Source organism: Myotis daubentonii, chromosome 14 (genome assembly GCF_963259705.1).
Source record: "Myotis daubentonii chromosome 14, mMyoDau2.1, whole genome shotgun sequence".
Taxonomy (NCBI): Eukaryota; Metazoa; Chordata; class Mammalia; order Chiroptera; family Vespertilionidae; genus Myotis; species Myotis daubentonii.
The window spans coordinates 25417164-25561342 of record NC_081853.1 but is presented as its reverse complement, the minus strand read 5'-3'; the positions used below and the strand labels follow the sequence as shown (position 1 = coordinate 25561342).

The window sequence follows — 144179 nt, the reverse complement described above, 5'->3', positions numbered from 1 at the left end:
GTCAGACCATGCCCATCCTTCAGGCTCAGATGGTGACCTCAAGGCCCCCAGCCCCATCGGCTCACTGTAGCCCCCAGTCTTCTTCCAGGCCCAGGACCCTAACTGATAGTCGTACACCCAGCACTGTTCTCCCTACATCTTTTTGTTCTTAATGTAGCCTGTTACTTTTTTAATTAAAATTTTTATTGTGAAAGATTACCCATAGGCACATTTTTAAAAAATATATTTTTATTGATTTCAGAGAGGAAGGGAGAGGGAGAGAGAGAGAGAAACATCACTGATGTGAGAGAATCACTGATTGGCTGCCTCCTGCATGTCCCACACTGGGGACCGACCCACAACCCTGACCAGGAATCGAATCGTGACCTCCTAGTTCATAGGTCAATGCTCAACCACTGAGCCACACCAGCTGGGCACCCATAGACACGTTGTACAAAATGTGGAACATGTAAAGATATAGGAAGAAGAAGAAAAAGATCATCCTTTGCTCTGTCTCCCAGAAATAATCACTAAAAACACGTTAGTCTATTTTTCCCAGACCACACTCCTCACAAAAACTAAATTCTGAGGATGAACAACAGAACAATGTATTCTAGGCTCCTTTCAGGCTGAGGTTCTCCTACAACTTGTGTTTGTTCCATGCAGAGAGCAGTGATGAGGACCAGCACCCCAGAAAAACCAGAAAACATCGGCAGAGTCGGGGGGCTGGACACTCCCACAGGGGCGGCTCACCGGGTAGGCAACAGGCCTTAACCATTTCTCCTTTTCCCACTCGGCTCACTGTTGAGTTTCTCCCTGGGCCTGAGCATGTCTGTGTGAAGATGTTCCTAGCAGCATTGTTTATAGTTGGGAAACAACCTAATGTCCACCAACTGCAGAACAGGTCAGTGATGCCACATCCTGTCCCGGTTAGAGCTCTCTGTTCTTTATATCGCTCTGAAGTGAAAAAGAAAGATGTCAAATCATATCATCAGTTTGACCGCATATACGCTTTGTACAATTTCACTCATGTGTGGCTACAAAAAAGACTGGAAGGAAAAATACCCAAATGCTAATAGTGGTTATCTCTGGGTAGTTAAATTATGGGTGATTTGCTAGGGTCCAACCCCAGCAGGTCCAGGGGTCCCCAAAGGTGTGGATGGAGTCGGTGAAGAAGGAATGACACAGAGGCAGCGTTCAGGTGATCATCATAGCCAGGTTCTCTTGTCAGGGTCTCCAGCCAGGTTCTGTAGCCAGTTCTCCTGCTAGGTTCTCCAGCCAGGTTCTGTCCAGGTTCTTCAGCCAGGTTCAGTCACCAGGTTCTAGTCAGGTTCTCTTGCCATGTTCTATAGCCAGGTTCTGTCTCTAGGTTCTTCAGCCAGGTTCTCTCGCTAGGTTCTGTCTCTAGGTTCTGTCTCCAGTTTCTGTCCAGGATCTTTTGCCATGTTCTCTCCAGCGAAGTTCTTCTGTCTCTAGGTTCTGTGTAGGTTCTGTGTCTAAGTTCTGTGTCCTGTTGTCTTGTTACATCTGTATTTATACCAGTTGATTCCAATCCTATCAATCTCTATTCCAAAGGTTAGGACGTTTCTTATCTCCATTCCAGGGAGTAAAGATTATGTAGTTTAAGCATGATTGTTCGTAGTTAAAGTGATTAATTACCCGCCTAGCACTTAGTTAAGGGGTTTTATTCCCTCCCTAACTTCAGGGGAAAATCCTTACCCGGGGAAACAACCTTTCTCAGAGAGGTGACCCTGGTTAAAACACATAGTGCCAAGAAGGTGAGCAAACATATTAAGAACAGTATGCCATATATGCCAGGTCCCTTGAAACAGCAAGGATGGACCGGCTCCCGGCAGTGATTTTTATTTTCTCTTATTGGAACTATTCTATATTCTATAGTATAAATATTTGACAATGAGCATGTTTTATTTTTTAACAACGGAAAAATAATTTTGCAAAAAAAAGATAAATTTCAGCCCAAATGGATCATGGGAAGAAAAGAGCATGGGGTAAGAGCCTGTATGAACCTAGTACAAATCCTGGCACACAGGAGTTGTCTAATAAATGCTGCCCATGAAGCTGGAGTTGAGCTCTGGATTCTGTTTCTGGAGATAAGAACGATTAGGATTGTGGGCTTTGGTGATAGGCCTGAGTTTGAATCCTGGACTTGTCACTGACCATGTGAACTTCAGGAAATAGCCCTGAGCCTCAGTTTCCTATCTGTAAAATGGGGGAGGAAAAGGGACTACTACCTCCTTCCTAGGATTTCCAGGAGGATCAAATGAACTATTAAATATAAAGTACTTCATGCAGTGTTGGTACATTTATTAAGTGCTCAGTAAGTAGCAACTGTTATTACTGACTTTCAACAAGGCCTCTCAGACCTCCAGTTCTTTCTTAGTAAATGAACACAGTCACCTCTGGGTGTGCTGGGGAAGTGGGGGCATACCACAGAGTAAAGGGGAAGCGCTTGCTAGGCTGTCTTGCCTCTTGACTACCGCCCAGCTTACCCCCAGCACAAGACTTTTTAAGGGTTCATGCGGGTGCGAGATGGAAGCTGCCCTGGGCTGCCTCTCCCGGGAAGAACTGACTAGGGGGGTTTGTCTCCACCCAGGTGCTGAGCATGGGGAGCCTGAACTTTTGAAGGATGAGCTTCAACTCTACAGAGGTAATCGATTGTCCAGTGACTTTGGGAAAAACAGAATTAGACAAAGGACAGGAGGGCCTAGGGGTTTGCTGGGCAGAAACGAGATCATGTGTATTTCATGAGCTAAAAAGTTGTGGGCAGATGCAGAAAATGTGGTAAAGTGAGTTATAACGCTGGCAGATGGAGATGGGCAAGCATTCTGCACCGTGACACTGTCCTGGGCTCTCTTCTGAGCTATAACCTTGACTTGGCCGATTTCCCAACCTTTCTGGGCCTCAGCTTCCCAACCAGCAACACGAGACATGATCAGCACTCTCTCGTGGAACACTTGGCTGTTTACGCCGGCAAGAGAAAATTAAAAACCTGGACTCTACAAGACTCATATTATGGAATAACTGTCTCCGAGCATCACGATTATTACAGCAAGACCTAAGTATTATGGCCATTTGCTTCATAGAACTCTGATGAAAAGGAGGAATTTATAGAAATGAACCAGTTTGCCAAAAAGCCTGACTAATGCACGTGGCCAGATAAGAAAACCTCCTTAACTTTGTTTCATCCAACATTTCTATGATCTACTTAGTGTTTTAACTCCTGATAATGACCCAAGAAAACACTTACGTACAGATTCGAAGAAATGTAAATGAAATATTTTGATGTTCTGCAGCAAGATATTACCAATGACTGCTTCTGGGTGGTAGCAATGTGGGCAATCTTTATGCTTTTTTTTTGTTTATCTGAATTTTGTATTTATTTTTAAACAAAACCAAGTATTATATAGTTTTTAAAAATGCTTTTAATTACCCAATTATGAAAGAAAGATTTCATTGGGTGTGAAATGAGAGAAACTGATATTTATGTATATTTTTAAATATGTTTTCCATCATAAAAGTAATTCATATTTACTGTAGCTAATGTAGATATTGTCATGTATTTGTGAATTATTTCCTCCCCATACTCCCACCCCAAGGCACTGAAGGTCCTCAGTAAATTACACTGTTGGAGTCTCATTTCGTGGCATTCTTGGTACATTCTCTGTACCCTTGGTGCTGGCCACTCTTTGGTCACTTGTAGATAGTGTTCTCATTTGCATATTCACCCTAAGGACAGCTGAGCATGCTGAATGTTTATTGCCATGTGCTGAGTGCCCCCTTCTGGTGTCTGTGTCCTGGGGCTGACCTAAAAGACAGGAAGTACTCAGGAGTGGGGGCTCTCAGTGGTGGTGGTGGTGGTAGTGGTGGTGGTGGTGGTAGTGGAATTGGTTACAAGTCTTTCTCTGACTCTTAGTTTGGCACTTTTTATCCAAGTTAACAGGAATTGCTCCCGAAGTGGAGATAGCATGGGAGGAAGAACAAGCAAAATCATCAGGGCACCAACACAGACCCCCTCCCTCTTTAGTACCTTATTAAAAGTCCTACCTGTCCTTGAGGGGGAGAAGGTGATGGGCTAGGAGAGCGGTCACCAGAAACTAGAATAGGCACCAAGAACTAGAAGGCAAATGGGTGAGAAGGTCACCGCAGACCTTAATGGTGAGGCTGCAACTCAGGGCGGTATGTAGGGCTCATTTCACCCAGACAAGGGGCTTGACGCTCGGGGTTGCGGCGGGGTCGGGGAGGTTTGGAGCTGGGACTCCCATGTACAACCCAGCATAGCTCCCAGGAGTTCAGGGCCTGGTGGGGCTGGGGCCTTGTGGCTACATGTCATCACCTAGATCTAGATCATCATGAACAGGCATAGGTTGTAAACTGGTGACTCCTGTGTGTGCAGATGTGTTTTATTTGGCTCACAGAGTATTTTTCTTTTTTTTCTACAAACCCTTGTGTCGAGGGCTGACTTTCATTGGTCGAAGCGAGGGAGCTGCTCTGCTATGTACAAAGCTCATAGAGTGTTTCTAAAAATTATAATTAATGCATTTCATCAATTCTGCAACCCACATTTTTTCACATTTGGACATATCTGAATGCATCATAAAAACACTGGTAACTTGCAGTGATAATTAGCAGTGGTTTTCCTTACATAGTAACATAGAAAAAAATGTCATGTCTCACAAACTCTCTGATTTGCTAAAATACAAGAGTTGCCAACCTTTTTTATAATCAAGAAGTTTATGTAAAAACCTGGATTTCTGGCTTCTCCTGGGAAGGTGGAAGACCTGTAACATTGGGCAGGCATTCCTGCAGCAGCTTTAGTGGCTGGTGGGTGGTGACTGACCCTCTAGATCAGTGGTTCTCAACCTGTGGGTCGTGACCCCTTTGGCGGTCGAACGACCCTTTCACAGGGGTCGCCTAAGACCATCCTGCATATCAGATATTTACATTACGATTCATAACAGTAGCAACATGACAGTTATGAAGTAGCAACGAAAATAATTTTATGGTTGGGTCACAATATGAGGAACTGTATTTAAAGGGCCAGAAGGTTGAGAACCACTGCTCTAGATGGACTAGGAACCCCCAGCTCGCTCCAGTCCCCACGTAACCCACTCAGATCAAACGGAAAGTCTCTGGATGAGGATAATGGACCTGTGATCATGGATTTTCCTTCTGTGCAGGTGCTCCTGGGGAGGTGGTGCCCTCTGGAGAGTCAGGTGAGTGTCTAGTTTCGGGAGAGCGTTGGTCGGTGCTGGTGTTGAATGAGGTCTGGGCATTGCCAACTGTTATCAGGGTTCATGGCTGTAACACAGGGACTCCAAGTCCACTTGGGGGCCTGGGGTTCTGACCGGGGCTCAGCAAGCAGCAGGGCTGGCTGTGGCATGAGGCAGGGAGCCAGTGGAGATCAGAAAGGAGGTCCAAAAGAGGCAAAGAGGTTATAACCAGCAATGGACTGATAGAAAGAGCTGCTGGGCATGGACAATTTGACAGGAGCATTTTCACAGGCCACCGATGGCCTTCCCTAGGGTGCAGGCCGCTGGTAGGGACCCAGGCTGGGCTGGGCACTAATGCTGAGTTCTAACTTCCAGGGCTCCGAAGGAGAGGCTCAGACCCAGCAAGTGGTAAGTACTCAAGCCCCAAGAGGAGAGCAGAAGGCGGCCTGAATCCCAGGGGGTGGGAGAGATCACAGCCATCCTGGGAAGGTGGGCCAGTCCCAGCAGGGATGCCATCACCAGCCAGGGTGTCGCCCAACGATTCAGGAAGGGGACCTCCAAGCTCAGGGGACATGGAATAGAGCATAGACTCAGGCCTGTGGAGGTAGGAGGGGTAAGTGGGGGTTCCAACGACAGCCTTCCCCTCCTTCACATCTTGGCCCTGATGGGTCCTGCAGGGTGTGTCCTCTGACTCAGGAAAAAGAAGCCAAGAGAGCCCTTCTCAGTGAGGCGGGAAAGAGAAAACCCCACCTGCCATCCTGTGTCAAAGCTAAACACTGATTTCTTGTTCCTAAGGAGAAATGGAGGAGGTCTCTCAGTTAAGAAGACTGAATATAAAGAAAGATGGTAAGGAAATGAATGTTCCAAAGCTGCTTCTCCTTGTCTTGTCCAGATTTCTATGGGTGGAAAGGCAGCTGGTGCCCTAGAACAGCAGTGATCATAGCCCACCCCTGTCGTTTGCAAACTCCCCAGCTTCAAATCACCTGGAGAAGGGGGGACAGTGATTCCCATTTTGCAGACATGGAAACTGAGGCTCAGGAATGGGGAGTGGTCTTGTAACTTGTGACCCGAGCTTTAACCCTGGACGTAAGCTGTTTCTGCTGTACGTGGAGTTACTAGGATGACAAATGCCCTCCAGACACAGCTGGGCTGAGGAAGCTGTGAGTTTAGGTTAGACTAGCTCTAGAGAAGGGGTGATAAGGACCAGAGGGGCCTCCTCCATTCCAGGCCTGGAATCTGGGGACGCTTCAAGGAGGAGGGAGACCATGATTTTTTATTAAGTAAATGGCAGTTGCTCTAGAAACATTTTGAGTTGTTGCAAAAGCCCACCTTCAGGGAGTGGAGACTTGGGTCCACGCCCTTGCTCTGCCTTTGTCCATCGAGATGATCAGAGCATGCCGTTTAATTTTCCCGGCTAAAAGAGGAGCCTTGTCTGGGATTCCCTAAGCGCAGAACATGTCTGAGTTGCTTCAGGACATGCATTATACCCCAAAGTGGGAAGGTGAGTCCCCTTTCCACTCTCTTTCTTCTTAGAGTATGGTCGGAGACCCCATGCCATTAACACTGCCCTGACCCTTGTTCATGGCCCGTCAGACACACAGAGCAGTCTCTCCCTGTGAGCAGAGCCTTCTGCAGGCAGAGGGCTGGCTCGAACGTCACCGTCTTGCTTTGTGTGCCATGTGTGTGTGTGTGTGTGTGTGTGTGTGTGTGTGTGTGTGTGTTCTACACACAGCAAAATCTGGTAGTTTGGGGCATTTGAACTGTCTGTTCAAAGAACTGTTCCACAAAATAAAGTATTGCCATTTGTCTTATGCTTATTTTGATGAAATAATAATTATGGTTCTTAGAAGTGAACAATACTGCTGTTTTTGCTATTTTCTTTAGAGGAACAGAGCTCTACTAGTAAGTATATTTGGTAACATTTATGTTGAATTTTAAGATGCCCCTGGCTTTCTGAATGAAATTTAGGTGTTTATTTTGTTAAATTGAGATATAATTGACATACATTATATTAGTTTCAGATGTACTCCTCCTCCCTCCCCCCTGACTTCAGAGCAAAGAATGTCCTAGAAATATGCATCTTAATTTTTCCCCAGGAAAATAAAACCAGAAATACCCTTCTCCCCTTCCATTCATTTGCCTTCAAAATGCTCCTTGCCAGCAGTGACACGAAATAACACATTGCCTTTTACCATTTACAAACTTTCCCATGCAAGACCCCCATCTGTCCTATCGGTGACATAGGTATTGCTCTCCTCAGTATATCAGTGAGAACACTGAGGCTCAGAGAGGTCAGGACGCTTGTCCCAAGCTTCACAGCACACCAGTGGCTACACTGGACTAAACTAAGACACGTTCCTGGCAGCCTCAACACCCACTCAGGAAGCTGCCTCATTCCAGGCACCGTCTCTGCATTGTCTTCTCTTTTCCCTTTTCCTTTCTTTCTTCTTGAAATCTTTGTTTGCATCTCTTCTAATCACAGCCCCTGGAGTGGGCCAAAGCCCCTGTGTTCTCTCCTCTGATAATTCACACGGTGCCCGGCAAAGTGCCGGGGGGCCTCTTCCACAGACCACCCCTGAATTCCTGCCAGCCTCTCAGCTCCTCTCTCTCTCTCCTACGCTCCCTTCCGAACATTCCAGCCTGCATTTCCATTTCTGGGCACTAGGCCCACAGCGTGCACAGCGGTTCATGGGTAGGGATGTTTGGTACAACATAGGTGGTAACAGCAAACATCTGACATCAATAACTTCATCAGTGGGGGACTAGTTAAATAAACTAGGGTAACTTCATACCATGGAACCCTATACAGCCATCAAAAAGAACAGGACAGATCTATTTATGCTCTGAGATGGAAAGATGGCCCTGACCTATCAATGAGAGGGAAAAAGCAAATTATAGAGCAGCAGGTATAAAAATTGATCCTGCTTTTTTTTTTTTAATGTGTTTTACATATATGAGCCTGGAAAGATTTGGCAATCGCCACTCGGTTTTAAGGAGTAGGATTAGGGAGAGAATGGGGCAATGTGAAACTTTTAAATGTGAAACATTTGCATATCTTTACAGTTGTATACACATTCATTCCACAAACAACGTGTCAGCAGCTCTGCATGCCCGTGCTGCTTTGGTCAATGGGCACAATCTCCACCCGCCATCCTGCGGAGGGGGACAGAGAATAAACAGGGAAATGAAAACATAACCAGCTGAGTGGCGATAAGTGTTAGAAAAATAATAAAGTGAGATAAAGGCTGGAAAGGGTGGGGCTTGGGGTGCTGTTTTAGTTGGGCTGGTCAGGAGAAGTGTCTCTGAATAAAAGCTACACTTCAGCAGGGACAGGAATACTTTTAGTAATTAACCTAGCGGGTGTGCTCAGTGGTTAGAGCATTGGCCTGCGCACTGGAGGGTCTCTGATTCAATTCCCGGTCAAGGACGCCTACTTGAGGTGCAGGTCTGATCCCCACCCCCAGTCGGGGTGTGTTCAGGAGGCAACCAACCAATGTGTCTCTCTCACATTGATGTTTCCCTTTCTCTCTCCCACCCCTCCTTTTTCCCCTCCCCCCTCCTTTCCACTCTCTGAAATCAATGGAAAAAAATATCCTCACTCCTTGGGTGAGGATTTAAAAAAAGGAAAGAAAAGGAGGGAGAAAGAAGCAAATAGCAAATTCCCCACCTCCTGTCTTTACAGATGAGTTTTTCCACTTCGTCCTCCTCTGCTTTGCAATTGGGGCCTTGCTGGTGTGTTATCACTATTACGCAGGTGAGTGGGGGCTGTGGGAACAGTTGCTGGGGGGCTGGGGGTTCAGACCGGTAGGCTAACCATTCTCTCCCTGACTGTCCTTGCAGACTGGTTCATGTCCCTTGGGGTTGGCCTGCTCACCTTCGCCTCCCTGGAGACCGTTGGCATCTACTTCGGTCTGGGTAAGCATCCCCTTGCCCCACCCCCCCCCACCCCCCACCCAGACTCTTAGCGGGTGGTGGCTGGACCAGCCACAGGTGCTTGCCAAGGGCCAGAAAGCCACGACCTAAGCACTTTTTAAAGGTTTTTCTTATGCTCATGTTTTCCTCCTGACCGCTTTCAAGGTCAATGTGAGGTCTTTGGCAAAACTCTGTGGAAAAATGGGCAGCTCTGTAGAAACGCAACAAAAACAGTTGAAAGTGGCAAACAAACAGAAATCAGGCAGATGCTGAAAACAAGTTAGTTCATGGGGTTGGGTACTGCATTCTCCATTTCCTGGAACTGTTATTGCTGTTCGTGGCTGTTGTTTTTAATAATAACTCCAGTACTATTATCTATGCTGCCTGAAATTCCACCGTGAGAGCCTTGTTTGTGCGGCTTAAGCCTCGGTCCGCATGTGGGCGGAGGAGGGCTGACCCCAGGTCCCCTGAGGAGGCGCAGCGCTCAGTCACCTTTCTCTTCTTGTCGGGACAGTGTACCGGATCCACCGAGTCCTGCAAGGCTTCATCCCCCTCTTCCAGAAGCTCAGGCTGATCGGTAACTTTTACATTCTTCCCAAGTGCACTCTCTCTCTCCCAATCGGGGTCTTCTGTTGCCAGTGAGGCTTAACATATAGGAAAGAGCCACAGGGCCTGGAGTTGGGGCCTCGGTTCAATTCCTGCCTCTTCCGATTTACCAGCTCTGTTAGCCTCAGTTTCCTCAACTGAAAAATGGGTGTAATAACACCTACCGCACAAGGCTGAAAATCATGTGAGGAAGGGATGCAGACGTCCCTAAGTGGGAAACACTGTAGTAAAGTGAAGGGAGTCTGGGTGTTCCGTCATAGAACATTTCCCCAAACTCTACCTTCTCCGTGGTTTTATTGGCTTTATAGCACTGGGGGTGGGGTGGGCTTTTCTTATTTTGCATTTGTCGGATGAAACTGAGGCTCAGAGAGGTAGACTGACTTGCCCAGGGTCACACAGCTGGAGTGGCTGGGCTGAGCTAAAGGAGATCCTCTTGGATGACCAGCAGCTCTGTGTCTACTATTAAGTCTCAAAACTCACAGGCCGGGTGTGGGGGGGGGGGGGGGCGTTGAGGCGGGGGGCAGGGGCTTGTGTGTCTCTGGGCTGAGGATTTCCATCTTCCTTAAACCACAAAGGGGAAATTCATTGCAATGGCGGTGGATCATTGAGACCGAGGGCTTCTGGAGTGACTACATTATTCCAGCTGTGATGGGTCTTAAGCATCTGGAGTGATGGTGGGAATGAGGCCTGACTGTCTTCAGAATCCCATGCCATCCTATGGGCTTTTTCTTCCAGGGTTCAGGAGGACTGACTGAGGCCAGTGCCCGGCGGGCAGCCAGGCCCAGCCCTAGTGTGACCGGTGTGGCATCCGAAGCACAGAGCGACATTCTGGGAGACATGTGGGCAGGCCAGGCTAGAGCAATAAAGAGAGCTCTTTTCCTTCCACACGGTCTGAACATTGGCACCAGCCCTGGCAGAGGTATCCTCTGGGCAGTGTTGGCATGCAATCCAGCTGCCAGGATGGAAGGCAGAGGGAGGGTGAGGGACCTGAACCCTTCATGGTACCCGGATCAGCAGGAAGGTTCTGGGACATCACTGCTCTCAGGAAGCAGTAGGAGACTCCTGGGCCCTGCACGCTATAATCCGTCTGGGCTCTGGTTTCTTTCAAACCCCCAGGCTATCCTGTGTGCTCTCAGTTCCTACAGAGCCACCCCAGGACAGACTTACAGTCCACTGTCCTGAGACATGGAACCACCATGTCAGGTCCCCTGGGTAAACCTGACGTGGGTGATATATGGGGGACGAAACCACCGCATCTGGGCTCCATCATCACCTAGTGCCAGCTCTGCAGCCCTGGACTGCATCAAGATTTAAATAAACGTTTTCTTCTTTGTACTAAAAAGAGTCCGTGAAATATTTCGTTGGCTTTCTTGAGTTCAAGAATACATTTGGGGTCTTCTTTGACCCTGTTCTATTGAGTAAATCATAAAAGTAAAGCCTCTCATTTTAGGTCTAAGACTTCAATTGCATATGGGAGACAGGGTTGTGCAAACATTTTTATAAAAAAGATCTGGAGGCTGTTAGGCACTTTCATCTCGACAAAATCCATGGTAAATTTTGGTTGGATTAATGGAGGTACAGAGTCTAGATTGAAGGAGGTGATAGTGGGCCTACTTTACACTGCCAGGCCACACCAAAAGCATGTGTTCAGTTCTAGATTCATAGATTAAGAACAACAGTGACAAACTGAGAACATACAGAAGAGACCAGAGTGGAAATATAAAGATTGAAGAAACAAGAACTCTTCAATTTGCAGAAGAGAAAAGTGGGTGCCTTCATGGAACTCATAGACTCTGGAGGACACTTTCTCAAGTGGTTATGATGTTCTAAGTACAGTCACATACATTACCTGGCTTAATTCTCACAGCAACCATGAGATGTGTGAATCATCCCCATTTTGCAGATGGAAAAACAGAGTTTCAAAGAGGTTTCATAACTTGCTCAAGTTCTTGCAGGAAATAAGTGTCAGAGCTGCGAGTTTTTCTCAGTGATTCCCAGACTTTGAGATTTTAGAGTTGTAGAATATTTTTTTAAAGTGAGAGAGGGATGGGGGGGGGGGGGGAGGCATGAGTGGTTTGGGAGAAGTCAATGGGGAAAAAGGAGGACATATGTAATACTTTCAACAATAAAGATTACAAAAAAATAAAAGTGAGAGCGCTTCCAAATCTTTACCTTGCCAGTTGAGAACAATAAAAATAACCAAAAAGAAGTCAATCATCAGCATCATTTTATTAAAGAAAGGACAGGTTTGCATAAAAAGAAAAAAGCAGGGAAATGATCATCAGAAACAAAATGGTGTTTAAAATGAATAAACTAAGGTTTATGAAAATCTAACCATGAGTTCTTTTTCCTGAAATCACTGTGGTCTGGTGACAATTTTGTCTTTTGGAAACCGTGAGACTAGAGAATTCCAGCCCAGCTCTCACACCTCAAGGGATGAAAGCCTCACTACCTCCCAAAGCAACTCCTACTACAAGAATTTTTTACTCTTGTTCTAAGATACCTCTGTCAATGAAGCTTAGGGCATTCCTTCAGAAGACCAGCTGTCTGGCGCTCTGACCACCGAGAAAACCGGCCAGGGCAATCAATGTTCTTGATAGTCATGGCTGTGCGATCTCAATGCTCAGCTCTCACCTTGGCCCTACACCCATGCCTGTTGCACAGTCCTCCGGTTGTGTTCCTCTTCTTTAAGATTGCTTTGGTTGTTCTGGGTCCCTTGCATTTTCATACAAGTTTCAGGATCTACTTGTCAACTTCTGTGAAGAAGCTAATGAGCATGCTGATGGGATTGCATCTTTTACATTTTCATTAGAAAAAACATTGTCCCAGATCTCAGCTGTGAATCAACCACAGTTAATGTTTTGATTGTTTTCTGTGAGCCTTTTTAGTATGTGAATTCCTTTATGTTTACTTTGGGCCCTTTTTTTCTTTCACGTAGAATAGGCACTTTCCCATTACTACACACTCTCCATACACATCCTTTCCAGCCACTCTGTAATTAATACTTTACACAATAATCCTTCTATACTTAGTAAAAATATCAATGGCTACCATTTGTTCAGTACTTCTTACATGCTGGGTATGGAGCTAAGCACTTTGCACACATCATGTCACTGAATCCTCGTCGAAACCTTGTGAGGTAGCATCTGTCATGATCCCCATATTACAGAGGAGAAAACTAAGACAGGGGATGTTAGTTTCTGAGGTTTTGATTCCAAGCAATTGTGTACAACTTACTTTCTTCTAAAGGGAGCCTGGAATGCACAGATCAGATATTTATCAAATGCATAAATAGAATGCAAAGGTTCATAACAGAAATATGAACTTGCTGACTGAAGGACAGTGTAGTTAGCCTTCCCTGTCCTGGCCTCAGTTTCCCCGTCTGTATAGTGGGGATCACAGCAGTGCCCGGTTCACAGTGCCGTGGAGAGGATTAATGAGATGATTGCATCAGGTCAGTCTCTGGCACCTAGTAGATGCTCGGTAAGCAGAAGTTACTTGATTAGAGTAGGGACACACATCAGATACCTTACAGTCAAGCAGCAAAGTCAGCCACATGTTGGATAATGGGGAGTGGAGGAGAGGGGACCAGGAGAACTGAAGTCTAACCGAAGAGGGCAGCTGTGACCCAGCTGAGTGGTACCAGCCAGAGCCATCCAGGAAAACAGAACCACACCAGGTGTTTTAACAGAAAGATCTAATACAGTGGGGCCTTGACTTACAAGTTTAATTCGTTCCGAGATGGAGCTCGTTAACTCAAATTACTCTGTCAACTCAATGCAAAAAATTGGCGGAGAGACAGCTGGTATCTCAAAAAACTCATTAGCTGGGACACTGGTAAGTCAAAGCCCCACTGTAGAGGGAATGTGTTAAACAGGTACAGGAGGGCTGAAAAGGTGGAAGAGGACCACCGAGGTTTCACAGAGCCTCACAGAAGGAAGCAGTTACCACCTAGGGCTGGGGGACAAAGGAAAGGTTAGAACCAACAAGAGGGCCCTGCAGGGCTGGGACCCAGACCTCTGAGGAGGGGCACTGCCCATGGGTGCCGGTGTCTCTGAAGGGGGCCCTGATGAGGCTGGTGCTAGGAGTGCAGGACCAATGGTGTCAGACCTTCAATTTCTCAAAAGTATAAAACCCAGATTTTTAAAAAAATCCTCACCCAAGGATATGTTTTTATTGATGTTTTTGTTTGTTGTTTTTTTTCAGAGAGAGAGAGAGAGAGAGAGAGAGAGAGAGAGAGAGAGATGGATTGGTTGCCTGCCATACATGCCCCAACTGCAGATTGAACCTGTGACCTAGGTAAGTGCCCTGACCAGGAATTGTACCCACAACCTTTTGGTTCACAGAATCACACTCCGTTCAGCCAGGGAAAACCCATATATATATATTTTTTAATGTTGGCAACTAATTAAAAAAAATTTTCAAATTCTGCTATGAAAACCAGAATAGTAGTTCCTCAAAAATTAAAAATAGCATTATCAGCCCTGACTGGTTTGGCTCAGTGGATAGAGCGTCGACCTGTGGACTGAACAGTCCTGGGTTCGATTCCAGTCAAGGGCATGTGCCTTGGTTGAGGGCGCATCCCAGTGGGATGTGTGCAGGAGGCGGCTGATCGATGTTTCTCTCTCATCGATGTTTCTAGCTCTCTGTCCCTCTCCCTTCCTCTCTGTAAAAAAGTCAATAAAATATATATTTTTTTAAAAAAATAGCATTATTATATGATCCAGCAAGTCTACTTCTAGATATAGACCTAGAAGAATTGAAAGCTGGAACTCAAAGGCCCTGGCTAGATAGTTCAATTGATTAGAGGATCGTCCCAATATGCCAAGGTTGCGGGTTCAATCCCCAGTCAGGGCACATATAGGAATTAACCAATAAATGTATAATAAGTAAGTGGAATAACAAATCAATGTTTCTCTTTTCTCTCTCTCTATCCCTCCCTTTCTCTCTAAAATCAATTTTTTAAAAAGTAAAAAAAAAAGAAAGAAAAGGCAGGAATGTAAAGAAATGTTTGCACAGCTGTGTTCACAATAGCCAAAACGTGAAAGCAACCCAAGCGCCCATTGATGAAGAATGTAGTCTATACACACAATTGAATATTATTCCACCATAAAAAGAAAGGAAATTCTGACACATGCTACCACATGGATGAGCCTGAGGACATTATGCTAAGTAAAATAAGCTGATCATAAAAGGACAAATACTATATGATTCCACTTATATGAGGTCCCTGGAGCAGTCAGGGTCCTAGACACAGAAAGTAGAATGGTGGTTGCCAGGGGCGGGGGGAGAAGGGAATGGGGAGTTCACGGTAAATGGGTACAGAATTTTAGTGGGGAAGATGAGGAGGTTCTGGAGATGGATGTGGTGATGATTGTACAGCAATGTGAATGTACTTAATACCATTGAACTGGACATTTAAAAACGGTTATGGTGGTCTATTTTATGTTATGTGTATTTTACCACAATTTAAAAAATATCTCAGCCTTGGCCGGTGTTTAGCAGTGGTTAGAGCATTGGCCCTTGCACCAAAGGGTATTGGGTTTGATTCTCAGTCAAGGGCACGTTCCTGAGTTGAGGGAGGCAACCAAATTCCAGTCATGTCTCTCTCTCTCTCTCTTTCTCTCTCTCTCTCTTTCTCTCTCTCTCTTTCTTTCTCTCTCCCTCTCTCTCTCTCTCTCTCTCCTCCTCCTCCTCCTCCTCTCCCTCCCTCCCTTCCACTCTCTCTAAAAAAAAAAATCAATGGAAAAAATATTCTCGGTGTGGATTAAATAAATTAATTAATAAATTTCAAACTATTTGTGGTAAAAAAACAAAAACAAACAACAACAAAAAAAAAACCAGATCTGGCCTGCAGGCTATCAGCTTAGTGTGCACTTGGGGGCCCTTTGTAGTGTTAAGTTGGAGACAGGAGCTGGAAGAGCTACTGAGAATGGGAGAGAAAACCAGAACAAAAAAAAGGATACAATCTTTTCTGTTCCCCTTTCCAATTCTTGGCAGCCTGACTGAACTGTGGGGACATGAGTTCAATCCCAGTTCTGCTGCTGGTAACCGGCCTCTCTGGGTCCCAGTTGTCAAAGGAGGGGTTTAAGGGGGTCACGTTGTAGGAGCCCCTTGTACCCCGGGAGAAAGTCCCACACACTCCAGATCTCCGCAGAGGGTCTGTCTCCGCATGGGGCCCTGTCACTGCTCCTCTGCCCAGCGAGAGCTCAAGGCCAGTGCCAGCTCAGGGTCTGGTTACATCTCAGACGTCAAGTGGATTCCTGGACATGTTGGAGCCCCAGTCCAACATATGTTCTAAAAATAAAGTGTTGAATCCTGAGCCCAGGAAGGCAGGGTTGCAAAGTAGAGGGGGGAGGTGGAAAGGGCCTGGTTGGGGTCGGGGGAGCTTCTATCTCTGACCTCTCTGGACTCTGCATTGGATTTCTGCTTCAATCACAGTGGAGACTGGAAGGGGGTATGAGAGTATTTTGAGACCACGCAAAGCCAGCTTGCGCTGGGAGGAAAGGCAAGAAGCCTGAGGAGACTGTGGCAGTTGCTTGTCCGGTCCTCCTGACACAGCCCCAGGAATCCTCTGTCTACTACAGAGTACCTCATCCTGGACCAGAGATAGAGCCAGGCTATGCTGCAGACAGGCCCTGGGAAGCTGGGGAAAGCATCTGACATGGAGCGAGGCTTTGGTGGGGAAATGTAGGAAGGGCTTTCCAGGTAGAGGGCACAGTGGAGGCGAAGGCATGGAGGAAGGAGAGAGGATACATGTCAATAGAGCAGCAGGTGGTCAGTCCAGTGGGGGGGGTGGGGGGTGGACGACTTATAAGCTGCACATTGGAGTGAGGATTAATGGGAAATGGAGCACACAGGTAAACTGTCCCTTTTCTCCAGCAGAACCCTGAGAACTGGGATGTGGAGCTGGGACTTTAGCCTGAAGACACTGGGGAGCCACGGGAGGGGTTTAAGCAGAGGGATAGCATAGTGAGATTTCCTTTTAGAAAGATCACTCTTGTAGCCTGGTGGGGGTTTAAGGAGCATAAAAATGCGCCTCACTGATCTCTAACTATAAGGGATTGTCACTGACAAAGGGCTGCTGTGCTGGTGTTTGCACCAAGGCCAGGCTTCCCATGGGATGCTCCCAGGCTGACCTAGCACAAGAGGGATACTAAGGCAGGCCCAGGGAGACACAGGACTCCCCAACACCTGCCAAACCTTCCTCAGACCACCTGGCAGACTAGGTATTTCCACCCACCCTTCCCTCCCTCTCTTTTTCACCTGAGGCTGGAGTTACATAAGAGTCTGAGGGCAGCATTATTCATAGTAGCTAAAACATGGAAACAACCCAAGCGTCCATCAACTAATGAATGCATCAGTCAACAAAATGTGCTCTATCTGTACAATGGAGTATTATTCAGCCATAAAAAGAATGAAATTCTGACGCATGCTACAACAGGGATGGAACCTTAAGGACATTATATTAAGTGAAATAAGCCAGTCATAAAAGAACACATATTGTACCATTCCACTTATCTGAGATCCTAGAATAGGTAAATTCACTGAGACAGAAGGTATAAGAGAAGTTACTAGGGGCTGGGGAAGGGTGGCATGGAGGTTATTGCTTACGGGATACAGAGTTTCTGTTCTGAGTGATGAGAACGTTCTGGAAATGGATAATGGTGATGATTATAAGATGTTGTAAACTTACATAATGTCACTGAATTATATACTTAAAAATGATTAAATGGTAAATGTTATGTTATGTATTTTACCACAATGAAAAAAAATGCTTGGAAAACAAAACCTGTACCCAATGGATCTGGGGAGGGTTGACCCCACCTCTGCTCTAGGGTGGGTTCTGACAGGCATTCAGCATATTCCAGTCACATGATCTTGAATTTTCTTCAGTTATAAAAGACATGATTGGGACAACTGGCAAAATCTGAATAAGGTCTGCAGATAAAATATTAATGTGTCACTATTAAGCCATTATTAATGTATCAATGGTGTTTTCTTAAAATATATTTTTTATTGATTTCAGAGAGGAAGGGAGAGGGAGAGAGAGATAGAAACATCAATAATGGGAGGGAATCATTGATCGGCTGCCTCCTGCATGCCCCACTCTGGGGATCGAGCCCACAGCCTGGGCATGTGCCCTGACCAGGAATTGAACTGTGACCTCCTGGGTCATAGGCTGACACTCAACCACTGAGTTACACCACTGAGCTGGGCAATTTCCCGGTTTTGATAATTGTACTGTGTCTATGTAAGAGAATGTCCTTGTTTTTAGTAAGCACTGAAAGATTTAGGGTAAAGAGCCATCATGTCTGCAACTTACTTTCAAATTCAGGGAAAAAAGGTACATACAAAAAGGATAAAATAAATGTGGCAATATGTTAACATTTGGGAATCTGGTGAAAGGGTTTTAGGACTTTATTTTGTTCTATTCTTACAACTTTTTAAAATAAATCTAAAATATTTTTAAATTACAGTTGGCATACAATATTATATTAGTTTCAGGTGTACAACATAGTGATTAGACATTTATATAACTTATGAAGTGATCACCCCAATATCTTGCAACTTTTCTGTAAGTCTGAAATTATGTCAAATAAAAAGTTTTTTAAAAATCTGTTCACCATAATAGCTACTGAAATCAGAGATTAGCCAAAAGCAGAAACTAGAGGTTTTTACTACAAACACAAACAACCCAAAAGAAAAGGACAACAATTTTGAATAGGCACTTTGAATAAGAGGAAATCCAACTGCATTTGAAAACATGAAAAATGTGCTTGACCTCATTAATTATCAGGAAATAAAAATTAAAATAGCAATGAAATACCAGATTGGTGACAATTAGTGCCTGACAATACCAACTGTAGCTCCTTTGAGCAGTAGGAATAAACATCAGATGCTGGGTAGGAATGTACATTTAGCCCTAGCTGGTTTGGCTCGGTGGATAGAGCTTCAGCCTGCGGACTGAAGGGTCCCAGGTTTGATTCAGGTCAAGGGCACATGCCTGGGTTGCGGGCTCGATCCCCAGTGTGGGGCATGCAGGAGGCAGCCAATCAATGGTTCTCTCTCAACATTGATGTTTCTATCTCTCTCTCTCCCTCTCCCTTCCTCTCTGAAATCAATAAAAATATATTTTTTTTAAAAAAAGGAATGTACATTTATTTGTTCAACCACTTCACAAAGTTGTTTGGCATTGTCTAGTAAAGTTAGAGATACACATTTTGTGGCCTGGCATTTTTATCCTTAGATATACAACCTGGAGAAATGCATGCAGATATGCAGCCAAACATGTACAGAATGGTTCACAGCAGCACCGTTCAAAATGATCCCAAGCTAGAAACAGCACAAATCTCCACCAACAGGAGGATTCATAAGTTGTGGCACAGTCATACATGGAATGTTATGGAGCAATGAAAACGAATACACTACATCTGTAGGCACCAACATGGATGAAGCTTACAAACATGATATTGAGTAAAACCATATAGCTTTTTGCCCTAACCGGTTTGGCTCAGTGGATAGAGCATCGGCCTGTGGACTCAAGGGTCCCAGGTTCGATTCCGGTCAAGAACATGCACCTCAGTTGTGGGCACATACCCACTAGGGAGTGTGCAGGAGGCAGCTGATCGATGTTTCTCTCTCGTCGATGTTTCTAACTCTATCCCTCTCCTTTCCTCTCTGTAAAAAATCAATAAAATACATTTTAAAAGAAACCAACCATATGGCTTTTTAAAAATATAAAGTTCCACGACAAACAAAACCAACACTATTTTTTTAAGGGTCCATATACAGGTAATAAAACCATGAAGTAAAGCGATAAAGGAATAACTAAAGAGTTGCGAGAGTGTTTCTCTATAGAAAGGGAGTGTGCTGTGGGGGAGGGAACTGGCCGCGCTCTATTTATTTACCTGGGAGGTTATTTTATAACTATTTTTCAAGCTGTATGTATATCTCGGATATTTTTCTGTATATTCTACCCCACAATAAAAAATGATTGAAACCAAGTATTTAAAAACAAAAGGTAATCTTTGCTCTTTGCTCAACTGAAGGTGCTATTACAGGCACGGACACAAGAAGGCGCTCTAACCAATGAGCCCCGGCGAAGGTTTCCTAGCAACAGAAAAAAACACCAAGGAGAAAACTTCCTGAGAGTGGTTAACTGAAGCATTCTGGCTCCTGCACCTGCCAGGTCAGCATGAGGTCAGCTTCTGGCACCTGGAGCGTTTCTTTTGGGTCTGAGAACGCCCTTGACCTTTCCTGATCAGAGGGGCTCTTCTTCCAAACGCAAGCTGAGTCTGCAGAGAGGGGGAGGCAGTACGCTGGAATCCCTGAGCTTGCTTCTCCCGCTGGTGTCAGATAATGACACCTCCAGGCTTTGATGGAACCCCTTCTCTATAAAACTCCAAACACGTCTACTGTTTCCTTCAAAACACGGAGGAAATTGAGAAGGGACTTTTCTCACAGCTTTCTCAGGCACCAGGTCACCCACAAAAAACAAGGCCTTCAGGAGTTGAGATGTGGAGGAAGTTTTCTGGATTGTTGACAAAACAGAACTTTAATAATAATAATAATAAAAACTTTTATAGGTATATTTGAGGCTAAATGGGTCCAGTGATGATAGTAAATACATGCAAAATACTAGCACAGCTTTCCCAGACTTTATATCACTCAACTTCACAATTATTCTGCTATCGCTCCATTTTGTAGATGAGGAAACGGAGGTGTTAAATGGTGAGATGACGTTAAATGGTGAAAAGTCCAGAGCTTTCCTCCCAACCCAATTTACAAAAGAATAAATATGAACTATTAATTTAGTTTTAAAGGTGAGAAGCTGTTAATTGTCTCTAATTTTTTTTTTAAAGAAAGAAAATTAAAACAACAGGGAGATAACTTATTTTCTCTGTTAAGTTAGCAAAACTGTGTAAAATCGTATTACCTCACACTCACAAGACTGTCTGGAAACTGGCAGTCATGTACAATGCTAGGGGCAGCTGAAACTGGTATGGCTCTCTGGGAGAGTGGTCTGGCAATGCCGAGCAGGAACCTTAAAAATATTTCTGTCCTTTGATCTAGCAACCACACGTCTGAGAACCTATCTGAAGGACATACTTTGAAATTTGAGAAAAGCTGTATGTGTAGATATTGGTGGCAGTATTATTTATAATGGCAAAAAATTGAAAACACAGGGGAACAGTTAGGTGACTAAGGAAACAATTTTTTAAGTCTTTCTATGCGTCACACATTGATTTCTCACCAAAAAAAAAGATGGACATTTAGGCTGTTTTTCTATGAGCATTCTTGTAGCTAAATATTTGGTGCATTTTATGTGATGAGTTGTATGAATAATTAAGATAGTCATAATTATTAATTCATTATCTTAATGATTAAAGCTATTAGGATTAAGGTTTCAATTCCAGAAATAAAATTTTTGGGTCAAAAGACCTGTGTGTTTTTTGAGCTTTTAATATCTCTTGTCAAATTACTACCATAGAATCTAATGTTTGCCCCATGCTATGCATATGTACCTTCTCATTTAACCTTCAAAATTTATTCAATCATGCAGCATATATTCACCGAATGCTCCTTTGTGCCAGCTATGTTAGGGACTCAGCAATGAACAAGACACAGCAATCCTATGAGGTATATACTGTTATCAATTCCATTGCATGGATGAGGAAACTGAGACCCATGAGATGTCTTGCCTATTGAGAGTAGCTGTACCTTAGAGCAGCTTCATCCTTTGCACAAGAAAGTTACTGTTGGCTCTAGGAGGCCTCACGCTCTGTTGTTCCACATGAGAAGCCACATTTTAACTTTGGGTGGCAACTCTTTCCTCTTTCTTTTTCCATCACGATCCTGGAAAAATCAAATGAGGAAACATCCTGGCATATAGCTTAGAAAATAAAGCTCATCCAAAAGCTGCCAGGAGTAAAAGCGAACGAAATTTTCTCAACTGAATTTGATACCCCACTCTTAAGATGTTAGGTAGAGCTGGTCCTCTTTGGTCCCAAAGTTAGTTATTATAAAAACTTCTAGCAAAAAGCATGATAGAAGCTTGGGGACATGGAACAGTTCATTCAGATCGTTTTTCACTTTCCTAAACTAGTTCTAATTACAATTATTGTCTGGATAGCTTAGTGGTTAAGTGCAAAAGCTTGTGAATTAAACATCTGACGAAATGAAAATTTTACAATAAATATATTATTTTAATGACTCTCTAAGCTTTAGTTTCCTCATCTGCAAAATGGGTCCAGGAATACTTTCTTCAGAGTTATCTATGTAAGATCTAAAGGATTCAGGGCTAGCAGTCACCATCTAGTCCCCCTTTAATTCACTAATCTGACCCAGGCAAAAACCAGATGGTGGACTACTCCAAACTCAACCAAATAGTAGCCCCAAGTGCAGCTGCTGCATTGGATGTGGTAGCTTTGCCGGACAGATTAAGAAAGCTTCAAGGTAATAGTATTCAACCATCGCTCCGACATACATTCTTTTCCGTCTCTAATAACAACCAGAAACAGTTCACTTTTATGTGGGGCAGACAACAATACACACTTATGATCCACCTCAAAGCTATGTTAACTCTCCTGCCCTCCGTCATTACATATTCTGAATGAATTGAAACATCTGGACATTCTGCAAAACATCATATTGGTCTACTTTATTAATGAGATAGTGTTACTAGGACTAGAGAACAAGTCATGGTTTTGGAGAGCAGGAGATAAAACCCTACAAGAATTCAAGGGCTCTAGAGGGTGGTCAATTAACCCTATTGTAAGGGGCTCACCACATTGGTGTAGTTTTTTGGGCGTGAGTGATCTGAGAATATGCTAGAATATGCTGGAACAACCCCTGCAAAGTAAAGGACATATGATTGCATCTTGTACCTCCTACCAGGGGTAGACCTCTGCAGACTGGAGTCAGCATATTTTATACTTGGGAATTCTGACCCAACCTATTTTCTGAGTGATATGGAAGGCTGCCAACTTTAAGCAGATTCTGGGCAGAAAAGAGCTCTGCAGTAGATCCAGTACTGCAAACAGCTTTTCCTCTTGGGCCATCTGGCCTGAAAGGGTCTGTGGAATTGGAGGTACCTGTGGTGAGAAAAGATGCCATGCTTTTATAGAAAGCCACAATGAGATAACTACAATGTAGAGCAAGGCTGTTCAATCTACAGCAAGGAGTTATCACCTTTTGAGAAACTCCTCCTGGGTTGGGCCTTGGTAGAGATGAAGCACCTGGCTATGGAACATTAAGTGACCCTATCACCAAAACAGCCCATCATAAGCTGGGATCTATCAGATCTACCAAGTCATACGGTCAAGTGGGCTCAACAGCAATCCAAATTAAGATGGTGCATATGCCTGGCTGGCATGGCTCAATGGTTGAGCATCAACCTATGAACCATGAGGTCACGGTTCGATTCCTGGTCAGGGCACATGCCTAGGTTGTAGGATCCATCCCTAGTATGGGGTGTGCAGGAGGCAGCCAAACAATGAGTCTCTCTCATTATTAATGTTTCTCTCTCTCTCTCTCTCTCTCTCTCTCTCTCTCTCTCTCTCTCCCTTCCTCTCTGAAATCAATAAACATATATATATTTTTAAAAAGATGGTACATCTGGGACCAAGCACAAGTAGGGCAGAAGATACAAGTAAGCTGCACAAGCAGATGACCCAAACCCCAATGTCATCCACCAACGTTGCACTAACACCTCTCCTTCATCTCACCCCTATGGCTGCATGGGGCTTCTTTATGGCTAGCTGACAAGGATGGAAAATGCCAACCTTGATTCACAGGTGGGTCTGTTGGTAGGTGGGCAAAAGCTGAAAATGGAATACAGCTTCACTATAGCCTCACTCAGAAGTGACCTTTAATACATATTTTATTGATTTTTTACATAGAGGAAGGGAAAGGGGTAGAGAGTTAGAAACATCGATGAGAGAGAAACAGCGATCAGCTGCCTCCTGCACACCCCCCACTGGGGATGTGCCCGCAACCAAGGTACATGCCCTTGACCTGAATGGAACCTGGGACCCTTCAGTCCGCAGGCCAACGCTCTATCCACTGAGCCAAACCAGTCAGGGCGAGAAGTGACCTTTAAAGACAGTAATGAGATGGAATCTTCCCACAGGGCAGGGCTTTGGGCAATGCATGTAGGCATCCACTTTGTAGACAAGTGGCCTAAGATAAGAATAAGTACAGACTTATGGACAGTGGCATCCATTGGTTGACTCCTGCATGTGCCACGACGGGGGTCGGGGATCAAATCTGCAACCCAGGTCTTGACTGGGAATAGAGCCTGCAATCCTTTGGTGCACTGGTTGACGCCCAAACCATTGAGCACACCGGCCAGGGCTGAAACATCTATTTTAGGTCTGGGTTTGCCTTTTCTGGCTACTGGAGCTCAGCCATTCTAAAGACTTGCAGAGTGTCTGATCTGATGACATTTGGTCTCAGATAGCATCACTTTAGAGACCAAGGGGCTCATTTCATAGCAAAGGAGGTACAATAGTGGGTGCATGATCACGGGATCTACTGGACTTATGACATGCTGCATGGCATTGCTCAGAAGCTATTGGCCTTTGGAGGACTTTAAACTCTGCAGGCCTTTGGAGCTGAAACCTACATCTAAGTCAAACTGGATCCCAAAGAGAGAACAAATTTTGGGTTTCTCCCAGCCTCAGCCCAGAAGTATCATCTCAATTCTACCCCACAGACCTATAAGAAGCAAGTACTTCATAATTCTTCATTTCTTAATTTTTTCTGATTTGTGTCTTTTCTCTCTTCCACACCTACAACAAATTCTGTCTGAAAGCTATTGTACCGCTGTGCTCTCTTGGGTACTCTTGGCCAAAAGCTGCTGCCCACAGACCTCCCGGGCCTGCCTGGAGGCTTTCTTGGTCAATGTTTGGCAGGGCTCCAGCCTTGTTGGGCCAAAGGCTCTGTCATTCCTTCCCTTTACCAAACATCAGAGCCGATCCAAGACTCGAGCTTTCTAGAGTCACAGGCAAGGAATCCCGGTAGGAGATAGGCTCAGATTCCATTTCTGTTCTTCTCCCAGGTGGCTTTTACCTCTTGTCAATCTAACAATCTCTAGAAAACCCTATTCTATGCCCAAAAAGTGTGGTCAGCAGAACACTGAAATAAATGATAAGTTTCCTCTCAGCAACCACCACTTCCCTATTGTCTCCTGACTGTACTTGGTTTTCCCTAGAGGTGGCGATGATGACATGTAGGTGGTGCCTACTGCATTCAGGCCACTGTAGAGCAGGCTCTAAGACACCTATGCCTCTGGCTGCCCTAACTTCTCCTCTGTTAAGACCTTGTTCTCACAGGCAACAAAGGCGATCGCATGTGAGGGAAACTGGGACCTGAAAACCTTCCCTTCCCCTTCATAACCCACCCTTGCCCTCACTGTTCTGCAGATGCTGTTATGATTGAAGTTTATATATTAAAGAATTCTTATATTAAAAATATTTGGTAGGCCTAAAAATAAAAAGCACTTTAGCTGGAAAAAAGAGATGCAACTGAGGCACCAACTGGGAAATGACATCTGTGTGAATGAAGCTCACCTTCCAGGGTGCTTCATTCCAGCACTATTCACCCTGGACCAGCAACCGTGAGTGAGTGCTGTCTACAAAAAGCAGAATACAGGATACCTCAGTTCCAGACCATGGCAACAGAGTAAGTATCACAATAAATTGAGTCACGTGCGTTTTTGGTTTCGTAGTGCATGTTATGTTTACACTATATTGTAATCTGTTAAGTGTGCAACAGCATTATGTCTAAAAAAGCAATGTACATACCTTAATTAAAAATACTTCATTGTTGGCCTGGCCAGTGTGTTCAGTGGTTAGAGTATTGGCCTGCTCACCAAAGGGTAGTGAGTTCGATTCCCGGTCCAGGGCACATACCTGGGTTGCAGGTTCAATCCCTGGCCTGGTCAGGGCACGTTCAGGAGGCAACCAATTAATGTATCTCTCTTACATCGATGCTTCTCTCTCTCCCCTTTATCTCCCTTCCTTCCACTCTATCTAAAATGAATGGAAAAATATCCTCGGATGAGGATTAACAACAACAACTACAAAATACTAATCATCATGTTAGCCTCAGCGAGTCATAATCTTTTTGCTGGTGGAGTCTTACCTTCAATTTGTAAAAAATGCAATACGTATCTGCAAAGCGCGATTAAGAGAAGCACAATAAAACGAGGTATGCTTGGAAATGGATCTGGGAATAGGGGGTAGAAGTAAGAGTGACTCCTCTCACCATACTCCCAGTGAGCCTCTGGGAGAATTTGGGCTTCCCGCCCCCACAACTCTAGACTCTGTAGGTATCAGAGGTCTTGGTTCACAGCAGGCAATGCTTCCACTAGGAGACACAAGAGTCCTATTATACTTTAAGCTATTGCTGCTACCTGATCTCTTGAGGTTCCTTGTGCCAAGAGACTAGCAGGCAAAAAGAGGAGTCACCCTCCTGGCAGGTAAATTGACCATGACATCAGAGAAGGCAGGGCGGCTGTTACACAACAGGACAGGGAAGAACACATCTGACCCTACAGGTGACCTACACCAGTGTTTCTTTGTTCTTGTCTGACCGATTTTGAGGGTAAGTAGGCAGATAGAGCAACCATGACTAAGACAAGCATGGTGACCAGAGTCTCAGATCCCTTAGAGATGGAGGTCTGGGCCATCTTGCTAGATAAGCCACCTCGACCAGCAGAGGTGTTAGCCGAGCAGTAAGGGTTTAGAGTAGGTAGTAGAGGAGGGAGCTAATGAGTAGGCCAGCTGTAGCGTGAGAGCTGTAGCTCATTCCACTAACCTTTTAAAGTTTATGCAGAAAAAAAAAAAAAAGAAATGAATCAGAATTCAGGAGGACCTGTTCTCAGATGGCATTAACTTATTTTACCAAGCAGGAGATTCAAATGCTGCAGAACTGTGGTGGATGCTGTGGTGCGTGCCTGGGTCTTCTTCGGGACTAAGGAATGCACTCCCCAGCTGCCAGGAGTCTTGCCTTCTAGTAGATGGGACTGCCTTGTCCAAGGTTATGACCCCTCTTTTGGGGCAGCCTCGGGCAATGACTGGCCCTTAGAGGGGTACAAATGCCTGGCCCCTTTCCATCATTTCAGGACCACTCTGGGAGGCCATCCTGTTTTTAGAGCTCCGGGTGACTGAGGGCTCTGCTACGCCTTGGCAGTTCATCTTCTCCCTCTCTGAGATGCTGCTGTTCTCACTCCCTTGCCAAGGTGGCTCCTGAGAGAGCTGCCCATGAAACCTCCTGCCTGCAAACCTCCTCCTCAGAGTTTGTTTCCCAGGGAACCTCGCCCAAAACACTGTGCACATCCTCCACCACACTAGCGAACGTCAAAGCATTTCCCAAGAAGGCCGTACCAACTTAGACATTCCTACCAACAATGCATGCGAGTTCCATTTGCTTAACATCCTTGCCAAATCCTGGCATTGTTAGGCTTTTTATTTTTAGCCGATCTGGTGGGTGTGAAATGGAATCCCATTGTGGTTTGGGTTTACGTTTCCCTGATGACTAATTGAGGCTGAGCACCTTTTCGTGGGGGTTTCTGGCTATTTGGTGCCACTCTTTGGGAACAGCTCAGCTCCTTTGCCAGTTCGAGTCACGGACCTGCTCATTTAGGGCTGCCGAATAAGAGAGTAAGTGCAGGGGTGAGCCCCAGTAAGAATTTAAATGGCTTTCCTGAAGGCCACCAATCTCGATGAATCCTTTCGTCCTTTTCTAACTTGACCCTGGAGCAGTGTGAGGTTTGGTGGACCACTCTCTCCTCCCCTTACCTCCTTTTCTTGGCTTTCTCAACAATGCACAGTCCTCTACCTCTCCAGCTGCCCTCCTCTGTCTCCGTGGCAGCCTCGACCTCCCGCAAAGGCGCAGCTGTTAAATGTTGGGCTCCTCAAGGCGTAGTCCTTGGTGTTTTTTTCCTCTTACACTGACGTCCTCTCTGGGCAAGTTCACGTGTACTTCCTACTACGGTTACCATAGTTACACGCCGAGGATCCCCACATTCCTCTCCTTTGGCACGTCCACATGACGTCTCAGAGCTCCATCTCAATCCATCCAAAGTGGAAATCATGACTCTCACTCTGCTGGGAAATTTCCCCTGAGCCGAGAGACCAGGGAAAGAGGCTGACAACTCCAGTATTACATCAAGAGTTTATTAAGGGGAGGAGAACCAAGATGGCGGCATAGGTTAACGCCGGAGTTTGCTGCTTTGAACAACTACTTCAAAAGTGAAACCAAAAAACGGAAGGGACATCACCCAGAACCACAGGAACGCTGGCTGAGTGGAAGTCCTACAACTAGGAGGAAAGAGAAACGCACACGGACACTCAGAGGAGGCGCAGTGCTGAAGTCAAATTCTGAGGTGCGGAGTGCGCGGAGCGGGCTGGCGGCGGAGGGCGCGGTTGTTGTTTTCAATCGGGAGGGAGTCGCAGACTCTGAGCACCAGATCCGGGCGAGTCTTTAGGGACCCAGACTCAAACGGGAGAAGCGGAACTGTCTGGCTTCGGTCAGAGCGAGGGCAGCTTTCTCTCCCAGCTTTGCAGCGGGTGCTGGGACTCAGAGAGGCAGAGCCCCTGGGGACAGGACTGAGAGCCACCATAACTGCTCTCTCCGGCCCACCCTGTTGATCCTGTGCGACCTGCCCCGCCCAAGCCCTGCACAGAGGCATTTGCCGGATAGCCTCAGGCAAAGGCTAGATTAGCACCTCCCTAGAGGAAAGAAGTTCTCTCACTGCTGACACAGCTGATTCTCATAGCCACTTGGCCTGGAGGTCAAACCCTCCCTGGAATTAGCTACAACAATTAAGATTTAACTATAAGACTGCGAACAAAGACCTCTAGGGGGTGCACCAAGGAAGCATAACAAAATGCGGAGACAAAGAAACAGGACAAAATTGTCAAAGGAAGATATAGAGTTCAGAACCACACTTTTAAGGTCTCTCAAGAACTGTTTAGAAGCTGCCGATAAACTTAATGAGATCTACACGAAAACTAATAAGACCCTCGATCTTATATTGGGGAACCAACTAGAAATTAAGCACACACGGACTGAAATAACGAATATTATACAGACACCCGACAGCAGACCAGAGGAGCGCAAGAATCAAGTCAATGATTTGAAATGCGAGGAAGCAAAAAACATCCAACCGGAAAAGCAAAATGAAAAAAGAATCCAAAAATGCGAGGATAGTGTAAGGAGCCTCTGGGACAGCTTCAAACGTACCAACATCAGAATTATAGGGGTGCCAGAAGATGAGAGAGAGCAAGATATTGAAAACCTATTTGAAGAAATAATGACAGAAAACTTCCCCCACCTGGTGAAAGAAATGGACTTACAGGTCCAAGAAGCGCGGAGAACCCCAAACAAAAGGAATCCAAAGAGGACCACACCAAGACACATCATAATTAAAATGCCAAGAGCAAAAGATAAAGAGAGAATCTTAAAAACAGCAAGAGAAAGAAACTCAGTTACCTACAAGGGAATACCCATACGACTGTCAGCTGATTTCTCAACAGAAACTTTGCAGGCCAGAAGGGAGTGGCAAGAAATATTCAAAGTGATGAATAGCAAGAACCTACAACCAAGATTACTTTATCCAGCAAAGCTATCATTCAGAATTGAAGGTCAGATAAAGAGCTTCACAGATAAGGAAAAGCTAAAGGAGTTCATCACCACCAAACCAGGATTATATGAAATGCTGAAAGGTATCCTTTAAGAAGAGGAAGAGGAAGAAAAAGGTAAGGATACAAATTATGAACAACAAATATGCATCTATCAACAAGTGAATCTAAGAATCAAGTGAATAAATAATCTGATGAACAGAATGAACTGTTGATTATAATAGAATCAGGGACATAGAAAGGGAATGGACTGACTATTCTTGGGGGGGAAAGGGGTGTGGGAGATGTGGGAAGAGACTGGACAAAAATCGTGCACCTATGGATGAGGACAGTGGGTGGGGAGTGAGGGCGGAGGGTGGGGCGGGAACTGGGAGGAGGGGAGTTATGGGGGGAAAAAAAAAGAGGAACAAATGTAATAATCTGAACAATAAAGATTTAATTTAAAAAAAAAAAGAGTTTATTAAGGGAACTATGCAACGTATGTAACGAGGCTTGTCTTGGGCAGCCGGGAGATGACACATGGCAGGTGCTGAAGGGTTATATAGGACAGGGTAGGATGGACGGGAGTACTGGGGTGTGACCCACCTCAGGTGAGGGGAAAACACCTTAATACAAGAGCCTATTCCAGGAACCAGCACATCTGGGGCATAGGGGAGGTTAGTCAGACACTCTCGGAGGAAATTGATGGGAAGCAATCTCTGTTCTGGCCTGAATCTAGCTGGATCTAGCCCCAGGGTCACAGCCGTGGGCAAACTACGGCCCGTGGGCCTGATCCGGCCCGTTTGAAATGAATAAAACTATTGAAAAAAAAGATCGTACCCTTTTATGTAATGATGTTTACTTTGAATTTATATTAGTTCACACATACTTTTGTTCCGGCCCTCGGGTCCAGTTTAAGAACCCATTGTGGCCCTCGAGTCAAAAAGTTTGCACACCCCTGGTAGCATCATTGAACACATAGGTGCTATTATTGGCCTCTCTTCCATGGGTGAGGAAACAGAGGCAGAGGCGATAAGTGAATTACCCAAGGCCACACAGCTAGGAAGTGGCAGTGATAGGATTGAAACTCGGGTGGCCTGGTTCCCAAGTGTGACTGTAACCATTACACCACACTGCCCCTGCCAGAGACACTAAGTGCTTTCCTCTGTTTACTTTTCTCAAACTAGTGTTTGATTTCTGATAATAAAATGATACATGCTCATAAAAAAAATACAGAAAAGTTTAAAGAAGCTAATAAAAAATGTTTCAGACGTCCAGCACATTGAGTCATCTCCACAGATACACAGAAATGTATGTTATACAAAATGAGATAATATGCATAGGTAATAAAAACCAATAACCATGAGAGAATGGTCTAGGCCAGTGGTCGGCAAACTGCGGCTCATGAGCCACATGTGGCTCTTTGGTCCCTTGAATGTGGCTCTTCCACAAAATACCGACTTCTGCGCATGGGCCACAAAGTTTCAATCGCACTGTACATGCGTGCCCGCACATGGTATTTTATGGAAGAGCCGCACTCAAGGGGCCAAAGAGCCGCATGTGGCTCACGAGCCGCAGTTTGCCGACCACTGGTCTAGGCTCACACTTGGGAGTCATTCAGTCTTTGTTCAGACCTCCTAGCTCATCCTCTGCCTGTGTGATCCTGGGCAGGTCACCTAAGTTTCAGTTTTGCCTTCTGTAAAATGGGACTGATGGTCGTCCAACCTTGTAGAACAGGCCTTAAAATCCAGTTAGAGAATACCTACAGCAGCGGTTCTCAACTTGTGGGTCTCGACCCCTTTGGGGGTCGAAAGACCCTTTCACAGGGGTCGCCTAAGACCATCGGAAAACACATCTATAATTACATGTTGTTTTTGTGATTAATCACTATGCTTTAATGATGTTCAATTTGTAACAATGAAATTGGGGGTCACCACAACATGAGGAACTGTATTAAAGGGTCGCGGCATTAGGAAGGTTGAGAACCCCTGACCTACAGGGAAATGCGCTGTATGGTGCCTGGCATCCAGTGAGCACTCAAAATATTTTAGCCAAGATGATGATGAGTCATGACTTACGTATGCACCTGAGGTCAGCGAGCCGCCAGCCCAAGGAAGATCTGAATTCTGGCCTCCAAGAGAGAAGCAAAGGGTGAAGGCTGCAAACAGTCTGAAAGCTGAGGTGAGGCCCCTTGTGTAACCCTGACTGTGGCCAGCAGTCCAGGAGCAGTTTAGAAAGTGAGGTGCATGGGGAGCCAAGATACCAACTGTGTACTGGGGTTTGGGGTAAAGGCTGGCGATGCTACTGGAGTGAAGACCGAACAGAACCGCCCTCCGATGGGAAAGATTCTCTCCTGTGTGCTGAGTGTAATGTTCTGCCGGTGATGAAATTTGCCCTGCAGTCTCCTCCCGCCAAATAAATAGGTGTTGCTATTCTGAGCAAGGCCTGCGATAAAAATACTTTGCTTTGGAGAGTTTTTTTTTTTTTAAGCCATGAAAATAACAGGGCAGTAGGCTGTCTATTTTAGGTTGGGGCCTTTGGCTCGCTTTCAAAGTCACGGCCCAAATGAGATCTATTTAGAAACAGGTCACTGCACACTTTGCACGCGTTGATCGTCCGGTAGAACAAGCCTGGATGGGTCACTCTGGGGCCTGTTCCTGACGGGGAGCGCTGGAGGGAATTTCGGGCCATTGTTTATGCCCGAATGTAAATATGAGCCCTGGCTTCTTTCCCTGGGCCTCAGAGCAACGCCCCCCACCCCCCACCCCACCCCTCCCACCTCCGCCCCCTGCTCCCGCTCCAGAGTTCTTAGGAGGCGGGGCCCGCCTGTCTGGTCTCTCTCCACTTGAAGAATCCTGGGTCAGGGTGGGGCTGGGATATGGCAAATGCTCCCCACCTTCTCTGTAAATCACCAGGGCAGGCTGTAGCGTCAGAACTAAGCAGGAGCTCTGGTTCGGCTGAGTTTTTCCATCCTCGGGGGGACCAGGGGGTGCCTTTGGGGACTGAGAAAGACAATCTGGAGAGGATGGTCTGAGATAGAGTGGAAAGAACTTGTGCAGGCTTGAGTTTGAATGTTGGCGGTGGCCCTCTCTAGCTGTGTGATCTTGGGGAGGCAACTTCACCTCTCTGATCCCTTGTTTTCTTAGTGAAATGGAGACAATAAAGCAAACCTTACAAGCCTATTGGGAGGATTAAATAAGGTATTTTTTTAAAGCATCTAGCTGCTAGATTCTAGCACATATAAAGTAGCCATCAGTCTGGAAGCACAGAGGAAGTTTTAGGGGAAAAAATGGTTTATTGATAATACATAGTAAAATTCTCTATATTTTCAGACTTTAGGATCACCCTGTGGTAATAATAATTGCTAGTACTTATATGGTACATACCATGTCCCAGGCACTATTCTAAAGGTTTTACATATATCAACTCATTAATTCTTCATAACAATCCCACATCATTCCCATTTTACAGATGAGAAAACTGAGGCTCAAAAGTTAAATGACTTACCCAAGGCCACCTGGGTAGTAAGTGGCAGAACCAAGAATTAAACCTAGGCAGTTAACCATTATACTATAGCTAACTATTTTTCTATAGTTGCTTTTTCTAATACAGCTGATGTCTTGACACTCAAATAATGCTAATTGATAAAATAATGACAATGACAATTATAATGGTCACAGAGTCCCAGCATTGCAAAAGGCTCTTAAGAGGTCACCCAGTGACTGTGGTCTTAACCTTCTGCCTTTCTCAATCAAGAATACTCCAAAAAATAAAAACAAATAAAAAAAAATAATACTCCAAAAATACTTGGGGCCCTAACCAGTTTGGCTCAGTGGATAGAGCGTCGGCCTGCGGATGCAAGGGTCCCAGGTTCGATTCCGGTCAAGGGCATGTACCTTGGTTGCGGGCACGTACCCAGCAGGGTGTGTGCAGGAGGCAGCTGATCGATGTTTCTCTCTCATTGATGTTTCTAACTCTCTATCCCTCTCCCTTCCTCTCTGTAAAAAAATCAATAAAATATATTTAAAAAAGAAATACTTGGGAAGGAGTTAGCAAATTGACTTTGTCCGATCTGATAGGGGAAAAGTGGGCTCTCGGTGTGATTTCTCTTATTGTGATGGTGGCTACCTCTTAACGTGTTTGATTTATTTGCATGTTTCTTTTTTTTGTGAACTGTCTTTTCGTATCCTTTGGTTATTTTTAATTGGGCACTTGGTCTTTTCTTATTGATTTTTGGAGTGCCCTTATTATATTATAGAAACCAATTATTTGTCTGTGAATTGAACGGCAAATATTTTTTCCCAGTGTGCCACCTGACCTTGGATATTGCTTAAGGTATTTATTACCATGCAGAAAGTTGACTTTTATGTGGTTGAATTTATCAACCTTTTTTCTTTTACAGCTTCTGGCATTTGCATCACGCTTAGAAAAGCTTCCCCTGCACTGAAAACATTTGTTTAAGCTTTCACATGTTTTCCTCTAGTGTGCATATGGTTTCATTTTTTATGTTTAAATTTTCACTCTTTGCATTTCATTTTGGTGTAATTTGCAAATTAGATGTTGAACTACTCCCCCCCTCCCCTCTTTTTTTTCTAGGTGTTAGGAAAACAGCACGTTGGGTCCCATTCACCTACTTGTCTGGTACCTCCAAGTCTAGCTTGGGATAATTTCTGTCCAGTTCTCCTTGGTTCCAATTTTTTTATTTATTTATTTATTTATTTATTTATTTATTTATTTATCGTAATCCTCACCTAAGAATATTTTTTTCATTGCGGGGTGTTTGTGGGAGGCAACCAATAAGTGTTTCTCTCTTGCACGGATGTTTCTCTCTCTCTATCCCTCTCTCTTCTTATCTCTCTAAAATCAATACAAACATATTTTTAAAAGTTAAAGGATAAATCATAAAGAAAATCATTAAGGGGGGGAGGGAGTGGGTGGAGGTGAAAGAGGGAATGGGGGATAAATGGTGATGGAAAAAAATTAAATTTAATTAAATTTTTAAAAATAAAAACATCAAAATACAGACAAAATACTTCCATGGCTTAAAAACATCCAAAACTACAACAATAACTATAACTACGAAATCACCAAAAATAAATAAAACAGCTTCAAAATAAAAAGGTAAACAAAGGACTAGGGACACACACTTGCAATCAGTATGCAAGACATTAACTGCTTTCTCATAAAAATTAATTCACACATATTGACAAGAAAAAATGCCAATACCCCAGGAGTCAAAGCTCATGCACAGATAAGTCGGAAAGTGGGGAACATATACGTGGGAAAATATTCACCTGCACAATTAATCAAAGGGATACAACCTAAAGCAGTAATAAAGTACTTTTATTCTCTTTCTAATAATCACCAGGAAAAAAATTATAATATTTTGCGCTGACAAAGGGGTAGTGAAACTGGCAATCTCAAATGCCACCAGTGGCAGCACCCATTTGGAAAACAAGCTGGCAATATAGAGTAAGGGCCCTAAAAATGTTTACTCCAGTAAATTCAGTAATAATCTGAAGCATTAAAGCTATTTGAAAAGATAAAGGAGACACTTATTAGATCCCTAATAGGTACCTTGCTCTTTACATATCTTATCTCCAATTCTCTCAATAATCTCATGAGGTCTATATTCTTGGCTCCGTTTACAGATAAGAAAACCCAGGCTCTGTGAGGTTAGGCCTCAGTCCAAGGCCACATGGCTTATAAGTTACAGAACTGGCCTTTGACTTGAGCTGATCCGGTTCTAAAGGCTCTGGGCTCTCAGCTCCCCTTGGCTGCTTGGGAGTCAGAGCCCTGGCCCCTCCTTCAGGCCAGCTCACCCACCTGATGAATTGTGGGAGGTAGGGGCAGGAGGTCAGGAGGTGGTTTGCATTGAAAAGTCTCTAAGGTTTCTGTAAGCTCTGAGCTTTTGTGAATCTATTGCTGTAAGTCAACCTCAGGAAGGACAAACACAGAAAAAAGTAAGAATTGTGCAGAAAATATTAGACACATTTCATTTCCCCCTTCAGCTTTGTGACTTTCAGCCAAGATTAATCTTTGTTTTGGATTTTCATTTTGGGAATGTTGGTGTTTTCTTAATTAAAATGAGCTGCTTACTATATTTCAGTGCCTATTTATTTATTGAACAAATATATTGTAATGGTTAAAAGTGCAGGTTCTATATGTGTGAGTTCATTATAGTACTATTGCACATTTTCTCTTTGAAATTATATTAAAAATAAGTAGCTATTTTTAAAAAGTTAAGGGGGTGGGGTTGAACTGTTTGAATTGGATCCAGAGCTCAGGCATGTTAGCTGTGTGTCCTTGCCTCAGTTCCCTCATCTGTTGATGATGTTCTCTGTCTCACAGGGTTGTTATGTGAATCAACCATATCATTTACTACTTACTATTCTAGTATGCCTTATGGCATTAGGCCTGATATAGTTATTAGCTCTCAATCATTGTTAGCTATTTTTGTTAATATTAACTTTGTTACTACATTAACCAACTTGCTTTGGAGTTGTTTGGTTTCTGAAAATGTTTTCTAACAGAAAGCATTGCTTTTCCTGGTAGAGCAAATGTGGACAGGACCCCAACGTTATTAGAGGGAATCTGAGGAGGAAGATAAAACCTAAATTGCCCAGAACCATAATGAGGGAATGAACTAAGAGAAAACAACCTATAGAATTTTAAATGTGCAAACTATATCTGAGGCTGAGAAAAGGGCTGCACAGATTAATGCTAATCTGGTGTCAGAAGCTTCTAGCTAAGGTTGACCTCTTGTATCATCTTTAAGTCTTTCCCTTCTAGAGAGGTAGGTGAAGGGGTACAAACTTAAGCTGAATCCCAGACGATCCCGTCCACACCTACTGAACAAACAAAGCTCCTCAAGTCTCACCTACTCTAAGTTATGTGGTCAACATCTATTTGTAAAAAGTGCAAATATTGTTAATTATAAGAATATCCAAATTCTCACAACATAGTTAACCTAAGTCTGGTGAAGGTGGTTAGTTGACCTCTCCAATACCAAGCTGTGAATCCACAAGAGCCTCAGAGGCTAGTGAGGGGAGTGGGGCTGGAGGGCAGGGGTGAGGGGTGGGGTGGGGTGGGGTGGGGGGAGGAGCAGGCCATCCAAGGGCACAAAGCTGCAGGAAGACAAAGACATTGGGAGGATGTCTCCTTGGGACCTGGGACACTCCTTCAGGTCAAAGACACCCTCCCTCTGCAAGTGTGTGCATAGCTTCCCAGTGATTTCCATGTTCTACAAGATCTTTCTTCAGAAGAAGGAAAAGAATGACCTTCACTTAATGTCAATATTGCCAGAGAGGACATGAACAGGTGATCACTGGAACATATATTAGGATTCTATTACAAGTGATAGAAAAACTAACTCAATGGTTTTAGGTTTTAAGAAAAGGAATGTAATGCTACATGAAACAGGAAAGTCTGGGTCTGGCTGGTTGTGGGTCTGGCTGGTTGTGGGTCTAGCTGGTTGTAGGTCTGGCTGGTTGTAGGTCTGGCTGGTTGTGGGTCCGGCTGGTTATAGGTCTGGCTGGTGGTAGGTCTAGCTGGTTGTAGGTCTGGCTGGTTGTAGGTCTGGCTGGTTGTAGTCTGGCTGGTTGTGGGTCTGGCTGGTTGTAGGTCTAGCTGGTTGTAGGTCTGGCTGGTTGTGGGTCTGGCTGGTTGTGGGTCTGGCTGGTTGTAGTCTGGCTGGTTGTAGGTCTAGCTGGTTGTAGGTCTAGCTGGTTGTAGGTCTGGCTGGTTGTAGGTCCGGCTGGTTGTAGGTCCGGCTGGTTGTAGGTCTGGCTGGTTGTAGGTCTGACTGGTTGTAGGTCTAGCTGGTTGTAGGTCTGGCTGGTTGTGGGTCTGGCTGGTTGTGGGTCTGGCTGGTTGTAGTCTGGCTGGTTGTAGGTCTAGCTGGTTGTAGGTCTAGCTGGTTGTAGGTCTGGCTGGTTGTAGGTCTGGCTGGTTGTAGGTCCGGCTGGTTATAGGCCTGGCTGGTTGTAGGTCTGACTGGTTGTAGGTCTAGCTGGTTGTGGGTCTGGCTGGTTGTGGGTCTGGCTGGTTGTGGGTCTGGCTGGTTTTAGTGCTCAACAGATGCCAGCAGGACCCTGCATGGCTTCAGGCTCAGCAATCACTGTGTGAAGGTAGCTGAAGCGACCCCAGCCTTCCCTTCTCCCAAGGCTCAAGTTCAGGGGAAAAGTCAGAAGACATTTGGGGGCTTCCTCAAAAATCCTGAGATTCACTTTGATTGGATCCAGTTGGGTATGTGTTCATCCCTGAACCAATTACAGTGACCAGGGGCATGTGCAATTTTGATTGGCCAGGCCTGAGTCACATGCTCTGTGTAACACTAAGACCTGAATTAGATTATTATGTTTGAGTTCCTTGCATATAGTTATACTTCATTTGTCTACAAACAACCCCCCTCTACACACACACACACACACTGGGGTCGGGAGGGGACTGTGCTTGGCATCTCTTCATCCACAGTGGCTAGATCAGTGCCTGGCTCCTAGCATACAGTACATACTCAGTAAATGGCCATTGAAATAAACTGAATTGTAGATAATGAAGTATGAACTGGAGAACTGAGATGATTGTCCATATGACTTAGCAAAACAAGGCAACACAAGCACAGCTTTGGCCCTGATTATCAGGCTTTCTTTCTCCTTTTGGAATCATCCAACCCAAGTCAATGAAGGACACTACCTATTTTAGACTCTGGATAGTGGTGACAATGAAATAACCTGAAATTAAAAAGTTTTAGTCATCCAATAAGTGTTGTTTCATTAGAATTTACCTCAGAGTTAGAATCACAGTTTCTCTTCTGCCTTAGCTAATTGGGAAATAAGTATATATTAAGCACCACCTGCATGCTCAGTTCTACATGCCGGTGGATCATGGTAGGAGAATATTACAAAAATAAATCATGAGGCCCTCATTCCAGAGATTGAGGCCAGAGCCACTTCCATTTTTAAAAAATTTTTATTTATTGATTTGAGAGAGAAACATTAATTTGTTGCTTCACTCATCCATGAACCCACTGGTTGACTCTTGCATGTGCCCCTACTGGGCATCATACCCACAACCCTGGCAAATCGGGACATAGCTCCAACCAACTAAACTAACAGGCCAGGGACATTCCTAGCATATTTTAATTTTATTTTTTAAAATATATTTTTATTAATTTCAGAGAGGAAGGAAGAGGGAGAGAGGTAGAAACATCAATGATGAGAATTATTATCAGTTGCCTCCTGCACACCCCACACTGGGGAAGCCCAAAACCTGGGCATGTATGTGCCCTTGACCAGAATCAAACCCGGGACCCTTCAGTCCACAGGCTGACGCTCTATTCACTGAAACAAACCAGCTAGGGCCTGGTATATTTTTTAAAATGTAAAATGCCAAAGCAGATAGTTAAAATGGTGATGATATATTTTAAATGCTTATATTCAACAAATTAATTCTTTTTTTTTTTTTTTAAAGGTCTCACATTTATTACTGAATCAACCTTCTATTTCAGGGGGAAAAAATCAACAGAGCAAAATCACAAGTTCATTAATCTTCCAATTAAAATGCCCCAACTGTCCAGGCAGTAGCATCTTTTCAGTCATTTAAGGGTGTAGGCAACCTGGATACAGCATAAATATGTGAGTCATCTCTCATGTGTGATTTCTCATAGGCCCAGTTTGGTTCTTCTCCAATGTCTCCTCTTTGAGTTGTACCTGATTTTATTACAGTTTTCATCCGAATCCATTGGGGAATGGGCCGATTCTGCTTTTGTTTCTTGGCCAGGAACCTCTTGATCCTGAAAGTCTTGTGGGAAGACATGGTGAAGGAAAGGCGAACTCGCACACCTCGATGGCAGAGAAAGAGCACAAATTAATTCTTTTAAATCATAATCCCATTATAACCATAACAGAAATTAATGATGCTTTTTGCAAGATAATTACAGGATTTATTTTAAAACTTAATTTATAGCTGTGGCTGATTGTACTTTTCTTTTTAAAAAAATATTTTTAATTGATTTTTAGAGAGAGGAAGGGAGAGGGATAGAGAAATAGAAACATCTATGAGAGGGAAATATTGATTGGCTGCCTCCTGCATGCCCCCTACCGGGGACTGAGCCGGCAACCTGGGCATGTGCTCTAACTGGGAATCAAACCATGAACTCCTAGTTCATGGTCCAACACTCAACCAGGCTGATTGCACTTTTCAAAGATGGCTGTGACAATATGTCCCACCCATATGAGTTTCTCTAACCTTGACAGGTCCCCATCAAGAGAAGGAATCTGTTTTCCCTGCCCTTGAACCTGGGTGGGCTTGTGACTGTTTCAATCAGGAGAGTATGGCGCACTTTCTGCATTGTTTGCTAGTGCTCTGAGTTGCCATGTAAGAATTCTGATGACCCTGAGGCCACCATGCTGGAAAGACCAGGAGGAGGTGCTCTGTCAGATAGTCCCAGATAATATTCTCTCTCTCTCTCTCTCTCTCTCTCTCTCTCTCTCTCTCTCTCTCACACACACACACCCCTTTCAGCCACCCCCGCGGAGGTGCCAGGCATAGGAGTAAAGAAACCATCTTGGCGGTGGACCCTCCAGCCCCAGCCATTGGAGTCCTTTCTCCTGAGGCCCCAGACATCCCGGGGCAAGCTGTCGCTGATAGGTCCTGTCTGCATTCCTAACCCAGACAATCTGTGAGCATCCTATATAATAAAAGACTAATATGCAAATCAACCGGTTGCTATGATGCGCACTGACCACTGGGGGCAGAAGCTCAACGCAGGAGCTGCCCCCTGGTGGACAGTGTGCTCCCACAGTGGGGAGTACCACTCAGCCAGAAGCCAGGATCACGGCTGGCGGACATCCCTCGAGGGGTCCCAGACTGCAAGAGGGCCCAGGCCGGGCTGAGACCACCCCTTCCCCTCCTCCCCCCAGTGCATGAGTGTGGTGCACTGGGCCTCTAGTTATAAAATAGTTGAGGTTTTATACCCGAGTTTGTGGTGACTTGTTACTCAACAACGGGCTATTGGAGTAATGGTCTACCACAGACAGTGGGATCTGGTGACAAGGCTCCATGTTAAAACTGTATGCTGGGTGGTTTCTCCTTTTACTGGTATTCTCGTTAGTGTACCTCTGTGACCTTGTTTGGGGAGAGCTGGCAAATTTTAAGACCCTTCTGGGGCCATATAACCTTCCTGGCTTCTCTCCAGAATCAGCTCCATAATTTCTGAGCCCATTGAAAACTGAAATGTGGGGCCCCTCTTTCACGAAGAAGGAAAAAGTGCCATCAAAAGTATTACAGCTGCCCTAACCTGTTTGGCTCTGTGGATAGAGCGTCGGCCTGCAGACTGAAAGGTCCCAGGTTCGATTCCGGCCAAGGGCATGTACCTGGGTTGCGGGCACATCCCCAGTGGGAGGTGTGCAGGAGGCAGCTGACTGCTGTTTCTCTCTCATTGATGTTTCTAACTCTCTATCCCTCTCCTTTCCTCTCTGTAAAAAACGAATAAAATATTTTAAATGGTTAAAAAAAAAAAGTATTACAGTGTAGAACTTTTTCCTTTCTCTTGACCTGTCACAGCGTTTTGTGTTTGCTATTTAATGTTGGGTTCCCGGAGGTGCAGGGATCTTCACAGGGTGAGTGCAGCCTCCACTAGGGCCCATGTGTGCCTGCTGGCTGCAGGGTCTTTCCCAGGGCTGCTGGAGGGGGTAGAGGAAGGGAGGCTGGACAGGACTTGACACGCAGGTTGCAGGTGGAGGGAAGTGTCAGAAAGGAAGGCTAGTAGGGAGCTGGCTAGAACCCCTGGGAGTCAGGAGGCAGGACTATGTGTGAGCAGAGGTTCCAAGGCCCCTATTTGCATGCTCCATTGTCCCATCCGACTTCACTTATCAAAACACAAATTCAGAGATAAAATTATCAAGAATTTTAAGATAGAGACCACAGATCATTAAAACCAAGCTCTGGGCCTTCTGAGTGCAGGCAGGGGTCTGCCCTGGCCTCATGCTCATGAAGCCCACTCTGCTTCTCACCAACACAAGATGCTTTAGTAAGGGTCTCAGCCTCACCAAAGCCCCATGACACGTGTTATTGCCCCCGTTTCACACATAGGAAAACCTTTCAGACAGGTGTATTAGCTTGTTGGCCTGACCCGAGTTACACAGCTAATAGGAAGAGTAGCTGGAAATTCAGTCTGCCCTGGCCTGTATGGCTCAGTTGATTTGGCATCATCCCGGGCACCAAGGGGTTGCTAGTTTGATCCCTGGGCCTGGGTTGTGGGCTCTATCCCTGGTGGGGTGTGTGGAGGAGGCAGCCAGTCAATGTGTTGCTCTCACATTGATGTTTCTCTCTCTCTCTCTCCCTCTCCCTTCCTCTCTCTCTCTTAAAATTAATTAAAAAGAAATTCAATGCCTGATTCCAAAATGTGTCCTTCTCTGCCAGTTGACACGATGAGAGACTGAGAAAAGACAGTGTAATGAGGTGTGGGCTGAAGTGGGAAGCTCACAAAAATTCAGAGAAAGGACAAACACTGTAGGTCGCAGCTGCCAGAGAAGGCTCCGCAGAGATGTGGTCCTGGAGCTGGGGTTGAAAGTCGGGAAGAGCATTTTCAGCAGAGGGGAGAGTGTGAGCTGCTTCTCCAGGTGCACTGGGCTCCGCAGGCCTGCGAGGAGAACGGGCACCCTTCCTGGGACAGGAGGAGCCAGGCCAGTGAAATAGGCCAGAACCTCAGAGGCAGGCCTCCAACAGGAAAGGGATGCCCTTTACCAAATGTCATAGAGGCGGTGAGGCCTGGGCGTGGGAAAGCCTCCTGGAGGGATGTTTCCATGAGAAGAGGCATCCAGGGGTGGCTGTGGAAGGCAGACGGCTGGGGCTTAATGGAGGGATGGGTGAGAAAATTGAGCCTGAGTCCACACTATTTTTAGACACATTTGGCCCTAAAAGGGAAGAAAGAATGATGAGGGTGGCAACCGAAAGGGGGAAAGACACACTTGAAAATTCTGGTGTTTTTCTTCTTCAAGACCTGGCAGACTTGTTTATTTAGGGCAGAAAGCAGTAAGTCAGGGGAGGTGTTGGAGAGGAAGGGAATGAGGAGCAAGACTCCCTGAGCACCTGCTGCGTGCCAGGGCCTGTCCTTCTCTGTGTCATTTCTTCCCAATAACCCCGGAAGGCAGGTGTTCCTACTCCGACATCACCTGAGGGAGAGGCCAGGCATCACAGCCAGGAGGGCTCAGCTGGCATTTGATCTCCTGCTGGTCTGACTTCAGAGCCCATGCCTGCTACTCCGCAGAGGAGAGGGGAGGGACGGTAGCCAGCCCTGGATGCCTCTCCTCACCGAAACATGCTCCAGGAGGGCTTCCCGCCCAGGCGTCTCCGCCTCTATGACATTTGGTAAAGGGCATCCCTGTCCTGTGGAAGGCCTGCCTCTGAGGTTCTGGTCTGTTTCACTGGCCTGACGCCTCCTGTCCCAGGAAAGGTGCCTGTTCTGTTCTCAGGCTTGCAGCTCCCAGCAAACCTGGAGAAGCAGCTCACACTCTCCCCTCTGCTGAAAATGCTCTTCCCAACTTTCAACCCCAGCTCCAGGACCACATCTCTGGGGAGCCTCCCCTGGCAGCTGCGACCTACAGTGTTTGTTCCTCTCAGCAGCTGCTGAATAAAGAATATGGTGGAAAGGCGGCAGCTCAGGCTCCTGTTGGAAGTGGTTTTCAGGTTTAAGGTATGGTCTGGGGATGATGGAAGTCGGAGGAGGTGGAGCCATGGAGATGGTAGCAGAGACTGACTGAGGCCCTGTGTTGGCTACACCTCAGAGGCAGATGGACCCCATCGGTCACTGTCAGTGGGGCTGATGTGAGAGACACATCAATTTGTTGCCTCCTGCATGTGCCCAGACCAGGGCTGGGGTTTGAACTTGAAACCCAGGTACATGCCCTTGACCAGGAATTGAACCCGTGACCCTTTGGTCTGTGGGCTGACACTCTAACCACTGAACAAACCAGCTAGGGCTAAACTTTAAATTATTTACTTATTATTATTAACATATTTTTATTGATTTTAGAGAGGACGGGAGAGAGATAGGAACATCAATGAAAACTTAGCTGTTTTCCAAACATGTGCTAAGTCACACCTCCTATGCCTTTGCCCATACTGTTCCCACCTCTGACTCTGCTCTCCCTCTCTTCTCACTCTGGAAAATTCTGACTCCTCCTTTGGAATTCAGTTTAAATGTTGCCTCTGCAGAGACCTCTGTGACCCTCCCTGGCAGAACTGGTAGCTCCCTCCCCTTTCTGGGTGCCCTCCCACAGAACTTGGATAGCTCGCCATTAGAGTACATTGGGATCACCTGGTGGGGTAAGTGTTTGTTTACCTGGCGCCCTCTCCAGCACTCAGTCCAGGCCAGCCCACACTTCAAACCCATCTGTGACTAAAATTAAACTCACCAGAGAGGCAGGATGGAATGGGAAGGCCACAGGACTGGGAGTCAGACCAGATATGACTCCATCCTCTGTCCTCTTCCCACCTCCCCAGCCCCATCTCCTCCCCAGCCTTCTCTGTGCTCTGACCACACTGGCCTGCACTCCTTTCCCACTTCATGGCCCTTCAGTGCTGCTCCAACTGCTTAGCATGCTCTTCCCCTGGCTCTCGCTCATGTCTCAGTGCCCAGCTTAACCACCAATTCCTAAGAGAAGTCTACAGGCATTCCCCTCCCCCTTCTATCATTCTCTAGTCCAGCGGTTCTCAACTTGTGGGTCGCTACCCCTTTGGCGGTCGAACGACCCTTTCACAGGGGTCGCCTAAGACCATCCTGCATATCAGATATTTACATGACGATTCATCACAGTAGCAACATGACAGTTACGAAGTAGCAACGAAAATAATTTTATGGTTGGGTCACAACATGAGGAACTGTATTTAAAGGGCCAGAAGGTTGAGAAGCACTGCTCTAGTCATTCCCTTTATTGATTTATCACAATCCTAACTCTGGTGTTGATATATTGGTTCACTTGTTTGCCGCTTGTCTCCCTGCTAGACCTCGAGGGCAGGGACTTTGACTTGTTCAGTGCAGGGCCTGGCACATATTAAGGACAACGTTAATCTTCGTGAGGAATAAACAAATGAACAGGTTCAGATCCCTGTTCCACCACTTCCCAGCTTTGCCCTTGGATTAATTACCCTCTCGGAAGGCTTCCTCATTTGAAGATCAGGCCTTTCAAGTTGAGATGAGTAAGGGAGATTGTGTAAAATGTCTGATTATATGAAGAGTCTCCATGAAAGGTAACTATTATTTGTGAAGTTTTTCTTTCCTTCATCTGAAAAATGCACCCTTTTGCCAGGCTTGGAGACCTGGTGTTTTTTTCCAAAGAATTTTTTATTGAGGTGTAACAAATGTATAGAAAAGTGCACATACCAGTTACTGGTATATATGTAGATACATATAATATACACACACCCATGTAACCACCTCCTAAATTAAGGAGTAGAGCATTCCAATACCCAGGCATGTTTCCATAGTAGTCTCCCCAATCACTCCTCCCACCGAGCATACCTCCTGTTCTTCCCCTCCTCTGTTTGATCTGAGATCATGCCATGTCCAGTCTTCCTTCATGCCATTTCTGACTCATTCCTTTCCCCCTTTTCTCTCCTGAGACCTTTCCGAATAACCCTAGCTCTCCTGACCTCTCCTACCACCTGTGGATGAAAAAAAGGGGTTCTATGGGAAGTAGATGGGTGGGTAGTCATGGCCCAGGTATAGAGCTTCTCTACTAAAAGGCTTATCTTTGCCTTAAGTAAGCCCTATCCTTTGTTTCTGTGAGTCTAGGTTAACATACCTTTGAAATGCTCCCTTTCACAACCCTCCTTTCTTTTTTTTTTAAAACATATTTTTATTGATTTCAGAGATGAAGGGAGAAGGAGAGATAGAAACATCATTGATGAGAGAGAGTCATCGATTGGCTGCCTCCTGCATAGCCCCCACTGGGGATCGAGCCTGCAAGCAAGGTATGTGCTCTGACCAGGAATTGAACCAGAGCCCTCCTGGTTCATAGGTCAACGCTCAACTGCTGAGCCACACCAGCCAGGCTCATACCCCTCCTTCTAATATGAGTCCGCCCTAATAAGAGTTCAACAACCTTGTAATCCAATCTCTGCCTTGCTTTCTCCCTCCATGTGATCTTCCTTATGGTCTCTCCTTAATTTCAAAGGCAAAAAAGAAACTGCAAAACTGTTATTCTCTGGAGGATTTGAGATCTTGCTCCCTGGCATGTGTCACCAGTTTGGCTCAAATAAACTCTTATAAAAATTCTCTACAGGTTTGAACATTTCTTCAACACACCAAATCAGAGGTTTCAAAGTGGGGACATGCAACCCAGCGGAGTGCAAGATGATTCCTGCAATTCCACTCCTGGTATATGCCTGAAAAAACTGAAAACAGGTACTCCAACAAGTACATATACATGCATGCTCATAGCAATCACTATGCACAATCGCAAAGAAATGGAAACAGCCCAAATGTCCATCAACAAATGAATGGATAAACAAAGTGGTACATACTTACCTATTTAGCTATAAAAAAGAATGAAGTAATGACACGTGCAACCACATGGATGAACCTTCAAAAACATGATGCTAAGTGAAAGAAGCCAGACACAAAAGGTCACATATTGTATGATTCCATTTATATGAAATACCCAGAACAGATACAGCCACGGTGATAGAACACACATATTGGTGGCTGCGAGGGGCCGGGTGCGGGTGGGATAGAAGAAACTGTTTAATGGGTTTTACTTTGGAGTGATGGAAATGTTTTGGAACCAGATGGTGGTGGTGGTTGTACAACCTTGTAAATGTACTAATTGCTACTATACAATGATTAGTTTCATGTAATGTGAATTTTACCTCAAAAATTTTTTTGAAAAAATTAAGTTGGCACTTTTTTTTGGCACGATATTGATCAGCTGAGAGGTTTGAATGAGGCACAGGTTCCTGAAGATTTCTAAGCTGTAAAGTGCAGGACAAATACCTGGGGCAACTGAAAGGAATGGCCTAGGGTCAGCAGGTGTGGCTTTGCAGCTCTGCCCTAAATAGTGATGATGATAAGAGATAGCTATAGTAATTACAGCTGACACTTTTAGTGTAAATGAGCCAGGCACTATTTTAAGTGCTTTACATCTTCAACTCACCAAAGTCTTACCATGCTATCAGGTGGGTGCCATCATGTTTTCTTTATAGATGAGGCAGCTAAGGACCTGAGGTCTAAAGGACTTTTCCAAGTCACAGTTGAAGAAGCGGCAGAGTACAAATTTGAACCTGGGCAGTTAGACTCCACAAACTGAAGTCTAAAACCCAAGGCTCTGTGCTAAGTGCTTCCTATTATTTAATCCTATAAAGTAGGTGTTGCTGTTATGTTAAAGAAAAAAAAAAACGACAGGCCCAAAATGTGTCACTCATATTAAAAGCCCATGATACCAAACCTAGACTTAATACCTGATCTAATCGCAGATCCAACCTCTCCCAGACACAGTTTTCTGGTCAAGCACCGGTAAGGTAATCTGTCACACAGGCCCTTTCCATCCCCCATGGAAAGAAGAGGCAATCTGTATGATAAAACCCTTTCCCTTCTCTTCCCCCAAAGAAAAGATGTTACTGCCCCATCCCCAATAGCTCCCTTGCCCCACCCTTCTTCCTATAAAAACCTTCCATTTCATACCCCTAGGAGCACCTTTCTAGTTGCTGGGTAGGATGCTGCCTGATATTGCTCAATAAGGTCAATTAGATCTTCAAGATTACTCAATTGGATTAAAAAAAATATATATATATATAATTTTATTGATTTTTAGAGAGAGGGAGAGGGAGAAACATCGTCGTGAGAATGAAACATTGATAGGCTGCCTCCTGCACACCCCCTACTGGGGATTAAGCCGGTAACCCCAGGCATTTGCCCTGACTGGGAATCCAACCGGCAACCTTTAGGTGCATGGGAAGACCCCCTACACTGGGCTGAATTTTGTTTGGTTTTTTAGTGATTCCTATTTTAAAAAAACAAACAAAAAACAACGCCCCTCATACTTCCTCCACATTCAATGCCTTCATCTTTCCCCTGCACTTACTAGTATTTTCGTGTTGGTCTACATACTCCAACATTATCTCATCGTGCTTCACTTTATTTTTCTTTAATACTGCACATATTGCCTGAATATTATTTATAGGAAACTGGTTGCATAAACGGAGCTAGCTCCACAGTATGGAAGACCTATCATCTATCTGTTAAAAAAGAATGAGCCAGCCCTACAGTTTCCTATAAATAGTGCGAGTGTATCTCTAATGCAAACAATATGGCAATAAACATCTTTGCACATACCATTTTTGTGCATAGGTGTTCATATTGCTTTGGAATTCGTACCTAGAAGTGGCATTGGTGGGAGGAGGGGTATGTACATTAAACATGTCAATAGAGAATCAATTGCCCTCCCCAGACCCATTCCGGCCAGTGCTGATGGAGGGCGGGTCCACGACGGGCTTTCATCTGTTTTGGACCACACTGGATATTACCACTTTTTACCTTCTTGCCAATCTGATGGGGGGAAAAGGAACCACCAATTTACAGATGAGGAAACTGAGTTTCAGGAAAGTTTAGGGACTTTCCCACCTAACCGGTAAGTGGTGGAGTCGCGATTTGATAACCCTAGTGCCCGACTCTGGAGGGGATGCGCCCAAGCTGGACAGCCGTCGACGCCGAGCATCCTCAGGTACTTCCCGGCCTTGCGATGCTGGCGAGTTGGCCTTCCTCCCTCTGGCCTCAGACCCCTGGGAGGCGGCCAATCGCTGGCCCTTCTCAGCTGCCAACAGCCTCTCCCAAGCGCCGGCGACGATTGGCCCTACAGCCTGCCCATCTCCGAAATGGCGACCAGCTGGACGGCGAGGCCACGCCCCTTCCCAGGGAGGCGGGGCCTCCATTCAGGCCAGAGCGATAGATACCCGAGCCAGGCGGGCTCGCGCAGAAGCAGAGAGACGGTGGCGCCGCAGGTCGGGAGGAGGAGCGCCGAGCAGACGGCTCGCTTGCCGGGGCCGCCCGAGAGTTTCTTCATCGCGGGCGCTGGGGCCGCCATCTTAGATGGAGGGAGTAAGACGAGAAGGAGCGTGAGACGAGAAGGGTTCCCTGCCGCTCTCCTTGGGCCCCACAGAGGGCCGGCTGCCCGGGCTTTGGGGCGTGTGCCCTGAGGCGCGCAGCACGAGTGCGACGATGCGGGGGCTGCCCGGGGCCCCGTCCCCTGGGCTGGGGACGCGCCGAATGTGACTGCCTCCCGCTCCCTCACCCGGCGCGGGGAGGAGGAGCGGGCCAGACGCTGCCGCCGGACGGACGACGGGACACGGAGGCGGCCCGGCTCCTTCAGGTAGCGGCGGGGCCGAAGCCGGGATGCCGGGGGAGGCGGGCGGCGGGCTGAAAGGGTCGCTTCCCCGTCGGCCCGGACTGGGCGGCGCTGACGGAGTGGCCCCGCGGCTGGTGGGTGGAGGGCCCCAGCCAGGCCGCTGTCACCCCGGTGGCGCTGGCGGGCGGGGACCCCGGGGCCCGGTGTCATGGCCGGCGAGCCGAGTTCCCACATCTCCGCTCTAATTTCCTTGTGTTTCGGGGGAACGTGCCGGCGCCACCCCTGTGCCCCGTGCACATTCCTCACGTTTTGGTAATGGGAAAAGCCGCCCGGAGCTGCCCCGTATTGTGTTGTCACTCAGATGAGCTCATTCCTTTTCTTGGGGGCGGGGAGGGGGGGCGCGGAGTGTGGGACCCGGGCTGGCATCTTCTCTCAGGGACCGTCACTCAAGTGACAGCCTTTTTAGGGAAGACGAGAGGAACCCGGGACCAGCGGAGGATATGATAGGTCACTGCCCCCCCACCCCCGAAGGCATAGGGACCTCGCCTGGGGTTTCAGGACTCGCGGGGTTATTAACGAAAGGTTTGGGGTGCTTATGCTGAGCACTGGTCTCGGGATGCTTTGGAATGAAGGCCCAGGGCTGTCTTTTGTGTGGAGCGAGAGCCGCCGGGCCGCTTCAGTTCTGCAGCTGCACCATGGGCTCTGCAGCGCCAGGCGATGCCGGGAGAGAGGAGTTTGGACACCCGGGGAGGCGAGGCGGCGGTCTTCATTCATTGTTCCCGTGGCGGGGCTCTGGGTGTGCCTCTGGTGCTCCTTTTCTGGTGGGAAGAGTGATAGGCTCTCCCGTGTCTCCTGGTGACTGGGCCGGGCTCCGGAGGAGCACTCGGTCTGTGTGGGGATGAATTCGGCGCACGTCCCTGGAGTATTTCTGCTGGCCTGGTCCTTTGGGGGCTGAGTGGGGGGAATCTACCCTCTGTTGCCCCCCCGCCCCCCGGGCGTGAAAACAATGCGCCGTGATGGGGACGGACTGACTGACCCAGTGCTGCGGGAACTGGGAACTGGCTTTTCCTTGGGGGAGTCGAGGCAGCGTGTCCCCTGGAGGGGACTTTTGCACCGAGGTTTGTTTGGATGAGTAAGTGCTCGCCAGGTGGGGAGGGCAGAGCATGCTCAAGCGAAGGAACAGCTGGTGCGAAGCGCAGAGCCATGCTGGGGTTGGGATGAGTTTGGGGAGCAGCAAATAAATAGTCTGTGGTGCTGGAAGGAAGTGGTGAGAGGTGAGGGCCTAAAGGAAGAGGTGTCTAGATTGTGAAGGCTCTTTGTGGAAGATAGTGAACTAGTTGATTACATTTGGATTATTTTAAATGTGTTGCTTGTTCTTTTTTTTCTTGCTGATGACTAATTTCCCCCCTTGATGATGTTGAAGCTGATAGTAATTGAAAAGATTTACTTTGTTAAACCCAGTTAAGAATATTTTTGGTAAGTGCTTTCTTTACACAGTGAATAAACTGAACTCATATTCCTAGGGATTCTTGCAGAAGATTCTTCTAAAGCAACGATTTTCAACCGGTGTGCCATGGCACACTGGTGTGTCTCAAGAATTTTTAAAACATGCAACACCTGCCCAGGCCGGGTAGCTCAGTTAGAACATTGTCTCCATTGGACTCAAGGTTGCTGTTCCTTCTGTCTTCCCCCTTCAGGGCACAGACAGGAACAAGTAGTCCATGTTTCTCTCTCTCTCTCTCTCTCTCTCTCTTTCTCTCTCTCTCTCTCTCTCTCTCTCTCTCTCTCTCTCTCTCTCTCTCTCTTCTCTCTCTCTCTCCCCTCTCTCCCGCCCTCCCTCTCCCCTAGACTCCCTCTTCTTCCCTCTCCCAGCCTCCCTTCTCTCTCTCTCTCTCTAAAAAAAAAGCAACACTTAGATTTTTAAATAAAAAGACAACAGCCAGCCAACAATAGCTGTCCTGTGTGAATGAATCAAAATTATATCCTTTTTTTGTCAGAAAGGCAAAAAATATATTTTTTTGTGTATGCCGCATAATTTTAGTAATTAGTTTGTGTGTGCTATGAGATGAAAAAGGTTGAAAATCACTCTTTTAAAGTTATAACTTGCTCACAAAAATGTTGACTTTATAAATGTAGTACACTGTACTCGTACTGCATTTTAAATGACTACTGTCCAGTCATATAGAAATTGGCAGGTTATGTAAAATGTCTGAAAAAGTGTAGAATGCAAGTGAGTATTTTAAGTTTAGTAAATGTGTTTTGTACAGTAAACTGTATCTTTGGATTGAGTCCATGGATTCCAATTCTGTTATAAAGTCTTTAGCTTTATGAACATGATTTCCCCAAAAGAGCTGTATTGTGATTAATGCTATGTTAAAATGTTGTTTATTATCATATTAACAGACTTCAGCTAACAGTTTCTAAATCTTTCTTGAGTTGTGATGCTCTTGATGTTGATGGAAGGAGACTAGACTTTGGGTGGAATATATAGGTGATGTGTTATGAAATTGTACACCTGAAACTTATATTAATAACTAATGTTATCCCCCACAACTTGTCTTAAAAAAAAAAGACTCTTTTTGCTTATTTTCACTCTTATCACTTCAAGGACTAAGCTGCTTAAATTGCAACAGAAGCATTTGACCCAGTTGAACACTGGATACTTGGGAAAATAAACCCGTTACAGTTTCTGTTGTAAAAGCTTATCTTTTAGGTATGTGGTGTTTATGAGCATAAATCATAGTGGAATTGCTTAGTCTTGTTAAACTCTTGTTAGTAGTTCAAAAAAAAGTGTATGCCTTCAAAGTAAAAGACTTGAGTGAAATACATTAAAATATTTTAAGGGATTTGGTTTAGCTGAAGAAAACAGTGAGAAGCAGATTAAGCTGGTCATTTATGATGAAAAGAATCTAAAAGATGAAATGGAGAATGTTTAAAATCAAGTGTATTACAACTGCTCTGAAACTAGTTGCTTTTAGTTTAAAACATGGCACTTGTGGAAATCAAAGTAGGTGGTTTTCTCTGAAGATTAAAAACTTGGAAATTAAATTTCACTTTTCCAGAAGCACTAGATTACTTATTAAATGGAAAATATAATTAATATCTTCAAATTACTATTTTAAGTAGCCTTGTTAGTAGATGTATGATTCTGTCACACTTTAATTTCAGATAAAACTTTGTTGATAACCTACTGCCTAAAAATAGAAAAATGTTAGATGAGGGAGTGCTTTTGTTTTGCATGTTAGGAACATAATAGGCCATACATAATAATCCTGGTCTTGGGAGGAGCTTGTTAGCCAAACAGCATGCCTTAATGTTGATCTGCAGAAGAGAATTTTAAATATTGCTTTTGAAAGACAGTGGACTAACGTGACACTAGGAGGTTTATGAAACCACAAAATCGTGACTTAAAAAGTTTTTTGTTTTGTTTTTATTTTTTTTATTTATTTTTTGTTTTGTTTTGTTTTTAAATTGTGCAAAATCATGGAAGTCTCATTTCTTTAAAACAAATTACTGTAGTTGGAAAATTGCTCACCTTGACTAAATTAATTGGAAACTAAGGAACACTGGGCTGATTTAGGATGGGTTTGTAATATTTAGGTTGTCTTATTTTGTGTGTGTATGTGTGTTCATGTATGTGTATGGATGGAAAAGGATTCCTATTTAACAAACAGACTAGGTTCAAAATGTAATACCAGATATTTGTGCTGCTAAATTCAGTTAGTATTTCATGTGTAGGGCTAAATTAATCTTGCTTATTATCTTCATGATAGTAATGGCTGGGTATTTTATTCTTGCCTTAAAGTTGTGAGTAAAAATTCCTTAATAATGTATTTAAGTTTTCATCTTTAATTTTACATTGGTTGAGTCATCTTTCCCTTAATTTCTCCCAGAATACTTATGTAGCTCTCAGCGATTTTAGTAGTTAACTTCAGATGTTAGCCTTTCTTCTAAAATTACTCCTAGGATCTCATTTTAACCAAGGAAAATGTCAAGTGGGTGTTGTTTCTTTGTTACTGGTTTTGGCCCAGGCTGTCTGAAGTCTCTTTGGCAAATCACTCACAAAGTGTATTAATTGCCTCACATTCCAATCAGTGTACATAGTTTTTCTTGAGAAACACTTGACACATAGTTTTATTTTTAGACCAGATTCTAAGGGATTTTATTGGGTGGGATTAACAATTCTAAAACTAGTTTAGAATTTTAAAACTTTTGTAACTAAGAGATTGTTTACCTTTTTGGTTAATGAATGAGAAGCAGCAGGCAGTGGTAATTGATGGCAATCAAAATCCAATATCTGATTGCTTATGAGGACCATGTGGACTACACCAGTGTCATTTTCTCTTTTTACTTGTTGGATTTTATTTACTGTCATTTAATAGCGAGAGTTAAGTACATTGCCCTAGCCTAGCTGGTTTGGCTCAGTGGATAGAATGTCAGCCTGCGGACTGAGGGGTCCCGGGTTCGATTCTGGTCAAGGGCACATGCCTGGGTTTTGGGCTCGATCCCCGGGGTGGGGGTGGGGGGGCAGTGTGCAGGAGGCAGCCAATCAATGATTCTCTCTCATCATTGAGGTTTCTGTCTGTCTCTCTCCCTCTCCCTCTCCCTTCCTCTCTGAAATCAATAAAAATATATTAAAAAAGAAAGAAAAAGAAAAACTGGTAAACACCTTTACTGTCTTAGTTAAGATGTGTGTTTTATTTATTTTTTAATCAGTCTCTATGCAGTCTCCACTTCCCGTCATTGGTTATTAGGGTTCTCTCCAGCTAGTCTTCAGTTGATTATTCAGGGTGGCTTTTTTTGTATTTTTTTAAAATATTTTTTATTGGTTTCAGAGAGGAAGGGAGAGGGAGAAACATCAACAATGAGAGAAAATCATCAATCGGCTGCCTCCTGCAAACCCCACACTGGGGATCGAGCCCACAGCCTGGGCACGTGCCCTTGACTGGAATCAAACCTGGGACCCTTCAGTCTGCAGGCCGACACTCTTATCCACTGAGTCAAACCAGCTAGGGTTTTTTGGGTTTTTTTTCCTATTTTTGTTGTAATTTCAGTTTGGTCCTGGGAGTGTAGCATCCACTTACCCGCCTCCATTTTTAGTCTCAAGAGGTGTTTTGGGGTTTTTTTTCTCTTTTTACACTCAATCTGCTATGGAAAGGAAAAGTTTTCTGATTTTTTTTTGAAGCTACTTAATGCTAGGCATCACATTTGGACAAAGTATTTATCTTTCTCCATCCATGTACATTTCTTTTTTTAAAAAATATATATTTTATTGATTTTTTTACAGAGAGGAAGGGAGAGGGATAGAGAGAAACATCGATCAGCTGCCTCCTGCACACCCCCCACTGGGGATATGCCCGCAACCAAGGTACATGCCCTTGACCAGAATCGAAGCTGGGACTCTTCAGTCCACAGGCACTGAGCCAAACCGGTTAGGGCCCATGTACATTTCTAATGGAAGAGTCAGTCAGACTAGTTAATGTTTAACTATGCTAATATGTCTTTACATTTATGAGTTTTCATTCTTAAAATGGGTATTTTGGAGGCATCCTTTTCAGCCTCGGTTAACTTTTAACATCTTCCTTTCCCTAGGCTTGTTTTCTTTGGAAAAATGTGACTCTTCTCTTTGGCAAATCTCATTAGGAAGCTTAGAGCTTCTGGGTACAGATAGATCATTCAGAAAGGAGCTCCCATTTGATTTAAGAAAGTTTGTTTACAATAAAAAAAACTGGAAAGAGTTAAAATGTTCAACAGCAATAAAATAATTATGTAAACTGTGGTATAGCCACTTGATGAGGCACTATGCTTTTCATTAAATATGACATGTATGAAGCATTTATGGCATGGAAAATGCTGAACACAAAATTATGTATCTGGAATATAAAAAATTAAAACAGCGGAATATTATTTAGGAACAAATACTGATATATTCTCCAACATGTGTGAACCTTGCAAACATTATGTCGAATGAAAGAATTCAGGCAGAAAAGACCACATATTGTATGATTCCATTTATATGAAATGTTCAGAATAGACAGATCTACAGAGACAGACAGTAAACTAGTGGTTGCCAGGGGCTGGGGGGTGTGGGGATCGGGCAATGACTGTGATGGGAGTTTTTTTTGGGGGGGCGATGAAAATGTTCTAAAATTGATTGTGGAGATGGATGCACAACTCTGTGAATATAATAAAAACCATTGAATTGTACAGTTAAAATATGTGATTTGTATGGTATGTGAATTGTATCTTAAAAACTACATATAGGAAGAAAATACATGTAGATGTTAACTGTGGTTGTTAAACAGTAAACATAAGGATAATGTTCCTCTTTATACTTTCCATATTCTCTGAATATATTGTTTAAAAATAAAAAAATACATTTAATAAAATTAAATCAGTACAATTTATGGTATGGGCCCTTACATCACTACATTCAGTCACTATCAGATTACATTGACAACTATATTTTTTAGCTTCTTTCAACTACTTTCTATTTCAGATTAGTTCTAGCTTTTATTACTGTTTGCCTTTACTGTTAAGCCTCTGAACTGAACTCCTTTTTCTTTTTTTAAATCCTTACTCAAGGATATGGTTGTTGTTTTTTTAAAATTGATTTTCAGAGAGAGAGGAAGGGTGAGTGTGAGAGAAACATCAGTCAGCTCCTTACCATACACACCCTGACTGGGAATCAAACCCACAATCTGGGTATATGCCCTGACCAGGAATTGAACCCCTAAACTTTTGGTGTACAGCACACCACTCCAGTCACTGAGCAACCTGGCCAGCGCTGAGCTCCTTTTCTTTTGTTTTTCTCCATGCCAGTGCATTATCCATTATGACTGCCAGATTCACTTTCTTAATGTGCAGATTTAAAAAAAATGAAGTTTTAATAATTTTTTGAATAGATAATACAGTCACATGCCACAGAATTGAAAGGATACAGGAAGTTATGTCGTGCAGAGTAATGCTACCTTCCTGCTTGTTCCCCCAGTTACCCAGCTTTCTTTCATGGAGAAATCTTATATATCCTTTTTATGATGACACAAGAATATTCAAGTGTAGATGTGCTTAGCTTCTTTGTGCAAATATTCCAAGAGTTTCCTCCATTACTTATCAGAATACGCATACTGTTCTTCTGTGTCTTGCTAACATGGATTCCTCATACTATTTTTTAGAATTAAAAAACCATTTTTATTAGCACTTAAGTAGATGCAGGTTACACCTGTTTGGTGCAGGGCGAATAAGGTAAGTTCCTGCCTTCAATGACTTTAATGAAGAGAGATTGGCATGATTTTCTTATTTTTAAAAATATATATTTTATTGATTTTAGAGAGGAAGGGAGAGGGAGAGGGAGAGGGAGAGAGAGAGAGAGAGAGAGACATCAATGATGAGAGAGAATCATTGATTGGCTGCCTCCTGCACACCCCCTACTGGGGATTGAGCCTGCAACCCAGGCATGTGCCCTTGGCCGGAATCGAACCTGGACCCTTAAGTCCGCAGGCGTCGGATGCTCTATCCATTGAGTCAGACTAGCTAGGGCTGATTTCCTTACTTTTATCTGTTCCCTTTTAAGAAGCCATTTTGAATACCATCTTCTAAATATTACATCCTGATCTTTTTCTCTTCTCACTTACTATGTCCTTGACCCTGCCTTAAAACTCTTTGCATTTATTTTTTATGGCCTTTATCATATAGTCATATGTGAGTTTACCATTTCCTTAGATTATAAGCTCAAATTAATGCTTCCAATTCAATGTTCAATTCCTTATTTATTGATACTTGTGAAAAAAAATTTTCCTTTGAGAGGCTGAGGGACCAGGTCTGTGTATTTTGAAAGTGTTGAATCTAAATTCCAACACTTAATAGTAGGTTTTATGAGACCTTTTATTTAAACTTAAATGGTTTGTATAAGTACTTTTTGGTACTCTGCTTTGTAGACTTTATATGTATTTATTGTGGTACATATTTTGTTAAAGTATTTGTTTACATTTCTCTTTCTCTTCATAGAGGACTGTATCTTAATCACCTTTGAATACCCAAATTTTAGCACAGTGTCTAGCCCTGATTGCAGCTCAATTTGTTGAATGTAAGGTGCTAATAATGTTTATTGAATTGAATTTTTTGTATAGATGTCTTACATCTCTGGCTAGACTTAAGCTCCTTAAAGGTAGGTCATGTCTTACTCTTGATTATAAATCTCCAAGTCTTAAAAAGTTTGTGTATACTGTATACATAAATATGGTTAATATGGTAAATTTTGTTATATATAGTTTACCCCACCCACTAAACATTTTTCTGTGTAAAATTTACCATATTAATCATATTTATGTAAAATATTCAATGGCATTAAGTATATTCACAACATTGTGCAACCATCACCACTATTTCTAGAACTTTTTTGTCATCCCAAACAGAACCCTGTACCCATTAAACAATAACTCCCCATTCCTCTTATCCCTAGCCCCTGGTAAACTCTTCTACAGTCTCTCTTATGAATTTGTTTATTCCAAGTACCTCAAATAAGGGAATAACACAATATTTGTAATTTTGTGTCTGGCTTATTTCACTTAGCATGTTTTCAAGGGTCATTCATATTGTACCATGTGTCAGAATTTCATTCTTTTTTTAAAAAAAATATGTTTTTAATTGACTTTTAGAGAGAGAGGAAAGGAGAGGTATAGAGAGATAGAAATATCGATGAGAGAGAAACATCAATTGGCTGCCTCCTGCACACCCCCTACTGGGGATCAAGCCCACAACTAGGACATGTGCCCTGACTGGGAATCGAACTGGTGACTTCTTTGTTCATGGGTCAATGCTCAACCACTGAGCCACACCATCTGGGCACAGAATTTAATTCTTTTTTATGATTAAATAATATTCCTCTGTGTATGTAATATTTTGTTTTCCATTTATTTATCTGTTGATGGACTCATGTTTTTTCCACCTTTTGGCTACTGTGAATAATGCTGTTTTGAACATACTATCTAATAATCCTATCTAATAAAAGAGCAATATGCAAATTAACAAGTCACTCCATCACAAAGATGGTGGCACCCAGTCCCCTCAGCCCCGCGGAATCCCCCAGTCCTGGGGGGGGGGGGGCAGGTGGCTGCTGAGAGCGGGCAGCATGAGTGGCCTGGCTGAATGCTTGCTTTGTCACCGAAGCGACGAGGCAAGCATCCTGCCCAGGCCATGGAGGGCCTCTGGGCCATGGAGAGCCTCTGGGCAGTGGGTGCGGAGCTGCCAGGCCCCGCAGAGAGCAGAGAACCATGGGGAGTGGGCCTAAGCCGTCAGGGCTCCCGTATTGGAGAGGACTCCCCTGAGGGCTCCCAGATTGGAGAGGGTGCAGGTTGGGCTGAGGGACCCACCCCCTGAGCACAAATTTCGTGCACCAGGCCTCTAGTTGGTATATACGTGTTTGTTTTCAGTTTCTGTTTTCCTTTGAGTATATGCCTAGGAGTGATCATATGGTAGTTCTGTCTAACCCTTTGAGGAACTGCTAAACTGTTTTCACAGCAGCTGCACTATTGTACATCCCCACTAGCAATGCATGGAAGTTCCAGTTTCTCCACATCCTTGCCAACATACGTTGTTTATCTTTTTCTTTTTTTTTTTTTTATAATAACCGTCCTAATAGATATGAAGTGGCTCTAGGCTTTTTTCTTTCTGCTAATTATATTTAATAGGCAAACCAGTAGCTTAGAAGTTAGACAGCTGTCTATATTTGCATCTGATGGACTTTTTTTTCTTCCTTATAAATATATTTGTATATAATATTCTTTAAAGGGATAAATTAATTACAGAATTAACGACTCGTCTTTTTTGAAAAGAATAAAGGTTTTTGATAAGCTGATACATGTAGTTGTTGCAACCACCTTTCTTTAAATCCTCATACCCTTTTTTTTAAGAAGTTGTTTTTTTAAATTTTCACTGAGGATATGTTTTTATTGATTTTAGAGAGAGAAAAACATTGATGTGAGATAGAAACATTGATTGATTGTCTCCCTTACGCACCCCAGGGATCAACCAGCAACCTAGGTATGTGCCCTGGCCTGGAATCAAACCTGCAACCTTTTGGTGTATAGAAAGATGCTCCAACCAACTAACCCATCTGGCCAGGGCATATCCTTTTAATCTAAAATGTATTCAGTCAACTGGTGAAAGATGATTTCAGTTAACCCTGGGTGATAAGATACATTAAGTGGAAAAAGTAGGGCACTAAGTATAAGAAGACCCCATTTTTATAAATAAAAATATAAGTATATATCTGTGCATAGAAAAGACGAGATACATATGTCCACAAATATTGGCAAGAGCCATCTATAGGTTATTTATTTTTGTCTTTTTCCGACTCCACCACCCCCATAAACAGGTGTTCTGTAATCAGTCAATGTATCTTTTTAAAGATTAATAGATTGGGAAATATAAATTACTTCTAAAAACTTTATATGTATGTATGGTATTATAAGCATAGAGAAAATTACCAAAGAATGTTAGGCTGTTAATATAAGTTACTTAGTGGAGTTAGACAGGAGAAGAAAGGGAAGGGGTAAGGCTAAGAAGGGGTTAAAAAAAAAGACCCCTAATTTATATATCGTTTAGGTGCTATAGAAAAAAATAAAGCAGAGCGAAAGTTTTATAGGGAACTGAGGATGGGGACATTATGCTATATATAGTGGGTGTTTTTGTAAAGTTATTATATTTAAATATTTAAAATAAAAGGAAAATGAAGTTGCATAAAAAATAAAAATGGCTATACTCTTCATCATTAGGTTCGTTTCCGTCTACACTTTTCCCCCATTCTCATTCCCTGTAAAACAGTGACTGATTTGGAGATGAAAAGTAAAACTTGGGTTAAAAAGGGTTCAGACAAAGTGACTTAAAAATCAAAATAATGAAAAACTAATTTGTTGCAAGAGTTAAAAATGAAATTGGCTGAAGACATATTTCACTGTGGAGCTGATTAACATAATTATTTTTGAACTAGCTGATTTTTAACTTGTATTTTAAAAATACCTTTTTTTTTTTTTAACAGAATCTTCAAACTTGGGGAGTCCCTGATTGTTAATTTTGAGAAGGGTAGAGTGTCCCATTTTTCTATGTGCATTTATGCTGGCAAGTCATCTGATGAAGTTATCAGTTTGTGGTCAGAAATTGAGAAAGAGGAGTGAGGAAACTAAAAATATTGACACACACACCTCACCTTGCACTGTATCAGAGTGTCCTTTTGGACTGGTTGGGAAACTATAGCTTAATCCAAATAGCCTTTTCCAAAGTAGACATATTGTTTCCTAGCTTGGATGAGATGACATTTGATTTTTAAGGGTGTGATTCTTTTGTTTAAAGAAATACTTTTTAAAAAAATGATCCATAAAGATAATAGCTTACCTTCACTGACTGACTACACTTAAGATTTTTTCTTAATTCCCTTAATCTTCCCAACAATCTGGTGATGTGCTCATATACATTATCCTATTTTAAAGAAGAAGAAATGTTCTGCAGAGGATCTCTGGGAATATGGATACAGTTTGCAAAGAGCAGATGAATAGATAGTGCCAGTCTTAGTCCCCTAATTAACGTGAGAGCTAAATAAGGTCTTTCAAAGTTGGTCTGAGTTCCTGATTATTGTAATCAATAGAACCATCATTGATTGTATAACACATGATAATAGGTAGCATTTACTATCTCAGGCTAACACTATGTACTTCCCATATATTATTTAATCCTCACATGTTATAAAACATGCCAAGTAGAGAAGAAAGAAATGTGTCTTAAATTTAGATGTCAGTAAGTAAAATACTATTTAAAAATACAGGCATATGTAATACTCTTTGTAATACTTTAAGCAATAAAACAATTTTAAAAAAATAAATAAAAATACAGGCATTTACTGTATTCAGGTCATTTATGCCAGACATAGACTTTTAAAGCTCTTTGCTACTAGTTCCTCCTCCTCTCTGCTTGTGAAGGAGAAACTCAGGGCAGCTAGATAATATTACAATAGAATTTTAACTGGAGGGCAGTGCCTAGGTTATTTTGATGTGTAGGAATTCTTTTGTATTGGCTAATATTCAGAATTAGTGAGTCATGGGTTTTTAAGTTCAGAAGTCTTCTAATGTATCTAATCTGGGGGGAAATTTTTTTGGAATGAGGATAAAAAGGAATGGCTTAAAAATCTATGGAGTCTTCATTGTATTTGTCTTAAATTGTATCCACTTACTGCAGATTATAAGAATTAACTTTCTGAATAAGAGATTATGTTTTTGATACACCCCCTGTTCTATATTACTTAGTAGATAAGAAGAAAGAAAGGCCAAGTTAGAAAAAAACATTAGGAATGCTAGGATAATGAATTTAAACTAAATCATTTATTATTTAGAAATGGTATAAATGTTCCTTTCCATACAGGTCTGATGCATTACTTATAAATTCTTTAAAAGTACTACAATAGTAACATCACATAATTAAATCAGTGTGTTATAGAGCTGCAATTTAATGAAGATCTAAATTTATTTGTTTTGTTTCTCTTAAATTTTCACTAAAGCTTTTTGTTGTTGTTGTTAATCCTCACCTGAGGATATTTTTCCATTGATTTTTAGAGAGAGTGGAAGGGAGAGGGAGAGATGGAGAGAAACATCAATGTGAGAGAGACACATCTATTGGTTGCCTCTCACACGTGCTTGACTAGGGCCGGGATCCAGCCTGCAACTGAGGTACGTGCCCTTGACTGGAATCAAACCCAGAACCCTTCAGTCCTTGGGCTGATGCCCTTATCCACTGAGCCAAGCCCACTAGGGCATCACTAAAGCTTTTGAACTTTACATTTTCTTTATCTAAAAAAGAAGTAGGAATACTACCTCCTTTACCCTGTTTAACAGTACCATGAGATAGTAGTGAGGAGAGTTGAATAAACTGTAAAGTTCTGTAGAATTATCAGGTCTATTGACTGAAATAAACTTTCTGGAATCAATCTTAACCACACAGAAGGTATTGCTACATTCTCAGAAACTAGGTTTTAGGTAGATTCTCTTAAAATCACATTTAAACATCAAAGTGCTTGGCTACCTTAGATATTTTTGTTCTGCCACTTAATATAAGTGAAATATAAGATAATATTTGAAGAAAAACTAAAAAGTAAGGTTTTTCAGAGTATCTAATTATAAACTCTGATTTATGAGGCATTTTTGAGGAAAATTGAAAATGCCTGTGTGTTATTTACATTATTCGGTGTATGTGTGTTTTCCTAGTAAGATTTATGTGGCTGCTTAACCTGGCTGAGGTAGGGAGAGGGTAAAACAAAGTCAACTTTAACCCTAAATTTGCCAATTTCTTCTTGATTCTTTTAGGCAGAAGTTTTAGGATGTTTTAGTTCTTGTACATTTGAACTCCTAAAAAGCTTTGTGGATTAATCAGGATTGCTATAATTGTGGGTTTTAAATATATATATATATTTAAAAAATATATATTTTAATTGATTTCAGAGAGGAAAGGAGAGGGAGAGAGAAATAGAATCATCAATGATGAGAGAGAGTCATCGATCAGCTGCCTCCTGCACACCCCACCTTGGGGATCTTGCCCTGCAACCCAGGCATATGCCCTGACTGGGAAGTGAGCCTATTCATAGGTCGACACTCAACCACTGAGCCATGCTGGCCAGGCTGGTTTGTTTTTTTAACCAAAAGATGGGGCCACCTTTTAGGAGAGGAGCTGTGTGACAAGAGAATAAATGAGAAATGTTGAATGAGTGCTCTAGTGTGGTTTATATCTCCAGAAGTTGGTAGGGTAGAATTTCCAGGCACTTATACCTCAGATTAGGCTTTAAAGTGGGAGATGGACTTTAAAGCATAGGACCCAAATCACTTAAAATTATACCCTAAGTACTGCTAGTTACATTTACATAATTGTAGTCTTAACAGATTTGACTTGTCCTGAGGCTACTTAACAGTATTTTGTATGTGTGCTGCACCCTAGTAATATTGCACCTTAAACATAATCCTGCTTTTAAAACATTTTTTATAGCATTTGATAAACTCAAGCAAAGACAATGAAACCCTCCCAAAGTTTTTGAAAAGTTTGTTTTCTAACTTACATTTCATTAGTCTAGCACTAGTAATTCATTTTTAGAAATGCCTCTGAAATTATTACTAAAACTGGGCTGCAGTGTGAGCAGGCTGAAATGAATGTGTTGAGTTTAAAATGTTTTTACCACATCTCAGTGTTTTCCTGGATTATGAGCATCAGAATAAATTATACAAATGTCTTTTGTAAAATCACTTTGAACAACTTATTGGGAATTGTACTAGGAAATAACTTGATTTCTTTAAAAAATTTTAACAAGTCACTTTCACAAACATACTGTGGCTCCTATATTTACTACCTTCTTAGATATATGAAATGTTTGCTTACTTGAGTGTTCTTACCTGCTATAATCAGTTTCTCATGGTCCTTTTTGTAGATTGGGGCATGCAGATTGTGGCAAGAGTTTTCAGAACTCTGCAGACTCTGGAAATACAGTACAGCTTTTTGCCTTAGTCAACAGAATGATTGTGACTTCTCTGCTGAGGCTTGGGGGTTGAGTGGTTGGTACTGTGCTGTTACTGGCCATTTGATTTGTTGCCTGAGGATGGAAGTGCAATATTATGGGAGGACTTGTACCTTGCCTTTCCAGTGTTTATACTTAAAAAGATAATCATTTTTTTATTTTTAAAATATATTTTTATTGACTTCAGAGAGGAAGGGAGAGGGAGAGAGAGAGAGAGAGAAATATCAATGATGAGAGAGAATCATTGACCGCTGCCTTCTGCACAGCCCCCACTGGGGATTGAGCCTGAAACCCCGGGCATGTGCCCTGATTGGGAATTAAATCGTGACCTCCTGCTTCATAGATTAATGGTCAACCATCAAGCCATGCCAGCTGTGCAAACTCCTTCTTGAATAATTCAGAAATATAGAAATGTTCAGAAACACTCAACTTTTACTGTAAATCAGATTTTTTAAAACCAGGAATACATTTCTTGAGGGTTTCCATGAACAGCATGCACCAGTACAGCCAATGAATTTTCTGCTGTATGTTTAGCGGAAAGCTCTGAAGCAGGAGGCCAGTGATTTTCATCACTTTACTTTCAAGAAATAAGATTAGCCCGACCAGCATGGCTCAGTGGTTGAGCGTTGACCTATGAACCAGGAAGTCACGGTTCCATTCGAGGTCAGGGCCACGGTCAGGGCATATGCTGGAGTTGTGGGTCGGATCCCCAGTGTAGGGCATGCAAGAGGCAGCTGATGGATGATTCTCTCTCATCATTGATGTCTCTATCTATCTCCTTCTCCCTTCTTCTCTGAAATCAATAAAAATATATTTAAAAAAATAGTTTTAAAAAAGAAAGGAGTTTGAGAAGTTTATATTGCACCATAGAAATCAGCTAATTTGCTGTGGCTTATAAAACTTGTTGACATTCAGCAGTTCTTACTTATTTATTAAGAAATTGGCTTCAGCCGAAACCGGTTTGGCTCAGTGGATAGAGCATCGGCCTGCGGACTGAAGGGTCCCAGGTTCGATTCCGGTCAAGGGCATGTACCTGGGTTGCGGGCACATCCCCAGTGGGAGATGTGCAGGAGGCAGCTGATCGATGTTTCTCTCTCATCGATGTTTCTGGCTCTCTATCTCTCTCCCTTCCTCTCTGTAAAAAATCAATAAAATGTATTAAAAAAAAAAAAAAAAAAAGAAATTGGCTTCAGCTGAAACCGGTTTGGCTCAGTGGATAGAGTGTTGGCCTGTGGACTGAAGGGTCTCAAGTTCGATTCCGGTCAAGGGCATGTACCTGGGTTGCGGGCACATCCCCGGTGGGGGATGTGCAGGAGGCGACTGATCGATGGTTCTCTTTCATCGATGTTTCTGACTCTCTATCTCTCTCCTTTCCTCTCTGTAAAAAATCAATAAAATATATTTTAAAAAAAAGAAAAGAAAAAGAAATTGGCTTCATTCTTTTACTAAAATGGAGAATTATTCTTAGGGGTACAATATTATGGCCTGTGGTGTTTGGCTCATAACAAATATAGAGAAAGTAGTGATTACCATTATAGTCATTTGCAAACATAATGTGAACATGTAGCAGTTCTCTCATTTAGCTTTTGCTAGTTTTGGAAATCCTGGAAGCATTAACAAAATTTTAAGCTTGTTTTACTGAATTACTCTTGTTTATTGTTTACTTCTTAATTTTACTGTACTACTCTTTATTTATTAATATTACTCCATAATTGTTTACTCTTTAATTCTTAATTTTACTGAATGTCTGGTTGGTTTCATGGTGGGCAGTTTATATACATGAAAAATGTATATATTTTTTTGTTTTTAATTTTTATTATTTTTTTTAAAAAGAATATTTGAGTATTTATAACAAACATAAGAATAAACAAAAATAAAAGAAATGAAAGAATATATATATATATATATATATATATATATACACACACACACACACACACACACACACACACTAGAGGCCCGGTGCACAAAAATTTGTGCACTTGGGGGTGGGGGGTCCCTCAGCCCGGCCTGTGCCCTCTCGCAGTCTGGGACCTCCTTGGGGGATGACCACCTGCTGGCTTAGGCCTGCACCCCGGGGGATTGGGCCTAAGATGGCATTCAGGCATCCCTCTGGCAGCCTGGCAGCCCTTGGGGGATGTCCACTTGCCAGCGGGGAGCAGGCCTAAGCTGCAGTCGGACATCCTTAGTGCTGCTGAGGAGGCAGGAGAGGCTCCCACCACCACCGCTGTACTGGCAGCCATCAGCCTGGCTTGTGGCTGAGCAGAGCTCCCCCATGTGGGAGCGCACTGACCACCAGAGGGCAGCTCCTGCATTGAGCATCTGTCCCCTGGTGGCCAGTGTGTGTCATAGTGACCAGTCATTCCCAGTCTTTCTGCTGTTAGGGTCAGTTTGCATATTACCCTTTTACTATATAGGATAGAGGCCTGGTGCACGGGTGGGGGCCAGCTGGTTTGCCCTGAAAGGTTTTCCAGATCAGGGTGGGGGTCCTGCTTGGGTGCCTGGCCAGCCTGGGTGAGGGGCTGATGGCTGTTTGCAGTTGGTCACACACCCTTCAGGGTGGGGGTCCCCACTGGGGTGCCTGGCCAGTCTGGGTGAGGGGCTGAGCGCCATTTTCAGGCTGGCCAGCTACTGAAGCTCCCAGCCTCTCCTTTTTTCCTTTTCTTTTTTTTAATTCTGAGATTTATTTACCTTCTATAATTGAAACATTGTTGCTTTCGGGCTCAGAGCCGGGCTGCGGCAGGCGGGGAACCTTGGCTTCCTCCATCACTGGACCAAGCAAGCCTCATGTTCGCTTCACCTGCATGGCTGCCGGCCGCCATCTTTGTTGGCAGTTAATTTGCATATCGCCCAGATTAGCCAATGGGAAGCATAGCGGAGGTACAGTTAATTACCCTTTTTGTCTTTTATTAAATAGGATACACACACACACACACACACACACACACACACACACACACCCCGAGTCCTCCATCCTAAGGTGTTTTTTGTTGTTGTTGTTTTTTACATTCAGTAAACATTAATATTTCAAGAAAAACTATTTTAAATATAATGTTACATGCAATAAACATTAATATTTCAAGAAAAAAGATTTTAAATAAAATATTACCCAAACAGTACAGTGTAATATCACATAAGTTGTAAGAAATATTAAAAATCTGCAAATAACAATTCTATTATATTCTAAAATATTTTTTCTCTGGCTCTATTTTTGTTCATCAGTTTATGTTCATTATATTCCACAAATGAGTAAGATCATGTGATATTTATCTTACTTCACTTAGCATAATGCTCTCAGGTCCATCCTACATGAAGAATATTTTAAATTTATACCTAAGATTCTAAACTATAACTAGTATAATGCTTAAAACATTCTTGTTTTTTGAAACATGCACCCAAAATACTTGGGAATTATTATATATCCTTTAAACTGAACAATCCCCTCTAAAGAATGCTTCTCTTTCTACACATTCTTTTGGATTGCACATGACCTTATGCATGTTTAAAAACACGTTTGTGCCGAAACCAGTTTGGCTCAGTGGATAGAGCGTCGGCCTGCGGACTGAAAGGTCCCAGGTTCGATTACAGTCAGGGGCATGTACCTGGGTTGCGGGCATATCCCCGGTGGGGGATGTGCAGGAGGCGGCTGATCGATGTTTCTAACTCTCTATCTCTCTCCCTCCCTCTCTGTAAAAACTCAATAAAATATATTTTAAAAAAAAACACATTTCTACTTTCTTTAGTAGGGTTACTGTGGTTTAAAACCACTTTTTATTTTTAGCATTGTATATTTAGGACAGATTGAATATGTGTGTAGGTGGAAAATGTTTACAATTTCATGTGACAGAGCCAGGTGAACAGAAGTGGTGCTTAGTTTTATTGAAACACACACACACACACACACACACACACACACACACACACACACTATGGGGGGAAATGCTAAACAATAGTAGTAAATCAAACTTTGGAAATAACGTCAGTATAGTAATTCTATAATGGCTTCAGTTGGGTATTATCAGCTGGCTTTTGTCTGCGATCTGTCTGATGAGTTGTTATAAGGCTATTTAGCCGACTGCCAGTCAACAGTTGTATTGTGCTGATTGTACAGTTGTAGAATTCTGCAGTTGTTAGTGTTCTGATTCTAGAGTGTAGTCCCTTAGCATAGTGTGGTTCCTAAATGACTGCACTGAAAATTTCTGTTAGAATGCAGCATTCATTGGACCCAGATGACAGTATTTTGTTATTCCGGAAGTATCTCAAGGACCTACTGTATGCTAGACATTATTAAGGCAAAGGGGTTATAAGGGTGAAAAGAACTTAGCTTCTTGGAGCATATTGTCTAGTGGGGTAGGGGACAGTAAACACTGAGTAGGCAGATATCTAATACAACTTCAAAGTATTATGAAAACCATAAAGCTGAGTAAAGAGAAAAGAATGATGGGTAGGGGCAGGATGGTCAAGGAGGTCCCCCTTGAGGAGTGACTTTTGAGTAGAAACATGATTGATAAGAAGTGAGCTAGCAGCAAGAAGGTCAGTATGACAGAAATAAAGTGAGTGTGAGAGAGGGGTAGGAGATAAGGTGGAAAAGGGAGATAGAGGCCAGGTCATTGTGTAAGGCCTTGTAGGTCATAGTTAAAGAATTGGGGTTTTATTTTGAGTGTGATGGGGAACCTATGGAGGATTTCAGGAGAGGAAAAATAGCAGGTTTGTGTTTTTAGATGACTAGAGAATAGATTTAGAGAGATTGGGAGTGAAACATAGTAGAGAATAGGCAAGAGATGATGATGATTGGCTGGGATTTGGTTAAAATGGTTGGATCAAAAAAAAATTTTTAATATGTTTTTATTGATTTCAGAGAGAGGAAGGGAGAGGGAGAGAGATATAGAAACATCGATTGGCTGCTTCCTGCATGTCCCCTACCTGGGGATCGAGCCTGCAACCCGGGTTTGACCAGGAATTAAAACAGCGACCTCCTGGTGTATGGGACTATGCTCAACCAAACTGAGCCACATAGGAAGGGCTAAAGTGGTTGAATTTTGAAGGAGGAACTTGACAGGACAGGATGAATGATTCAATGTGGTGGGTGAGGAAAATAAAGGAATCAAGGTTACTTCTTTGTGCTAAGCACTGTTATATTATCATCAATAATGGTAATATAGTTATCATGTAGTAATAGCTATCATGGATTAAGTGCCCACTATGTATCAGACATTGAGTTTTGCACTCTTGGTAGTTTTTCATTTACTTCTCACTGCAACTTCTTAAATATAGTTGTGCTCATTTTACAGATTAAATTAAGCCTTAGGTGTGATTGCCCAGGTCCACACAGCCAAGTTTATTCAGCTAAACAGGTGTTTTTTGTTTTGTTTTTTATATTTCTAAGCACATGCTCAGTTCATTTAGTCATTCAACAACTACTTGCCAAGTATTCTAGGAGTTAAGTTTACAAAGGTTAACAAGGCTCATGTTCTCATGGAGTCAAAATATTTATATTTTATGTGGGGGGCAGGTGGGAAATTCTTACCCTGGCCAGGTGGTTCCATTTGTCGGAACGTCATTATTGTACACCAAAAGGTGGGTTTGATTCCCGCTTAGGGCACATACCTAAGTTGTGGGTTCAATCCCCAGTTGGGGCGTGTGCAGGAGGCAACTGATCAATGTTTCTCTCTCTCCCCCCTCTTCCCAACCCCCTTTCCTTTCTCTCTCCAGAATCAGTAAAAACATGTCCGTCCCCCCCTCCAAGAAACCCAGTAGCCATAACCCTCCAAACTTCCTCATCCCCCCAGCCTTAGACAAACATTAATCTACTTTCTATCTCTATGGACTTGCCTATTATGGACTTTTTAATGAATGGACTCATGTTATGTGTAAACTTTTGTCACTGGCTTCTCTCATTTAGCATAAAGTTTTCAAGGTTCAGCCATGTTGTAGAATATATCAGTACTTCATTTCTTTTTATGATCAAGTAATATTCCATTGTTTGGACAGACCATGTTTTGTTTATTCATCAGTCGATGGGCTGTTGAGCTGTTTCCACCTTTTAGTTATTAGAAATAATGCTGCTACGAACATATTGAGGTCTTAAGGTTTTAACAACCTGCAAGTCCACCCTGGAGTCCTATAATTCTAGTCTGTAGGAAAGAGAGAACCCCGATTTTAAAAATATTTTTTATTGCTCTGGGCAGGCTTTTGGAAGGTAAAAGAATACTTTTGTTAGGTTTTATTTGGAAATGTTGAAAGTAACCAGAGGGTTTTTTAAAATTACATTTGAAGTCCACAGGGGTCCAGAGACACTAATCCGGGAACAGGACTGATCTAGTTCTACCCACCTTTTTTTTAAGGTGAAGCCACAAAATTAATGGACACTGATAATAGTGTGGTGATTGTGGTGGGGGAGGGAGGAGTGGTGGAGCAGGGGGGAGAAGAGAATATAGAGGGGATAAATGATGATGGAAAAAATAAAGAGTAAAAAAATAAAAAAGATGAAGCCATAAGATCCAGGGAATTGCACAAGCTTTCCAGTGCCTCAAAATTTAGTATCAGTGACTTCATAGTGTTTTGACCTATAATGATCAACATGCTATCTTTATTTTTTAATGACATGGTAGGATTAGGCAACATTTTTTTTTTTTAATCCTCCCTGGAGGATATTTTTCCCATTGATTTTTAGAGTGAGTGGAGAAGAGAGTGGGAAGGGGAGAGAGAGAGAAACATCCGCGTGAGAGAGATACATTGATCCATCAGTTGCCTCCCACATGCGCCCTGACCTGGACTGTAATCAAACCCGTGACCCTTCAGTTCATGGGCTGACGCTCTAACCACTGAGCAACTGGCCAGGGCACAACTAAACTTCCTTTAAAAAATGTATTGTGGTAAAATATACATAACATAAATTTACCATCTTAACCATTTTAAGTGTACAGTTCAATAGCATTAAGTACATTCACACACTATTGTAACCATTACAACTATCAGTCTCCACAACCTTTTCATAAATCCAGACTAAAACTCTGTACCCATTAAACTCCTCCTATCTCTGGCAACTCTACCATTCTACTTTATGTGTATGAATTTGAATACTCTAGGTGTGTCATAAGTAGAATCATACAATATTTCTCCTTTTATGATGGGCTTATTTTCACATAGCACAATGTCCTTGAGGTTCATCTATGTTGTAGCATATATCAGAATTTCCTTGCTTCTTAAAGATGAATAATATTCCTTTGTATGTGTATAGCACATTTTGTTATCAATTTACTAGAGGCCCGGTGCACAAAAATTTGTGCACTCAGGGGGGGGGGGGGGAGGAGGGGTCCCTCAGTCCGGCCTGTGCCCTCTCCCAGTCTGGGACCCATCGGGAGATAACGCCCTGCTGGCTTAGGCCTGCTCCCGGGTGGCAGAGGGCAGGCCCAATCCCTAGGTGCAGCCCCTGGTCGGGCTCAGAGCAGGGCCGATTGGGGAGTTGGGGTGCCGCCCCCTGTCCTGCACAGAGCAGGGCGGATCGGGAGGTTGCGATGCCACCCTCAGTCATGCTCAGGGTATGGCCGATTGGGGGATTGGGGCACCGCCCCCTGTCACACTCAAGGCAGGGTCGATGGGGAGGTTGCGGCGCCACCCCCTGTCACGCACAGAGCAGGGCCAATCAGGGGGTTGGAGCGCTGCCCCCTGTCACACACAGAGCAGGGCCCATCAGGGGGTTGGGGCTCCGTACCCTGTCACGCACAGAGCAGGGCGGATCAGGGGGTTGGGGCGCCGCCCTCTATCACCCACAGAGCAGGGTTGATCGGGGGTTGGGGCGCAGCTACTCTCACACTCAGGGCAGGGCCGATGGGGAGGTTATGGCTCTACCCCATCACACACAGAGCAGGGCCTGGGGGGGGGGCTGCCGCACCCTGTCACACACAGAGCAGGGCCTATCAGGGGGTTGGGGCGCCACACCCTGTCACACACAGAGCCGCAGGGCGATCAGGGGGTTGGGGCGCTGCCCCCTGTCACGCTGATCCCAGTGCTGGGAGGCATATTACCCTTTTACTATATAGACTAGAGGCCTGGTGCATGGGTGGGGGCTGGCTGGTTTGCCCTGAAGGGTGTCCTGGATCAGGGTGGGGGCCCCCACTGGGGTGCCTGGCCAGCCTGGATGAGGGGATGATGGCTGTTTGCAGCTGGTCACACACCCTTCAGGGTGGGGGTCCCCACTGGGGTGCCTGGCCAGTCTGGGTGAGGGGCTGAGGGCTGTTTTCAGGCTGGCGGGTGACTGAAGCTCCCAACTGCTCCTTTTTTTCTTTTTTTTATTCTGGGCCAGCTTTAGCTCTGGCTCCAGCTCTGAGGCCTCTGCTCCTGAAAGCAGGTATCTGGTTTGTTTGGGTTCTATAATCGAGACACTGTATCAACTCCAGGTCTGAGATCCTGGCTAGCTGAAAGCAGGTTTCTGGGGTTTTGTTTAGCTTCTATATTTGTTACAATGTTTCAAATTGCAAGCTCAGAGGCCGGCAGCGGCAGGCGGGGAACGTTGGAGTCCTCCGTCACTGAAGCAAGCAAGCCTCATGTTTGCTTCAAGCTGCCTGGCTGCCAGCTGCCATATTGGCTGGCAGTTAATTTGCATATCGCCCTGATTAGCCAATGGGAAGGGTAGCAGTCATATGCTAATTACCATGTTTCTCTTTTATTAGATAGGATTGGTCATTGGACACTTGGTTTTTTTCCCACCTTTTGGCTATTGTGAACTATAATGCTGTTATGAACATGGGTGTGCAAATATTTCTTTGAGTAAATGCTTTAGTTTTTTTGGGTCTGTATCTAGAAGTGGACTTGCAGGATCATGTAGTAATTCTATTTCCAGTTTTTTGAGTAACTGCCATATTGTTTTTCATAGCAGCTGCACCATTTTACATTCTCACCAGCAATGCACAAGAGTTCCAATTTCTCCACATTCTTGCCAACACTTTTTTTATAACAGTAATCCTAATGGGTGTGAAGTGGTATCATTGTGGTTTTGATTTTCATTTCCCTAATAATTAGTGATATTGAACACTTTTTCATGTTGTTATTACCTGTTCCTGTTTCTCCTTTGGAAAAATGTCTATTCATAATCCTTTGCCTATTTTTAAATTCGGTTGTCGTTTTACCTTTTAAAAAATATATATTTTTATTGATTTTTAGAAAGGAAGGGAGAGGGAGAGAGATATTAACATCAGTGATGAGAGAGAATCATTGATTGGCTATCTCCTGCACGCCCCCCACGTGGGATCAAGCCTGCAACCCTCGCATGTGCCTGACTGGCTTCGAACCATGACATCCTGGTTCATAGGTCGATGCTCAATCACTGAGCCACACCAGCTGGGCTGTTTTTACTTTCTTGATAGTGTTCTTAAAGCACAAAAGTTTTTTTTTTATTTTGATGAATGTATCTGGTTTTGTTGTTGTTGTTGTTGCTTATACTTTTTTGGCGGCGGGGGGGGGGATTCCAATTTGTTTATTTTTAAACAAAATCTCCAAAACAATAAATGTTGTCAATTGCTTCCCCCCCCCACCCCCCAGTGATGGTGTTACTAAAAAGCCACTGCCAATTTCAAGATCATGATGATTTATTCACTCCCATGTTTTCTTTTTCTCTTTTTTTTAAAAAATATATTCTTACTGATTTCAGAGAGGAAAGGAGAAAGAGATAGAAACATCAACAATGAGAGAGAATCATTGATTGGCTGCCTTCTGTGTGCCCCTCACTGGGACCAAGTCCACAATCTGGGCATGTGCCCTTGACTGGAATCAAAACCAGGACCCTTGGGTCCACAGGCCGATGCTCTATCCACTGGGCCAAACCGGCTAGGGCTCCTATGTTTTCTTTTAAGTGTTTTATAATTTTTAGTTTTAGCTCTTATAAAAGGATCTTGATCTTTTGGGTTAAATTTTGTACATGCTGTGAAGTAGGGGTTCAGTTTTATTCTTTTGCATGTAGATAATCCAGTTGTATCAGCACCATTTGTGCTGGGGCCATTGTTTGGCACCCTTCTCATTTCTGTTCCATTGATCTGTATGTCTGTCCCTATGCCAGTACCACACTGTCTTGAATAAGTTTGAAATTGGTAAGTGTGAATCCTCCAACTTTGTTCTTTTTCAAAATTCTTTGGCTATATACTGTCCTTTGAGTTTACATATAAATTTTAGGGTCAACTTACCAGTTTCTACAGATAAGCCAGCAAAGAAGTCTATTCTGATAGGGATTGTGTTGAAACTATAGATCAGTTTGGAGAATATTGCCATCTTAACAGCAAAATTGCTTTTCCTGCTTTTGGGCCCACCTTCTCCTCTTATAATTTCTGAGTTTACATGTTTCAGTTCATAGGACCATTCTATCTAGTCTCTATTTCAAATCAAGTTGCCCAGCTTGGATCTTTGTTCCATTCCATTATAGTGGGGCCAAGAGGGTAGGATCATGAATATAAACATATAAACATCGCTACTTGGGGCTTATTCCTATGGTGAGGGAAGAAAGTTCTCAAAAGAGGAGTGTGAGTTTGTGATATTCTCTGTTCGTCTTGGAACTGCCAAGCAGCTCTTTGTTGTTTAGTTGAGAGCTGTTCATCAGGCACTGTCATTGTGGCAGTTGGTTCCAGCAGCTCCGCAGGTGGCTCCAAAGACAGTTCTAGAGGAAAAGAGGCTACCTACTCATGGGTATGGTGGCTGCCTCCTTGTATTCCTTAGGTAGCATGCTCCTGTATAAACCATTTCCATTTTATTATGGAACTCTTCTGGGCACTGCCTTTCTCATTAGAGTGTTTCTTCAACATCACCCAAGACATTATGGGTATCTCAGGTTTCATGATTGTTTTGTGTCCTTCAGTCATTGAGGCAGTCTTAATGCCCAGGCAGGCTAATAATTGTCTCTCAAATGAGAGGCACTCATGGGCTTTTGCCGTAAGTTTTAGTCTGCATGAGAAGGGGTGGCAGACACTTTCAACATCATAAATGAGTGGCGATCAGAAGGGTCCAAAGGTGTTGAGAGAGCTACACAGCCTTTTGTAATTCAGCCTGCTTCTGTTCGGGTACCCACCCAAATATATCGTTCTTTTGGGTAGTCTTATAGATGGCAGCTCACAGTACTCCCAAATGTGATACATGCATTCTCTAAAATCCAAATGAACCACTCAAACGCTGGTCTTCTGGTTTGGGCCTAGGGGTGGGTAGCAGTAGTAGTTTACTTTTAGTCTATTGTGGAATATCCCTGGTGGCTCCTGCTTAGGTTATTCCTGAGAATTTCACTGTTTGGGCAGGCCCTCAGATCTTTGCTAGATTTATTAACTAGCCCTGGTTGGTCATGTGCAGTACCATTGCATTCATATCAGTCTTAGCCTGCTCTTTAGTTTCCAATATTGTCATAATGTCATCAATATAGTGTATTATTATACTGGAGACCTGCATCAAGTCCAAATTCTTTCTGACCAAATTATAACAGTAAACCAGCAAGTTCAAGTAACATAGCAAAAATAAATTGTGATTCTTTCCATGTGAAGGCAAATTTCAGTTGGCTCTTCTCTGGAGAAGTATTTGCAAGGTCAGTCATTGAGTACCTGCCTCCTTTAGCTTGATGTACTAGGTGTACCGGTTAATAATGGCAGATTTTGTAATCAAGTAAAAAAGATAATTTCAAGAGAAACATCAAAAGTGCTTTATTCAAAGTAATGTGCATCGCTAGCTACACATTTCCCCCATCTTTCAGGTAATTTGTGGATAGCGTCTCAATAGAACTTTGAGGCAAACCATTCAGAGACCCAATTTTCCACTTCTTGGTACGTTTTGAAGTGCTGCTCAGAAAGTGTGTGTGCCATCGATCGGAACAAGTGGTGATCTGAAGGAGCAAGGTCTGGTGAATACAGTGGGTGGGTTAATACTTCCCAGGCAAGACCTTTTAACGTGTCTTTAACTGGTTTTGAAGTGTGTAATGGTGTGTTATCGTGAAGCAAAATTACTTTGCCGTGTCTCCTGGAACATTCTGGTCATTTCACGATCAAAACGTGGTTCAAATTGATTATTTGTTGTCAGTAGCGATCAGTATTAACAGTTTCACCTGTTTTAAAAGCTCATAATACACCACACCTTCCTGATCCCACCAAACGCAGAGCATTGTCTTCTTTCCAAAGCAATTTGGCCTTGCAGTCATGTTGATGGTTGACCTGGATCAACCCATGATTTTGTGCATTTGGGATTCTCAAAATAAATCCACTTTTCATCGCCAGTCACAATTTGATGCAAAAGACTTTCGTGCCATTGAAGCAACATTTTACTGATGACTTTTTGGTTTTCCATTTGGTTTTCGTTCAGTTGATGTGGCTCCCATTTTCCTTCCTTTAAAATCTTTCCCACTTCCCTGGCCGGTTTGGCTCAGTGGATAGAGCGTCAGTCTGGGGACTGAAGGGTCCCAGTTTTGATTCCAGTCAAGGGCATATACCTTGGTTGTGGGCACATCCCCAGTAGGGGGTGTTCAGGAGGCAGCTGATCGATGTTTCTCTCTCACCGATGTTTCTAACTCTCTATCCCTATCCCTTCCTCTCTGTAAAAAAAAACAATAAAATATATTTTAAAAAATAAAATCTTTCCCATTGCTTGTAAACGATCGGAAATTGTTTGCTGAGCAACATTTAATCTTTCTGCAAGTTGTTTTTGAGTTTGACACGCATCTTCATCCAATAATGCTTTTAATTGTTGGTCTTTAAACTTTCTCAGTTGACCTGGACGTTCTTTGTCTTTCACATTGAAAGCATCATTTATAAAGCAAATTTGACATATGAAGTTTTGAAGCTTGCTGTCAATACAACAAAATAGCATACATATCAAATTGCATATATATAACAACATATGTGTAACTCCATCTATTGAAAAAAATCCGCATTATTAACTGGTACACCTAGTAATTTCTGTATGGTTGAGACCATGTGCAGAACTGCTGAGGCTATGGGCAGTGTAAATTTATTTAAGCCTCAATAGTCTACTGTTAGTCTCCATGAGCCATCTACCTTTTTCACAGGCCACACAGGGCTATTTACAGCCAATTCACTGATACCAGCACTCCAGCTTCTGGCATGTCATTAAAGTGATACTCTTTTTTTGCCCACCAGGTATTCTGTATTGCTTTATGTTAACCACCTGTGTGGTCTGGGGCAGTTTCAGTGGTTCCCATTTAGCATACCCAATGAATACTGGCCCCCAAGGACGGATTTATATGCTTTCTATTTTACAGTATTATATTAGGCAGGGGAAGCAATCCCCAGTCAGGCATAATATCCATCCCAGTAATACAAACATGTCAAACGCGAGGCCCAGCTAATATAATGGCATGTAAGAAACGTTTTAATAAAAATTTCAGAGCTTAATTCTTACAATATCCTGTTATGCATAATTATTAATAATGAACTACAAGTTCACTAATGACTGATTACTATAATCATGTTGCATTCATTTCCCTTATGCCCAAGCGCACCATTTCTCTCCACTAATACTAGCAGCGAATATTTTAGCAGCCATTTGCCGTGTTATTAGTCTTGTACTGACTTGTTTGGCGTGCGCAACAGGAAATATTTCACTTTCGGAGAACAAGAAGAATAGGTTTATTTGCGTTACATTTATTAATTTGTGCAGTTATTCAGTATCTGGTAAGTTAATATTCAAGAAAAAATATTAATTTTTATTAAAATGTTCTATTATTTTATGTTAACAGTTACTCATTTCAGCACTTTGTATTCAGCATGTCTCTATCGAAATAAACCTACATTTCTATGAAAATTGAAGCTTTTGTTTTTTTGCAGCCCGCATAAACTTAAACCTTGTTTATTTGGCCCGTATTAGCCTTTGAGTTTGACATGCTTGACCTAGAATATCTCAAGATCCAGAATAGGTCCCCTCTCTTCAAGGAATAGTATACTTAAAGCGAGGGGGTATAGGATCATGTTAAACTTCTTAAATGTGAACTGTTTTCTTCCCTCCTTTCTGTCCCCTCCCTTCTTCCCCTCCCTTCCGTTTGTCCCCTCCATCTCTCCCTCCCAAAAAAGAAAAAGACATTATGTAGGTAAGTATTGTTGGTAGTAGTTGAGGTTGCTAGAAAGGGTCACATCATTAGGGATTTTTGTTCCTGATGCACATTTGTTATCCAAGGATTTCCCTTCTTTGTTCTCTAGGGGATTTCATTCGCTTCTTCTTTGTTAATGCCCTAGTTTCTCTATCCCAAGTCTTTCTCTTTCTTGATTTACTCTTATTCAAGTAATAAATTCCTTGAGAAAGAAATCATGAAGGGTAAAATTTCTGTAACTATGAATGTCAGAAAACACTACTTAACTACTACCCTTCATTGATAGTTTTGTTGATTATTCGAAGTTTGAGGTAACTTTCCATCAGAATTTAGAAGGCTTTGTTCTATTTTAACTTTCAGTATTGAGAAATTTGAAGCCTTTCTGGTTTCTGGTCCTTTGTATTATTTCTCTAGACGTATATAGAATCTTTTTGTCCTCCATTATAAAATTTGAGGTAGTAGGCATTCATTGGATGGGCTCTTTTCTGGTTGTTTTTTCCCCTTGTGTGTTTTGATCTTTATCATCCATCTTAGAGGCTCTCCTAAAATGTCTGGTAATTCTGGGCAGTCTGCTTATTTTGAAAAGGATAGGATTAAACAGCTGATTGGAATCTTTGAGTGCTTGGGTTAGTCTTATCTTTGAGCTTCATTTTAAGGGAGGGGAACATGTGTCAGTTTCTTTGAGTCTGGTTGCCTAGCTATGGAACGGGTTGTTGGTCTCCACATTCCAGCACTTAGTATAGTTTTTAGAATGGAATCTATGCTCTAAACCAGGGGTGGGCAAGCTTTTTGACTCAAGGGCCACAGTGGGTTCTTAAACTGGACCGGAGGGCCGGAACAAAAGCATGGATGGAGTGTTTGTGTGAACTGATATAAATTCAAAGTAAACATCATTACATAAAAGGGTACGGTCTTTTTTTTTTTTTTTTTTTTTTATTCATTTCAAACGGGCCGGATTCGGCCCGTGGGCCGTAGTTTGCCCACGGCTGCTCTAACCTGTACACCAGTCTAGAGATCTTCTATTTGACCTTTTCCAGGAATAAAAGGTATTGGGCCTTCTTATTTAGAAGCATTTCAAGCCCTGGCCAGTGTGGCTTAGTTGGCTGGAGCATCATCCTATACACCAAAAGGTCATGGGTTTGCTTCCCGGTTTAAAATAATAAAAATAAAAGAAATTTTTTTTTTTTTTAAAAGAAGCATTTCAGAGAGCTCCTGGCAATTAGGCTGCTGAGTTATACTTATCTTTGAAGGAGTATGAAGAGCACAAAATAATCTCACCCTGCTGATGAAACGCTGACCTGATAGGAAATTCTTATAAAAGTTACACCCATTGGTGTTGCCTTTATCAATCTGTATCTTTACCCCTTTTCTACACTTTTAGAACTCTGTCTTCTAAGAAGATGAAGTAGTAGCACAACCTGCCCTTTCTGGGTTAAACCTCCCCTCTACCACCTCCCAAAAAAGATCAGAGAAAATAGATAGCAACAATAGCTTTTAGAAAACAAGCTTACTTTAAAACAAAAATTCACCCAAGTCCAGTTTTAAAGTATTAAAAACATGACAGTAGCAGCACTCATACATAATTCTTAACCTTTTAACCCAGTAATCCCAAGCCTAGGGTGTTAAGCACAATGTCTATATTCCTGTGTTTATTTCAGGTTCTCTGTTAGGATAAATAAGGTGTTTTCAGAAATTTTAAAATTTGAAAAAATATAAAAATATGTGGTAATAGGTAAGCATAGATAATAATAAATTACATCCAACACAATAGAGTATGATTAGGCAAACAATTGTCAAGTATGTAAAATTATATAGGAAGAATAATGGAGCATAGGATTTGGATTGGGAATGCAATTGTGCATACATATAGACAAGGGTTAATGTGACACTAGCCCCAGAAGCACCATTGACAAATAGTGAAAGAAAGATCCATGGCTCAGCTAGCAGGACTGCCCACTTCATGTGAATTAGGAGAAAGCCTTTCCTCCAGGCTAATGATGTCTGTGTATTGGGTACATGGCTGAATTTCTACCCTGTTTCATTCTCTATGCTGGGAGTCCTTGTGTAGCTCAGAAGTTATAACAATACCAGAGGCCTGATGCATGAGATTTGTGCAAGGGGCTTGGCCCTCACAGCCCCACGGCCCTGCCCACTGGTCGTTCGGTAGGTCTTACGGAAGGTCATCCCCCCGCCCCAGTTTAATTAGCATATTAGCTCTTTATTATATAGAATCATTTTCTATGTGTTAGGCATAGCGCTAAGTGCCTTACAAACATTTTTGAACAACTTTCATAACAACTCAGGTATTATCCCTTTTTTTACACTTAATTCTTCAACCCAGACATTCTCTGAACTCCATAATTCTATATCTATTGTCTATGTGGTTTATTTGCAAAAAGCAGCTGGAGGAATCCTCGTCTGCTCTGCTCAAAACCTTTCCATGACTTTTTTGTTTCACTCAGTAAAAGGCAAAGTCCTTACAGTGCAGTATGTTATCTGCATTGTCTCCCCTGCCCCCAACTGTACTCTCAGTTCACTGAACTCCATGATCTCTTTGGTATTCCTTGTACACAGGACACTCCTGCTCTAGGGTTTTCACTGGCTGTTCTCCCAGATATCTGCAAGTTGAACTCCCTGACTTCTAAGTCTTGGCTCAACTGTTGCCTCCTTATTGAGGCCTACTCTGACCTCACTATATAAGTTGCACCCTGCCTCTCTTTCTTCAGTACTTATTACCCACTATTGTATTATATATCTTTACTTTATTGTGTGTCTCCCCACTAGAAGATATGCTTCTCCTGAAGTTAGGGATCTTTGTCTCTATTTCAGTGAGGTACCCGAAGCATCTAGAACAGTGTCTGGTGCATAGTAGGTACTTGATAATGTTTATTGCATGAATGAATGATCGAGTGAGAATATTTTTGTGATGGAAGTCAAGCAATTAAGCAAAGGCCACACAGCTAATAAAAGTTGGAGGTAGATTTTGAACTGATATGCATGTATTGTGCTTCTAATATTAGAAAATGATATTTTAAAAAATTAGGTTAGGGATGAGTAAGATTATAGGTAACATTTTTCCCTTATTTTTCTCCCCAAACGTAATTCTTATATCATATTCTAAATAAAAGTATAATTTTTAAAAAGTTACCAGAGTGGAAGGAAAGAGCAACTATCAGGAAGCAGGCAGCCACAAGGTTGAAATCTGGCACCTCATCTGAGCAACAGCTTGTCTCACAAATGCACCGATCTTATCTCCCCTTAGAATAAAGATGGTTTGATAAAACCTTAGTAAAACTTGTGAGTGCTTTTGACCTTAGATATTCTCTCAGTAATCTTGATTGTTCCCTGTCTTACTATGTTATCTTGGATAATTTTATTTAACCTTTTTGGTCCTTAGTTTCCTAATCGCCAAAATCAGAATACAGTAATAATCTTTGGGAACAGAGTTGGGAATATTAAATGAGATATTGTATGTAAAGAACAAACTTCTTATGTAAAAAACCTCAGTATTATCATTAATGTTGCTGCTTAGTTGGTACAGAATTTGAAGAAAAAAAATTTAGCGGATATATCTTGTTGCATAGTGAGTTGGCAGGTATTAAAATAGAGAGCAAACCAGTATTGTTATTGTTTAGATAGCCAAACAGTCTTTCTTATATATTTGTGTTTTTTAATGGATGCTTGCTTGTGGTTATAATTTTCTATTACAGGGTTTCATGATGGCAGCAGAGTAGGTGGATCTTCCTTGCACTTCCTCCCAGAACCAAACTGGAAATAAAACTAAATTGGGAGCCTGGTTGGTGTGGCTCAGTGGTTGAGTGTCAACCTATGAACCAGAAGGTCATGGTTTGATTCCCAGTCAGAGCACATGCTCGATGCCCAATAGGAGGCGTGCAGGAGGCAGCCGATCAATGATTCTCTCGCATCATTGATGTTTCTATTTCTCTCTCCCTCTCTGAAATCAATAAAAAATATATTTAAAAAAAACTAAATTGGGTAACATTCACCTTGAATTATCAACTGAAGACTAGCTGAAGAGGAGACTTTTAAAAAACAAGGAAGGGCAGAAACCATCTTGAGACTGCACCTGCACAGCAGTTCTCATGATTGGTCGGGGCTGAGCCTCACAGTCAGCCAGCTTGAGGGGAGAATCCCACCCACGAACGGGACAACAACATTTAGGACCCAATTATAACAGGAGAGCCCAAATAACCCACACAAGGGACATTTCTAGAGCAGCCAGCTCAGGAGATCAAAGAGACTGACTGCATCACTGAGTCACATAGGGCACTTACTACATGAGGCCACCCCACAAAGAATGGGAGTCATAGCAGTTTCTATCTAATACAGTGGTCGGCAAACTGTGGCTCGTGAGCCACATGCAGCTCTTTGGCCCCTTGAGTGTGGCTCTTCCACAGAATACCATGTGTGGGCGCGCATGTACAGTGCAAAGTTGACTTAAAACTTTAAGTAAAGTTTATCAAGTTAATTTTAGGGAACGTTGTGGAGTGAAAGAAGATGTAGTGTCGAGGATTGAGAAAGGTATGTTGAGATGGACATATAGAGAGGATGAGCGAAAGGAGATAGACGAAACAAGTATACAAGACGAGTGTGGATGGGAGAGTTGGAAGGGGTTGACCTCAGCAAACGTACCTCAATCAGATTGAGCACGTTTTTAGCAAAGGCCAGCTTAGGAGTACCCTAATTAAGTTAATAACAGTGTACCTACCTATATAGTTTAAGTTTAAAAAATTTGGCTCTCAAAAGAAATTTCAATCGTCGTACTGTTGATATTTGGCTCTGTTGACTAATGAGTTTGCCGACCACTGATATAATACATAGAAATAAACACAAAGAGACAGCTAAAATTGGGAGACAAAGAAACAGCCCACAAATGAAAGAAAAGTTGGAATCTCCAGAAAAACAGCTAAATGAATTGGAGGCAAGCTATTTATCAGACACAGAGTTCAGAGTAATGTCTATAAGGATGCCCAAGGAACTTAATGATAACTACAAGGAACTTAGTGGGAACTACATCAGCATGAAAAAGGACATAGAAACCAGGAATAAGAAACCAGGAAGAATTCCATATCTGATATCAAAAATACACAGGATGGGAGTAAAAGTAGGCTGAATGGAGCAGAGGGTAGAATCAGCCATTTGGAAGGCAAGGTAGAAAAAATACCCCCAAAAAAACAAAAACAAAAAGAAAAAGAAAAATACCCAATCAGCCCAACAAGAAGAAAAAGTATTTTAAAAAACAAAGACGAGGATAGTTTAAGGGAAGTTTGGCACAACATGAAATGTAGTAATAGCTACATCATAGGGTACCAGAAGGATAAGAAAGTGAGCAAGGGATAGAAAACCTGTTTGAAGAAATAATGACAGAAAACTTCCCTAACCTGGTGAAGGGAAAAGTTATACAAGTTCAGGAAGCACAGAGAGTCCCAATCAAGATGAATCCAAAGAGACCCACACCAAGACACATCATAATTAAATGTCAAAGGTTAAAGACAAAGATAGAATCTTAAAGGCAATAAGAGAGAAACAGTTAGTTACAAGGGAGTTCTCACACGGCTGTCAGCTGGTTTTTCAATAGAAACACTTCAAGCCAGAAGGGATTGGCATGAAGTATTGAAAGTAATGAAAAGCAAGGACTTGAAACCAAGAGTACTCTATCTAGCAAGGCTAGCATTTAAAATTGAAGATGAAATACATAAAGAGCTTTCCAGACAAAAAAGGCTAAAGGAGTTCATTACCACCGAGCCAGCATTGCAAGAAATATTAAAGGGACTGTTTTAAGAAGAAAAAGAAAGAGGGAGGGAGGGAGGAACATAGGTATAAAGAAGAAAAAAATGACAATAAATAAGTGCCTGTCACTAATAACCTTAAATGTAAATGGATTAAATGCTCCAATCAAAATATATAGGGTAGCTGAATGGATAAGAAAACATGACCCAAATGCATGCTGCCTACAAGAGACCCACCTCAGAACAAAAGATTTACACAGACTGAAAGTGAAGGGATGGAAAAAAATACTCCATGCAAATGGAAACGAAAAAGAAAAGCTGGGGTAGCAATACTCATATCAAAATAGACTTCAAAACAAAGGCCACAACAAGAGACTAAGAAGGTCACTTCATAATACCAAAGGGAGCAATCCAACAAGAGGTCATAACTCTTGTAAATATATATGCACCCAATATAGGAGAACCTAAGTATATAAAAAACTCATGGTGGACTTTAAGGGGAGATATTGAAAGCAATCTATATCTATATATCTATATAAAACCCTAATATGCAAATAGACTGAATGACCGAACAACCAGTCTCTATGATGTGTGCTGACCACCAGAGGGAATGCACAGAACATGGTGGGCGTCAGCGGCAGAGCACGGAACATGGCAGGCGTTGGCTGCGACAGGATGGTGGAGCAGGTGAACGGTGGCGCCATACCAAGGCGAGGGGGTGCTGGTTGCTGTCATCAGGGCAAATCTCTGGTGGTTACTGAAAATTCTTTGCTCCCGTGTGCCATAGTCCTGCCTGGCGCTCGCACTCGCTGCAGGCGCTGACCCTGCTTGCACCTGCTGCCAGCGCCAGCCCAAATCGCTTGGCGCCATCAGTGGGTGCGAGTGACGGCTGCTGGCCCCGATCACCCCTCAGGGCTTCTCCACCTCCCCCTGCTCCTGAAGGGTGATCGGGGCTGGCAGCCGCCTCTCACACCCACTGGCAGTGCCAACCCTGCTCGCACCTGGAGCCACTGCTTGCACCTGTTGCTGTTGCCGGTGCCAGCCCGATCGCTCAGTGCCGTCAGCGGGTGCAAGCGACGGCTACTGGCCCCTATCACCCCTGAGGGCTTCTCCACCTCCCTCTGCTCCTAAGGGGTGATCGGAGCAGCAGTCGCTGCTCGCACCCGCTGCTGGTGCCGGCCCCAATCACTCCGCACCGTCAACAGGTGTGAGCTGCAATGGGAGCGGGGCTGCCAGCAGACGGGACTGGGGCTGTGGCAGGAGGGGCCGGGTGGGGCGTGGAGGATTGGCCGAGATTCGTCCCTATGCCCACTGCAGCCTCGCAGCCCACAGTTCCTTTCAAGGTGCATGAATTCATGCACTGGGCCCCTAGCCTATATATATAAAAGCCTAAGCAACGGAACAACTGGTCGACTGGTCACTGTGACACGCACTGACCACCAAAGTACAGATGCTCAACGCAAAGGATTGGGCTCCCTCCTGTCTGGATCGGGCCTGCGGGGGTTGGGTCGAAACCGGCTATCTGACATCCCCCGAGGGGTTCCAGATTGCAAGAGGGTGCAGGCCAGGCCGAGGGACCCCACCAGTGCACGAATGCGTGCACTGGGCCTCTAGTATAATTATAGTAGGGAACTTTAACACCCCACTAAACATCACTGGATAGGTCTTCCAGACAAAAAAAATCAATAAGGGAACACACTAGATCAGATAGATTTAATTGATATTTACAGAACATTTCATCCTAAAGTGGCAGAATATACATCTTCTCAAGTGTGCACAGAACATTCTCAAAGATAGATCACATGTTAGGACCCAAAATAAGTCTTAACAAATTTAAGAAGATTGAAATACCAAGCATCTTGGATTGCAGTGGCATGAAACTAGAAATCAACTACAGTAAAAAAAATACCTGGAGGCTAAATAGCATGTTATTAAACTGAATGGGTTACCAAGGAGATCAAAGAAGAAATAAAAAAATTACCTGGAATTAAATGAAAATGACACACAACAACCCCAAATCTATGGGACACAGTGAAAGCAGTTCTGAGAAGGAAGTTTATAACATTATAAGTCTACCTCAAGAAGCAAGAAAAATCTCAAATATAATTTTACATCTTAAAATTAACCATTTTACTTAATAATTTACATTAATGTTAATATATTGTGGATTCTACAATTATCGTCCCATTGGTTTTGAAGTCTTGGTTGAATAATGCCTATGAGTCAGGTGTCATGCCAAGTTCCGGAAGAACAAAGAAAGTATGTATTCCATCCTCAAAGAACTTACAATAGGAGGGGAAGCAGACATGTAAGTAAATAAATTACAGTACAGAGTGGGAAGTGCTATTAATATACATGTAGATAATATAAATATGAAAAAGAGTAATAAATTCCTTATGAATAGCAAAAATAGAAGGGAAGCTTTATCATGGGGAATTTTAGGTGCTTTACCTGAAGAATCTCACAGAGGATCCAAAGCCTCAACAGAGGCTTACAGAATTTTACTGAGGGGCTGCCCTCAAAGAAAGACTTCCAGAAAACCATTTTGTACATTTTCAGGATTTTGTACGGTATAGAGTCTGGATCTCTTAAGCCATCTAGAGAGAAGGTAAAAAATTGCTAGGCTAAATGAGTACTGAATCTTTGTTGTGTGCACTTTGGAGGATTTAAATTGGGGAGGGAATCTACTTTAAGTTCAGTGAAATATAGTTAATACCACCCTCTCATTTGATGTTTTATTTGAAAGCAGAAAACAAAATCCTCTCAGCAGGCAGGAAACAGAAGGCCCTGCAGCAAAAACAATCATTTTAAGAAATGATAAACGAGAAAGTAAAGGAAGGCCTAACATTGAGAGACAGATAATATTAGAACTCCACATAGGGCAAAATAATTTAGTAAATGAGATTCTATATATATATTATAAAAACCATGGGTATGCCCTAGCCAGCTTGGCTCAGTGGATAGAGCGTCAGCCTGCAGACTGAAGGGTTATGGGTTTGATTCCGGTTGCAGGCTTGATTCCCAGTGGAGGGTGTGCAGGAGGCAGTGGATCAATGATTCTCTCTCATCATTGATGTTTCTATCTCTTTCTCCTCCCTTCCTCTCTGAAATCAATAAAAATATATATTTATTAAAAAAAAAAAAACCCATGGGTATGTAAGTTCCATGCCTTAAAATGTCGTATTGTTTAAGTTAGTGAACAGTGTGACCTAATCAGTATTGGAGAATTGTCTCAGGTTACTGTCGGTGTATTCATTAAAGTAGATATCTTCACAGTAAATTTGAGTAATAAATAAGGTCACAGAATAACTAATGTACCTGAGGAAAAGAATGAAAACTTAATATATTGAGTTAGTCCAGATAGCAATGAAATACACAAAACGGGAGGAATTACATGAAGTTGGGGAAATGACTTTTTAAAAAATATATAACAAAGCGGAATTAGCATACGTATGGAGAGAGTTCATTGGTAGGACTAATAAAGATACCTTAAGGCTAGATGGATCTATAAAAATGGTTATTCAAGTGCAGGAATAATGTATTTTGTGTGGATAAATAAATGCCTTTGGAGAAGGTGATGCCAACTCTCCTTGGGATTCTAGGCCTCAAAATTAACATCAGTAACTTTCAAATTTAATAGTGATTCCCACTAAGAAAAACATTTTATAATGTGTGTGTACCTAAACGAAGACTTCTCAAAATAGTACTTGTCCTATGCGAGATACATTCTGCCCTAATCCTATCTAATAAAAGAGAATCATGGTAATTAGCCGTACCTCCGCTACCCTTCCCATTGGCTAATCAGGGCGATATGCAAATTAACTGCCAGCCAAGATGGCAGCCGGCAGCAAGGCAGCTTGAAGCAAACATGAGGCTTGCTTGCTTCAGTGACGGAGGAATCCAACGCTCCCCGCCTGCAGCTGCCGGCCTCTGAGCTTACAGTTTGAAACATTGTTACAAATATAGAATCTAAACAAACTCCAGAAACCTGCTTTCAGCCGGCCAGGATCTCAGAGCTGGAGTTGAAACAGTGTTTCGATTATAGAACCCAAACAAACCAGATACCTGCTTTCAGCAGCAGAGGCCTCAGAGCTGGAGCCAAGCCTCAAAGCTAAAGCTGGCCCAGAATAAAAAAGAAAAGAAAAACAGGAGCAGTTGGGAGCTTCAGTCACCCACCAGCCTGAAAACAGCCCTCAGCCCCTCACCCAGACTGGCCAGGCACCCCAGTGGGGACCCCCACCCTGAAGGGTGTGTGACCAGCTGCAAACAGCCATCAGCCCCTCACCCAGGCTGGCCAGGCACCCAAGCGGGACCCCCACCCTGATCCAGGACACCCTTCAGGGCAAACCAGCCGGCCCCCACCTGTGCACCAGGCCTCTATCCTATATAGTAAAAGGGTAATATGCCTCCCAGCGCCAGGATCAGCGGAGCCGCGAGGCCTCCCGGCACTGGGATCAGCATGACAGGGGGCAGCGCCCAAACCCCCTGATCGCCCTGCAGCTCTGTGTGTGACAGAGGGAGCTCCTCAACCCCCTGATCGGCCCTGCTCTGTGCGTGACAGGGAGGAGCTCCCCAACCCCCTGATCGGCCCTGCTCTGTGCGTGACGGGGTGGCGCCGCAACCTCCCCATCGACCCTGCTTTGAGTGTGACAGGGTGCGGTGCCCCAACCCCCCAATCGGCCCTACCCTGAGCGTGACTGAGGGTGGCATCGCAACCTCCCGATCCGCCCTGCTCTGTGCATGACAGGGGGCGGTGCCCCAACTCCCCAATCAGCCCTGCTCTGAGCCTGACCAGGGGCTGCACCTAGGGATTGGGCATGCCCTCTGCCACCCGGGAGCTGGCCTAAGCCAGCAGGGCGTTATCTCCCGAGGGGTCCCAGACTGCGAGAGGGCACAGGCCGGCCTGAGGGACCCCCTCTCCCTCCCGAGTGCACAAATTGTTGTGCACCGGGCCTCTAGTCCTATATAATAAAAGCCTAATATGCTAAGTGTCTGGTCGTCCTGTTGGCTGTTCAACCAATCAAAGTGTAATATGGTAATGATATGCTAAGGCTGCTCAACCGCTCGCTGTGATGTGCACTGACTACCAGGGAGCAGATGCTCGGACCCATAGGTTAGCTTGCTGCTGGGGACCGGCCAATTGGGACTAAAAGATATGGGCCAGACACACCCTGGAGCCCTCCCGCAGTCCCTCCCTGGCCCCGATTGACATTGGTGGGGTCTCTCAGCCTGGCCTGCGCCTTCTCGCAATCCGGGACCCCTTGGGGGATGTTGGAGAGCTGGTTTCGGCCCGATTCCTCAGGCCAGGCCGAGGGACCCCATTGGTGCATGAACTAGGCCTCTAGTTTTAAGAGAAAGCTGGTCATGACTCACCAAAATGATTTCCTGAGCAGTATTGAGGGGCTTGGCCTTTGACTCTGTTGAGTCCCTTGCTGCATTATTCAGGACTGTGTGTCTTTATACTATATTTTGCTTGCTTCTAAACTTAGTAGTACTTTAGAAGTTACAAACCATCTTTTAACTTAGATATAGAAACTAGACTATAGCTCTAACTTTCCAAGAAATATTCACGCAGAGGATAAATGAGGTTGAGTGATTATGACAAGTGAACTATGGTAATAAAAATGGACATTTTGTGTGTGTTAATCCTCACCCAAGGATATTTTTTCCATAGACCTCTAGAGAGCTTAGAAGGGAGGGAGGGAGGGAGGGCAAGACAGAGAGAAACATTGATGTGAGAGACACATTGATTGGTTTCCTCCCACATGCGGGGATGGAACCTGCAACTCAGTATGTGCTCTTGACTGGGAATCGAACCCATGACCCTAAGTGCACAGACCAATGCTCTAACTACTGAGCAACATCAGCCAGGGCAAAAACGGATATCTTTGTATAGAAAGATAAAGCTTTGAAAAAGTTTAGGCTATAAAAATCTTGAGTTCTGTGATTAAAGTGAACATATCTTTAGGATGAGTGAATGGGGCATGATGGGAGAATGAAGCATGAAGCCAATTAAAGGCAAACTTTGGTGAACCTATGGTACCTACCACCCTCAGAAATAATGTAGGGTAGAAATAATAGATTCAGAGAAATTTAGAGAAACTTATGATTGACAAGTATAAAGTGGGTGACTACAGAAAGCAATGATATCTAGCAGTTAATGAGTTCTCTCAATTTTCTTTCGTAAAATATCCTTACTCTAGTATCTTCCAGAGACTGTTTTTGGGAGTAGGCTCATTGTGTCAATTCTTTAATGGAATAGTAGCCAACATAGAGGAAGCAGTTAGGATCTAGGCTTTTAATTTCTGAGGTGTTCTTTGATGCTGTGGGTGGGTGAGGAGGGAAGGGGGGGTCTGGAATGCAGAAGGAAGCAGCTTAGAACCAGTTGAAACTGAAATCTAAAATGAGCTAGAAAAATTCATATTAAATAAATTGTAAGCTTCCTAAGTAATTTATGGAATGTAGCTATCACAATAAATAAAACTATGAGTGTGCTATGTGTTTTCTGGTGAAAGATAAATGTTTAGATTTTAGAATACAGAATCTCAGGCTGTTTCAACAAATATTTAAGGTCAAGGAACTTTTGCAATAATAAAGGTACTGTTTTATCAGGGGGTTGTTATTTATTTTGGATTTTACTTATTTCCCCCCTTTTTATTGAATTTTGGGGTGACAAAATTTATCTGGTTAACAAAAATTATACAGATTTCAGGTGCCTAAACTCAACAGCAATAAAGTTACTGTTTTGTATATGTAAAGAGAATATTTGACTAACTTTTGATACTACATAATACATGTAGTCCTTTAAAGTATTTTTAAATGTATTGGTAACAGATAGATGACATTGGCCCCATTCTTACATTATGAAAAGTAACTTACAATTTTAGCAGTGACATCCAATAGTTTTGCTACTTAAATATAAAAGTATAAAATAATCACTATTTAAAGCAAATTTTCTTTTTAAAAAGTTTACTCTGGCAAAATAAAAGTAGGGTTTTTTTTATAACTTTAGATCAGGGGTGGGCAAACTTTTTGACTCGAGGGCCACAATGGGTTCTTAAACTGGACCGGAGGGCCGGAACAAAAGCATGGATGGAGTGTTTGTGTGAACTAATATAAATTCAAAGTAAAGATCATTACATAAAAGGGTACGGTCTTTTATTTCAATAGTTTTATTCATTTCAAACAGGCCGGATCCGGCCCGCGGGCCGTAGTTTGCCCATGGCTGGTCTATTCCATGCTTCTATATCTCTGGATCTATGTTGTTCATTAGTTTATTTTGTTCATTTGATCCCACATGTGAGTGAGATCATGTGATACTTGTCTTTCTCTGAATGGCTTATTTCACTTAGCATAATACTCTCTAGGTCCCTCCATGCTGTCTCAAAGGGTAAGAGACCCTTCACCCTTGATGAATCTTTTGATTCCCACTTTGCTAATTATTTGAGTTATCTATGAAATATTTTATAGGCCCTGGCCAGTTTTGCTCAGTGTTTTGAGCATTGGCCCGAGTACTGAAGGGTCCTGGGTTTGATTTTAGTCACGGGCACGTACCTTGGTTGCAGGCTGATCCCCAGCCCTGGTCAGGGCTGGTGCTGGAGGCAACCAATCGATACGTCTCTCACACATCCATGTTTCTCTCCCTCTATCTCCCCCTCACTTCCACTCTCTCTAAAAAAGTATCCTTGGATGAGGATTAACAGAAATATTTTATAGGAATATACTAATACAGAAGCTTTCTGATTAATTTATTTAAGCAGAAGGCATCTATATATATAAAAGCCTAATATGCAAAGTGCCCCTTCGGGAGTTTGATTGCTCACTATGACCAGGGGGCGGTATGGAATGAAGGGAGGCCCTGGCTGGCAGCCGGCAGCCACTAGGGACCCTACCCGTGCATGAATTTTGTGCACTGGGTCTCTAGTCACTTATAAGAAAGCTCTAAAATAGTCAAATTTATAGAATCAGAATGGAATGGTGTTTGCCAGAGGCTGGGGAAGGGGTGAATGGAGTGTTGCTAATCAAAGGCAAAAGTTTTACTTAAGCAAGATGATGAATAAGATGTAGAGATGTGTACAGCATTGTCCCTTTTGTGCGCTTAACCTGGCCAAGAGCATCTCATGCTGTGTTCTCACCACAAAAAGACAACAATAAGTAAATGAAGTACTTAAAAAAGATAGCCCACAGACCATGATTTTCATAACTTATATATTGTTGTTGAGTTAATTGCTTATGTTTTAGAAATATAATGTAATAAAATAATTAAAAATAATATCTTGTTGTTTTCTTATAACCAGGTTTAAGTGTTGTGTAAGCTGCATCAATGGAGCACATACAGGGGGCCTGGAAGACGATCAGCAATGGTTTTGGATTCAAAGATGCAGTGTTTGATGGCCCCAGCTGCATTTCCCCCACAATAGTTCAGCAGTTTGGCTATCAGCGCCGAGCATCAGATGATGGCAAACTTATGGACTCTTCTAAGACAAGCAATACTATCCGTGTTTTCTTGCCAAACAAGCAAAGAACAGTGGTAAGTGAACATTCCTCTGAGAAAATTTAGTTGTCCATCTGCCTATAGCGAACATTAATGGATCATGTCTCCCATCTTATAAACAGGCAAAATCTTCACTGTTGCTTAGGGTCTTCATTAATTGGCTTTCCAGCTGCAGAGTTTATATGGCTGTGTTCCTCCCACACCACCTATTTTTCCCAACCCTTAGCCCTTCTATTATAACTCTTGCCTAGTATATCTGCTTTTCTGCACTTCATTTAAACAAATAGTACATTCTTTTTTTTTTTTTTTTAAATATATTTTATTGATTTTTTACAGAGAGGAAGGGAGAGAGATAGAGAGCTAGAAACATCGATGAGAGAGAAACATCGATCAGCTGCCTCCTGCACATCTCCTACTGGGGATGTGCCCGCAACTCAGGTACATGCCCTTGACCGGAATCGAACCTGGGACCTTTCAGTCCACAGGCCGACGCTCTATCCACTGAGCCAAACCGGTTTCGGCCAAATAGTACATTCTTTTTTGTTAATCCTCAACTGAGGATATTTTTTCCATTGCTTTTTAAAGAGAGTGGAAGGGAGGGGAAGAAAGAGAGAAAGATGATGTGAGACACATTGATTTATTGCCTCTCATACACACCCTGAGCAGGGCTGGGGATTGAACCTGTAACCCAGGGATGTGCCCTTGACTGGGGATTGAACCCAACACTCTAACCACCAGCCAGGGCAAATAGTATATTCTTATGGGGATATATTTTAAAGACTCTCAAAGCTCCCTTAGACCTTTCTAGCTAATTTTTAAAAGTCATTAATAATTAAAAATTATTTTCTTCTGAATAGTAAAGCAAAATGTTCACTTACATATTTTTTTGGTTATTATAATTAAGTATTTAGAACAGGGGTCCTCAAACTACGGCCCGCGGGCCACATGCAAATACAAATATTGTATTTGTTCCCATTTTGTTTTTTTACTTCAAAATAAGATATGTGCAGTGTGCATAGGAATTTGTTCATAGTTTTTTTTTTAAACTATAGTCCGGCCCTCCAGCGGTCTGAGGGACAGTGAACTGGCCCCCTGTTTAAACAGTTTGAGAACCCCTGATTTAGAAGAAAATAAAATTACCTAGAAAAATTCATTTTGTTTAAGTTCACAGGCCCCAGGACAAAGCTGGAGGTTGCTTAGAAATCAGTATCTTCTTCTTTTCCAGAGCACTGGCACTAGCCAGTTGTTGCTGCAAAGCTTATTTTTGTAGTATTAGTGACAGATTTCTGTTAGCATCTAGCATGGTAGACACTGCCACTCAGTTTTTTGACAAAAAACAACAACAACCCTCAACTTAAAAAAAAAAATGTTCAAAAAAGTTTTCTATCCTAACACCTCCGCATTGAAACAGAAAAATGAAGTTGTGCTCATTTTGCTTGATGGGACATTTGAAAACCTTAATTCAAACTTCCATGCCTTCTCCTTTCCCACCCTTCATTCTTTATGTAAAATCATTGCATTGTGTTTACTCTTTGTACTTAGGGTGAGGCAGGATTCTGAGTTTGGGTGGTCAGGACAGAGTTTTCTCAGTTCTAACAGTTCCACTCTCCCCAGTTTACTAATAAATTACTTTATACTTCTTTTGTGAACCTAAGGAGTCTCCCAGTTATAGTATTGCATTAAGGTACATTTGAACTCAAAAGGCATTTAAAGTTGATTTATTTTTGTTTCCTAAAAATGAAAGTTTAATGTCTGGCAAAATAAATAGTAACAATCCCCTTATATTTCAACATTAGTCTTGCATTTGCAAAGTGATTTTTACCTACTATTTCAATTTTCTAACTTTAAATGGAGAGCCCAGGTGGAAGTATGAATGTGATGGGAGCTGAAGATCACTTGTTGCGGCTTCTGGGCGTCATTGCAGTTATCTTCTCTATCCCCATCCACTGTTAGTTTGCCTGGAAGGCTGGGAACTGAGTTTGGCATAATGATTAAGTGTATGGACCTTTAAGAAAGCAGGCCCAAACTTAAATCCCTGTGTTGCCTTTTATTAGCTGTGTCATTTAGACAGGTTACATAATATTTTGAGGCTCTGTTTCCTGACCTTTATGAAATGAGGCATGCTGAATACAGTGGCTAATTCATAAGTAAAATGGTAGCTGTGATTATTTCTTGAGTTTTTTTGTACATCTGTATAGTCCTTGGCAGCCTTCATTTGAACACAACTGGTAGTTGGGAACCAGTGATTTGGAAACTTGGTTTCTCCTACAGCTCAAGAGAAGGTTCAGTAGAGAAAGTTAGTTTCTCCTATTTCTTTGACTCGAGATGGACCCTCTATCTCTGAAAGAACCAGCTTCTTTCACCAGGCTCCCAGCTTAGGGGAGTGCTGAAGAAGAAAGGAGTTGCTTGCTGGCCAACACCATCAGTCAGCTGTTTCTAATTAGCCCCAGGTTGCTTCACTGCTGGAACCCGAAACAACTCTCATCATTAGTTAGTGGGCTCCAGAAATTAGATGTAACCAGTTTCAACATGTATCTATGGGGAGTTGTAGAGAGAATGACAGAGAAGATGTATATCTGATTTAAATAATTTTAGAAGTAATAAAGTAGTAGTTGCTTATGTTTTGAATTTTTTCTTGTCATTTGTTTTGTAAACATGTCTCTCTTTGACAATTGCTGTGGCTGCTTATTGTTGGATGAGTAATTGGCCCATAGGGAGGACTGTTGTTTACAGTTAGAATCACCTGACAAAGCAGGTTACAATAGAGATTCCTGGGCTTCATTCAAGATTAATTGACTCACAATCCTTGTGTTTTGAAGGGGAGAGGCTGGGAATCTATATTTCACAAGCCCCTTGTATGATTCCAGTGGCAGCTACATTTGAGAACCCCACTGGATTAGAAGATATTTAAAGAACTGTCTAACTTTTGGAGACTGTTAATTTTAATGAAGATTAATGATATAATACAGGTATCACTTTACAGCTTTCAAAGCACTGCTGCACACTGTTTGATGCAGGCCATGTATGATACTCTTAGGATGTGCTTATCACTCTTTGTTGTCCTCATTCTTGCTGTTCTTATCTTCATAGTTCAGTTCATTATGTTTATTTTATTATTTTGTTCTCTTTTTTTCCCCCCTTTCAGTCCTCACCAGAGGACATGTTTTAATGCAGGGATCCTCAGACTTTTTAAACAGGGGGCCAGTTCACTGTCCCTCAGACCGTTGGAGGGCTGGACTATAGTTTAAAAAAACACCTATGAACAAATTCCTGTGCACACTGCACATATCTTATTTTGAAGTAAAAAAACAAATGTTTTCGGCGGGCTGCATGTGGCCCGCGGGCCATAGTTTGAGGACCCCTGCTTTAATGGATGAGAGAGAGGTGGGGGAGGAGGGAGGGAAAAAGAAAGGGAGGGAGAGAGAGAAAAAGAGAGGGAGAGGGAGAGATATGAGAGTAAAACATCAATTGGTCACCTCCTATACACCCCCTCCTACTGGGGATCGAACCCACAACGTGGGTATGTGCTGTGAATGGGAATTGAACCCTCAACCTTTCGTTTGTACAGGACTATGCTCCAGCCGACTGAACCACAGTGGCCAGGGCTCAGCTCATTATTATTTCACTTTACTTGTTTGGTGTTTTTTTTTCTGAAAAGCTGGAAGTTAGTGTGATCTTTTCAAGAGTATAACTGCTTCAAGAAACCTTTAAAATAAACTTGTTATGTAACATTTTAAATGAATGTTTTAAAATATTTTAAGCCTTTATAATAGATACAAAATACACTCACGTTCCTCTGGGAAGGGGCTGGGTCAGCCACTGGCATCTGTTACTCTTTCACCTAGTCGGGGAGCTCCACTGTGGGCAGTTCACAAATACTGCTATTACATTCTGCTCTCCTTACTGGCCATACTGACTCTAGTTGCCTTACGTTGTGTCAACTTTATTGGCTTCAAAAACAAAGTATATAGCTTGTATAAAAACCCTTTAAGATTTTAGTTGAAATTTTTATATAGCTGCCCTTATTAGCACCATGGACACTCACACATTCTACCAGGCCTCTGAGTGCCTAACCTTTAAGGATTGGGAACAGGGGACTGTGGAGAGGCATAAATGCTGAGACTACGTGGAATGTTGTGCACATTTATTTAAACTAGCAGTGGTGTTTGTCCTTACAGCAGGGCAGAATCCTATCCCATTCATTTCCTGCTTGCCCTCACTAGTGTGAAGTCCAAATGAGATGGGAATTTTTTTTGAAAATCCTCATCCAAAAATATGTTTTAATTTACTTGAAAGAGAGAGAGATAGAGAGAGAGAGAGAGAAACACATTGATGTGAGGACCATCAATTGGTTGTCTCCCCTACGTGACCAGGAATTGAACCTGCAACCTAGATCTGTGCCCCAACCGGAAATCGAACCCACAACCCCTTGGTGCACAGGATGACGCTCCAACCAACTGAGCCACCTCACCAGGGCAAGATGGAAATTTTTTTTACGAAGATCAACTATTTGGTTGAAAATAGTTTGAAATACAAATTTTTGATCAGAAAGACTCATTTGTTTATAGATCAGATTGGCTTCTTTTTCTTTCTGGTGGATGTTTATGCTTGCATGTACATTTCAGTGAGTCAGACAAATTAGATATGTGTAAAGGGAAAGTTTATTATTTTATCTTTTCCAACCACTCTCGATGTTAACAGCTAGGTGTATATCTTTTCACACAGATACATATATATATGTTCTCCACCCTTTAAATACCTTATTCTGTATTATTCACAAAAACACCCCCCCTCCCCCGTTAACATATCATGGACACCCCTCCCTCCAGGTCATTATGAGCAATGTAGTAGGGGCATACTGTGACATATACAGACGTTCTGTATTTTATTCAAGTGCTCACCTATTGCTAGACATTCTGTGTGTGTGGGTACACCATTATAAGCAATGCTGCTATAAATATCTTCCTACGTGCACCCTTACAGACTGGTGCATTTATTTCTGTGCTCGTTTTTCCAAGGGTGTGCAACCTGTGTTGGTCCTAAAGATGGTCCTTTGTTTGTAGGTCAATGTACGAAATGGAATGAGCTTGCATGACTGCCTTATGAAAGCACTCAAGGTGAGGGGCCTGCAACCAGAGTGCTGTGCAGTGTTCAGACTTCTCCACGAACACAAAGGGTAAGAACTCAAAATTAGCTCCCTTCTCAATGCTAGTAAGGATCTTCAAATAACTGTTTTCCATTTTTAAAACAATATACTAGCTTCCTGTAAAATAATGTATATTTGTATATCCTTGTTTATAAAGAGACAATTCAGAAAAATAAAATACTAAGAGCTTGAAATTATTGCTTAAAAACACCGCGTTGAACCCTAGCTGGTTTGGCTCAGTGGATAGAGCGTCACCCTGTGGACTGAAGGGTCCCAGGTTCGATTCTGATCAAAGCATCCCCTCCGAGGCTAGGGATACTACACATGCCCGGGTTGTGGGTTTGATCCCCAGTAGGGGGTCTGCAGGAGGCAGCCAATCAATGATTCTCTCTCATCATTGATGTTTTTTCTCTCCCTCTCCCTTCCTCTCTGAAATCAATAAAAATATATTTTAAAAAAAACACCACATTGCATTGAAAAATAAAATGCATGTTTAATGCTTCCATAGATTGAAACAGTAATGTCAGATTTTTTGAGAGCAAAGTTTTTTTGTGTTTGCAGTAATGCAGTGCACACATTAGGTACTCACAAAGTGTTGCATTATTGTTTATAGATAAAGAATGCTATTCCCAAGAGATTGACTCTCTTATAATTCACTCATTTATTTTTATTCAGTTAAGTTTACTGAATCCCTATAGTATAACACAGGGCTAAAAGATGCAGAAGAATTTCTGCTTCAAGGAAGATTGAGTGGCACAAAAGAAGCAACCCCTCCGAGGCTAGGAATAATACACCAGCATATCAGAACCACTTACAATCACCCATACCCCAAAATGTGGATAAATAACCTATCTTTACCTTATTGCAAAGTGCTAGTTCTGTTATTGAGCTTCAGTTAACATTTGTAATATTTGAGGGAGTTCCCCAGTTTGAGAGTATGGCCCAGAAATGAGTCTACTCAGGAGGTGAGCATAAATTCCTCTATTTATGCTATTTCTCTTAGCTTAGGAGGTGGTGTTAAAATGCAAATCTTCGAAGCAGATGTCATCTTTATTTGGGTGTAGCCCCAGGTTGGTCCCCAAGCCAATCTATAGTGCTCCTTAAAGACTAGAGATTCTACCTATGTTAGGACACAGTGCAAAGGCAGCCACCTTCAAGCCAGGAAGAGGGCTCTTACCAGAACCTAACCTTTCTGGCACCCTGATCTTAAGACTTCTAGCCTCTAAAGCTGTGAGAAATAAACCTGTCATATAAGAAAAAAGGTTAGAGAGATTCTGAGATAAGGAGGAGCTTGGTCCATTCCAGTCCCATCTGAGGCTGCATTGATTTAGAACTTCCCTACATTATTTCTTGGATAGACAGCACCTGAAGACTGATTGGAAAATAGGGCTGCCCTCTTTTTTCTTTAGGGCAAAACAGGACTTCCCAGACCTTGTATCAGGAATTATATTAAGGGATTGATGATTTACTATTGGAAACAAAAACAAAGAAAAAAGGCTGGAATAGTCTTCTGGTAAACAAAGATTTGAATGGTGGTGGTCTCTCCCTACCTGAGGGTATTCATCATTCAGGATGATGGGCCTAATTAATTAGACAAGACATGAGAAAGGAGCTGGGCATTACATTTTACTTCAATGTATCGATTTTTCTGTCTTGTATACTCTAGGCACCGAAAGAGTGGTCTCAGAATAAATATTAAGACAGTCAAGTCAGCTGTCAGCTTTTATTTATAGAGCCTGCAAACTACAGACTTGAGCCTATTGTTTATTAATAGAAAAATGCATTTCATTTGTGATTCCTTTCTATTTATCTTCTGGATTGAAGTAAGCAAATGAAGATTAAATATTGCCACTGTAGCAGTATTTATAACCTGTTTTATAGGTTCTTTAGGATTTTTAATAGGATTTAATACCACAAAATCCAATTTATTGCATATTTACATTATGAGATTGCTATATTTCATTGTGTAAACCAACCAACCTGGATTCCAATAATAATAGAGCTCTCACCTTGTTTAAATATTTTCCTTTTGTGTCTTTTTTTAAAATCCTCTTTTAGTAAAAAAGCACGTTTAGATTGGAATACTGATGCTGCCTCCTTGATTGGAGAAGAACTTCAAGTAGACTTCCTGGATCATGTTCCTCTCACCACACACAACTTTGTAAGTTGCAGATCTGTTCTCTCTTTGTGGCATAATTGAGTGTTTTGGCTAGCAGGAATTTCTCCAAGTTAATAAGCATATATCTAAAGCTTTAATTATGCCATTGTTTTACATTAAGGCAGTTTAGGCTTCATTAGTCACAGATATGCTTTAATTTCTAGGTATGAATATTACAAATGTTGGAAGTACAATTCTTTATTTATGAAATCTCTTGGGGGTCAAGAAAGAAATTATTTTGTCTTTTGCCACCTTTCATTTATTCAGGACAATTTACAAGTGTTCTTGTCGCTCCAGGCTCGGAAGACCTTCCTGAAGCTTGCCTTCTGTGACATGTGTCAGAAGTTTTTGCTAAATGGATTTCGATGTCAGACTTGTGGCTACAAATTTCACGAGCATTGTAGCACCAAAGTACCTACTATGTGTGTGGACTGGAGTAATGTCAGACAACTCTTGTAAGGCATTATTCTTTATTAACATAATATAAGGGGGTGGGGATGTATAACATCACTTGAGGATGCTTATTGTATATTTGACTGACAAGTCAGGGATTTGGACTTGGTAAATGAATTATCGTGACTGGAAACCATCTACTTTAGAAACATGACATATCTGAAATCAGTGAGTTTTAGTGCAGCATAACTCTCTAAAATGAGCAGGTAGGGCTGTTAATCCGTCATAGAGAGATTGAGATACCACGATTCAGTAATGCAAAGAACAAAGGGATACAGGAACCAAAACAACAGTGTCAGCTAGTAGTTCACTAATAGACACCATCTTCACTTCAAACTGGAGAAACAGTTTTGAAATTATTTGAATCTAAAACCTTAAAAGACATTTGTATCCCTCAGGAGATAAACCAGTTATCAAAATGTATATCATATAGAAGAGGTATCTTTTAGTAAGGTTTAAGTTAAAGGTACATATTCCAGAGTGCTTTTTAAAACTGTTAATATAGGACTATGAAAAGTCAAAGTCTTATCCTTTTTTGAGGGATAAACTAAGGGAGTGTTATCATTAAACCACAATGGGAACATCTTTTTTACTTTTGTGGTAGTGACATGTTGCTTTTACAGAGACCTTGTATAGGATAAATGGCACAAGCTTTGGAGTCCAGCAGACATGGGTCAAAATTTTGATGTTGTCAATAACTATAACCACCTCTGAGCCCCTTGATTCACTTATCTGGGGGGGAAAAAGGTTATTACCTTCCTGGCAGTGTTCTTGTGGGGATTACCTGAGGTAATGTGAAATTGCTGAGCATAAGTACTCATCTCACCACCACTTCTCTTATTTATGACTTTTGGTGCTGAATGTGACTTATTCTTTATATTTCAGTCTTTTCATCTATGTGTTTCTGAGACAGAATGTTTCCAGAAAAGCTCTACATGATTTATGTTATAATGTGCCTTACTGGAGCTTTAAAAAATATTTTGACATAGTTGGACATTGGGCCAGTATTTCCTAGAAACACGTAGAGCCTGCATGTTCATTGGCAGGTCAATATTGTTCACAATTTGTGGTTATTCAAACCCAGTCATTTGGGTTGATGGTCTCTTTACTCTGGGTAGCCTAAAATGATCAAAGAAAATGTGAATAGGAAAAGTTCAGTTTGAGGAGCTTTAATTTACAAGGAAGTCAGGCTGACTATAAAATAACTACAAGTCTATAAACTAGTCTTTCTCTGATTTCATTTAGATTGTTTCCAAATTCCACTCTTGGTGATAGTGGGGTCCCAGCACTGCCTTCTTTGACAATGCGTCGGATGCGAGAGTCTGTTTCCCGGATGCCTGTTAGGTAAATTTTTTTACTACAGCTTTTTTTTTTTTTTTTTTTTAAGTTATAATGGGGACTTGAGAGGTGGGATTGCATCCTGAATATAAAAAAAAAGGTTTTTTGGGTTTTTTTTTTTTGCATTCTCTCCTCTCTCTGTAAACCCTTTGCTATTTTATTGGTGTTAGAGAAAAATGTGGAACTTTCTTTTTGTGGTCCTGTGGTTCTTACATTCTGGAAAGTGACTCTTACTAGAGGTTTCTTCTATTATCATGTATGCCCCTTAATATCTCATCATATTTTAAAAACCTTGAGATTTTTGCTGCCTTCAGTATGTAGTGAGGTGAGCCTCAGGGGAAGGGTCCCAAAACTATGTAAAATGATGTAATAAAACAAAACTTTTTTAAAAAGCTTTTTTCTTATTTTAATATATTTTTATTGATTTCAGAGAGGAAGGAAGAGGAAGATAGAAACATCAATGATGAGAGAGAATCATTGATCGGCTGCCTCCTGCACAGCCCCTACTGGGGATTGAGTCTGCAACTTAGGCATGGGCCTTTACCGGAAATCGAACTGTGACCGTCTGGTTCATAGCTCAATGCTCAATTACTGAACTTATTATGGCCTTGCATTGCTAAGACCATGGTATTTAATAGACTGCTATCTTTAAAAAGAATCTAATTACATACAGCCCCTACTGGGGATTGAGTCTGCAACTTAGGCATGGGCCCTTACCGGAAATCAAACTGTGACCGTCTGGTTCATAGCTCAATGCTTAATTACTGAACTTATTATGGCCTTGCATTGCTAAGACCATGGTATTTAATAGACTGCTATCTTTAAAAAGAATCTAATTACATATCTATTTTTTGAGTCTTCAGTTTTATACAAAAATGTAGATGATCAGCTTGATCAAAAAAGCTTGTTCACAAATTTGCATGAATATTGTAAATACAAAGACTCCTGAAACAACATACTTTTGATACAATTTTCATTTTTTAAAGGGATGCTAACATTAAATTTTCTGCTTTGTAATCTCAATGCCAAGACATTCTACTTTAATAATGTTTCTTTTCTGCAGTTAAATTGAAATTCACAGGGATAATTGAAACATGCAGACAAAACTTGGTCAGCAAAGGTTAAAAATCCACTTTTTGGTGGTATTTTTATGTAAACACCCTTTGTTATGTACCTGTGATTTTGAACATACTTTTTCTTTACTGTTTTCCACCTTTAAAATGAGCGTTTGTTGACTTTACATCTTGCTTAGTGTTACATGTGAATTTGAAACCTAAAGTAATAGCTACCTCTTTGTAAAAAGTCTGACTTTAATGTGTATATGATCGTATAATATTTAATGGCCTTTATGAAACCACCATAGAATTGTTAAAAGTAGCATATCTTAGAACAAGAGATTTGTATCGGAACAGTATCTGGATATATATTTGTGTATGATTTTGTTTTTCTTGATAATTTGAAAAGCAAGTCTGACCAAAAAAACTGTACTTGCTTCTGAAGATTTCACAGAAGAAACCAGGCCTCTGAGGTTATAAACATTGAATTACCTTCGAAGGCAATTTTTCAAGGCAATAGAACAATTTCCACTAGAAAAATTAGCCTTTTATCCCTTGGATTCATGCATTGGGTTATTTGAATCTGAACAAAACATCTTTAGAGCAAATAGTGAAAATGTTATATTTAATGTGTGTTTCCAGTCTGGTTGGTGGGAGAGTAGCATTGGCTGCAAGAGGCCAGTGATTAATTCACAGTTAGATATTGCAACCTAAAAATGGAATTCACGCCCTAGGTGGTTTGGCTCAGTAGGTAGAGTGTTAGCCTGTGGACCAAAGCTCCAGGTTTCAATTCTGGTCAGGGGTACGTACCTCGATTGCAGGTCCTCCCTGGCCGGGGCTTGTGCAGGAGGCAGCCAGTCGATGTGTTTCTCTCACATCAGTATTTCCTTCTGTCTTTCCCTCTCTCTCTTCCCCTCTCTAAAAATCGATGGAAAAATACCCTCAGGCGAGGATAAAAAGAAAGAAAGAAAAGAAAAGAAAAGAAAAGAAAAGAAAAGGAAAGAAAGAAAGAAAGAAAGAAAGAAAGAAAGAAAGAAAGAAAGAAAGAAAGAAAGAAAAGAAACTAACTCATATTAACAGACTTTGTGAGTTGGTTATGGAAGGAGAGGTAGATAAAATGCTGGCCTTTTTGTAGATGTGCTCAGCAGGTCTAACCATTAAATAATTTTCCTTAAAATTCTCTGATTTAGTTTCTAAATTAAACTGGGCAAGTTCTAGCTAGCTTAGGTTGGCAATGCTAATCTGCTCTTTTCCAGAGATGGTCTACAAATTTGGAGTATTCTCTAGGCCAGGGGTTCTCAACCTGTGGGTCGCGACCCCTTTGGGGGTCGAACGACCCTTTCTCCGGGGTCGCCTAAGACCATCGGAAAACACATATATAATTACATACTGTTTTTGTGATTAATCACTATACTTTAATTACGTTCAATTTGTAACAATGAAATTAGGGGTCACCACAACATGAGGAACTGTATTAAAGGGTCGCGGCATTAGGAAGGTTGAGAACCACTGCTCTAGATGTTGTTCTTTTCCCATAAATTCCAAGAGCATGTATTACTTCCTTTTCAAAAATTTGCATGCAAAAGCATCTACACAGGGAAAATTTTAAATGATGCATATTGAAAGAACATTTTGTAAAAGGTTGTAATGTAGTACAAGTAAGTAGGGTTTACCACAGAGTATCTTTTTTCCTTTTTCTTTTTTTAAATAATGTGTATTGATTTTTTAGAGAGAGGGAGAGGGAGATAGAGAGAAACTTACCAATGTGAGAGCACAACGTTGATCAGCTGCCTCCTGCACCCTCCTCCCTCCTGAGGATTGAGCCCACAACTCAGGCATCAAGCCTGCAACTCTGTCAAGTGCCGACAGGGATTGAACAGGCAACCTTTCAGTGCACGGGATGATGCCCAACCAGTGAGCTACACCTGCTAGGGTGTCCCAAGGATCTTCATAAAGTAGGTGGTTGAATGACTTTTCCAGTGGGGAGGCATGCATGTTAGTCATGGAATTGTCTTTCTTCTCCTCACCTAGTTCCCAGCATAGATACTCCACGCCCCACGCCTTTACATTCAACACCTCCAGCCCCTCCTCTGAAGGTTCCCTCTCGCAGAGGCAGAGGTCGACATCCACACCTAATGTCCACATGGTCAGCACTACCCTACCTGTGGACAGCAGGATGATTGAGGTAATAATAGGGCCCTGTGGGTGGTGATGGGAATCAGTCAATTCGGGTGGGATTGACTGTTGTGCCAGAGTTGGGTTTCAAATCTGATAAGCACTTTCTCAGATCTCTGAACTTTTAAATTTCTTTTTTATCCACTACATCTTTAGATTGGCTGAGTAATCTGGTTGGTATATCATTCAAGTGGAGAACTAAAATTTCCTGAAGAAATGTTAACACTTGAATTCATTTTTTTCCATGTTAGATTTGAATAGGATTTCAGTGAGCTAGTGAATAAGCTAATAAGTAGTTTCATTTTGGTGTGGGAAAGGAAATAATAGTGATGGAGAACTACAAACTCTGAAAGACTTTAAATGTTTTAATTTAGAAATCAAAGGGTGGTCAGGATTTTAATAAGCAGGTGTTTAGGGAGATGTAAAAGTGCCCAAAGCTAGTGCTTTCAAACTGCCTTTTCTTTTCTTGGCTTTTGGTATGTTCTATTTGTTTGGTTTGCTTTCTAGTTCATCTTTAATAACAACTGAATACACTTAAAACTACTTCCTTTGTTCTTCATTCTTCTTTATTTCTCATTGCTTTGGACTAGAATAACAGCCTGAATGCTTCTCCCAGGGCGTGGTCCAGAGGATTTTGTTTGAGGGGAAGAGTAGGTATTCTTCTTTATGCCTTTGCTTTCTTGTCAATTAACAGGATTGCTAAGACTGTCAAGACAGTAGACTGTCAGAAAGAAAACAATCACTAAGTTAAATTTTATATTTATTGTCAGACTTGCTTTCATGTTCTTTTTCTTTTTTGGAAATAGAGTACATATGAGTAAAAAAAATACTGTCTGTGGTATTGCTGACAGGTGAAATTAGTTTCTCAAGTGTGATTTTGAAGCTAAGGGCATTAAAATTTTTTTAAATCATTTCCAATCCAAGACCAATGCTAGCTAGATTTATTTGGTTGGTACAGCACCACTATTCTATTTATACCTTGTTTAAAAACCAAATGTGTCAGTTTGGTTGATATGCCCTGAAAATCCTTTGTTAAAACTTATCAGAGATAACTGCTCTCTCTACATCGTGATTTGTTCCTTGAAGAACCTCAGGGATACCTGCCACTTCAGGCGCAGCTTACCTCACTCAACCCTCAAATCACTTGTCCTACCAATCAGAGGCGGCAGGAACTCAACAAAAAACTTGGCTTCTGATATGGGGTCTAAGTAGTCATTTGTCAGGAGGGACACACTTCGAGTATCACAGGATTATTGTGAGGAGGTCATGTGTATAGAAGCTGTGAATTTTATTTCTATTTCTTATCATAATTAGCCCTGTCAATCATATGGTAATATATCCGTTACTTATTTTTTCTGTATGACTTGTTCCTGTGTAAATACTCTAATATTTAAAGGAAACTGTAAAAGTGAAAAATTTTACTATAAAATAACCAGCACTGTCATTGTGTTTAATCCTCTCTGTACTTTATTTATTTAATCCTCACCTGAGGATATGTTTTTATTGATTTTAGAGAGAGAGGAAGGGAGAGGGAGAGAGAAACATGAGACAGCAAATTTTGATTTGTTTTTATCACATATGATTCAGCATTCTTAAAGTATACATTCTTGCTTTAATATTTAGATTCCAAGATGTTTGAAAGGTCCCTTTTAGGATAAATCAATCCAACTGTAGATATTAGTACAGAATAAAATATGCTATATAGAATAGATATAAGGAAGAAAATTACTGTGACATTAAGAAAAAATCCTAGTGCATGGGAATACAATCCTGGTCAATAAAATACATTGTGCCATGCTTTAACTAAAAACAAGTGATAGATTAGTTGGATAATAAAGCTGTAGCTGCTGCGTATTTAATAAAATTCAGGTTTATTTTTGGCCAATATTCTCCCCTCCTGGCAGCCATCCTGTGTACTTAAAACCATACAGATTCCTGGACTTCCCCCCTGCTCTCCCAAACATGCTCACTCAGTCCTAGTGGGGATGGGGATCTGTGACCTTAAACACCTCTCTAGGTGATGCTTGAAGACTTGCCAGGTGTGGGCCCCAGACCCAGGCTGTATTGGTGAGCTGTGAAGATGCTTTGGTGGGGCTGCCAAAGGCCAGGACGGGCAGCTTGGTTTATGATTTTTCTTTAAATCTTGTGACGATGTTACAGAGTGGCAGCATTCCAGTAACAGTTGTGTGAAAAAAAGTATCTTACCTTAACTATGGTGACACAGAGAAAATAAAGAGGATAGGATTTCCCAGAAAAACACCCTTTTTGAGGATGTGGGGGCCAAGTGGTTTTATATTGTTACTACTTATATACTCTTAAGTGAGGATATATAAATTGAGTACTTAGGTCTTGTGGAGGGCCTTGTGATTTAACTTTCACCCAGTTTGTGATAAATTCTAGATAGCATTTGACGTCTTACCCACATAGAGAGTAACTAATTTCAGAGCTTACCCATAAGGTCTGAAGAGCATTTTGTGATGAACGAGCTGAGATCCCTCATGAAGGTTTCTTGTTTTAGTTCTGCCACTCACTGGCAGTGTGACCCTGGCCAGGTCTTTTGACCTGTTACACTGTTTTCTTATATGTAAAATGTAAGTATTGGACTAGGAGATTATGATCCTTTCATCTTTCCATGATTTTTAGGCTTGGATAAAGTGATAAAGTCATGGCTCACTCGTATCAAATACAGCTTCTGGCCAGTGTGCCCTGATGAACTCCTAGAGGAGTAAGAGTGAGCTGGCCACTGAATCCCCACGTTTTTTGTTGCCTTACGGGAGCAAGATCCCCAAGCATCGGAAAGATCTTAGCTGATAGTGCCTTTGCTAGCCTTCCTTAAAGTGTATGTTTGCTGTGTGCATTGCCTTCTTCTGAGATAATTTGGTTTTCATCATATATGAAACATTAACATCAGTCCTCCTAATATTTGATAACAATCTTAGAAGTATTAGCCAGTGACATTTGGTGAATTTAATTGAAGGAAAGTGTATAATTTGACTGTATTTTAGAAATTTTGTCATCTACTTTGTTCTTGCAAATCCTCCCCTCCCTCTTCCCCAGAGAACATCTTTTCTAGTGCCGAAATTGACCAGCTTTCCTTTTCTGTTTCAGGATGCAATCCGAAGTCACAGTGAATCAGGTACTTGTCCAAAGTCTTAGCAAATAGTAATGGGTTTTTGCTCTTAATGTTGTGTATCATCTTTTGGCTTATCCATGTGTGGATTTTGTTTATCTTGTCTATTAAGCCTCACCTTCAGCCTTGTCCAGCAGCCCCAACAATCTGAGCCCAACGGGCTGGTCACAGCCCAAAACCCCTGTGCCAGCACAGAGAGAGCGGGCACCAGGATCTGGGACCCAGGAGAAAAACAAAATTGTGAGTATGGCCAAAGTATCTCCTGCAGGTTAGGGTTCAGTAAGAAAAACTTAGAAATGAGAATGCTTTTAATTTTGGGAGGCAGGGGACTCTAATAAAAAACATTTGATGAATCCTTTTATAAATGTCAGTGCCATTTTTGGTATGCTTGCATTAGGAAAACTTGCTGGTTTGTTGTAAGGGAGGGTGCAACTAAGGTGGTATTTTCTGAAAAATAAAAATTGGAATTATAGTTAATATGTTTATCTTTAAAATGTATGAGAATAGATGGAGTTGATCTTTTCTTTGAAACCCTTGTTAAATAGACCTTTACCATTCCATGGAATGTATTTAATATCTGATTGTTTCAGAGGCCTCGTGGACAGAGAGATTCAAGTTATTACTGGGAAATAGAAGCCAGTGAAGTGATGCTCTCCACTCGGATTGGGTCAGGCTCCTTTGGCACTGTTTATAAGGGCAAGTGGCATGGTAAGTTTGGGACCTTTACTTCAAGGAATGAAGTCAAGTTTCAGTACAGAGAGCATAGGAGGGGGATAGGATTCACCAAGCTCTATAGCTCACAGCAGCGCTCTCTAGGAGCAGTGGTTCTCAACCTTCCTAATGCCATGACCCTTTAATACAGTTCCTCATGCTGTGGTGACCCCCAACCATAAAATTATTTTTGTTGCTACTTCATAACTGTAATTTTGCTACTGTTATGAATCATAATGTAAATATCTGATATGCTATATGTGTTTTCCGATGGTCACAACCCACAGGTTGAGAACCGCTGCCTAGGGATACTGGATTACATCTGAAGATTGAGTTTAATATTTCAGTGAGATTTCATAGCATTCATTTTAGACTCCACAATGCTGTAATTGGTATAAGGTTGTCAGGATAATTAGAAATTGGTGAACAAGAGGTGAGCCCTAAACGTCAGGGAATCTTCTTATAAACGGACTAGAGGCCTAGTGCATGAAATTCATGCACAGGTAGGGTCCCTAGGCCTGTCTGGCGATCAGGTCCAATCTGTAGGGCGACCGGTCGAGTGATCGAGGGGCCCCCACCGGCACCCGCCTTGGCCGGCCTGGGGCCTGTGGGCAGGAGGCAGCTCCTGCGTTGGGCATCTACCCCCCTGGTGGTCAGTGCGTGTCATAGCGACTGGTCATTCTGCTGTTTGGTCAGTTTGCATATTAGGCTTTTATTACATGGGATTAAATACAGGCTGCATAAGGGACATGCTTTGAAGCTTCTTAAATGAGTAAGAATCTGCTGCTATGAGTGGAGCTTGTATTCTAGAAACTTAAAGCTGGAAAGCACCTTAGAGATTTTACATGTAAGAAAACAGGTCCTGAGAGGGGAACCATCATGCCCCTGGTCAAACAGCTGGGCACAGGAGAGCCAGGAACCTCCTGCAACAGATTCTCTTTGCTCTGCCCTGGGATTGGATGTGGGAATCCCAATCAAATAGGGAAGGAAGCTTTCAAAGGCTCACTTCTTGAATCTGTGGAGTTGTTAGTATTCTTATTCTAATGGAAACACTTTTTTCTCTTGGAAGGAAATGTACTATTGCAATGTCTGTAGCCACAACTTGTATATTTGGCAACTAAATACTTGGCATTTTCTGTTAGGTTTTTAATGACTCTGGCTTTAGGATGTTAACATCATAAGAAGTATTGCCTTTTAAAACGCTACATGTTCCTAAATAGACATCTCTTATAAATTCAGATTTTTAAAAAGCAAAAAAACCAAAGCAAGCAAACAAAAAGTGAAAACACCTAAAGTGCCTACATGCCTATATTTCTACTTTGGATGCTCCCATATTATCTTTATTTGTAAATGGGCAAAGATTGAGAGAGGTTAAGAGCATCACGTGAACGGAGCATTAAAATTCAAGATTTTGAAAACCAAAAAACACCTCCAATATTACTTGAATCTTAAGTTCACGAATATGAGTTTGCCACTTGTAACTAATCATCTGACAAATTTCTCCTTTAAGGGACTGGCACAGGAGTGAATGTTTGTAAATTACATGTAGGATGATTCCTTTTCCTTGGAAAATTCGATGTAATATACTAGTGGCCTGCCTGTGGGTCTCTGAGAAATTACACTCTTGCAGAATATTATCCAGATGGATGTCCCAAATGTCTAAGTGACCCCTTAGGAAAGGAGAGAGGTGCTTGTACCTGAGACAAGGCTGAGAGTAATTGCAGGAGTTAGAGCAGTGACTATTGCTTTAATGCTTTCATTAGGAGCATTGAATCATTTTTACGCCATTTTTTTAAAGCATCTGCTAAAAGCCAATAGATGCAGTGTAAATTGTGCCCAAATTTAAGTTTCCTGATTGAGCACATAATTTTTAAAGCATTAGTTAGATTTGCCACAGTACTGCTTATGAGCTTGTTTTTTTTCTCAATCATGTGAGCTTTTAGACTGTGATAAGATGTATTTGTTATAGTGTTACTGCCATAAAGTCTGTTAGAAGGTAGATATTTATTGATTAAGGTATTACATATGTGTCCTCATCCCATTACCCCCCCCCCCCCCCCGCCGCAAGCCCCCCACTCATGCTCTCACCCCCCCTGCTGTTTGTGTTCATTGGTTAGGCTTATATGAATGCATACACGTCCTTTGGTTGATCTCTCCCCCTTACCCCCACCCTCCCCTACCTTCCCTCTGAGGTTTGACAGTCTGATCGATAAGATTCTAGTTTTTTAAAGTCTGAAAAGTCAGCCTCTCAAAAAGCGAGCCATGATCTCTGAATAAAGAAGAAAAATGGGTCAAGGAAACCATAATTTCTAGATTAAGTGTTTTGTGCTGTACTCTCCCTGCCATTCCCTTTGTTACTGTTTTCCTGGTTCCTGTATACACTATTTTATTCAATTTATTAGTGAGAGCTATTTTGATGATTTTTGAAAATTTTTTATTCTGCCTAGCAGGTGTGAAAGTAAACAGAAGGGTCTCAAAGCAGCTGAGATGGAGACCTCGGATCCGTGAACTAAAAGCTCACTTACTTTATGTAAAGAGGCGGCCCTGGGGTTCAAGTACCGAGCCTCCTCTTAAGCATAAGTTTGGGGTCTGATTTGTTAGTCTCTGCTCAATACAAACAACACATTAAAGGGAATGAAGGTAGCAATAGAGGCTGTAGACTGATGGCAGGGACCATCACTGACAGCATGAGAAGAAGGCAGCAAAACCCTCAAGCAGATCTCTCAACTGGAGAACCGTCTTAGGCCACTTAGTGTGAGGCAAGCAGTCTGGTATAACCCTTGTCTGGGGATCCCCATCTCAGCCTAACACTGAAGTTTATAACTTTCACTGAGACAATAAGAGGAGGAGGAATGGTGTTGGTTCTATTCTGTTCTAGAAATCAGGGTGTGTGTATAAGTTTTAGACAATCCCAATGGGGAAATGAATTGTTTAAAAAGGTTAAAAACATTCCAAATTTACCAATGATAATAGCTCTTCTTCTCCAGTGACGAATGAGATATCAACATCTCATTAAAAACACAACCTAGCCAAAACCGGTTTGGCTCAGTGGATAGAGCGTCGGCCTGCGGACTGAAGGGTCCCAGGTTCGATTCCGGTCAAGGGCATGTACCTGGGTTGCGGGCACATCCCCAGTGGGGGATGTGCAGGAGGCAGCTGATCAATGTTTCTCTCTTATCGATGTTTCCAACTCTCTATCTCCCTCCCTTCCTCTCTGTAAGAAATCAATATATTTTAAAAACAAAACAAACAAAAAAAAACACACAACCTATAGGAACAGGTCTTAACTTATTTGTACTATATTTGCTTCTGACTTTACTATTAAGGGAAAGTAAGGAGTTCCTGGTTAACTACTTCATGTAGCTACCCTCCATAAAAAGGCTGACTACCTTTGTCATTCATATTACTTGCTAATATGATAAAGCACCGTCCTTTAGATGTTGGAAGATTGCCAGCTGTAAAGGTATTTGGATAGTTTGGAGAGCAGTCTATTTGAGCCGGGACCTAATTCTACAGACTTGGGGCCAGCAAGGCCTGGGGGCCTTAGGCTGGGCCCTGAGTCCTGACTTACCTGCCAGAAACTGATTCTGAACCTGGGCTGCGAACAGCTAAGTCCTCAGTGTACCCACCAGAGGCTGTCCCCACTTCCCACTCCAGAGCCTCAGACAGACAGCTTGTTAATTCATAACTTATCTTGCTTACAGTTGCATCTTAGAATTCATTCCTTTGCAATGCTTCCTGAGCATTCTTCTAATACCAAGCATTCTTGTAGGGGCTTAGGAATGAAGCAGTGAACAGATAAAAATTCTTTCTCGTATTGGAATTTATATTCTGATGAGGACAATAACCAAGAAAAGTAAAGTATATAGTGTATTATTATAAGTGCTAAGCAGAAAAATGGAGGAAAGCAGGTATGGAGTGGCAGGCCCAGTTCAGTTTTTGTAGATTGGTAGAGGAGGAGGAGTCTGCTGAGGAAATGGCATTTGTATGAAGCCTGAGGGTGGTGCAGGGAAAGCAGCAGCAGCAGGTGCAAAGTGGGCCACTCACCTGGCCTTGATGGCTTCAGTAGAGTAAATGAGGGGAAAGGCTAATAGGAGTGAGGTCTGAGGGTGGAGGTTGTAGGATCCCACGAGAAATCATTCCAACTCTAGGCAGTTCCTACCAAGTGGAAAACTGTTTTTTTTGTTTTGTTTTTGGAAAACTGTTCTTTATATGAGTTGAACTCCATTTTCCTATGCTTGTCCATTGTCCCTAGCAGACTGACTGCCTATCATGGAAATTCTTAGAATATTTTCCCCGAAACCGGTTTGGCTCAGTGGATAGAGCGTTGGCCTGCGGACTGAAAGGTCCCAGGTTCGATTCCGGTCGGGGGCATGTGCCTGGGTTGTGGGCACACATCCCCAGTGGGGGATGTGTGGGAGGCAGCTGATCGATGTTTCTCTCTCATCGATGTTTCTAGCTCTCTGTCCCTCTCCCTTCCTCTCTGTAAAAAATCAATAAAAATATATTTTTTTTTTTAAAAAAAAGAATATTTTCACGTAAATGAAGTGGGGTCATATAGAGTCTCTGGTTTCAGTGAGAATTTACAAACAATCTGTTATTATAACTGTTCACTGTAAGCTGGCTGGCAGATGCATCTCTGTGAGGGCCATAGGACTGTCTTTGACCCTGTTCAATGACTTGCATGAAGACTCAGGTATTGTGGGTCTCACACAGAGTTGTGATATATCTTTGGATAATAGAATTTAGAGAAATTGGTGGATTTGAACGGGCTGTGATGATGGAACAAAGAAAATAAGAACTTTTAATTATCCCTGTTAACTCTTCCAAAAAATGGAGGCTAGAGGTGAAGGATGATCAGCTGACTACCAGGAAAGTGAGTCCCTGTGAGCAAAGCTTTGGCTCCCAGTGAATCCTCTAAGGTTGCATTACAGATTAGGTCTAAAATTGGTGCCACTGGGGATGAGTTTAGTGGCAACTGGAGCATGTCTGGAAGAAAGCTGTAAAAAAGGGAAGGGCTCATGAACTAGGAACGTCCTGAGGAACAATACAGCATCTCCCCAAACCTTCTTCCTGCACCCCACCCTGGCCTGTCCCTTTTATGCTCTGCCCAGTGCCTGGGCAAGCAGCACTGCCATCTCCTAGCCCTGCCACTCAGTTGGCTGCCACATGGATTTTACCTTCATAGGGCTTCTTGCCTCCACCCCCTCCTTTCTATTCCCGTGCCACCACTATGCCTGCATCTTACCTGGGCTCTTGTAGCAGACTCCTTCCTGGCTTCTCTCCTATCCTGCAGGTGCCCAAATCCCATGCTAGAGTTTTCTGAACACAGCTCATATTTCTCTCACTGCTCCCCTCCTTACCTTACCTGTTCCTCACACCTTTCTTGGCTCAAATGCTCCAAGATGCGCAGTTATGCTAATCCTACTCAGTCATAAGGAACTTGAGGTTGGGGCTTCATGGTTTACTGGCTCCATCTTCCTAGATAGACGGCAGCTCTGAATATAGTGTACACCTCCCATCCCAGGTCAGCAGCAACTTCACAGGCAGCCCCGGCCCCTTGGTAAACACTGGTGCCAGTGAATTGGATGAAAGCCTGTGTGAAGGCTGTTGTCAAGTGGGGACTTTAGTTTTAGTTGATAAAACCAGAGATCACAGTGCAACAGTTGGGACCTGTCGCAAGAACTGTCTACCAGTTGGTGCTCCCCAAAAGTGAAGTAAGGAATGCTCCAACAGAGGTTGCAAGGATATGATGTGCTTGATAGGTGGAGGAACTATCACTTCCAAGGTGCCATTCAACTGACTCCTACTTTATTCGATCGCCAGAAGGCTGTGTTAGTAAATTCATTTGCCATGAAAATCCGAGGTCCTAATAAGGGCTTCAAGTAACTTAGTATAATTTCTATGATAAATATAACATAAAAGCATTTTTGAAATTGGCTTCTAAATTGGTAGCACATATAAAGTAGAAATGATCCATGGATATTTCTAAGGTAATAGAGAGGCTCACAGTGATTGATAATGATTGATAATGATAATCACTATTAATCGTTAGGAATTCTGTTTAATGGTATTGAAAGCAAAGGAGCTTAATTTCAATATATATCTTTGAATTTGTACAATGGACCATGTTTGAGGTCTCATTGAAATGTGGCTGCTAAGTTTAACAACTGCTTGCTAAATGGCCTCCTTCCTAGCACCAGCTTTTGGCCCCAAAGATTCAGTATCTGCTGGGCCATTCATGTCCACCCACTGATGTCATCCTCACAGGCCCAGGCTGTGTGACCTGTCACACATGCCCTTACCTCAGGAAGCCGGGCTTCCTAGGAATAGTTTAAACCAAGTCTGTTCAATCCTGTGGGGTGGTATGTATGTATGTATGAATATATTTTTATTGATTTCAGAGAGGAAGGGAGAGAGAAACATCAATGACGAGAGAATCATTGATCAGCTGCCTCCTGCAGGCTCCCCACTGAGGATTGAGCCCGCAACCCGGGCATGTGTCCTTGACCAAAATTGAACCCGGGACCCTTCAGTCTGCAGGCCAATGCTCTATCCACTGAGCCAAATCGGCCAGGGCTTGTGGGGGTGGTATTTAAAGGATAGTAGTGTAACCTATGTCACTTTTTTTTCAGTCACTTGAATAATTTAGAATTTTACATATTTGTTCCATCTTTCTAGGTATATGATTTTTTAATAAATGATTCACTGTATCTCAAAACTAGGGCCTATGAAAAATAAAGTAAGATCATTCAACTGATTATACTGACTACAAACTAATTTGCAGGAGACGTTGCAGTAAAGATCCTAAAGGTTGTTGACCCCACACCAGAGCAGTTTCAGGCCTTCAGGAATGAGGTGGCTGTCCTGCGGTGAGTAGAAAGCTGGCCTGTCTGGCCCCCCTGGAGTGGCAAGGGTGGGGACTGGTGGTGGTACACAAACCACGGAGTAAGTGGGCTTACATGGTGTAGACCTGTCTCTGAGGGTCTATGGCTGGGACTGGTGGTTAGTGAGAGTTCACTGTGGAGGCCTGTGGTTCAGACTCCTCCCTTTCAAGTGAAAGGGAATGAAAGGTTTCCTTCCTGCTTATGTGGTTGTCAAACCTTTAGAATGAGCAGAACGCCTCCACTGCTTTAGGTCTCTGGGCACACTATACTCAGTAGCCCAGGTTCTGTTTCTTGAGTTTTGGTTTGAGGTAGGGAGAAATAGGTTCCATTTCACATTTATTTTCATGAGCTCTTTCTTATGGCCAAGTTTTCTAATTCTGGATGGCAAACCTTCAGCTTTCAAATCTCTGAGTCACTATTTAGACTTGTAGCAATAAGTTGGATGATGTTGAATTCCACCAATGAGGGCTCCTGCTAACCCCTGTGGGGAGAATCGTGAATGCACAAAGATAATGTCCTTTCTACAAACAAGGCCAGCAGTGAGGTGAATCGTGAGTCTTGGTGGGCTCCCTTGACAGCTCAGAACACCAAATGGATTGTTTTGCCAGCCACCCAGATTTTAAGCACGGGCGGTGTCAAGAACATATAGGATTTGCTGTCAGTGAGGAAGCAGAGTAGATCTGAATCTGAAACAAGGGACAGTTCATAGCCTTCTCTCTTCCCTCTTCCAGCAAAACACGGCATGTGAACATTCTGCTCTTTATGGGGTACATGACGAAGGATAATCTGGCGATTGTGACCCAATGGTGTGAGGGTAGCAGCCTCTACAAACACCTGCATGTCCAAGAGACCAAGTTCCAGATGTTCCAATTGATTGACATTGCCCGGCAGACGGCTCAGGGAATGGAGTGAGTAGATGGCCTGATGACTACAAAGTCCGGGGTCCAAGCATCAACTTGTCCCTAAATCAGGATTAGGAAAAGCCACATCTGTTAAGTGATTTCTGTGATATTTTGGCACAGCTGAAAATAAGCCTCTGGTATGGGAATGACACTTTCATGTTCTTTGTCCAAGCTGAGGCCGCTGTCTTGGGACTCAGATTCCGTTTTCAGCCACTGCCCTCGAAGTCCAGCCACCCAGCCTTACAGCTATGGGAGTGGGCATCAGATGTCACTTTTAGGATAATGCTTAAAGGTCATGCTCAGCGCCCCCATTACATACTACCCTTTTGTGTCTCTATGCTTGACACATTTCTTTGTGAAAGGTGTTTATTCCTTCCATTCGTGGCTAGCCCAGAGCAGTGCTTCTGAAACTTTTCCTCTGAAGTACCTTACGTGGAGGAGCGTGTACTCCTCATACCACCACATACCTGGGAGCTTAAGCTAAGCTGTGCTTGTAAGTGCTATAGAAAAGCTCATTTTCTACCTTACATTTTAGGAAATAACTAGCACAATTACTTTTTAGAAAAAAATTAAAAATATTATTCACATATCATCAAATTCACCCCTTTAAAGTGTACAACTCAGTATGTGTGTTTTTTTAAAAACATATTCAGAGTTGTGCAATCATCACTATTTTAGAATATTTTCAAGATATAACATGAGATTCTTTGTGTCTGGCTGCTTTCACTGAGCATGTGTTTGAGAGGTTCATCCATATTATAGTATATATCAGTACTTCATTCCTGTCTGTGGCTGAATAATATTCCATTATATGGATATTTGCTTCATTTTATTTGTTAATCAGTTAAGGGGCATTTTGGTTGTGAGAATTACTTTTTGGTTAAAATTGATGCTTAGAGTCGCTCCATTTTGCTATAGTCTTTACCTTCAGGGTAAGGCACGATGTGGCCCTGCCTGACCATCGCAGGGCCCATCCCCGAACGTAGCTCCACTGGGAGCCAGGCCTTCAGGTGGTTTGCTTCTTAGTAGTAGTTGGAAGCTGCTTTCTAGCCATGCCCCTTACACTGTTTTCCCTTCACAGCTACTTGCATGCAAAGAACATCATCCACAGAGACATGAAATCCAACAGTATCCTTTGGTGGTTGACTGCTTAGTTGTCCATTTAGGAAAACAGGGAGACTGTCATTTCAAAGTTATCTCAGCAAAAAGTGACCTTGGAAAGATTTCCACAAGAGTGAGATACGTGTTTTGGTTATGCGTGAAATAGGTTTAGTTTTTTTATTATGCTGTTTATTACTAAATTTAACTTGGGTGGGGGGGGGGGGCTTTTTTGTCTTGTTCCCCCCCCCCCCTAGTTTGTGGATAGTGTGTATCTCGTCAGAACATAAGTGAAGCCAAATGTAAGATTTTCAGAATTACTACTTGTAATTGTATTTTAAATGTACAGAAATAGTTTCCTTAGAGGTTATTAGAATCAATTCTATCCTTTCTAAGGTTTAATGTGCTTTTGTAGAAATAATGAATTAAGGCATTTTTCACATTTACAGACATGAAATGTAGCAATTTCGCATCTCTCTCCCTCTCCCACCTTTCCTCTTGGAAAGGAGTGTAACATTACAGCTGTAGTTCTGCTTCTTGGCCATGACAGGCATGACAGTTGTGTTGAGTTTGATTATGGGACATGGCTTATTTGGGGTACATGTATGAGGCATGGAATACTTTTTAGTGGTTTTTGGGGGACCAATACATTATGCCATGAAAGCAGATACCAGACCTTAAGCTGGTGTGAATTACTGGGCAGCAGCAGATCACAGGGCAGCCTTAAACTGCCTGACTACCCAGAAATGAGGTGAGTTTGGTTCTGATTTTGAAGTCATCAGGTGCTACCTGTTCTAATGAGAAATGTCTTAGGACATTCAGTATTTATTGAGTGATTTGCTAGATCGTTATCCACGTGCCATTTGAGGGCAGAATGCTGGGAGAAACGAATGTAACAAATCAGCAGGTCATGCATAGCTCTGAGGCGCACCTGCAGTCTTAAGTCTTGCGGTTTCAGGCACCTACATGATGTGGGAAGGTCACAGGCCAGGGACCTGGCACCTAGATGTGTAAATGGGGAGAAGCAGCAGTGGCTAAACAGCCTTGTTTTGGGCTGGAGCCAAATAATTTTGCACTCCAAGCATTCTTTGCATGCCTCCTGGAAGAAGGGGCATTTCAAAAGTACTTTTTAAAGAAACCCTAGCAAATCCAGTGCAGAGCAGGCTTGGGGGCAGATGGGCGGTGGAGAGATGCTGTGCTAGTAAGAACTTTGGTAAGTTTTTCAGAATTAACTTGACCAGTGTTTTGAAACCAGAGTCCTTAACAAGCATTGAGATATATTTCTCCATGAAGGCCTGACGGTAAAAATTGGAGATTTTGGTTTGGCAACAGTGAAGTCGCGCTGGAGTGGTTCTCAGCAGGTTGAACAACCCACCGGCTCTATCCTGTGGATGGTGAGGAGGCATGGCTTCACTAGGAGGGTACAGGGAAGAAGGGGTGCCCTGCAGGTCTGTGTCTAAAACTTAAAGCGTTTCTCCACATTTCCCCAAAGTCCAGGCCACCTCATTGACACTTTCTGTATAAGACTGCCTGGGGTGAATTTGGGTTTCCTGGAAGAAGCTGGTGATGAGAACCATGCTGAAGCATAGAGCTTGGAGGAGTTAGGTGAAAGGAAGTGCTAGATCCCAGAGACTAGGATTTCTGAGCTCAAATTAGCCAGCCCCTGAGGGTGTCAGGGGGCCCCTTTAGGGAAGAGCTATAGAGGACAGAGGACAGGACTCTCATACCCAATGGAAGGTATAGTTTGGCCCCTGGGTGTGCTGGCTGGGTGCAGATGGTGAGGAATGCACTTTGTCCCTGTAGGCCCCCGAGGTGATCCGAATGCAGGATAATAACCCGTTCAGCTTCCAGTCCGACGTCTACTCCTACGGCATTGTGCTGTATGAGCTCATGACAGGGGAGCTCCCTTACTCTCACATCAACAACCGAGACCAGGTACGTGCGTTGCCAGTAAAGGGCCCAACTTGCTGTGGAAGCTCCTGGGCCTCCTGCCAGTCTGTGCAGTTGGAGAGTTGGAAGTTGCTGCTTTCAGTGTTAATCATCCATTCACTCAACTGTTTCTTTTCCTTAGATCATCTTCATGGTGGGCCGAGGGTATGCCTCCCCAGACCTTAGTAAGCTATACAAGAACTGCCCCAAAGCAATGAAGCGGCTTGTAGCTGACTGTGTGAAGAAAGTTAAGGAAGAGAGGCCTCTTTTCCCCCAGGTAAGACTCAGCTCAAAGGTGCTGGACCTGATTAAATTGAAGCAGTTTTTCGTGATGAAGTATGATGGTGGGTTGTTTTTTGAAGACATTTGTACACCGTAAGTGTCTATAGACGCAAGCTGGTGGACCTTTTTTAATTCAAAGTATCGTGGCAGTTAACTGGTTAAACAGGGACGGGCTGGTGTTCTCCACAAGATGTTACAGGTGGGGTGATAACAGCTTGCGTCTTTGGATTCCTAATTGAAAGCTGCTGCTGTGGAAACACCAAGACCCACACCATTTTGTGGCTCTGTTTCAGATCCTGTCTTCCATTGAGCTGCTCCAGCACTCTCTACCGAAAATCAACAGGAGCGCTTCTGAGCCATCCCTGCACCGGGCAGCCCACACCGAGGATATCAATGCCTGCACACTGACCACGTCCCCTAGACTGCCTGTCTTCTAGCTGACTCTGCACCTGTACTCAGGCCACCAGGGGAGAAAGGGAAGTCAGCAGGCACCATCTTTCTGCTCCCTTTCTATGGGAGCAGAGTTTGTTTTCAGAGAAGCTGCTGCTAAGGACCTTCTAGACTACTCACAGGGCCTTACTTCATGTTGCCTTCTTTTCTACCCTTTCTGGTCCTGGGAGAAGGAAGCCATTTACAATGCTGGTTTCTCCTGCTCCCTACCTGCATCCTCCATGCTCATGAGCTGAGCCTTCTCCAGATTCACCAGTGGCTGCTGATGGCAATATATGATCTGGGACCCTGGCCGTCGGCTAGACAAGTACTTTTAGGGCAAGAAAAAGCACTTGGAGGGAAAATGAAGGTAGGCAAACCAGCCATCTTGGGGGAACACGTGGATTTTGAGTATCAGCTCCTATGTGGAATGCTTATCACAGGAAGGACTTTCTTCAGAGATAGCGGTGTGGCGCCAAACAGGTAGTTTTGCACATAATGAATGCACCAAACAGCCCAGGACTGTCAAGACCATGGCCGCCTAAAGGAGTCTGCTTTGGTACTATGGAACATGAGTTTGGGGACCTTCCTTTTTCATGGAGGTCTCCAATGCATTGGGATGGTTTTCCAGAAGAGGTGCCCGGCCTACCCCTTCCAAGTCTCCGCTCTCTCAGGGAGCAGTCTTCCATCATGCTGAATTTTGTCTTCCAGGAGCTGCCCCTATGGGGTGGGGCCATTGGCCAGCCTTGTCTCTCAACAGTCATGTCATGTGTATGCAAGGAAGCCAGGAATACAGGTTTTCTTGATGATTTGGGTTTTAATTTTGTTTTTATTGCGCCTGACAAAATAGTTATCTGATGGTTCCTCAATTATGTTATTTTAATAAAATAAATTAAATGTAGGCTTACTGGCTGTTTCTTCCTTTTAGAGTAATGTTAAGCTCACAGCTTGAACTCTCCATTTGTTCATCCCTTCTGGAACAGGACTCAAGAAGCACGAAATGGCCCAGAGCCTCTGCTAGGAATGAATTTAATTCAGCCTTTGCCTGTGTTGTCACTAAAGAGTTAACTATAAAAATTATGCATAAAGCACTCTAAACTCAGTAAGAATAGACCTTTTTTTTTCTACCCACACTTTAATACATTTTACAAAATATTTGATATCTATAACTGTTTATAAAAATAGGTAAATTCAGGCTTAGAGTGAGTTTGTTCTGATTCACAAGATTATGCTCCTTCAATTTAAAATCACAACTGATGATAAAAATACATGCTTAGGACCACTGATGGGTCTGGACCAGTTTTTTTTACAGGTAAGACCGACAGGTTGGGCAGGCGGCACATAAAAAAGCACGTGTGTACCACGCCCACAGGGGAGAGCTAAGGACATGTTTTCCTGGAGACACATGTGCAAGGTTTCCTCCAATTGTGGCCACAATACTAACCAGAAATGAGGGGCTGTACTCCTGATCTATCACCTCGTACTTCCTGCTACTTCAAGAGCCCCCATTACTGACTATATAACAGTGAGACGCCTGCTCTGATCTGGGGCACTAAGGTGTGCAGTGCCCATTTTTTGTTTCTGGAAAAGCCCTGTTTAGATCAGGTTTTGACCACACACTAAAGTACTATGGAAAGTCACTATAAGGAATCATTTTTAGGGATGAAGAATCCTTTGGTAAGAAAAATCTGCGTTAGGGGCAACTGCAAGTTGATGTAGTTTCTAGGGAGCTAAAGCTCATGAAGGATAGGAGCCAAGTTTGTTTAAAAAGCAATCAATCAAAACTCAGTCTGGCTGTTTAGCTGGTCCCCCCGAGGAGCTTGAGGTGTAACTAAGATATCAGCTATCAAAGTAGTGATTCCATATACTTGTTAGGTTAGCTTTACATCCTTCACTCTTCTCATGGCTGTAATAATAGAGAATGGATGAGAGCCCAGGTTAAATACAACCCCACTCAAATCCAAGCAACACACTACCTGGGGCTGCAGTAAAGGAAGCTCTGCACACCCTACTTGGGAAAGGCTCTGCTGGCGGAGCCCAAGATGCAGGGGCAACCATCTATCTTCAGGGTTCTGACGACTCCACTCCAGACAGGTGCATGAAGAGGTCTCCAAGCTCTGTCATGTCAACATCTTCAGTGTTGGGGACATGCTGGCTTTCTCGGTTCTCGATGAAATCCCAGAGGCGCACTGAATTGAAGAACTGCAAAAATAGCCAGAAAATATGCCTGGTTACTAAAAATGACAATATGGAGGCTGAGTAGCTTATTTTTCTTTTGTCTATTTCTGGTTGCCCTAACTATTAGAGAAAAACTCAGGAGCAGTATCTGGAAATGCCCACAGTAAGTGTGCCTGACTAGAGATGGCAAAGTCCTTACCCTCACGGTGCCTTCAGAACTGAGCTGTTTCCGAGGTTTCTCAGGCTCTGCTAGCCGCCCATCAGGGTAAGCGTGGCGGTAAAGACATTTGCTTCCAAATGGGCAGGTCCCCTTGCCTTGCTCAAAGTACTTACATGCTTTTTTTCTGAAAAACAGAAGAAAAAATCCAAGATGGTGGGAGAATCTAGGGCCTACAATGCTAGGATTGGGTCAACCTCATGTTACAGGGAGGGAAGCTGAAGTTCAGAGAGGTTGGGACACTGACTTCCAAGCTGGATAATACTGGTATTCCCACTGTGACATACACCCTCAGTACAGAACTTAACCTGCATGGGTACCCCACTGCTTTGTGCCTGCAGTGCTCCAAAAAGGCCACAGGAAATACAGACTTTATTATTCATTCCTCTGGACCAACTGTTATGGGCTCCAAGGTGCTGAGGCTGGGCTACCTGCCTCAGTTTAAGTCCCCAACAGGAGATCCACCCAGGGAACTTTACTGTTCTCTGGGCCAGCAGTGACAGGAGTCACGGGTGTGTGTGTGTAAGGGAAGGGGTGAATTCTAGCAGCTGCCTAAAGTTACAGGTCTCAATCCAATTTTCCTTGGTCTCCACCCTCTAGTGTTCTTTAAAATGCACAAAATACAGGTATCAAAAGTTAATTTTTTTCCTATCTTTGCCACAGACCCCTATGTTAAAACATTGCAGACAGATCATGAGAATTCTCGTGTTTTCTGTTCTAAGCCTTGTGGCCAATCACAAGAATTCTTTAAAAAGATATTAGCTTGTAAGAACATGTAATAAATAATTTCAAAATGCAATGGGTATTTAATTTTAAAGCGTGCCTCTAACATTTATGGGAAACGTTTTTGTACTCGTTCAATAGAAGCTTATCTGGCCACTGGGTAAAGCTAGCAATAAAACTACTGGTCTGCAATGTGTTAAGAACCTCTGCTCCTGAGGAAAACCACAATCAGAGAATTCCCATTTCTTGTTGCTCAAATGGAATTCTCACAAACGATCCTAAGTTAAAGAAGAGGAAGAGCCCAATAACCCAGAGGGCTTATCGGGGGTGCTGAGGAAGGGAAGTTGCAGAATAAAGCCAAATCACCGCAGAAAGTGTGGGCTGCTGCCATGGGGCAGCCAGGGTATGTAATGGTGGCAGACAACAAAGAAAGGGGACTCTCTGACTTGGGTTTCTCAGCGGAAGACCAGTGGTGAAGGGCCCTTAGACCCTAACACCTCTTACCTCTTCACAGAGGGGAGGGAACTACCTTGCTTGCCTGGGCGCTACTCCCACCAGGCCTGATCCCAGGACAGGCGGCAGGGGAGTCGATTCAAGCAGAGGTGTGTGATGAACCAGACACCTTCCTTGGTCCCCCTGCCCCTGAGGTTCTGAGATCTTGAAATGACTGCTCAAGCAGTGTGTTCTTACCAGAGTTAGTTGGACACAGGCTTTAATAAACATCTAATTCAAAACTATTCTCTAGTTCCTATTAGCAAAATAACTGCTTTTCTTTCTCCAGCCTTTTCTGGTCACCAAGGACAAAAGCCTCCAGATCACTCTCACTCCCTTTGTCCTCAGCACTCATATTCAACTATTACTTCTGCTTACAGAGCAACTCCCCAACAGACCTGTCCTTTCAGTTCCCACACTGTTGAAGCCCTTAGGGGTGCCATCCTCTGGTGTCTGCCTGTCAGTCAATCATTTCTTCACTGGCCTCCCCTCCCACCAGGTTCCAACCTCTACCACAGAGGAGCATCTCCAAATAGTAGGTCACCTGTTTTTCCCCCCCTTAGATTTGACTCTAGTGTGTCCCCTATTATCCCTGTGGTAGGTCCTCCCAAATCCTTCTACATGCCTCTTTCAACCTCAGTGATCACTTCCACTGCTCCCCGTCCTGCACCCATGTCATTCTGTGCACCCACCCCCAACCTTCTAACACACATGGAGAGGCTTTTCAAACGTCAGGTTTCTCTGACACTCCTACCCAGGTGCATCTCTTGTGACATATGGCTTGGGCCTCTCATGAAGAACTTATCACCAGAAAACCTGTATCATAGTTGCCCTTTTGCAATTTTCCATGAAATTATATTTACTAATCTATTCCATAGCCCCCACTGGTGTTACCTTGAAGGTGCCTGGTATGTAGTGGGTACTCAGTGTTTGTGGAATGCATAAAAACACCGATATCAATGGAAACTGAGGCCAGGAAAGATCCAAACAACAATAACGAGAATTTCTGAACATTTCCAGCAGACCTCCTTCCTACCCTCTGCCTTGCCACTCCTGCCCTCTGGTGGACACATGATAACATCACATGAGGAAAAAACCAAGCCTTTAGTAATTAATGTACAACTTAAAAAGGAACCTATAGCCCTGGCCGGTTAGGCTCAGTGGACAGACCTGCGGGCCCCGAAGGATCCTGGGTTCGATTCTAGTCATGGGCACATGCCTGGCTCGATCCCCACTGGGAGGCATGCAGGAGGCAGCCAATCCATGATTCTCTCTCATTGATGTTTCTACCTCCCTCTTTCTTCCACTCTGAAATCAATAAAAACGTCAAAAAAAAAGAACCTATAGGTAACGTAGTTTTGCTTTTAGTAAGCTTCTAGACCTGGCCCTCTTGCAGATATCTAGAAACAAACATTTTTAAAAACCCTGAAAGTACTGGAGGATGAACAGCAGCAGGAGGACTCTCTAAGAGATTAGACACCAAGAAGAAGGACAAAGAGGTGAGTTATCTTTATAGAAAAAATAGCTTTTAGCCAAGAGCAGGCCACAATTGGGTGTGTCCATGAAGGGCGGCTAAAACTGCCATGGAAAAACCCAGTCCTTCTGGCCTGAAGAAACAAAAGATAACTGGAAGAAACCAGAAACAAAAAAAATTAGGTAGAGAAAATATTTAGTAACCAAACTTTCCTAAATTTGGTGAATGACAAAAACTTACAGATTCAGAGAACAACGAGCAGCATAATATGAAGAAAACGACTCCAACATAAAATATATAACTGCTTAAACCCAGGGGAAAACACTGAAAGAAATCCTAGAGAAATGATCTGAATTATCACTGACTTAGAAACTACAGGGGGCAATAAGCTCCTGAACACTGGTCTTGCCAGTAATCTTTTTGGATTTGATACCAAAAGCAAAGGCAACAAAAGCAAAAAAAATAAACAAGTGGGGTTACCTCAAACTAAAAGCTTCTGCACAGCAAAGGAAACCAACAAAATGAAAAGGCAATCTACTGAATGAGACAAAATATTTATAAATCATATCTGCTAAGGGTTATATCCAGAATATATAAAGAACAAATATAACTCAGCAGCAACAAGAACAATCCATTTAAAAATGGGCATAAAGGGGGGAAGGGGGTGAGAAGAGATGAACCTAAGAACTTACATGCATATATGCATAACCCATGGATACAGAAAATATAGTGTGGTGAAGGCCTGAGGGTGGAGGGAGGTGTATAGGAGCGGGATGGAGGGGACCAATGAGGACCAGCCAATCAGTGGTTCTCTCTTTCTAAAATTAAAAAATAAAAAGTATTGTCTGTTTTAAAAAGAGATAAGAACATCAATGATGAGAGAGAACCATTGATTGGCTGCCTCCTTCATGCCCCACACTGGGGACTGAGCCCGCAACCCAGGCATGGACCCCGACCAGGAATCGAACTGTGACCTCCTGGTTCATAGGTAGATGCTCAACCACTGAGCCATGCCGGCCAGGCTGTAATACTTTCAACAATAAAGACAAAACATTTTTGTTACTACTTAAAGTACTAGTCTAATTATGACTTTTTAAAAAATATATATATTATTTTATTGATTTTTTACATAGAGGAAGGGAGAGTGATAGAGAGTCAGAAACATCGATGAGAGAGAAACATTGATCAGCTGCCTCCTGCACACACCCTACTGGGAATGTGCCCGCAACCAAGGTACATGCCCTTGACCAGAATCAAACCTGGGACCCTTCAGTCCACAGGCTGTCTCTCTATCCACTGAGCCAAACTGGCTAGGGCTAATTATGACTTTTTAAAGAAAGATAGATTTTTGTAAGTGCTTCGCTCTTGGGGAGAGAAAAGCAATGTCCTATGTACTTTATTTTTTTATGAAGCCACTTCATTTATTAATGAAGTTAGATCAGAACATACAAGTGAAAATAAATATCTAATAAACATAGTTATATCTGACTTCATGAGAATATCATGAGTGAAATAAAGATTTTGGAGTCAACATGTAACTATGTACTTCTTTTTTGAAACTGCAACTAAAGTCATATTAACTTGGGGGGAAAAATAAAAATGGGCAGAGGAGCTAAATAGACATTTTCCCAAAGAAGACATACAAATGGCCAACAGGTCCATGAAAAGATGCTTGCACACTGCTAATCAGCAAAATACAAATCAAAATCACAGTATCACCTCACACCTGTTAGAAGAGACATCGGCCCTGGCAGGCATGGCTTAGTGGTCAGAGCATCAGCCTGCAGACTGAAGGATTGTGGGTTCGATTTCTGGTCAAGGGCCTATACCTGGGTTGCAGGTTTGTTTCCCAGCCCCAGTTGTATGCGTGTGGGAGGCAGCCAATCAATGTGTCTCTCACATCAATGTTTCACCCACCCCCACTTTACTCCCTCCCTTCAACTCTATTAAAAAAAAAAAAAAATCAATGGAAAAAAATATGCTCGGGTGATATAATCACAAATAAAAAGTCAACCTCAGCTTAAAAACAAGTCCACTGCATCATGGCTTTGCTCATCTCGGCATCTGCAAAGCCTAGCATGATGCCTGAGAGAAGGAGGAGATTCTGAGTGGCCGCAGGCTCCCAAGACCACATTCTCAGGGGGAAGGGGAGGCTCTGCAGGCGGTGGCAAAGACCAAAACAAGAACCAAGGCAGACATCAGGATCATGCCCAAACCCAAAGCACTTACCCCATTCCTTGTTTGAAAGCTTCAATCAATTCGTTCTTCTTATTCTGATCTTCTACCCAATACACACTTGGAATGACAAACTCTGATATCACCCGGCATTCTGGACAAGATCTGAAATAAGAATCAGTTTAGTATGGAACCGATTAGGTTACAAATCCCGTGCACACTACACTCTAACCCCTTCCTCAAATGCATGACCATTCCAGATGTTTCCTAACCAACATATTTACTATTAAAAACATGTTTTTCTCAACAATGAAAAGACCAATTTTAAAGTGGGCAAAGGATTTGAGTAAGCATTTTGGAGAAATGCTGAGAAAGCAGAGAAAAAGATGCACAATATCCTTAGTTATCAGGAAAATGTAAATCAAAGCCACAATAAAATTACTTCACACCTACTAGAATAGCTAAAATCAGAAATAAAGACAGTAACAAGTATTAATGAGTATGTGGAGAAACTGGAATTCTCATACATTGCTGGTGGAATGTAAAATGGGTCAGCCACTTTGGAAAATAGTCTGGCAGTTTCTGAAAATGTTAAATATAGTTACCATATGACCCAACTACTTTACTTCTAGGTATCTACCCAAGAAAAATGAAAACATGTATCCATAAAAAAACTTGTATACAAATATTCATAGCAGCACCACTCACAATAACCAGAAGATGGAAACAACCCAATGCCCATCAACTGATGAATAGATAAACAAAATGTGGATATCCATACAAAGAGATATTTGGCCATAAAAAGGAATGAAGCACTGGTACATGCTATAACATGGTTGAACTCTAAAAACGCCATGCTAAGTGTAAGAGTTAGCCAGATACAAAAAGGCCAAATAGTAGAAGACCCCATTTATTTGAAATGTCTAGGATAGTTCCACAAGACAGAAAGTAAAGTAGTGGTTGCCAGGGCCTGGGAGTAGGGAGGGGATGGGCAATGACTACAAATAGAGGTTTCTTTTTGAGATGGTAAAATATTCTAAAAATAGATTGTAGTAATTAATGGTTGTACAAACTCTGTGAATATACTATAAACACTAAGTTGTATACTTTTGTCTCAATAAAGCTATTATTTTACCACACAAATGTGTGTAAATTTAGGCAAGTTATTTGAGCTCATACCTGTTTGCTCATCTGTAAAATGAGGAATATTGTAGGGTCTCTGAGAGAAGTATAAGTTAGTGTGTGAAGAATTTTTAAAACAGTCCACAGCATGCAGTGACTTCTCAATGAGTTAGCTCTCCCCCGCACCTTGTCCCACTGTAGAATTTAAGAATCCTGTGTTGTTATATATCAACTAGAGGCCCAGTGCACAAAAATTTGTATACTGGGGGGGCAGGGGCGGGGGTCCCTCAGCCTGGCCTATGCCCTCTTGCAGTGTGGGTCCCCTCGGAGGATGTCCACCCCAGTGGGGACCCTCACCCCATGGAGGTTTGGCCAGCCTGGGGAGGGGCTGATGGCTGTTTTCAGGCTGTCCACACCCCCTTTAGGGTGGGGGGGTCCCCACTGGGGTGCCTGCTGGGTGAGGGGCTGAGGGTCGTTTTCAGGCTGGCCAAGCACCCTGGCGACGTAAACTCCCAGCCTCTCCTTTTTCTTTTATTTTTTTTTTATTCTGGGATTTATTTACCTTCTATAATTGTAACTTTGTTGCCTTTAGCGGAGGCCTGCGGAAAGCTTGGCTTCCTCCATCGCCAGGCGCAACCCATTCCTGCTTGCTCCAGCTCTGTGGCCACGGCTGGCTGAAAGCAGGTATCTGGGATTTGTTTACCTTCTATAATTGAAACTTTGTTGCTTTCAGTGGAGCTCAGAGCTGGCTCCTGCTCGCTCTAGCTCCATGGCCACCGCTGGCTGAAAGCAGGTATCTGGGGTTTATTTACCTTCTATAATTGAAACTTTGTTGCTTTGAGTGGAGCTCAGAGCTGGGCCACGGCAGGCAGGGAACCTTGGCTTCCTCCATCACTGGAGCAAGCAAGCCTCCTGCTCACTCCAGCTCCATGGCTGCCAGCTGCCATCTTGGTTGGGTTAATTTGCATATATTCGCTCTGACTGACTGGTGGGCGTGGCTTAAGGCATAGCAAAAGTACGGTCAACTTGCATGTTTGTCTTTTATTAGTATAGGATTATATCTCAATACTGGCTTCATGGAGCACATCACGTTTGTCAGACATGTTTTACATACATTATTCCATTTAATCATCAAATAACCCTATTCTACAGACGGCAAAAAGGCAATTGGGGGGAAAAAAAAGGCAATGGGCCTAAGGGCAGCCCCCTGTAACTGTTAGTGCTGAGCTCAAACAAGCATTGCCATTAACCTCACACAGATGATCCCTGCTGCGTGTCCCTCCAATGCCCTGAAGCTTGGTGGGGATTGTTACCACATATCAAAGGAAAAGGCACGTGGGCTCAGGAAGGGTAGTGATGTGCCCAAGTTCACACACCTGGGGCCAGCACTCACAATTTATCCTCTGCATTGAAACGCCTTTGGAAGACACAGGAGGGGTTAAGAGTGGATGAAAGAAGATTCCAGATCAAACCCCCCCTCACCCCCCCCCCCCCTCATTTCTACAGCTAGGACTCATTACTGTACTTACTTAATGATTGGGTTCTCGAACTGCTTGGCACACCTCCACTGTCGGATGCAGGACAAGCAGTACGTGTGATTGCAGTTGGAGAGAATCCCAAATCTCCTCTCAGAGGCAGATGCCTTCTCGAGGATCACTTCCATGCAGATACTGCACATTTTGTCCTGACTTGCCTGGAAGGCGAAGGCCTTTTCCATCTCGTGTTCAAATGTTGACATGCAGATCTGAAGTACAGAGAGAGGAGGGAAACCTTAGGTTCTGGGCTGCTGAGTAGCAGGGAGAGCCAGGGGGCAGCTGCCAGCCACACCGCCACAATTGAGACCAGGAAGGAACACAGACTGGCTGTTTTATGCAGGGTACAGCAATCCCTGGATTCAGGATACAGCACTCTCTCAGAACACAAAAAGGACTTCAAGCCATCACTGGACCAGCCCCTTGCTTTCCTAGCATGATATGGTCATTTCCAATTTAGAGCTGAGGCCATGGATGTCCCAAAGTTAGAGCAGCAGTGTGGGGTCACAGAGTTCACAAGAACAGGACCCTGGTCTCCTTGCCCCTCTGAACCAGCCTTCCCCACACCAACACCAGAAATGCCAAATAATCCTTAACTTGAAATATCAGGCTGGCAGTACAGAGTCAGAGGTAAGCAGCACCACTTCTCAAGAGAATAAATTACTTAATGAATTCATTTATTCAGTAAGCAGGTGACTTACAGTACTGTGTATCAGGCATTACAGTCTGAAAAGAGTACAAAGACCGAGGCTCTGCCCTTCGGTGCTCACAGTGGACACAGATGTGAGATAAATCAACGTGCACAGCACAAAGACCTCAGCACACCTGGGTGAAGCTCTAATTCTGCACTCATTTGAACACCTCTGGGAAGACAATGGAGAGTGGCGGACACAATCTCCACATACAGGGAGCTCCTACTCAGGGGTTCTATACCACAGCTGTGGGCTCCTCCCCTTCTCTCTCACCCATCTTCAGAGCCCTGAGCCAAGCACAGGGCCCACTGTAAGGCAGTTCCTCCTACACTGGCACCTAATGACCCTTCCAACACTTGGCTCCTCAAATTCTATGATTTGGGCTCCTCAAATTTTTCAGAATTCAGCATGGCTAGATTATAGCCACAATGCTATGTAAACCTAGGGAGGAAGGGTGTGTATGTGTTATGTGTGTGACAGACACACACTAGGCTCCTGAGGCTAGATTTATTTTTCTGAACTTTGCATAGCTTTATGCTTCTGAGGTTTCTCCTTTTCCCTTTATTCTAAATAATCAAGAATTGTCAAATGACAATAGAAAAAGGACTTGTAAATATGCCAGGTACAAAATACAGGTATTATTGGCAGTCAGATGCTTGCAGATATACCAACAATTTTGTCACATAGTGCATTTCAAATTTCTTAAAATGAGCTCATAGTCTTGTAACTTTACCTTCTCATGAGCTTTCCTTTGCTCTGGGTCGAAGGGATGCAGGACTTGCAGCCGACAGATTTCACACATTTCTCCATGCAGGTAGACACAAGCATCCCCAAAGCGGCACTCCCCGGCGGCTGCATAGGGGCATAGCTGCTCCTCGCTGCTGTAGGAGCTGCTGGCTTCTAAGTAATCAAGGCCACTCCTTATTGCATCAAGGTAGGAATTCGGCTTCATCTCTGGGCTACTCTGGGCATCACTGCCTCCTGGATTACTCACCACACTTGGGCAAGCCTTTTCTTCATCCATGCCAGAGAGATCTTAATACAAAACACACAGCACATACATAAATGAAAACGGGCCCAGCCATTCTGGTAAGCAGCTAGTCAAAACCTAACAGATTAAGCAACTCTGACCTTGGGAATTCCACTCTTGGAACATATAGGAAAAAACAGGCCAAGAGGGAAAAAACAAAAGCAGCAGCATAAAATGTTCATAGTGACATTAACTTAAAAGCATAGTTAGCAACACAGGGAAACAGACCATGATATATTTATACAAAAGAACACTAAAGTTGCTATTTTTTTAAAATATATTTTATTGATTTTTTACAGAGAGGAAGGGAGAGAGATAGTTAGAAACATTGATGAGAGAGAAACATCGGGGGGATGTGCCCGTAAACCCAGGTACATGCCCTTGACCGGAATCGAACCTGGGACCTTTCAGTCCGCAGGCCGACGCTCTATCCACTGAGTCAAACCGGTTTCGGCTAAAGTTGCTATTTAAAAATAGCAAGTATAGAAATGTCAACATTTGGACCAGTTAATATGAAAATATATGTATCAGTGTGTGTGTGTGTGTGTGTGTGTGTGTCAAAAACAAATTTAGAATGTGGTCAACAGAATACAGTGTTTTCCGTTATACCAGTCAAGTTATGTATCATTTTAAAGTGAATTAGAAGTAATGAAAACCTGGAGTGAGTCTTAGGGTCCTGGGGTCAATGTGAAATTTGTCCTATGGCCTCCCCTTCTCACACCTGGAGCCCTTCCCTTCCCATTACACACACTCTTGCCTTTTTAGAGGGGACATATTTAACTGGATCACTTATTTGTTTGCTTAGGATGGAATCTGCCTATCTTAAAATCACACAATTCCAAGATCTAGAAATCCCTTCACCAGATGAGGACCAGCCAACAAAAACAACTTTTATGATTTTTAGCTTTCTTCCTGCCCAAATCCTGTTCCAGGGTACAGACCACTCCCCAAACCCCAACATACTATTCTTATTACTAAAAGTGCAACCGAAAATGGCAAACACTGGCTCAGCATAAAAACTAAGACTATGTACTGACCTAGAGGTAAAATAGTGATGCATGCTCTTTATCAAAACATGTAGCTTTGAAATGAACAGTTTGGTGCTCCTCAGAACTGGGCCACAACCCTATGCAGACGGTAGTTACAAGCTGACAAAAAAGTCACTGTTTATATTTTGCCAAACTTAGGGCCCAGCCCAGCCTTGGGCACAAGGCCAAATGCACCATCCGAATATTCTGCAGCCAAATGAAGCCCATTCTCAGGACAGATCTGGTGACTGCATTCAGACAGGTTGGAGGGGTATTAGGTTAGCAACCCTCTTGTCAAAAGACCAGAAAGGAATATGAAAAAGAAGACAAGACTGCTTTTCAAAAAGAGACAACAAAAGGATTCTGCTCACTCACTTCGGTCTCTAAGTACCAGTGTTCTTTTCTCACGTTTCCCAGGCTCATGTAAGTTAGTTTTCACAATAGGTGCAGTGAGGTCGGAAGGAGGGTGAGGACTGTGGAAGCCCGGGGAGGGCACACTGTGGGGCATGGAACCCACAGCACCACCAGCTGCAGCAGAGGGCCTTGTGTGATCATATCTAAACAAAACACACAGCAGATGCATTACGGACACACTACAAGCACATGTCTCCCACACTGCCCAGACGTAGAATGTCCTCCCTTCTGCTCCATTTGCAGGGGTGGAGAATGAAACAATCTCTCCCCATATTTTAACTGATAAAAGGATTATCAATTTAAAAAACTGCCTGGCAGTTCAGTGAGTAGAAAGTTCTCTTGTGTCTTTGTAGGACATGAGTGGGGCAGACATATTGCCTCAGACCATAAAAAGAAACCCTGAAAATTCCAGACAGATGTTGAACTGAAATTTCCAATCCAGTGTTCTTTTGGGCAGGAGTCCCCACAATGTTAACAATGGCCAGTGTAACATCTGGAGACCAGCCTTCCTGCCTGTCTCTCTGGGGCACCACTGGCAGGGGTAGGGCAAGATGGGCCAACTTCCATTATCACACAGGCAGCCAGAAGAAGGACTCACTGGAGCTTTGCAACCCGGGAAAAAACAGAGCAGTTCTTCATTAGGAAAGGACAGGAACAGGTTTTTGGAGTATTTCCTCGTTTAAAAGTTACAAAGTTGCCTACATATGTCAGTGGTAAAAAGAAGACTCTATGTAATTGTTCATAGCAAAAAACTGGAAGCCATTTAAATTTCTAATGGAGTCACAGTTAATAAAATGGTCTGTTAACATTATGTAACAGTATAAAATAGCATAGAAAAATGCTTATGACATGTTAAGTAGGGGGGAAAAGCAAGATATAAAATTTTATATATACCATCAGTGCAATTTTGTAACTAGAGACTTATAAAAATAAGGCCTGAAAAGTGATTCTGAAAAAATTAATTTTGAGGTACTGAAATTGAGGTTTCAAAACTATTTGCCATACTTTTTGCAATGTTGTCATATTACTTTTAAATTTAAAATTTCCCCTCAAGATCCATGTTCCAAATGAAGGATCCGAATCCCAGATAATATTTAACTCAGTAGAACAATTGGGGCAGTGGCGGGGTTCTTGCCTGCAGCGAGTTCCATAGGCACAGTAGCCCTTCTGATAGTACTTGCAGATGGTGGATGGCTTGCTGTTTGCCAAGTCATGTGAGAACAGGCACTGGTTTCCTTCCCGACACACACCATGCATAAAATACCTGAAGAGACATAAACTTTTAGAAGCATACTTTGCAGTATAAAATCACCATATTTTATAACCTAGCATACAAATATCTATTGTGCACATATTATGTTATCAAGACTATATTTGGCACCGGAGATAAATTTCCTTGTTCCTAAGATAGTGATTTTTAGATGTACCACAAATAATTCAAGGAAGAAAAATGACCCCATAATTTTCTTTCCTTTTTTTAATATATATATTTTTTTAGCCCTGACCGGTTTGGCTCAGTGGATAGAGCGTCGGCCTGTGGACTCAGGGGTCCCAGGTTCGATTCCGGTCAGGGGCATGTACCTTGGTTGCCTGCGCATTCCCGGTGGGGAGTGTCAGGAGGCAGCTGGCTGATGTTTCTAACTCTCTGTCCCTCTCCCTTCCTCTCTGTAAGAAATCAATAAAATATATTAAAAAAAATATATATATATATATATATATTTTTTTTATTTCAGAGAGGAAGGAAGAGGGAGAGATAGAAACATTAATGATGAGAGAGAATCATTGACTGGCTGCTTCCTGCAAGTCCCCCACTGGGGATTGAGCCCACAATCTGGGCGTGTCCTTGACGGGAATCGAACCTGGGATCTTTCAGTTTGCAGGCCGATGCTCTATCCACTGAGCCAAACTGGCTAGGGCTGTAATTTTCTATTTTAAGATATATCCTCTTGAAAAGGCAAAAGTCAGGAGAAACCAAGACGGCGGCATAGGTAAACACTGGAAATTGCTGCCTCCCACAACTTCTTCAAAAATACAACGAAAAGACAAAACGGACATCATCCAGAACTACAGGAAGGCTGGCTGAGTGGAAATTCTACAACTAGAAGGAAAGAAAAAAGCACACTAAGACTCAGAGGAGCTGCAGAAGTAAATTGCAGAGGTACAGAGGCTCGAGCAAGCGCGGAAAGGGGCTGGACCTGAGGACGAAAGTGTCTTTTTGAATCGGGAGGGAGTCACAAGCTCCAGACTGCTCTGAACTCAGTTCCGGGAAGTCTCTGGGGACCCAGGACTCATACGGGGAGAAACTGGACTGTCTGGCAGCGGGCAGAAATCGGAACTTGAGGGCAGAAATCGGAACTTGAGGGCGGCTTTCTCTCAGAGGTGCTTGCAGCAATTACTGGGACACTGCGACACGGGGCCCCTTAGGGCAGGGCTGAGGATCAGCCATAGCTGCTTGCTCCACCCTGTTGATTCTCTGAGACCCCCGCCCCACCCAGGCTGCAGCAGAGGATTTTGCATATGAATGCCCTGGCCCTTTGCAATCTGAAAAATACCTAACAAATTGCAGCTGGGCCAGACAGACCCAGAACTTCCAAGAGAAGGCCCAAGGCCCCACAGCAGCTTGCATTGCTTCACAGCTGGGCCTCATCTGGGCACCTCCAAACACACCCAAAAAAGGGGGAATCTGCAGATCTCTTCATAGCTCCTGCTGGGTAGCCTCAGGCAGAGGCTAAATTAGCAACTCCTTAGAACCAAGAGCCAGTGTACCCAGTGGTAAGAGTGGGACCATTAGATTACAACTCCTCAGATCCATAAGGGACACACTCAGGGGGCAGACTCAGTGAGCACCAAAGCCCCACTGAAGCAAGTCTTGCCCCAGAAGGGTGTCTTCAGCACAGAAGTTCTCCCACTGTAGATACAGCTGATTCTCACAGCCAATTGGCCTGGAGGTCAATTCCTCCCAGTGATACCTACAACAATCAAGGCTTAACTACAACAAGACTGTGCAAAAAGCCCACAAAGGGGTGCACCAAGAGTGTCCACCTCAGGTAATTGGGGAGGCTGAGCCACTGGGCCCTATAGGACACCTAGCACACAAAGCCACTCTACCAACACAGGGAAGCATAAAAAATGCGGAGACAAATAAACAGATCACAAATTACAGAAATGGAGGAAAGCAAACTACTGGATATAGAGTTCAAAACCACGGTTATAAGGTTTTTCAAGAATTTTCTGGAAACTGCCAATAAATTTAGTGAGACCCTGGAGGATATGAAAAAAGACCAACTAGAAATTAAGCATACACTGACTGAAATAAAGAATAATATACAGAGATCCAACAGCAGACAAGAGGATCCCAAGAATCAAGTCAAAGACTTGAAATACGAAGAAACAAAAAATACCCAACCGGAAAGACAAAAAGAAAAAAGAATCCAAAAATATCAAGATAGTGTAAGGAGCCTCTGGGACAACTTCAAGCATACCAACATCTGAATTATAGGGGTGCCAGAAAAAGAGAGAGGGCAAGATATTGAAAACCTATTTGAAGAAATAATGACAGAAAACTTCCCCTACCTGGTGAAAGAAATAGACTTACAAGTCCAGGAAGCGCAGAGAACCCCAAACAAAAGGAATCCAAAGAGGACCACACCAAGACACATCATAATTAAAATGCAAAGAGCAAAAGACAAAGAGAGACTCTTAAAAGCAGCAAGAGAAAGAAACCCAGTTACCTACAAGGGAGTACCCATACTACTGTCAGTTGATTTCTCAACAGAAACTATGCAGGGCAGAAGGGAGTGGCAAGAAATATTCAAAGTGATGAATAGCAAGAACCTACAACCAAGATTACTTTATCCAGCAAAGCTATCATTCAGAATAGAAGGTCAGATAAAGAGCTTCACGGATAAGAAAAAGCTAAAGGAGTTCATCACCACCAAACCAGCATTATATGAAATGCTGAAAGGTATTCTTTAAGAAGAGGAAGAAGAAAAAGGAACTCTTACCATTTGCCACAGCATGGATGGAACTGGAGAGCGGATAAATACCACATGATCTCACTCATTTGTGGAATACAATGAACAACATAAACTGATGAACAAGGACTGATCCAGAGACGGAGAGGCATTGATTGGACTGTCAGGCCTTGGAGGGAAGGTAGGGGAGGGTGGGGGTAAGGGGGAAAGATCAACCAAAGGACTTATATGCAAGCATATAGGCCTAACCAATGGACACGGACAACGGGGAGGTGAGGGCATGAGCGGGGGGGGGGGGGGGGGGGGACGACATGGGGATAAGGACACATATGTAATATCTTAATCAATAAAAAATATATATTAAAAAAAGAAAATACTAGAACAATTATATGTGAACAAATTGGACAACCTGAAAGAATTGCATAAATTCCTAGAAATACACAATCATCCAAGACTAGATCAGGAAGAAACAGAAAATCTGAACAGACCAATAGCTATCAACAAACTCAAATCAATGATCAAAAAACTCCCAACAAACAAAAATCCTGGACCACATGACTTCACAGATGAACTTTACCAAACTGTCCAAGAATCATTAATATCTATCCTTCTTAACCTATTCCAAAATATTGAAGAGAAGGCTCCCATATGTATTTTACAAGGCCAGTATTACTCTGATATCAAAACTAGACAGACACTAAAAAAAGAGAGAAAATTATAGATCAATAGATCCCCAATGAGTAATAAATATAAAAAGCCTCAACAAAATATAAAACAAATTCAGCAATACATTAAAAAGATCATACACCATGATTAAGTAGGATTTATTCCTGGATGCAAAATTAGTTCAATATCTGCAAGTCAATGTGATACAGCATATAAATAAAATCATTGATCATGTTGATATAGAAAAAGCATTTGACAAAATCAAATATACATTTATGAAAAAAAAAATCTCAGCCAAGTGGAAATAAAAGGAACATTCTTCCAATTATTATAAAGGCCATATATGACAAACCCATAGCTAACATCATACTCAATGAAAAGCTGAAAGGAGCAAGACAAGGATGTCCATTTTTACCACTCTTATTGACCACTAGATGCCCGTTGCAGGAAGATTCCTGCAGGAATAGGGTTTCCTGAGAACGGAGCGAAGCAGAGAAGGTAGCGAAGCCCACCTAGGCGGGCTTCACTCCCTTCTTCGCTGCCTCACTCCCTCCCTTCGCTGCTTAGCCCTAGATTCCCTCCCTTCTCTGCCACTTTGCTCCCTCGCCAGGATACGGATCCAGGCCTGGGTCCCACAGGCAGCCTCGTGCGCTGCCGGCCCTGCCTCGCCGGGTCAGAGATCGGCCCGGGTCACTGCCAGCCCCGCCTGCAGTATGCAAATTAGCGGCCATCTTTGTTGGCGGTTAATTTGCATATCACGGTTAGCCAATGGGAGGCATAGTGAAGGTATGGTCAATTACCATGTTTGTTGATTATTAGATAGGATAGCCACAGAAATCGGACAAAAACAAAACAAATAAATAAAAGGCACCCAAATCAGAAAGAAAGTAGTAAAACTATTATTATTTGCGAACTTGAGGCCTGGTACATGAAATCCGTGCACTGGGGGGGGGGGAGGGTCCCCTCAGCCCTGCCTGTGCCCTCTTGCAGTCAGGAGCCCTCGGGGGATGTCTGACTGATGGCTTAGGCCCATCCTTAGTGCTGCCACAGAGCTTGGCTTGTGGCTGAGCAGTGCTCCCCATGGGAGTGCACTGACTACCAGGGGATAGCTCCTGTGTTGAGCAGTATCGGGCCGAAACATCCCCTGAAGGGTCCCAGATTGCAAGAGGGCGCAGGCCAGGCCAAGGAACCCCACCGGTGCACAATCAGGGCCAGGGAGGGATACATAAGGTTGGCCAGTGGGGGAGGGACCGCGGGAGGGCTCCAGGGTGTGTCCGGCCCGTCTCGCTCAGTCCTGATCAGCCAGACCCCAGCAGCAAGCTAACCTACCAGTCGGAGCGTCAGCCCCCTGGTGGTCAGTGCATGTCATAGCAAGCGGTTGAGCAGCTTTAGCATACCATTAGCATATTATGCTTTGATTGGTTGAATGGATGACCAGATACTTAGCATTTTAGGCTTTTATTATATAGGATAGCCAAGATATGGGAGCAACCTAAGTGCCCATCAGTGGGCGAATGAATAAAGAAGACTGGTACATATATATAATGGAATATTACACAGCTATAAAAAAAGAAATCTGCAACAACTTAGATGAATGTAGAGAGTATTATGCTAAGTGAAATAAGCCAGACAGAGAACAACAAATTCCATATAATTTCATATATGGAACATAAAAAATAAACAAATAAAACTCATGGATACAGAAAAAAAATTGATGGTCCCCAGATTGAAGGGGTTGGGGGGATGAGTAAAACAGATGAAGGGATTAAGAGTTACAAAAAAGCAATTATAAAAATATTCATAGGGATGTTAAAGTACAGTGTAGGGAATATAGTCGAGGCCCGGTGCACAAAATTCTCAGCCCAGCCTGCACCCTCTCCAATCTGGGGCTATCTGATTGACATCCCTCTCACAATTCAGGACTACTGGCTTCTAACCACTCACCTGCCTGCCTGATTGCTCCTAACCACTCTGCCTGATTGATGCCTAACTGCTCCCCTGCAGGCCTGATCATCCCCAACTGCCCTCCCCTGCCAGCCTGATCACCTCCAACTGCCCTCCCCTGCTGGCCTGATCGCCCCCAATTGCCCTCCCCTGCCGGCCCAATCACCCTCAACTGCCTTCGGCTGAGGGGACTGGGGGACTCCAGCTGGATGAGGCGGGGACTGAGGGGGCTGGGCACCACCATCTATGTGAGGATGTGACAGTCAATTAGCATATTCCCTTTTTATCGACTGTGGGTGCCATCATCTTGTGAGGGTATGATCATCAATTAGCATATTCCCTCTTTATTAGATAATACTGTAATAACTATATGTGGTGTCAGATGGGTACTAGACTTACCAGGTGGATCACTCTGTAAGTTACATAAATATCTAATCGCTATGGTGTACCCCTGAAACTAATATAATATTGTAAATTAACTGTTAATTGAAAGATAAAAAAATTTAAAAAGAAACTTAACAGGAGCTTTATTTAAAAACGCTTATACCAAAGAGATCTTGTTATTCACAATACTGACTTTAAGTGTGCAGAAAAGAGTTAACAGAGCAGGTCTGAGCCTGCTATCCTTAGAGAGGCATGCTTAAAAGGCTGACCCCTGCCTAGAATCTGGAATGAGGCTGGTAAACAGTTCTCTGCAGTGATATAAAATTTCCCTAAGTGATAAGACTGTTCACTGTGTCTTAACTGTACAATGTGGTTTATGCTGAACATCTACTTTCCTTCTGGGAGTCTAGAATTTTGGTAGATGATAAATAGAGGGTGATTAGTTTGGACAATGAATCCCTAATGGGTTTCCCAGGGTAATATGTTGCAGCATTTTTATTGCTGGGGAAAAAGTATGCTGTGTGACCTGTCATGGAAGAGAGAGGAGGTAGGAAGTGTGCACATGGGTTCCTCCAGATGCTGCCTGTGTCTTTTCCCCTTGTGATCCGGCTGTGATTCCTTACTACATCACTGTAATAGTCTTAACCCTGAGTACAACTATATGCTGAGTATTGTGGGTCTTTCTAGCCTACCTCCAGATGTAGGGGTTGTCTTGAAAATCCTGGACACACAAGTGTATTACACTTCTAAATAGTTTGCTAATTCTTTCTGAAAAAAATGCTGTTCAAAATCAAGACTGAAATACTATTTCAAGATCTTTGATCTTTGGAGGTATAAAAGTTAAAAAAAAATTAGTGTCAAGAGCCAAGTCTCAATCACAAAGAATTATCAGGATTAGTAAACTCAAATAATGGAAGAGAACAGGCTCAAAGTGGCTATCCAAACAGTTGCACAAAAGCGAGGTCTAAAAAAATACTTCATTAATGGTTTCTTTTGGATAAACTAGACAAAGTTTCTTTTGGATAAACTAGATAAAGTTTCTTTGTTTCTTGAAAACAAAGAAACAAACAAACAAACAAAAAACAGGGTAGGAGATGGCCAGAAGTCCTCTACCAGATACTATTTGTTAACCAGGCATGTAAGAGGAAAGATTTTTTGCATTGGTTGTACAAGGATGCCTTTTATAATTCTACCACCACATCCCATCCTATCCTATCTACACTAATAAAAGAGAAACATGGTAATTGGCGTACGACCGCTACCCTTTTCATTGGCTAATCAGCAAGATATGCAAATTAACTGTCAGCCAAGATGGCCGGCAGGCAGCCAGGCAGCTTGAAACTAACATGAGTCTTGGTTGCCTCAGTGACAGAGGAAACCAACGTTAGCCGCCTGCAGGCATCTGAGCGGGCAGTTTAAGAAACATTGTAACAAATACCGGGCAGTTTAAGAAACATTGTAACAAATACCGCCGGACTTCAGCCAGCAGATTGGCAACATTGTAAGCAAAGGCCAGAAACCTACTTTCAGCCGGAGGCCTAAGAGCTGGAGCCAAGCCTCAAGGTAAAGCTGGCCCAGAATAAAAGAAAAAAAGAAAAAAAGGAGCGGTTGAGAACTTCAGTCACCCCCAGCCTGAAAACAGCCCTCAGCCCCTCACCCAGACTGGCCAGGCACCCCAGTGGGGACCCCCACCCTGAAGGGTGTGTGACCAGCTGCAAACAGCCATCATCCCCTCACCAGGCTGGCCAGGCACCCCAGTGGGGACCCCCACCCTGATCAGGACACCCTTCAGGGCAAACCAGCCAGCCCCCACCTGTGCACCAGGCCTCTACCCTATATAGTAAAAGGGTAATATGCCTCCCAGCACCGGGATCAGTGGAGCCGCGAGGCCTCCCGGCACCGGGATCAGCGTGATAGGGGGCATCACCCAAACCCCCTGATCGGCCCTGCTCTGTGTGTGACAGGGTGCGGCACCCCAACCCCCCCATCCCCCCACGGGCCCTGCTCTGTGTGTGATGGGGTAGAGCCATAACCTCCCCATCGGCCCTGCCCTGAGTGTGAGAGTGGTGGCGCCCCAACCCCCTGATCGGCCCTGCTCCATGGGTGATAGAGGGCGGTGCCCCAACTCCCCTATAGGCCCTACTCTGTGCGTGACAGGGGGGAGCTCCCCAACCCCCTGATGGGCCCTGCTGTGTGTGTGACAGGGGGGAGCTCCTCAACCCCCTGATGGGCCCTGCTCTGTGCATGACAGGGGGTGGCGCCCCAACCTCCCCATCGACCCTGCCTTGAGTGCGACAGGGGGCGGTGCCCCAACCCCCCAATCGGCCCTACCCTGAGCGTGACTGAGGGTGGCATCGCAACCTCCCAATCCGCCCATGTTAGGGCATTCATATGCAAAATCCTCTGCTGCAGCCTGGGTGGGGCAGGGTTTCAGGGAATCAACAGGACGGAGCAAGCAGCTATGGCTGATCCTCAGCCCTGCCCTAAGGGGCCCCGTGTCGCAGTGTCCCAGTAATTGCTGCAAGCACCTCTGAGAGAAAGCCGCCCTCAAGTTCCGATTTCTGCCCGCTGCCAGACAGTCCAGTTTCTCCCCGTATGAGTCCTGGGTCCCCAGAGACTTCCCGGAACTGAGTTCAGAGCAGTCTGGAGCTTGTGACTCCCTCCCGATTCAAAAAGACACTTTCGTTCTCAGGTCCAGCCCGGTATCCGTAAAATTAGATACTGCCCAGAGTTGAGATTTGATTATAAAACATTGTATAACTGTGCACTTTTTTGTGAACCCATCTTAAAAGCAGTAGCCAGAATCTGCTATAGTCCACAATGACTAAGAAATTGCTCCAACAGGGATGTAAAAATATAAAGAGTCACATTAAAGAGAGCTGGGGCTGCCAGCCCACAGGAAGGCCTTGCACGCCTGATGCCTCAAGCCTTTGTAATGTTAAAACAGGGCAAAATAACCTTTACTGGGCCTAAAGCAACATTGTGCCCCAAAGAACCCTTCGCAAGGAAAACAAGAAAGCAGCTATGACTAAGGACTTAACATTAAAAACACTATCTAGAATTAGCATCACAATGTTGGCTTACCTGCATCAACAGAATGCCTTCCTTCTATAGATGTCATGGTTCCCCTTCACCTTCTCCTAAATACCCGTTTTCTTTGTTTCCTAACTAAAACACTATGCAGGTTTCCGCCTGAATCAGTGATTCCAGAAGAGCCATTCTTTTTTTTTGAAATCTCAAATAAATGTGTATTGCCGCTCACTCTGAAAAGGCCTTTTAATTTGAGGTTCACTGGGGAAACTTTATACAAATAAAAATAAACACACACGTCTTCACAGAAGACTTTCTAGTACAAATAACCTAGTGCAAATCTCTGACAACTGCTCAACATAAATCAGCTGGGCCTTGGTTACACTGACTGAACAGCTAATTATACACTAATGCTAAAAAGAAAATGTTTTCGGTCACTTCTCAATTAGTCACACTGGAGAAGAGAAATAACAATGTAAATGATAAATAAACAGTTTATTACATAATCAAACTAACATTCTTTTCAGCAATGCTTCCCAAACAGGTTTAATTGAAAACAGTTTATTAAAATAAAATGTGGACTTTCCAAGAATCAGTTCAGCAAGAGTAGGACCCCAATCCCGGTAACGCACAAGCCGATCAAGAAATCACGGTGTTACACAACCACACTCTCTCTCTGTCACCCGGTCCTGGCTTTTCTACAGCCATTCATCCATGGCCGCTGTACTTCCCCGCGTAAACGGGTCGTCTCCGAAGACTGAGTAGCACTTACCCTCTCTCAGTCTGGTTCCTGCACTGCAAAATGGAAATTCTATTTGCCTAGCAGCGTTATTGTGAAGCCTAAAGACAATGAATACGAAGGACTTGGCAATTTGGGGAGCAACGAAACTTTCCAAAAATCCTGCCTACGGTTGCTATCTTTGCGAACAACAGTGCTTGCTTGCTTCTTTTCTGCAAGTTTAGGTCGGGGGTCTTCGAATTCGCAGAGAACCAAGGCCGCTTTCGGGCCTCGGCTCCTCCTCGGAGGCCCTCATCGTCGATTAACAACCCCCTCCTGTTGGTAACGGCCCTTCCGCGCACCCTCACTCCAACCCGCGTCTCCTCGTCCGGCTCGACTCTGGCTCCAGAGCCCTCCTCCCGGGCCCCGCACCCGCAGGGCCTGGCTCGCACGTCCTTCCAGCCACAGGGGCCACGCTTCCGACCAGCACAGCCCCGCGCTGGCCTCGCCCTGGGGCTCGGTCACGAAACACGGCCACACACCGCCGGGTCCCCGTCTCGGGCCCAAAACGCCGGGCGGTGAACACCTGAGCAACCTTCCACGAATCCGCTCCAGCCTCAGTTTCCCCGGCGGCAGCACCAGCGCGCACTCGTCTCCCAGGGCCCCGGGGGAGAGGCCCCAGACGGCCCGGAACTCCGGGACCCCGCAGAGCCGCAAACTAACCTGCAGGTGACCTGTTTGGTGCTCATGGTGGTCGAGACAGAGGGCCGTGGTCGTGTTGCCGCCTCTCAGTCTGGCCGCCGCCGTCGCTGCCTCGGCCCTGCCCCTCCCGCGCAGCCGCGTCACGACGGCGCTCGCCGCCCCCTCCTCCCGTGTGCACCTTTATAGTGCCGGCCGGAAACCTCGCCTCCGTCACAATTGGTTCCGCCTCGGGGTGGAGGCGGGGCCGATCCTCAGTCCCGCGTTATTCGTCCCGCCATTTCCAAGCCTCCTGGGAGGACCATGGCGAGTCCTATCCCGTGTGCTGTTAGTTCCTTCGGGGCTGCCCCATCTCCAAGCGCATTCCTTAGCGACTCTCGCGTCCCTAGAATCACCTCGCCCCGCTGGAGGCTAAGCTCCCGCCTCTCCTCTGCGCATCTT

At 43.1% G+C, this 144179-nt stretch overlaps 3 protein-coding genes and 1 pseudogene across 15 annotated transcripts in view; 2 read left to right on the top strand and 2 right to left on the bottom strand.

Moving 5' to 3' along the window:
* The window catches only part of TMEM40 (transmembrane protein 40), a 32657-nt gene extending 22046 nt beyond the window's left edge, over nucleotides 1–10611 (top strand). For 2 of the 4 annotated variants that reach the window (XM_059663639.1, XM_059663638.1), the window contains exons 4-12: nucleotides 646–735; nucleotides 2594–2647; nucleotides 5178–5213; nucleotides 5586–5618; nucleotides 6006–6056; nucleotides 8893–8964; nucleotides 9051–9125; nucleotides 9637–9699; nucleotides 10464–10611. In XM_059663639.1, the coding sequence (XP_059519622.1) occupies nucleotides 646–735; nucleotides 2594–2647; nucleotides 5178–5213; nucleotides 5586–5618; nucleotides 6006–6056; nucleotides 8893–8964; nucleotides 9051–9125; nucleotides 9637–9699; nucleotides 10464–10483 (494 nt within the window). In that variant the 3' untranslated portion in view covers nucleotides 10484–10611. The remainder of the gene's footprint in view (nucleotides 1–645; nucleotides 736–2593; nucleotides 2648–5177; nucleotides 5214–5585; nucleotides 5619–6005; nucleotides 6057–8892; nucleotides 8965–9050; nucleotides 9126–9636; nucleotides 9700–10463) is intronic. The other 2 variants (XM_059663641.1, XM_059663640.1) reach the window with 1 other exon arrangement.
* Nucleotides 10612–38787: 28176 nt separating this feature from the next.
* On the bottom strand, nucleotides 38788–39206 carry LOC132215136 (large ribosomal subunit protein eL39-like; annotated as a pseudogene).
* A 9380-nt stretch (nucleotides 39207–48586) lies between these two features.
* Nucleotides 48587–120147, top strand: RAF1 (Raf-1 proto-oncogene, serine/threonine kinase). 8 transcript variants are annotated; one of them, XM_059663626.1, is made up of 18 exons: nucleotides 48587–48726; nucleotides 91357–91589; nucleotides 96617–96729; nucleotides 98758–98860; nucleotides 99155–99312; nucleotides 100556–100654; nucleotides 103735–103888; nucleotides 104469–104528; nucleotides 106987–107014; nucleotides 107121–107248; nucleotides 107599–107716; nucleotides 114507–114591; nucleotides 115338–115514; nucleotides 116590–116636; nucleotides 117882–118000; nucleotides 118410–118541; nucleotides 118678–118812; nucleotides 119111–120147. In XM_059663626.1, the coding sequence occupies exons 2-18, from the start codon at nucleotides 91383–91385 to the stop codon at nucleotides 119252–119254; spliced, it is 2007 nt and encodes a 668-aa protein (XP_059519609.1). In that variant the 5' UTR covers nucleotides 48587–48726; nucleotides 91357–91382; the 3' UTR covers nucleotides 119255–120147. The 8 variants fall into 8 exon arrangements, with proteins under 8 accessions (XP_059519609.1, XP_059519611.1, XP_059519610.1 ...); XM_059663628.1 differs by lacking the exon at nucleotides 100556–100654; XM_059663627.1 differs by lacking the exon at nucleotides 104469–104528.
* MKRN2 (makorin ring finger protein 2) lies at nucleotides 116854–143918 on the bottom strand. 3 transcript variants are annotated; one of them, XM_059663635.1, is made up of 8 exons: nucleotides 143763–143918; nucleotides 133459–133587; nucleotides 132285–132466; nucleotides 130585–130886; nucleotides 129157–129371; nucleotides 126560–126670; nucleotides 121624–121768; nucleotides 116854–121448 (listed from the first exon to the last, which is right to left on the bottom strand). In XM_059663635.1, the coding sequence occupies exons 1-8, from the start codon at nucleotides 143786–143788 to the stop codon at nucleotides 121311–121313; spliced, it is 1248 nt and encodes a 415-aa protein (XP_059519618.1). In that variant the 5' UTR covers nucleotides 143789–143918; the 3' UTR covers nucleotides 116854–121310. The 3 variants fall into 3 exon arrangements, with proteins under 3 accessions (XP_059519618.1, XP_059519619.1, XP_059519620.1); XM_059663636.1 differs by lacking the exon at nucleotides 121624–121768; XM_059663637.1 differs by lacking the exons at nucleotides 132285–132466; nucleotides 143763–143918.
* Nucleotides 143919–144179: the final 261 nt, after the last annotated feature.

Bases quoted from the DNA above. Each gene is read 5' to 3' on its own strand.
- RAF1 (XM_059663626.1), top strand. From the start codon at position 91,383: ATGGAGCACATACAGGGGGCCTGGAAGACGATCAGCAATGGTTTTGGA. The intron at 96,730-98,757 runs GTAAGAACTCAA...ATCCTCTTTTAG, and splicing joins CTTCTCCACGAACACAAAGG to TAAAAAAGCACGTTTAGATT. The intron at 107,249-107,598 runs GTGAGTATGGCC...TGATTGTTTCAG, and splicing joins CCCAGGAGAAAAACAAAATT to AGGCCTCGTGGACAGAGAGA.
- MKRN2 (XM_059663635.1), bottom strand. From the start codon at position 143,788: ATGAGCACCAAACAGGTCACCTGCAG. The intron at 130,887-132,284 runs GTGAGTGAGCAG...TTTTGTATTAAG, and splicing joins ACTGGTACTTAGAGACCGAA to ATCTCTCTGGCATGGATGAA. The intron at 129,372-130,584 runs GTAAAGTTACAA...TCTGTACTTCAG, and splicing joins AAAGGAAAGCTCATGAGAAG to ATCTGCATGTCAACATTTGA.